Source organism: Corvus cornix, chromosome 3 (genome assembly GCF_000738735.6).
Source record: "Corvus cornix cornix isolate S_Up_H32 chromosome 3, ASM73873v5, whole genome shotgun sequence".
NCBI lineage: Eukaryota > Metazoa > Chordata > Aves > Passeriformes > Corvidae > Corvus > Corvus cornix.
In genome coordinates, this window is record NC_047056.1 from 17965215 (window position 1) to 18079403 (window position 114189).

A 114189-nucleotide genomic window follows, 5' to 3' on the forward strand; every position below is an offset into this window, starting at 1 on the left:
CCCAAATACTGTTTAGAGTATTTTTACCAATTCACCAGTCTCTTCCAAAGCTGGATTTATGAGCAGTCATTGCACTGGTTTGATCACCATGTACAAGATCCCGCAGTGTAAGAAATCAGGCTGCCTCAAGCCTGCATGGAGGGCAGTGATGAACAGGAGTGGAGCAAATGGAGAATCCTCATGCAAAACAACACTTTGAGATGGCAGATTTGCAGATTTGGGGGGAGTGTTGAATCAGGGTTGTATCTACCAGGCTGTTCATGCTGCTACCTAAAGCTAAGTACTTCAAGTCGTGAAGTCTGTTGACACTGTTCCTAAAAATTGGATTGGCAATGTAATTTCAGCATAGAGATCAGGTGCAGTATCAAAACATATTTGGCACATGTGGGACCATGTAGCAGTGAACCTCGAAGTGTTTTACAAAGATGAGTGCATGTTATTATCTCCTCTCTAAAGATGGAGGAATTGAGGCAGAGAGAATGAAGTTATGTACCTTTGGTCACGGGCAGCACTGGGAAGAGAGCTCAGGTTTGTCAAGGCTCTTAGGTCGGTTTGCTCGGTTTAGTAGGAGTTTTACAACAGGTATTTTTATTACCTTGGAAATTAAAGTCTTCTATTTATCTGCAGAACTAATTAACAGTGTAAGGCCTCCACTTAGTGTGCTACCAGTCTGCCCATGTGGGACAGAACTGCTTTTACAGGGAGGAGAAGGCAGCTGAGGAGTCACTGAGCATCACCAACTTGATCTGAGCCTATTCAGGATGGGAGCAAGAACCCACTGGGCATTTCACTGGGAGTTGCTAACACTTTTCTGGTACCCACATGGTCTGATATTTCTGATGAGGGTTTGCAAATTATGAATGATAGGAAAAATCATGGAAGACATATGGCACCATAAGCACACTGTCCTCATGAAGATGGACCTGTGGGAACGTGAGCAATGGAGTAGGGAGAATAGGAAGAAGGCAAGGTAATTTGAAATACATGAACTCTATTTTGAGAACTCTCAGATACTAAAATTCATCCATGATCATGAAAAATCTTTGGAATGGGCCATTTGGATATGTTGCTTCAAAACAATGAAGCCTAAGAATTTAACGTCAATAAGAAGAAAAAGGTTAAACAATAAATTGTACAAAGTATGAGAAATGAACAAAACTATCCTAACTATAACCTCCTTTTTTCCAAAGAACTGATGTTCTGGACTTTATTCCCTTTCACTCATCTGAAAGGGAAACCCCAGGCCCATATACCCAGCTTTCCCTTTGGGATGGTGAGAAATGCCACTTGCTTTGTGTAAGAGCCTTAGCACCTGCAGCCCTCCTGACATAAACATTCAACACTCCCAAAAAGCAGGCCTTGAATTTCTCACTCCTCTCCTAGGGAGAACAGCCTTCAAGCTGCATTCCAGCTGCCTCTTGGAAGCAATCTTGCACTTTTCAGTGTCAGCTTTCTTAATTTCAAACTTTAACTGATTTGCATCTCCTTTTTGTAATCTCCCTTGCTCCACACCGTCAAACATCCCTGGACCATCTTTTGTTACAAACGGATGTGCAGCCACCCAGGAAAAGCCCATCCTGTGCAGTAAGGGAGGACTAAGAGCAGCTGAGAGGTACCATGAACATCTGTGTGATTAAATACAAGTTAGGGAAGATGTGCAAACCATTTACCGAGGTATGTCCACCATACTCACTACCCAGGCTTCAGAGAAAAGCCATGGATTAATCAAAGCCCTTCCTCATGTCTCTGAAGTCTGGGCTGCACTTCTCCTGCCAGAGGCAAGACCTTTTAAGAAGACGCCAGCTCAGTCTTCAGCTGTAGCAGCCAGTGCTGCCCCTGACAGACCTCATGGCATGAGGCAAAATACAGGCTGGTGTGGAACAAAGAGAAATCCAGAACACACATCACCTTTGCCAAATCCCTTGATACCTTTCAGGGACACATCCAGCAAGAGGAAAAATGTTGGCTGTCAGTTAGTACAAAGCCAGTGGTATTTCACTCAGTTCTGTCTTTACAATTCTTTATCAGGAGCAATTTTGGAATGTGACTTGATGGAGAACAGACCCGAGCTGGGAATGACAGAGCTTGGTTAGTTTAAATAAAGGGGGAATTTCTTCTTTTTTTGTTCCTAAACTTGAGATATGCTTTAGAAAAGCCCAAGCAGTTTTCTGCCCTGTTTTCTATTTTTGTGCAATTTTCCTCACCTCCTTGCTGAAGATGGAAACAAATCACTTCATGAAAGAAAAGAAAGATTAGAAAAGATCTTTAGTCTGAAAGAGCTGAAGAACCCAGAGAAGCAGGAGTACCAACAACAGCTGCAGGAAAGGTATATCTGAAGTCAACAGATGTTTTCAGTGTGAAAGAAGAGGAGCTGCACTACTACAGAGGGCACCGTCCCTGTCAGCTCACTGTCTACTCATATTGTAGATGACCATATGAAAGACAAAGAATGGTATGAGAGGCCAATAACCTGAAATAATGGAGACAAATTCAACTTCTAAAGAATCTTGTGCAAAGATGCCTCACTTTTTCATCTTTTTCGTGAGAAGACAGCACAAGCCCTATATCATAAGGGTGCTGTAATTGTAGAGATATTAAAACTGAGAGACAATTAAACAACATGCTGATGAAGCAATGTAAACACAGAAGACAGATAAGAGCTTGGCCTTTTTTAATTTACTCAACTCCTCTTAAGAGACTAATCCATAGGCTTATCCTATGGCCGTGGAAGTATACTGGGACTCGTCTTTACACCCAGAAGAACTTAACTCTAAGGACAGACATTATTTCAGGTTTTTGCTAAAACTGGAAAATCTTTCCTATTTAGCATGACTTCTGAAAAGAAAATCATGTAGTTCACTAGAAAGTGGGAACCCACTCCCCCTGGGTGTTCTTCCTTTTGAGTATTTGCTCATACTTCTGTGGTCGTTTTTGCTAACAGTGTCCTTTTCATTAGTGTTCTTCTCTGAAGAGACTCATTCATAATATTCTCATTTGGGTACACACACATTTGCCCCCTTGACACTTCAGAAATCCGCAGTTCCATTCATACCCCAGCACACACATCAGAAGGCTGTTTAAAAAGCCCCAGGAAGTTTGCTCAGACATGCTATTTTAGGAGACCTGGACTGGGTCTTGGAATTTTACAATATTTAGAGGATTTGGCACCGTGACTGTTTCCACACCAGGCCACGTGTGCCGACAGAACGCAGAGCGTATGCCTCATGAGAGAGGAATAAGCTACCTGCAAGCTGAGCCATGAAGAGAAGGCCTATAAAATGCTTAAGAGTGGCTGTAGTAAATGATTTGGGGAAGACTGACCCAGTCAGCCAACAGCCTGACCCTGAAGAGAGAGGCAGGCCAGGCTGCAGGTGGCCAACCATGGTACACACGCTGGGGACACATCCGTGCCCTGCGAGGAGGGAGGGCACCCAGGAAAGGTGGTCCTGCCTGAGGATGGGTTATAACACAGTTTGGAGTTAGCTGAAGGGACAGAATTAAACTATCTTGTTCATGTTACAGCACTACAGAGCACACAGCTACAAAGCCCGCCACCTCCTCTGCACAACTCCACCAGGCCGACACATGTGCTACAGTCCTAAAATCACTGACAGATAAAAGGGCTGCCCAGTTGTTTCAAGCCCGAGGAATAAGAACAATAATTGCAGTTTTCTACAGAGCTCCAACATACTTGTTGGGAGCTGCAGAGGCACCAGAGATGCACCTTTGTAGTCCATCCTGCTGATCCTGTGGTGAGGAGGCAGCAGTGACACTCTACAAGCTTTATCCTTCTCATCCAACAGGCAGCCGGGGACACCTGCACAGACACCACTGACTGACCTCAGAGAACTGCACCAGGGACACTCTCAGCAAACAATCATTTCTGCCACTCAAGTTACTCTCCATAGGCTCCTTGCAGGGTCTAGGGTTTAGGAAGGATCCATGACTCACCTCAGGTTTGCATGTACTCAGTATTTGCAAGCCCTTAGGAAAGAGGCCTGACACTACAAATTAGGGACCTATCAGGAATACCTGGAGGAAAAAATATTTTGCAAAGTAGGTTACTGCAAATAACCATTATGGCTGGGCTGTTCTGCCGTCCCAATTTTCAGAGGAATGTGGTATTTCTCGGATGTCTGTTCTCCCACGGGAGCAGGACATTTATCCAGAAACTGGTTCGTGCTTCACATTCATGAGACACAGCAATGGGTGATGAAATTCACTGAACAGACCTGCATCAACAGCAGCACAACAGCAGCTCTTCTCAGCAAAGCCTCACCCTCACTACTGCTGTGCTGTAGACTTCCCAAACCGCCTCAGAATCCAAGTTTTTAACTCAGTAACTTACTGCTCCCTGACCTTGGTTTTACCCCTTTGAAGGAAAAGCTTAGCAGGAGACACTCTGAAGGGATCCACTTGTACTTCACATAGAGAAGAAGAAGCTTTTCTTCCAGCGACCCTTTGGTAGCCCTTACTGAGGTTGGAGATCTCCCCATATCCTGTTGACTGTGCCTCCTTGGCATGACAAAGCAGCACATCCTGCCTGAACCTATGAACCTGAGGCCAGGCCTCATCTTGAGAGCTCCAGGATACATGCATTAATAATGCCTGATGATCTACCCCAATGTGTTTGGTGCCATAGTCACTGAAATGCAGCATTGCAAAATATCGCTCTGTTCTCCTGGAATGTGCGTCTGGAGCCAGAATCCTCACTTAGAGCTGCTACACCACCAAACACCCTGCACAGCAAAACCAGCACAGATTTCAGACGGGAGCTGCTGGGTTTATTCTGACTTCCTGCAAAGACTAGACATGTATCGAGCCTCAGTTTTCAAAGTAGCGTCTGGGATCAATGCAAACCTTTGTCACAAGTGGCTCAAGGTGCAAGGCTCAGGCTGCCTCCCACCGAGATCCAGCAGCTGCAAGCATCTCTGACAGACTGATAGCTGTTTACACAGCAGTAAATATTTTCTTACTCCATCTATTTATACTTTCATGTCACTTCAGAATTATTTATGTTTTTATTTTAAATCAAAGATACCAAGAAGGCTATATAATTCTGTGTGTTACTTCACAGTTTGATAGAGAAAACATGACCTAGAAGGGTAAGAGTCTGAGAAGTGAGATGTGATTACTTTAGCAGAAAGATTAATTAAATAAAATTCCTCAAGATCTAATCCCTCCTGCCTAGCTCCCACTTGGCTTTTGTGACTGCTCTGCATGTTTCAATCTACCCACTGAGAAGTCATTGAAGGGGATAAAGGTTGCAGCCCACCTGCCTGGGTGATATCCACTGACTTTGAGGAGGATGGGAAAAACATCTTTGACTGATATTTGCTTTCAGATTTATGAGAAATAAACCCAGTCAGTAAGTTGGTGACTGGTTAATGAATGTTTTGGCTTTGATGAGTCATCTGAGATGTGAACCTGAGAAATATCTGGATGGTTGTAAGCTGGATGAACTGGGGAGGATAAGTCTTACACAATTATGTTGTGGTAAAAAGAGAACCAGGGACCACAAGTCAGAAGAGAACAAAAGGGCTTGAAAATCAGAGAAAACTAGAGAAAAACAAAAAAACACAGAGAAAAACAAATAGGCTTTTTCGATTTTAAGCAATCTAAGATCTGACCCAGCTTCATCAATAGAAAGATACCCAGGGAAATCCACAGATACCTTAGGTTTTTTTAAAAATGCATTTTTACTACATCTTGAGTAGATTAATCCTACAACAAGAAGTATAATCTTTGTTTTCCAAAATCTTAGCCCTTATTGAGAAATTTTATAAAACAGTATTAGATCTTGATGGGGCAAATCAGATGATCTCAGAGCTGGACCAGCTTCTGACTTACAGCATTCAAAATTATCAAGATTATTCTTCTGCACATGTGGCCTTAAGCATTTTTAAAATATACAGCTGTCTATGAATTCCACATATAAGAACGAAAAAATTACAGAAAGGGACCAACACAGTGACTCACAACTCAAATCCCCCTTAAAAAAAGAGATGTCTCTGTCCCTTCCCAAAATGTGAGTCACAATTCTCTGACATGGGCCAGAAACCTGCCCTCTAGTTCTCAGATAATGGTCTTTTTAACACAGCAGTATCTAGTGATTAAGGAATTGCAAGGCCTCTTGGAGAAACAAAAAGGGCTGCTACACCCAGGTTCCAACCAAACTGCATGACCCCTGGGGAGAAGACATCCTTGTGGATGAATGTGGGATGGGAAAACAAAGATACAAGGATTGCTCTTGACAAGGCACAATCTCTGTGTTTTCCCCGTGACAACCACAGACTTCCACAGTCATAGCAGGAATTCATTTGACAACAGAAGCTTATTAATACATATTTTAAATAATTCCCAGGTTTTGATGCCTCTAGGAACTTCTTCAAAAGGTGTCTTAGCAATCAGGCACTCTGTTTCACAAGTCAGAGTATAAGCACACGGGAAAATCAACTACTCAGGAACTGCTCTAAGCAGGAGCCCTGAGCAACATCTGCCCTGGTACATCAGCCTCCTGAAATGAGGTTTGACTTTGCAAAAAGGAGTGTGCAGGTATCCTTGTCAGCTCCAGAGGCAGGAGACAGGAATGGCACTTTAATAATCCACTTAAAAGTAATGAAACAGCCATTTATCCTAATTGGAAGAACACTATTATATCAGAAAGTGGCACACTCTTAGATGGCAGAGTGCAGATGCTATCTAATCAAGCCTAATGAATAGGTAAAGTGTCCTGACAGAGCATCTGTGCATCACTCATGCATTCCTGCAAACAGAAAAATTGGGCTGTAGGGAGCTGATCTGGAACTGTTGGTTTTAAAATGGAAGGTTAATTATGGTGGCTGGATACATGTTCTTAATCTAAAAACACGTTCCCACCATGAGCCTCGAGGGATGTTTTCCTTTTGAAAGAAATGAAAGTGGCTGGAACGTGAGGGTACATCCAGTGTGGAAGGCTGTAGTGGTTACTGGGAACATGTGAGGCACTCCCTTCTATTCATGGGACAGGAGAAGGCTCAAGATGGCCTTTGAGTGAAGCCACCACAGCTGGTAAGTCACAGGGGTGAATCTTATGCTGAAATGTCTTTGCTTTCTCTCTAGCTGGCTCCCAGCAAACAGAAGAGAGGCCTTTGGTACTGCTGCTGGGAGGAGAAGGCCAGTTCCAGAATCTTCCCAGCCAGACAAGTCTGGAGGGCAGCAGAAGGAGAGTGTACAGGCCTGGGCTGGCACGAAGCATCTCACAAACCCTTCAGCCCCCGTCCTTCAGGACAGCAGTGGGGCCACTTCAGCCAGGCTCTGAATGAGACCTCATTTGCTCTGCCTTAGCCAGGAGAAGGGTGGTTGGGATGCAAGGGCTGGGAATGGACATAAAACAAGGATCAGTGAAGAGGTCCTGGAGGGCACACTGGAGATCAGCACTCCTGGAAGAGGAGACTGTTATTGCAAGGGGAGTACAGGGGTCTTGCCTTCAGCGGTCACACAGATACCCTGGTGCATTTCTAAGAAGTGAGCTGGGTTTTCTATGAGCTGTTCAATGATGAGATCCCAACATCTATGGGAAAAAAAAGAGGAAAATCTTTGACACCTTCTAAAAAAACCTCTAATGAGGAATAGCAGTGAATTAACAAAGTTGCAACCTTTGCCAATGAAAAGAAGTCATCAGACTTTGCTCTGGTGAGCAAGACACAATGTTAAAGTCAGAAAACATTTACCCTCAAGCCACATTAGTCAGAGCCTTAAAATATTAGCAGAACTGGCTGCATGGAAGCCATGCGAACAGCACTGGGTTTATGTACTGAAGATGCCAAGTAAACACACAAGTCTTGACCAAACAAGTACTGCACTGACAGCTCATCTGGAAAAAGAAAAAAAATGCCATGAGGGATGTAATAAAACTCCAAGCAAAATGTGCTCCCAGCCAAAAAACCAAAACAAACCTCAACAACTCAGGATAAAAAGACATTCACGGCCTCTGAATGCTTACTGAGATTAAACATAAAAGCCTCTTCAACTTATCTCGAGTTGTGCTTTCCTCTTAATGTCAAAGGGTACCCTGCCGCATAGGAAGATGTTTATACCCTCTCATGGGAAGCCAGAGGCTTCAGATAAGGGAGTGTCTTTGGAAGAAGAGAGCTTTAAAGGCTTGGGAAGATAGCCTTTATTATCAGCCAACCCTCTATTGGGTTGGTGAGATTCCTGTTTGATTTGGCTGCAGTCTCTAGTCTCAAGTTCCTGCCCCAGCTTTTAAAATAGAACAAGATCTCCCTGCAGCTGAAAAAGGGTGAAGGGTGGAACATGTAAATAGCAATTAAAGCAAAAATCTTGTTTTTAAAAAACCCTCCCCTAAAAGATACTCTGTGCTCTTCCCCAGTGGCCGAGGCAGGCGGGCTGACAAAGCCAAGCGTGCTCCACAAACCAGCTCAAATTAAATGTGACTTTCCCAGCTATTTCAGGCTGCAGATGACAACACAACCCTGATGTCACTCTTCCTTGGTCTCACGATTAGAGGCAATTCAACCAAAAGGACAGACTTCTTGACTGGGGTTCATGAGTGCTGGGGGCTGTCCTGGCTTCCCCAGCAGCCTGGAAGGTAATAACCTTGGGGCATCTCTCTACTTTCTGAACTATTTTTGAGACCTGTAAATAAGAAGTTCTGCATCAGGTATTAGTATATATTCTTACGATCAGTGGGGGTTGTTCCATATAGATTGGTAAGACTACCTAGAAAAATAAAACAGCTAAGCAAACCAAACTTGGATTGGGGAATAAGAGCCCCCCCAAATTCCTTCCTTCCCATCATGGAATAGCCCTGTCAGACTCGTCTGAGTGTGCTAAGATCCCATTTACTGCTCATGTTTTGTGACCTTCCCTCACCTGTTTCTCAGTTTTTCACTGTACTCTTATAAATCATGACTTTCTTGTCTCTCAGCATTTCAATCAATACATAAAATGTCAGATGAGATACACTAATGTAATTTCATAATGTGATTTCACTTTTCAGAGAAAGAATCAGAAAAGCTATTATTGGGACAGGAAGAACTACATAATCGATAAAGGGCACTTTAAAGGCAAAATTCTTAACAGTTTTTTGAGTACAGCATTCGGCTTTGGATTATACACAGGTGGCTTCTGTGATATGCTACAAACCAGAATTTCTTCCAAAACCTAAGCACATCTACAACTGACCTTGGACAGAGTATCCACTGGGATACCAAAGTAGATATTTAAGTGGCAGTACCTTGAGAGTTCAGTTAGGCCATGGAAGTTTTTCAGCATCTATGATAACTTTTTATATAGCATTATTATCATGTGCTATATAAAATTTATATAAGGTTTATATGTCATGTGGAAGTCATCACACTCCAGCCCATTGCTTTCTGTCTCATTTCCAAGCAATATCTGACATATGGGATGTATCTAAGGTGAAGTCTCTCCAAGCATGACAACACTGTACAGAGCTCTTGAAGAGCTGCAAAGTGCGAGGCGTGAAATGGAATCAGCTACAAAACTTTGGGGAATAATTAAAGAGTTCATACAGGGGGAAAAAAAAATCCCACCTCAAAAATTCAGGCTATTTTTTGAATCAGTGCTCCAAAAAAGACAAATCCAAGACACAGACAAGACCCAAACTTAGTCCTGCTGGCTCTGGAAGCAGACCTGTGCAAGGACAAGATGAAATTCTGCTCATGTGTGTGCACATTTTCTCTCCATTTTTTCATGGCCATATCATCCCACTGATATTTTTCAGTTGGGATTCTAGGGAAGACGGCTTCAGGTAGTCTCTTCCAGGAGCAGATTAGGAATGTCTGACAATTTGTGCCATGTAACAGCAGGCTGCAGCTCCTGAGCACATTGTAAACTTCCCTCTGTTCTCTGAAGGATCAGCATTATCCTCCCTCCACTGCTCAGACTCGAGAGCATAGAGAAATTGAATAGTACACGTCATTGGAAAAGTCAGAGTCTGGGCTGTAATCACAATCCTTATGTTTCTTGCTTTAACCACCACTTGGACCATGCAGAATCTTTTCAAAGAATAATGGAATAGTTCCAGTTTTTCTCAGCTGAGTCACTGAACTCAGGTTTTGCCCAGTGACTGGTTGGACACACTGAACACCTCAGCAGGAAATACAAGTAACTTTCTGTGATTGCAGTTTCACTGTACAGTCTTGATGACCAGTCTCGTTTCAACTTGTAAAAGCTTTTGCTTCATAGGGAGGGAGGTTTGGTCAAGATTAAAAAAAGTCATTGCATTGCACAATTATTCTTAAAACACCCCTAATTTCCAAGTGCCTTTGCCAAGGAAAATATAATAAATGGGTTTTTTGTGAAACATGGAAATAAGCAAAGAAGCAGAACTAAGAATTACTGGGATAGACTAATTTGAGATGGGAGGGAAACTCAAACAGAAATGAGGGAATACAGCAAGGGGCATTGGCACAATGCTGTATGGACACCTTGATAAGAATCACAACTGCCCCAAAAAATTCACTGAAACCAGAGGGATCTCAGATATTTTTTAGCACTGATAAACTGTGTGGATGCCAGCACCTGAACGAAGATGAACTTTTCCTAAGAGAAAAGAAAGAAAGAAAGTGAAGGGCTCTGAAGATCCAGGCATCTTCACATCGAAAGATCAGCAATATAGGAGAAAGAAATGCATTTTTTTTCAAATCCTCTGGTGCTAAAATGACCAGGAACCCAGACTTCACTGGAGCTAGATTTCCTCTGTAGCTTCTACTCACAGGGACTCGCTTTGCCAAGCATCAGGCACACATGGCAGAGCCAGAGAAGTCTGGGCAGTTACTGGTTTAAATTGTTACCTGAAAGTGTGGAAGGTGACTTCACCTTGAGGTGACAGAGATAAAGCAGGTACCTTGGGCACTGTTACACAGAGACAACTTAATTTCAGTGTGTGCCTTAAAGCAGAAAAGGTTATGTGGGCAATTTGACACAGGCATACCTGACATTCTTCCCAAATTGAGTGAAAAGACCAGCCTGTGATTTATAAAAGAGAAGACAAAGCTGCACAAAGGCCAGGGGCAGGAAAGAGATCAAAGTCTTAAACAAAACAAGCTTTTCTTAGCAGATTGAGGTGCTTTTTCATTTCAGAAAACATTTAAAATATTAATTTCCAGCAAAAATCATACATTCAGAATCGTCTTCTGAAAAAAAATGAACCCTGGATTAAAGAAGCTTCAGTTTTCTTGTCTTTTTGTTTTGTTTGAATGATTTCCTTTATCTCCTTTTTGTCTTCTTTCACTTTTTCAGTGGCAAAATGGAAAGACTTAGAGACAAAAAGAGAAAATGCCAAGCAGCCACAAAGAAATGTGGACATTTTCTGTATAAATGCTGGTGAAATACTTTGAATTAATAATGTTTATGCTGTATGTAAAGGCCTTCAAAACAAAAACATTTTTAAAGATCATTTTTCTATCCTCAGCACTCCACAAGCCCTGTAATAACACTCTGAGTTTTATGAAGCATTTCTGACATTTCAAAATTGTCCAAACTGCACTTGAATGAAATCATAGCAATAACATTTGAAACAAACAATAATCCTGGAGGTCTGAGTCCCTGGATTCAGGTATCACTCAGCATCAGTTTGAAAACAAAGAGCAAAACATGATTGTTTATTTCTTATTTTCTTTCCAGCTTCTCTTTTTAAAAATGACATTCAGGGTGGTAGAGGGCTCGCTGTTTCTTATTCCTGCCTAGTGCCCCACACTGAATGGCAAGCAGAACAAAACACTTGCTACTGCCAATCCATGGCCAGACACAGCTATAGACAAAATTTCCAGAGCTGATAAACAGAGTTTATTTCATTAAATGGCTAAATATCTTGTATTTCTGTTTTTCTTTAGAGTTTTCCAGTTCAGCCATGCTCTGAGGTTTTTGCTCAAAGATCAAGACTCACAAATATTGCAGTTTCTGACAACCCCACTCACTCCAGGCCTGTGACTCTCTTAATTCTATCCAGGCTGCCGGAAGGACAAGGTAGAACAGCAGCCAGTCAGAAAGACACACTTATTTTCATCTCTCATGCAGCTGATATCTGAGAAGAACATCTCAGTGAGGCCCTAAGGGCAACAAGGACTTTGATTTATTCCAGAAACTGCTTTCTTAGACAAGTTGTTCTCTTGGCAAAATTTAGAACAAATTCTTGAGCTATAAAGGCTTGGGGAAGGTTTTGACTTCCTGCCTCACTTGCAGAAATATTGTTTGCACTGTATTTTGTGTGACCCTCTCAGCCCCCCAGAAACTTAGCATATCCTGATGGCACATCAATCTGTTGCCTTCATGGTTTGTAATACCAATAATTATTATGCAAGCACAAGATTGAAGAATTATTTCAAATCCTCGTTAGCTTCAGTACCAACAGGAAAAGGAAGCTACTGCAGGAAAACCCTGCAATTACTGTTGTGCATTCCCAGTAACATCAGTCACACCACATCAGTACAGTGTCTTCCTCCTTCTTCTTCTCCCTTCTGCACAAATGTCCTCTGGCAGAGCCAGCTCAGGGAACAAAAACTGGATTAGGCATTGGTAGGAATAAGAATAGTATTTACACTGGCTAATGAAAAATGGCCAGATATGGATTGTCATGCTTCAAGGGGATAAAAAACCAGCTACCCCATCCTCAGCCATACAACACTTCAGTGTGATTACAGTGGGAACAAAATCAGCACTTAAACCTTTCCTGAAACAGCCACACTTGGGAGCAGTGTCAGGAAAAATCTTGACCAGACAACTCACTCACCCCTTCTGTACGTATAGCAGCGCAAAAACCAGGCAGAACAGTCCAGACCAACATAATGAAAGAATTTTTCCTTTCCACTTGAAATGCTGGCAGATGAGCCACAGATGGCTGCTTGCTGCAATTCATGCCAACACAGGAATGGGTGTCTGTGAAAGCACTCCAGCTATTTTGCAGCATATTGTCTGCACATCCACCAGGGCCCCATGTCACAGTCCTGCACACACTGCTTAACTCCACTTGTTCCAATCACTGGTCCTGCAAGGTCAGGCTGCCTTCATAAAGTCTGGCAGTTCTTCCTAACTCAACACATTAAAGGCCCCTACCCAACAGGACAGCAATACACACTCTCAGAGGCAAATCTACAACTCGGGCTCTCCTCCTCTGTCTCTACATGTGCCCCTTTTATTCCTTCAGTCGCTATTAAATACACCTCTGAGGAGCCACTTCTGTCTCTGCTTTATTTACCAGGCAGAAGGATTTATCTGGCTGCCAGTGCTATAGATTTAACCCATTATCTGAGAATTAGGCTTGCCTTTTTATTTCATACATGGTTTTTAATAACTATAATCATTCAATCACAGTGGAGATGTAATTTATGAGATGCTGCCTTCTCCTGGATCTCTGCAAGTTCTGAATCAGGAGTAGCTAACATGAATATTAGTCACCTGGCTCTCCCTAATTCTTTCATCTACTCCTCTGGTAATAACCTTTCCTTCAGAGTTGACCTTATAGTTATCTGTAAATCCTGGAACATACACAAAAGGCTGCAGAAGCAACACAGAACTAAAAATGCTGGACAACCAAACTATCTGTCTTAATTTTGGCACTTTTTCAATACTGCCCTATCTGTAATATTGCAGAAATGAAGCAGATACCATGTAGTGCCTTCTTTCTTAGAAAGTTGGGAGTGAAAAATTACAATTTTAGAAATTAATGTAAACCTTCACTTCCTCAAGTAAGTATGCTGATGTGTCTCAAAACTTCAGCTGGCCTAAACACTGTAAGTAAACACTGTGAGAAGAAGATTTTTTAATTATTATTTTAAAACATTCTCAACTGTCATGACCAGATCTAACAATTAAAGAAATCCAGGGGTTTGCCTGCTTATTTAGCTTTTATTTTTATACACACATTTACATATGTGTATATAAGGATAGAACTCTACCAGAAAAACTGTTTCCCATTTAATTTCTCCTCACAGGAAAGGATGACTGTAAATTCCAGAGTCAGAGAGGTTTTGTTCAAAATCTAAATCAAATGATGGCTCTGACATAAAAGTACAGAGGTGGGCAGGAAAAGTGCTCATTCCTAAGAACAAGAGTAGATCACCTGTATATCCTAACATCTGTATTTACACACTGGAAGATGTTTTAGTTTACAAAGAGCACACAAGATTTATAAAGTTTTTATTAATATGGACATTGCACACAGAGCAGCACTACCAGCTGTCCTGGGTGAGTGCTCTCTGATGCCACAGATAAACCCCACGCCTTTTCCTGTTAAAAACTACACACACAAACAAATGGGAACAATAGATTGGCCAACTGAGTCAAGCTTTCCCAAGCCAGCACATGGCTGAGGGCTAACTATTGGGAGGCAGATGAACTGGATTTGAAGCATCAACACAGGAAAGACAAGAGACAAGAGCTGGGCCCAGAGCCAGGGACTACCAAAACCATTGATTCAACCCTATTGTGACACCAGTAACCAGTTACCCTGAAAAGGAGATGATCTGTCCCTAAAAGACAATTCCTAAAGACCATTGCATAGGATGACTTCCCACAGAAGCCAACATTGGCTTATGGTTTAATTTCTGCAGCACAGAGATACCTGTGGGAGCTGAGTACTGAAGGCAGGGTAAATAAACCAGGCCAGAGCTTGTGTTGTCCCAGCTGGATTCCTTTGGTGGCTAAGGGGAGCAGAGCACTTATCTCAGGTGAGGCTGTCTGCCTTTTCCTTTGCCTGGTCAAACAGAATGATTTAAGGAAGCCCCTTTCCCATACTTGCAACCTCAAAGAGGATAGAAGTGTGTCACCTGTTCCTGTGCTTTGTAACTTTCCCATGTTATTCCAGTTTCAGGTCTCAATCCGCTTGTCTGCGAATTAACAGGAAAGAGCCTTTGCTGCAATGTTAGCAAAAAAAATGACACTGCAACCTCTGAAAACCTTCAGAGGGTGATGTTCCAAGTTAGGTATGATTTGCTGCTCCTGAATTAGGATCTTGGGCTCTCTGGACAGTCTCTGTGAGAAGACACGTGTGCTTCCAGAGGGTTGCACCTGGATTGGTTGGCTGCAGAAGACAGCAGGGGTACATCTCAAGTTACTACTCCATAGTCAGTAGCTTCCTGTCCCACATTTAATTTGGAGAACTTTGTAGTAAGAACAGGGATTTCAGGCAGGACAGCACAGCCCAGGATGCACATCCTTTTCCTTATGTCAACAATCAGCTCTAGGTGCTGCATCCATACCCAGGCAGGCTGGAGCTCCAAGATCTCCCTTAACTAATTCACTATATGGCAAAATTTGGTAGCTGGGAGTCAAATTCTCAGTTCAGACCATCAGCTACAGATCAGCCACTGTTCTATAGAGAAGGGATGGAAGGACTGGGTCTTTTTACACAGTTTCTGTCTTTCCCATCTCCCCTCCTGCTGTAGGAGAGGTTACAAACAAGAGTTGTATCTGGTTCAATACACTGAAATACGACTTCAGGCCCTGTGAAGTAAAAAAAAAAACAGTCTGAGAACTGCGATAGCTTTGAGGAAATCTATATTCAGCCAGGCACACCTAAATTTAAAAACATGAAGAGGCTGTGGCTTCCTTGCTGTCTGGGTTTCTTAAGGAAGGGCGGAACCATTTCCAGATAGCACGGGCTTGGGTGGAGGGAAGTGGGAAAACACCAGAAGCAACAACATCTGACATGAATCTGTGCTCTCCTGATCTTAAAATATAATGTGAAACCAGAGCAAGTGCAGAAACTGAAAACTCCAGCAGGGTTTCACATCAATCAGGCTTTCCAGGCTAAAGTGTATCAAAACCCCGGAGCGAAACAGCAAATGTGAGATGTCAGGACAATTTCTGAGATCAGAAGACACAAGAGGTTTAAATCCACAGCCCTTACATTTGCAGTCCACCTCAGGAGCTCACACCACCCCTGCTCTATTGCCAGACCCCAGGTGGCAGAGGAGGTGACTGTACAAACAACAGCTACCTTTGGGGCAAGGCCACTGAAATAAATGAATGCCACCAGCTCGTCCTCCACTTAACAAGGCTGCACACAATGTTGAGAGCAGCAGGGATTCTTGCTCAGCAGGGCCTCTTTGCAGGCAGCAGCAACTGCAGGGATTTGAGGAACGTGAGCACCAGGAGGGAGTCGCTCTCAACTGCCCAAAGGAAGGGGAGTAACTTGCAGAGTAGCACAATGGCAATGGACAAAAGGCAAATTTAGTCCTAGTATCAGACAGATAAATTGCTGAGAGTTCTAATCCTCAGGGATTGCATGGCCCAGTGCCCCCCTGCTGCACAGGCCACACCACCTGCTCTGCTGCTTGAGAGCAACCCCTCCCTCTGCTCAAAGCACCAGGAGAGATATAATAGCGGGTCCTATTCAAGCTCCGTGTCTGGAAACACACTTAAAAAGCAGGCACACACTGGTGTGAGTGCAGCCCCTTGGAATTGGTTGGGCCCTTGCAGCATCATAACCAGCTCTTGTCCTTTAGGATGCAAGTTCAGGTGCTTTGAATCATTTATGCATCCAGGCCTAGCCTTTTAAATTCATTATTTTAAAGGCCTCCTGAAATACAATCACAAAGTACTAAAACTGGTAAATTAAAGCAGAGCTTATATGTCTCTACTGGTCTTGCCCATTTATAAAAATACGGAAGTAATAATAACATTAAACATCAGTTATAATAATAGGAGTTTAAGTCAGGCACGTTATTCTAGCTTTTATATATTTAAAATAAATATGAATTGAAACATAAGGGCACAGTGTTTCTTTGACAGCACCAAAGCAGAAATAGATTGGGCCACCTTTTACACTTTAACAGGATGAAGTGAAAAATAAGTAAGTTTGAACATTAGTAACTTCTTAGCTACAAAAGTCTAAGTATTTATTTGGAACAACCGAAGAATCCCAGCCGTACACATAGTTTCAGCCATACAGCACCACAAGGACTTCATTGATTCATCTTTTGAGTTTTGAAATATCTATGATGGGCAAAGTTATCAGTTCCTGTATTGAGGGGACGAACAGAAGTAAAGATTTCAACCTCCCTTCTCCATTGCCCATAATAAACCAGTGTCTGGCATAAGCCAAAGAGGCATACTCACATTCTGCTTTCAGAGGTGGTCTCAGCTTTGAGCTGCTCATGCAGGAAGCACTTCAGTCCCCCTCCTCATGGAGATCCATTTCCATCCATGGACACATCCACTTCCCCATGGTGACAGCCAAATTCACTGCACTGATGACCTATGAACCTGTGTAACAGATGCCAAGTGAAGTACATCAAAGTTACAGCACTAAAAGCTATTTGGATGTACCTGAACAAGCACCAATGAGACCTGCTACACCACTTAGACACACACAGGTTTGTGGGGTTGGATGAGATCCCTCCAAGGGTACTGAAGGAGCTGGTGGGCATGCTCTCCAAGCCACTTTCTACCATTTACCAGCAATTCTGGCTAACTGAGGAGGTCCCAGTTTTCTGGAAATTGGCAAATGTGACTAAGCCCATCACTGAGAAGGGCTGAAGGAGTCTCCAGAGAACTACAGACCTGAAGTCTGAACTCAGTGCCAGGGAAATCATGAAGCTAATCAGCTGGGTTGCCATCACATGGCACATGCAGGACAAGAGGATCAGTCCCAGCCAGCATGGGTTGATGAAAGGCAGGTCCTGCTTGGCCAACCTGATCTCTTTCTGTGATGAGGTGACCCACTTAGTGGATGAGGGGAAGGCAGTGGATGTACTTACCAGAAAAGCCTCTGGCATCATTTCCCACAGCATTCTCCTGGAGAAACCAGCTGCTCATGGTTTGGATGGGTGCACTGTTCACCAGGTAAAACCCCGCTGGATGGCTGGGCCCAGAGAGTGGTGGTGACTGGAGTCACATCCAGCAGGTGGCCGGTCACTGGGGGGGTTTCCCAGGGCTCTGTATTGGAGGCCAGCCCTGTTTATTGCCTCTATCTTTGATCTGGATGAGGGGAGTAAGTCCTCAAATGCTGCGTCCAGTTCTGGGCCCCTTGTTACAGGGAAGACACTGAGGTGCTGGGGCGTGTCTAGAGGAGGGCTGTGGAGCTGCCAAAGGGTCTGGAGCACAAGTCCTGTGAGGAGCAGCTGAGGGAGCTGGGGGTGTTTATCCTGGAGAAAAGGAGGCTCAGGGAGACCTTATGTCTCTCTACAACTGCTTGACAGGAGCTTGTAGCCTGGTGGGGGATGGTCTCTTCTCCCAGGTAATGAGTAATAGGACAGGAGGAAATGGCCTCAAATTGCACTACAGGAGGTTTAGATTGGATATTAGGAAAATGTTTTTCACAGAAAAGGTTGTCAAGCACTGGAACAGGCTCCTGGGGAAGTGGTTGAATCACCATCCCTAGAGGTATTTAAAAGACATGTAGATACAGCACCTGGGGACATGGTTTAGTGGTGGTTTGGCAGCGCTGGGTTAACACTTGGACTCAACAATCATAAAGGTCTTTTCCAACCTACAGGATTCTATGATTTACTGCAGGTTCATAGAATGCTCCCTTTTCAAATACTGGTGTTTTCGAATGCACAGGCATTTACAGTTCCCTAATTAAACCATATTACACATGCTATTGTTTGTAACTGTTTCATGCTTATTACTCTGAAATCATAAAGTTATTGTCATCTCAAATATTGTGGCTTACACACATTTTCAAGACATTTTGTCCCTCTGTGTTGTGTACAAGAGTATTTCCATACAAATAAGGATTTGGGATTCTCTCTCCCTCTCTGCCCTGCTCTAAGCTACTTGAAGGTAATATATCTAAGTTATCCAGTGCACCTACAGAGCTGTCTCAAATTCTTGCATACAGGCTTGAGTACCTTGCAGTCAAAATGTATTGGTTCAAGTCCCATAATACTTCTCAGCTGCAAATGATGAAAAAACCAGATTAACACTTGAATGATAGTTTCATTACGACACCTTATTTTGCTAAGGTATCTTTCCCCAGTCCTTTTATTTCACATACTCAAACTTGTCTGGAAAGTGATGCTCTCTAGAGTTATCAGAGGAAAGTTTCTTGAATTCTCATTCAACAACAGCATGTTGTTCACCTGGGACATATTAAGCAAGGTGGTTTAAAAAGTCCTTACAGAATTGAAAAAGCAGCAGAGTTTACCTCCTGGCAAGCCACTGTAATCCAAGCACTTCTAAATTTTATGTTGTTTTGCTTAATACTTCCTGAATTACTTCTTTTAAGTTTCTTTGTGTGAAGGTTATGCTACACAAAAGAAGGTGAGAGTAAGTTATTATCTGTCATTTACGTTACAAGACTCATAATGCCTGTCTTTGTGAGGATTATATCCTTTCAGTGCTATGCCAAATAAAACACCTCCATGTAATGTAACTACCTACTGCTCCAAGTATTGAAACCAGTGTCAGTGTTAACACAGCCCTCTCTATTTCTGCCCTATTCTGTGGAGCAGTACTGCTGTGAAGTCTTAAAAAGCTGACATATCATACTCCCCGAAGGTAAATAAAGCTTCTCTAATAAGAAAGGCTCAAAGAGATTATGCTACACCACTACAGAAGCTGTATTTCAGGAGCTCGAGACAAAAAGAATCAACAAAAGGAGAGAGGGCAGTTTCATGAGTGCACGGAATACAGGGCAAATTGGTTCCCTGTAATGTACACCAGTGCCAGAAAGAGCTCCATTTGGCACTTAACAGATTCAGTACCATGTCAGGAAACAAACCAAGCTGTTCAGGGCATCTAAGAAAGGCCCAAAATTTTAGGGTCCATAAGAACACAGAACAGAAGAAAAGGTGGGTAATAGACTTGGACAACCTTGCTGATGTGACAGCCATGAGTCCAAGGTCCATCAGATTGAAAAGAGCATTTTTTAGGGAAAAGGTTTGATGTTCAACCATGGCATATCAGGCCACTTGGAAAATTCTGGGACAATACTATCATATGTTATAAAAGAGATACTTAAACCATACATTTTAAAAACATAGATTTAAAAATATATATTGAAACAGACTGTTTTTGTAAGAAAGAGTGAAGGAGAGTATCTCATTTTGTACTGCAGGATGGCTCCAATAAATCTCTCCACTCAAAGCAATGCTAAACCTGCTTTTCTGTGCTGTCAAACCTTTTCAGGAGTGAGTTCACATGCCTTCAGTTCCCAACTTCTGATCCTTTTTACCTGGACTGTAGGAACTTCGATGGGCTCTGCTTTTGCACATAAACATCTCCCCTCAAAAATGGATTTTGGGCCAAACACTTTGGAATTTTTACGAGAGCCAATAACTCAGCAGTTGTGATACCTCTCTTTATTACACTAACACAGCTCAAATAACTCCAATTAACTTACCTCTGATTTATACCACTAAAGCAAGAGGTGAATTATTGCTCCAGCACACAACACACTGAAGGGGTTTTTATTACCAAATAGAGAACTTCGCCAGCAAGGGAAGGGGGAGAAGAGGCAGCTGATGCAGGCGCTGCCCCTCTGCTCCCCACCACGCTGCAGGTACCTGGCTGCTCCTCTGTCAGCTCCTGAACACTGCCACCTCACCCAGGTGATCTCAGGTGACCTGCTCCAAGGGTTGAGTGAGGGCAGACAACCAGAGGGGCCACGTCATCAGACAAGCTGTCCTCACCTGTCCTTCACTTGTCCTGAAAATGACTTCAAATTCGCACAAACTCAGTAATAATTTCAGTATGCCATCCATCTTACAGTGTAAATTACGACATTTCCAATTACTGAATAATACTGTAAAAATATTATTGTACGCAGAAGACATAGCTTAGGTCACATTTTTAAGGGTCTGCCATTACTGAGTGTGTATTTTAGTCCCACTGTTTTCCAAGGATCAGGGCACTGTAATAAAGTCAGCATTACTAACTAGTCAGCCATGAATGATCTGCTCCTTTCCTAAGCCATGGAGAAACATGCTAGAATTGCTATTAAGATTAATCTACAGACAATTTTGGTTAAGGCTTTACAAGGGTTTAAGAAAGTTTGTTTAGGCCTCAAAGCAAAGCCATCCCTCTGCTCTAAAGACTCACTGCTGGAAGGGTTCAGCTTTGAACACTGCCACCATTGTGGCCAGCCCTCAGCAAGAGAGCAAGTATTATCCTGCTGCTTTTAAGAAGACAGATGGGCATCAGTTTTAAATTAACAGCTTGGGAACTAGACTCAACATACATTTCTAACTAACAGAACCTAAATAAAAGCAACAAGCAGCTGCTCCTCTGGAATATGTCTATCCATTTGCAGGTACGGTGACATTGATCAAAACCTAAAATAACTGAATCCAAACCCAAGCTCGACATATTACCTTCAATACATTTCAGGTGTACCAAAATACCCAAAATTACATGTCTCCAGGAAACACCTGACTCCATGGAACTTTCTGAAGTGGGGATCTTAGGAAAAACTCTTGGAATACAGGCTGCCAAGTAAAGGGAAACAGCAAAGCCAACAGTCCTTGGTGTGTCAGACAACCTAGTGCTCAAACAGCAGTGCCTGAAGCATGCAGCCTCTCTAAGCTCTGCATGATCTATGCCACAGGCTCTGCAGACCTCAGAGACCTTTTTCTGATAATCTGAGTGAATAAATAGTCAAAGGATAACACCATTAAAGTGAGGGTAGTTGTGCAATGGTGACACCACATCCAAATTCATGAGTCTGCAGAGACCCGTTGTGAACTCGGAGAAGCTCTTACCTTTCTTCCAGACTGTAACTCCTACAGGCTGAGCTTTCTACTGCAAAGGCAAGCCTTGTTTCACACTGTGGGAATATGCAACACTCCGTAGGACGGTGTCCCAGCTCACCGTCATAAATCAAATGATGCATGTATAGGCACTTCAGATCTTATTGGCAGAAGTAAAATTTAATACACCTTGCCAGCATGTGGAAAAAATTTAAGGTCCAATTCAATGAAGTCAGTGTGATTCTGGCCTGAATCACCCATCTACTACCTATATTAAGTAGTATAACATTCTTTATATAAATAAAATATATTCAATTTTTATCACGTTTGACATTTCTTACAGTGCTAAAATTTTTATCATTTGTCAACCTGTATTTTTAGAACTCTCTTGGACTAACTGCCAGGACTCCATCTGGCAAAATGAGGGGTGTTTCTAATTCAAAGCACTTCAAAGGAATTCTCCCACATCAGTTCAAAGAGATCAAATTAAAGTGATTATGGGTGACTGTAATAAGATGGATTTTAATTTTCTTTAAAAACACAAACAGTGAAACAGTAATTTAAAGCTCCTTTATGTTACTCTGTCAGCTACCTATCCACCCACCAATTCTTTGTATGAGGTGCTGTACTTCCAGTGACTATCTATTGAGCCGGGTTTAATATTTTAGGGGACTTAATGTAAATTTTTTAATCTTTTTTGTTAAACTAATCAGCGTATTACCCACACTATAAATGTGATTATGACCTGAAAAACACAAACCCTAAGGACAAGACAGACAACTAAGGTATCTATTATGTTAAACATAATTTTTTTTCCCCCTGGGTGAAGCAAATTTGAGTGAGTTGGTCTCAGATAAAAGCCCCACTCTAGGGAAAATTCTGGCTTGTAGTCTTTATTCCTGAAGAAAGCATACCAGCAACTTAAAAGCCACAAAATGACCACTGTCTTCTCACATAAAGTCTCTTTCCTTCCTTGAATAAGTGAAGAGATGTCACTTTAAAGACTCTCTACATGTACAAGTTACTGTCAAGTCTTTCCTAGACTTTGGAAAGGCAGAAAGTTCACCTGTCATGTCTCAAGCTACACGTGTCATCACTGGCAGAACAATTCCCAAACACCCCAGCATGGATTATCCATAGAAATAAAGCTCTGCACCTTCTAAAGCCAGGACCACGTTGCTTCCTGGAGGAAGCGCGAGCCAGTGGCAGGGCCCTCCCCCTACCTGGGCAGCCTGTAAGAGAAGCACCTCACTGAGCCAACCTGTGTGGTGTGTGCACATCCACATCCCCCATGCAGCCCCAAAGCAAGGGAGGACCTCAGTGACAGCAAATTACTTAATGGAAATTTGAGTATTTTAGGCTCATCAGCTTCCCTTGGGACTTGGCCATCACTGGCAAGTCTTTGAGAGATGTCTCAGGAGGATGTAATGGTTCTTGTTGAGATTTCCTGGAACGGAACAGAATTCCACCTATCCTCACTTGCTCCCAACAGCATGTAAGAACTTAATTATTAGTATTTATTTATTTCTCTCCTGAGTTTTCTGGTGATAGAGTAATGCATAGCCTCATCAGCCTTCACCTGTCACTGGAACCAACTCCACATCTCTTCCACTCCCCAGGAGTTGCAGTGGCTTGCATTTGAGAGTCTACACATGAATTGACACAGATGCAACACACATACACCTGGTGCTACATCCGTAAGTATCAAACTTACCTAAGTCAGTGATTGCTCCTTGTCAGCTAACTGATTTGGGAAAGATAAAGCAGTTTGCAGGGAGGAAATGGCAAAGTCACAAAAGGCAGATACAGCAGTGATCCTGCTCACTAGCCAAGCACATTAGTTAATTTTAATCTTTCCTAAGAGCACATTACACCCCAACTCCTTATCTGCCCCATTTTTCTCACTGTATCAGCCTTTAAGAACATATAAATCATAATGAAAGCATAACATTAATCTGTCACTTACATCACCATTACAAAACCAGTTATTAATATAAGCAGTCAAAGGTGGTTTCCTTATGCAGGACACAGGATGGAAAACTGGTTTAGGAAAAAAATCTAATTTTGAGCCCATCAGCTGAGAAAGTCCTGTGTTCTGAGATGCATTGGCTGGGGACCTCCCTGAAGGCCCCTGTCTCAAAGCTGTGAATGATAGCTCATGTGACAGGCACTATGTAAGCATTACATTTGACAAGTCTGACAGACTGCACGCAAGCAGATGTGGCGGACAGAAAAAAAGCTGGACAACAGCAAGAGCCCAGTTTATTTCTTATTCCCTTAAATTTCTTTAGATTGCTAGCACTGCAAATCTTAGTTTACAATTAATGGAGACTCTAGTGCACAGAAAAGCCTTGCACTGGTCTCATTACAAACGTAAGAATCAGGCTCTAAACTGAGTTACAAGTTCCAAGGTAACTAAATCCAAGTTTTATTTCATAACTAAGAAAGAATGATACTCCTCTTAAACCATGTAAAACTATTTTAGGCTTTTCTGTAGATTTCAGCCTCTTCCAGTCCCTGGGACATGGAAGCACAAACATCACTACTCCCAGCCAAACCAAAGTGATTTGGTATGATGTGAACCTTCTGCATGCCTTCAACATGAACACCAGGACAGAGTTAGCCAGGATTTCCCTCCAGTGATTCATTACACGCCAAGTACCTGATATCACATCAACCCATGAAATCTACCTTCTGTGTTTCATAAATCAACGCCATCAGCACAACCAAGCGATGAAATGAAGAGAGATTTGTCATTAAGGTACATAGCAATGATGACACGCTACACACTTCCAGCTCTCAAATCCACTCTCCCTGAATGGTAAGACCAGCAAGTATTCCCACGACTAGCCACAGCTATCATGTGACTAAACCCCGTCCTTACACAGATACATCATCTGAAATCCAATGTCTTGGTTACATGGTTTAGCTCAGTATTTGTAACTCATCTTGGAACTTCTCCAGATAGGAACACTCAGAACACAATACTTTAATTTATGTTTCTGAGCCCTCTGAGTTGACTTAATCTGATACTGTTGGCAGTAAATCTAGAACCTGTGCATTAACTATGCCTTTCTCCACAGCAGATTAACTCTGTGGGAAAAAGTTCAGTATTGCAAGCCACTTCATGCCCAATTTTATAACTCTTGATTTTACATACATCTGTCAGCTGTACAAACTGTATTTTTGTTGTCATCACTGAGAAGTCAGTAATGTTCACTATTGTTTCCACCTGTATTCTCTGGTATTTAATGGTAAAGTCTATACAGTAACTGCCACAAAGGCAGTTTAAAATGTTTTACTGCACTAGACACACAGCAATGCAACAAGGGCAGTGTAAATGCTGCAGACCTCCAGGAGCTTAAGATTTTGTTAGGATTAATAGTTAAAAATATTCCCCAAACAGGCTACCCTGCAGAGCTGGTCTGTCAAACAATCCTGAAAGAACACAGTTACAGTCCTGCTGCTGTTCCAAGGTGTGCAGAAGCCTGCCAAGGCAGCAGTAGAATAAAGGTAAATTATGTACTCAGGAAATGCGGCAATCTCAGTCTGCCCCAAACGATACTGATCTCACGAGCCCTGGCTTCAGAACAGGGAGAGTTTCTTAGTAATGCTTTATTTCTTGAGATGGTTTATAAGGAGAAATCAAACACTAATGCCCAGGAACAAAACCTAAATGAAGCATAATCCACCTTATGAGTTATAGCAAAAAAACATTCTGGACAACATCAGGTTTTACTACATGTAATGGCTTTATGAAATGTATAAATGTTATTGTTCTATAAAATACATTTTTCATTCCAAGAGGCAAATTTTAATTCATATTTATTCAGGACTTTCCTTTCTAGTGCTTTAAACTTACTTTTAAAAGAAAGACGCAGGATTGCCAAATTAAAGGTTTATTATAGTGTTTTTATTAACAAACTTTCATTGGAAAGTTCTGGGCGCATTAACATAGGAGGCACATTGGCTTCGATGTTTGGCATTTGACAGTCAACAGAATTGCACTTCACTGCGATAGCCTTGCCACAACAGTGTGAACTTTCATGGCAAACCTCGGAGCGAGCCTCTCTCCCTGACCTGGTCAGCAGGTGCTTTTTATCATTTTGGTCAGCCTTCAAAACTCGCTCATTCTGCAAAGAATGCTGATCTATCTTGCTCTCAGCTTTCTTTTTCTGCTTTGACAGAGAGGCTTTCTTGCTTTCCACCCCGTTCGCTTCTGTACCACCCTTTTCATCACACTTGTCTGTCTGCTGACAGAATCCCTTTTGGTTATTTGAGACACTGTTCTCACATTCAGAGCAACGCACTATTAGAGGTGCTGCATTTCGGCAGAGGAACTGTGAGGAGCTCATCACCTTTGGAACAGTTCTTACGTTTTCCTCTGGGTTTTGATGAGTGTGTGTATCTGTCCTGTTTATTCTTTGATGTGCCTGGAACTGTTGCATGGACTGGAGGAAAAAATTTTTAGGCAGAGAGTTTTGTGTCATCGTTCTTTTCAGCCTTCCTTGAAGGCAGCTGCAATGGAGGACGTGCTGGACTGGATGCACGTAACCCTCAGCAGCTTGCTGTAAAGCATTTATCGGAGCTACAGAGCTTTGGATCTGCATAGTGCCCGGGGAAGGAGAACACTGGTAACAGAAGGTGTCGCTTAACTGCTGACAGGAGTGCGGACTCCACTTCACTGCCACCTGCTTGTATGCATCAGGACAGCTACACTGCCTGTTTTGAGAGAAAATTGGGCATATGGTGGGTTGGTCAATAGATGTCTGCAGCACAGCTGAACTAGCAACATTTTTGATGCCTTTACCGACTTCACTATTATAGGCTGGATGCATAGGCATACATGAGTTTTGGGGCCTGCTGCTGAAGAGCTCTGAGCAGATATGAGTTTCTTCGTACGTCACTTTCTCTGCAGGGTTACAGATGCCGGTTTGTGATGCCAGAGGCTCAAGCTCATAGTGCTCATGCTCCATTTCTGGTTTCTGATTTCTGGAGTCCAGCTGATACTTGCTAACAGGATGTGATTTGTTTTGACTTCTGCCCCCTTGGGCTCCTGAAAAGGCCTGAGAGAAGGCATTACATTGCAGTTTTTTTGGTAGTGGGATCTGACCACAAGTGCCCTGGGGCCCAAGGCATCGGCACATGCACTGGAAGAAGAACGTTGCGAAAGCCCAACTAATGCACATTATAAGCATCATGAAAGTGCCAAGCTGCGTGTATGCCAACACTGTTGAGGGCATCATCATTGCCCCAGCTACAAATGTAGTCAAGGCAGCCATTGCAATAGCAGAACCCATACGGCTTAGAGAAAAAATGACCTTCCCCTCTCGGTCAGGGTCAGGGGCTAAGCGATAAGCCACTCCATAATGAACAGCAAAGTCCACCGACAAGCCAACAGCCACCGAGATTGTGACAGATTCCAACACGTTCAGCTCCCACCCAAGAAGAACCAGAGAACCTACAGTGACAAAAATAGTTCCAGCTATTGAAACTATTGCATAAAGGCTTATGATTATGTTCCAAGTTGTAAGAAGCATTACGCTAAATGCAACGGCAACTGAAAGGCCCATGGCAATCAGAGTACCATCAGAAAGACTGTCCTGAAGATCATAAAATTCAAGGTTACTCACAAACCAACCATTGCTAAGACCTTCAGGAGCAGAACTAAGCTCACTTGAAATCCACGAGTCCACCTCTTTGTAGAACTGATGCATTTTCTCGTAAGCCAGTGTGAAGAGGTAGGTGCTTTGGAACTCCAACACCACTGCCCTGATGGTGTCATTAAGGTCAAAGCGAGGCCCTGGGGTCTTGCTATCTAAATGGTACCCTGTGCTTCTTTCTAGCTCCATTATAGCTCTCTTGATACATAATTCAAAAACTTCTTGTTTGTATGGAAAGCTCCAGTGGCTGCAGCAAGGGTAAAGAGATGGCTCATCACAGTCTTGATTTTCCATCCACTGCTTAAATGTTTCAATGAAGCAGCTTGTGAAGTCTTGTTCTTCTGTCTGATAAAAAAAGGTTTGATTTCTTAACTTCTGACAGAAACGTAAAATCCAAACCTGTGAGGCTGGGCTAGCGATATTAAAACTTGTATCCAGCTGCAGCTTTCCTTTGCTTTTAGGGTTTAAAGGGTCACCATTATCCTCAGGTGTGACACCCCAAATTACTGTAATCGGCATGTGGAGCTCTTCTCCATGGTGGACACGTTCAAACATAAAAAGTTTTTTGTATTCTGCATCATATCGTTCAAATGGGTGAGAAGACCTAAAAACTTGAAACTCAGAGAGCTCCAGTGACGGCAGTTTCATCTTTGGATTTACACACACAATATATGCTCCACCAATTGTTAAGGCAAGGAACCAGAAAAGCCAAATATACCGAAATTTGATAACAATGCATGGCAAAACTTTCTCAAAAAATATCCTGGATGCTTCTGAGACTGCAAAAATAATCTTGTGGAACATTTGGCACAACACTGTCCAGCAGTTTTTGTTGTTGTATACCCTCTGCTGAGGTTTCTTAAAGCAACTGAAAATATTGAGAAGATATCGTTCATGTAATACAACTACAGCAGGCAGCCATGTAACCATCAAAACATAATTCACCAGAATGGCAGTGCCAGCATAAACACCAAAACACCTGATTGCTGTGATATTGCTGACATAATTAGCATAGAAGGCAGCAGCGGTTGTAAAACTCGTGACAAACATGGAAAGAGCAGCATGTTGCAATGTGATGCTCACTGTCTCCGAGGTTCCAGCATGAGGTTTATCAAACTTTGTGTAGTTCCACACATCACATAAAACAAAAGCATCATCTGCTCCAATCCCAACGAGGATAATCAATGCTGTGAGATTCATGAACGGAAAGAACTCAAAATTAAATACTACCCGATAGAGAAAATAAGAAATAATCAAGGAACTAATTATTGCAAACATAGTCATCAGCGTGATAAACATGGACTTGGTGTACACACACATAACTAACAGAACAATTACAATGGCTATGGCAGGATACACAGTATCCATCAACAGGTAATCCTGAAACAACCTATGTTTTATTCCGAACTCAATCCCTGTGATGGTTGTTACACCATCGGAAGCGTTCCAGTTCTCAAAGTTATCTAGGTAAATACTCATCATGCTTTCCCCTTTCTCGGTCGGGGAGAAGAGCATGCTGTATTTTAAAGCTGGTAAGACATAGTCAGCTGTCTTTGGGCTTAGGAAATCCTTGTCCACTAGGTAGTGAAGGATCTGGTAAACAGCGTTGTACTTGGTACATTTGCGAGGCACGTTAGTACACTTGAGTTGGTCCTTCCTTTTGGCATTCATATCCCAGCAGTCCGGCCCCAGGGTCCCGTTGTAGTAGTATTTGGCACATGTGCGAAGCAGCTTTAGGGTGTGAGAGACATCCCGTTCGACAATTTTCTGACACGATGACCTGTTGTTTAGAATAGCAATATAGTTGCCCAGTGTCCAGCTGGGACAGCACGAAGCAGCAGTGGCTCTCTGGCAGAGATCACCAAACTGGGAATGGGATCTGATCTATATAAAGACAGGCAGGGAGAAAAATCCAATTTAAAGTCTGAAACATTCAGTAACAAAAAAAAAAGCCAACCCAAAAAATGACTTAAAATTATGAAAATTCAGTTTACAGTCCTTTGAGTGTCAACATTTTAAATTCTTACTTCCACACACACTCCTTTTGATCAGTATCCTCTTACATGCAGGAGACTATACCAGTCAGTACACAGACTTGTCACAGTGGCACAGAATTGGCAGAAGCGTTAAGAGCGTTATTTGAAGATCCACTGAGGTGTTTTGTTTCTTTCCAGACTGAGGACTGTTAACTCTCTTCTATTATCTCAAGCTATACTCGTAAGAATAAACAATCAGCCATACATGAATGAAGTTTCATTCTGCTTGGAATCATATCCTGAAGCTCCTAGGAGAGGTAGGAACTTACCATCCAGAAAAGAAGGATGTGATAGCTTTACAATGACTTCCATCACCTCTCCTCTCTTCTACAACCCTGATTTTGTGAGTCTCTTTTAGGTCTTGTACAGTGACAGGCACTGTTCCCGAACAGCTCTGCCTGCTGCCCAGGCACTGCACGTCCCTAAGTCATGCAGGATTTCCAAAGCGCAAGCACAGGATAATTCACTGTCATAAAGCACCCCAGAATAACAGGTCACGCCTCTGAATGCTGCACCCACGGTGGGACAAAGTCCCAAGAGTTGACTCAGGAGTGGAGTGGAGGCAGCTGCAGCAGCAAGGCCAGAGAAGTCAAAGGGATGAGCAGGCAACAGTGGCAAGCGCAGAGGGGACGGAGCTGGGACATGGGGAAGCACTGCTGTTGTCAGCTCAAGCAACTGCCCAAAGCCCAGAACTTTACAGAAATGATAGCAATTTTAACATTCTGGTTAAAGATTCTCCTGAACTAAATGAGTCTTAATCCCTTATGGGGATATTTTTCTTTCGCTTCTAGAATATTCCAGATTTAGTCAAAGACAGTAAGAGCACAACTTCGCTAAATCGCCACAAGACACTTCTACGCAAACTGAAAGTAACTGTAAACCAGAAGCGAAACTCTTAAGTAACAAGGTTAGATCAGGGAAATCTTCTCAAGTTGAGAAAACTCAATCTTTGGAAAGCACAAGGAATAAAAGTCTCAAAAAATAGAACTTCTGTTATATGTGACAAAGTAGAATTAGTCCTTCAAATATTATAGTTACATATGTAGAAGTTCTGTTTTAATCAAGTTACACAGAATGAACACATATTAATACAGTCACATTAATAAAGCCATGTGCTTCAGATTTTATAGGACTGGGCCCTGAAACAGTTGTCCATGTATGCTTTAAATTTAGGTGATCTGTAAGAAACCACTTAGCCTCTTTTTACTTTTTTTTTCTTCAGCAAAATTGCACAGGTTTATTATTAGCAATCCTTCATAATGCAGACAAAAAAAATCCACTCGGAGATTCTCTCAGCAGTTATAAAAGCTTTAATATGGACCAAATTTTGTCAACCAGTTTCTGAACAATAACAAACTGGCATTCCAAAAAAACAGGATAATTCACATTTGATTGTTTCCAGATAAAAACACTCACACATGCAAACTCAGGAAAAACGGAACAACCCACTAAATAAAAGGAAGCACTGGAATAGCATATGGGTGTTTTTCATGGCACATCTCCAGGTTAGCCCTATGAGGATATAATAGGCAAACTGGGAGGAGAGGATTGTATTGTCTTCTCAATGTTTTCAGGTTCAAGATGGGACAATGAGGTTTATATACTGTTCTTCTACACTTGCTGCAGGCCATAAACATTCACTGGCAAAATAACTGCTGCCAAAGATAAAGTAACATGAGCTGGCAGCTGGAAATTAGAAAGTAAAATACAAAACTTAGCTCCTGATAGCTCATTAAAATACTACGTAAAATGTTAATAGATTGTAGCATTGGGCTTTGTTGGTGATCCAAAGGAACTGGAAAGGTCATTCTGGTGTTTCCAGACCTGGTCTGCCACTGGCACCATTTTAATTTATTTTGGAACAAGTAAGGAAACTAAACTGTGTAACCTGCATACATCTGTGGGCAGATCTGCCCACATGGGTCTCTGCAGTAACAGAAAATCACAAATCCACTGCTTTGGGGAAGCACTCTGAAGACATAATATACAGTCTTTGAAGTTTATAAAATAACTGTTTACAGTTTATAGGGAAAACATTCTGCAATTAACAGGTAAAAAAAAAACCCAAGCCTTCTTATCCAAGTAGTAAAAAATGAGAACACCTATAACTATTTTGTATATAAAGTTTCCATGAAGATTTTAGGACTAGCATATGCTGAGCAGCTGCAGGATAGAGCCCCTAAGTGTCAGTAAAACCTATAGTTAAAGTAGTTACAAGCAGATGGGAATACAGTTAAACACATAGAGGATATGCTGTTTGTTCCATACTAAAGCCAATAGTAGTTGGCACTGATATCCTGCTTATCACCAGGAAAATACTTAAATTCTAAGGTTTGACTTTCCAGAAAGCAGTGCCTGATTTTCCTGTCTTCGAATACAGAAAGTTTTGCCACTTAATTCACCAGAACTGTGGCCCTAAGCAAGCATGAACTCAAAACCAAAAATAACTACGGCCAGAAAAGAGTTTGTAAGTTCAGGAGGTCACCAAAGTCATGGATTTCTTCCTATGGCTGCAGTGCAAGTCAGCATCCTCTCCCTCCCTAGGGACTGGCTGCTACCAGAACTTAGCATTCAGAAGTGGGACATGGCACAGCACTTTGTGAGTTCTAAGAAGTGTTAGAAGTACTTAAAAACTGCTAGAAAGTGTTAAAATAATTCAAAATGTTATTTGTAAGTAACAAGCATTTAAAAAATAAACCATGATAAAAACTTCATCCCTTTCTGAGCCCTGAATACCTAATTTTTGTAATAAATTTACATGCACAGACCAGTAGTAATAGCAAAACCTAACCATATTGTTTTCTATACTAACTAGCTAAAAATCAATGCTGCTACCATGATGCACTGTTGTTCTACCCAGCTGAGGTGTTCAATTACTTTATTCTTAAGTAAATTACAAATAAAGATCTACAAAAACATTATTTACAACAACATTCTCTATAAAAATCTACACAACTGTGGGTGTAGGTGATGCAGCAAACATTTCATTTTCTGAAGTGTTCTTATTTCGAAGGAAGAGCTGGTTTTATGGGGCTTGTTTGTTGCAGTAAAGTAGTTTCATCCTTACCTCACAAAGTATAGCAGTATTTGAAATAACACATTATTATCAAGGTGAGCAGATGGGGAGGAACAAAAGAAAAACTCCTCAGGAGTAATGCAATCATTGCAGAGATATTCTTCAGAGGTAATTAACTGTCTTCTGGTAAACAGAATGATGTTTTTTAATTCAGACTGCATTGCTTTGCAATGACCTACACTGCCTGGGATTCAGCTGCATCAGCTGCCTGTGTGACTAAACCTCTACAGTTAAATGCACAGATTAGCATCTCCTCCCTCAGTCCCAATTTTTACCCTTGTTAAAGGTTACTCTCCCCTGGATCTCCTGATGGAACTGGTGATGTGAAGACTCATTCAAAACTGAGCTGGGCTGCTTCAGATACTGTACTTTGCTCACCTGGCTCGTTCTGATTGCAAGAGATAAGGGACAACCACATGAGCCATCCTGTCAGTGCAATCATCTCTGATGGGGAAATAAGGAACATTTCATGAGCGTGTGAGGACAAAACCCACTTCCACCAAGGGAGGCCAACCAGGACAGAATGCCTGTCAGCAGACTGCCAAGGAAGATTCATTATACAATGTTCCACTACACCTCAATGTTTTAAGCAAGCGAACGATGGCTGTTGTAGAGAAAACAGTTTGGGAATTTGCTCAATTAATACAGTTGTCAAAAAGAAAATGATCAATCTAATAGTGAAGATATTTCTCATTAAATAAATGTTGTATAATATGAATTAAATTGTTTACGATTTTTTTGCTTTGGAGGAGAGCAAAATGGAAATAAATCATTCAGTATTAACAGAAGAAAAACATATTGCTTCATACTCAGAGGTTCAAAGGACTCCAGCAAGTGACAAGCTTGTATTTTACAAATAAAGTTTAAATAGAAAATTATTATTACTCTTTAAATATCATTATCCACATATAGTTAACTGGGCTGTATTTCTAGCTACTGTACCTATGTTCCTTTGCTGTCCATTTGCAACCTAAACTAACAAAAAAAAACCCAACTAATTTGAGTGACCCACTGGGTGTCAGAGAAAACGGCATATACTATGAGGTTATAGCTACTTCACCTGAAGGTGAAAAAGCAATAAAAATCAATTATTTGCTGGAAAACAAGAACAAAACTCCATGGAGTAATATTCTATGAGGAAACACACAGTAAAAATTAAGACAGTCCTTTCCTGAGGCAACCCTCTTCTACCCCATTCTGGATGCTAGGAGTAGAAAATCCACAGAAATCCCCCTATATAATCGGATTTACAAATTGAAAGTTGTTTTCTAACTTCATGTGCATGACCATTTGGCAGGAGGTGAACCACATAAAGACCTCTCAAATGCTACTGGATGGCAGTGGGCAGCGAAACAAAGTTTCAAATACACATCCTGTATCTGCAAGTTAAACCAATGCTGTATTTACTTACCCTCAAGTTGTCTACATTGCACATTGACTTAATTGCATTCAAATTCCATAAATTCTCTCCTTCTGTTGATGTAAACACCACTCGTGAATAGCGATCACCTGAAATTACAGGAGGGGGTTTTCACTGATTGTTTGGGCGGGCCTGGTATCAAAGGCAAAATCCCACCACTCCAATGACACGCACGAAATCTTTGTCGAGTCATGGCAATTCACCTCCTTTTCAACATGAGCTGTTTATCTGTAAGACTCACTCCACATGAAAGTTTCTATTTCCTTAAAGTGCTTATAGTAAATATGGCATCTTCAATACTATATACCACTCAGAAGCTCTACAGACTTCTATTCAAGCAAACTATCTTCTGAAATATGACAAACAAAAATCAAAAGATCTAATCAGCAAACTATGAAATTCTTGGCACAGCATAATGGCAGTACACTGATAATAGTAATCAAAGGCTTATTTAGTAAGTCATTTGGGAATATAAATAATAATTATAAAGCTGTTTCTACAAGAATGTTTTTGCTTTAGAAGCAAATGACTGGAGTGGAAATTGTTGTGATATCCTTGAGGCCATTTTCAAGAATTCCACAGTTCAGACACATGGAGCTTAAATTACAAATTAAATCGCATTTATCAGCAGACAGATTTAGGAAAGGAAATAATTACTTAGTGGCAGTGAGATCTGTCTGCAGAGCTCACAAGAGAAACAAATACACAAATATATAGTACTGCCTAATGCAGTATGGTACTTTAGGATAAGAAATATTATCACATTAATTAAAATATTCCAAAACCCCAAAAAGCTGAATTTTTCCCACTGCTGTGAAGCTGCAGAATTTTTGCCTTTCACAAGACAGCAATGAAAAGACTCAGGGATAGTGCTTTATGATCTCCAGCCATGCCTTAGGATCAAGGGAACTGAAATGTAGAGATCCTGGAGCAGACAAAGAAAGATACCAGGAATGACAAAAGTGGGTCAAGAGGAAATCAACTGTTTTCTTTACATAATGGACTGGCAAATTTTCCCATAAAAGCACGATTCCTTCATGACTGTTGCAACTGAGACTACACAGAAACACTAGAGGAAAGAATGATAGTGAGACTGTGCAGGAACAGTGGCCTGGATAAGAGGAGCTAATTCCACTTCAAGTTAATGCTCAGCAGAGTTCCCAGAACATTTCCTCTTCCTTACTCATGATATGCTCAGTCTAATTTGGTTCTTTTCACAGGAGCAGAAATGATGACCTTGCTCCCATCCTCCTCAAGACCATACTGTAATTGAAAAAAAGAATAAAAATCTGTTCTTCACCCCAGTTTCCCCTGGTCATTGCTCTCTTAGACCAAGTAATCTAAACAAATAATTTCACAATTGTGTTTTTGTGCTCTGTTATCAGTCCTCACATGTGGAAGTAGCCACAAAAGAGCTCAGGTCATTCTACGAATAGAGGCAAGATCTACATCTCAAATGCACTTTCTGCCAGAATAGCACTTATCAAAGTTCTGCAGTGTGCCTTGTAAAAAGTCAAAAGACTTTGTCTTTTTTGTCCTCAAGTTTAACTTAGTCAGCTTCATAAGCCTACAGTGCCTTAAGGTGGGGATTTTCAATTTTTACTTTTGTTTCTTTAAGGGGGATGTTTTCTTTGTTGTTTTCTTTGGTGTATATTTTTTTTTCCTTAAACAAACCCCTAAATTCTGTACAAAATAAAACCAGTGGATGCCTTTTAGGACATATACAGGAAAAGTATTTTGATTTAGGTTTTTTAGAATTCAGCTAACGGCCCAGATAAAATACAACTTCTTCCCTAATGTGAATTAAGCACTACCTCTCTAGTCACACACAAAACACTGATTTTACAGTGTTCAGCACTACCAAGAACTAGTAAAATTCCTTACAGGAAATGGAAACGCTTAAAGGAAGCACTTTAAGATAAACACAGTTTATTTTGAGAAAGAACCAATAGAACACAACATTTCAGCCCAATTTTCTCAAGATTTCTGCACACAGAAAGAAGGTGCTTATTGTGTGTATACATTAAGTAAAAATATCTTCCTAATATGGCCTACAATATACAGAACAGTTCAGGAAACATTGAACTGGCAGAAGTTTTTAGTCTTCCTTCCATCATTTCTCCACTTACTTGGAATATCACAGAAAAAGGTATCCTTGTGGAAGTTCCAGTCTGCTTGCCTCTTCTCTCTTTCATAGTGATCATCTGACCATCTGTCATCTTGATGACTAAACCAAAACAAAGTTTTACTTTACCTTAGCAAAGAAATTATTAAAAGAAGCACCATCCAAACAAGTCACACCTTAACAGCTCTTAGACATGAGAAAACATATTTTTACTGATGTGATTTTGGCATACAATAACTGATACAGTAATTTAATTTTTTGTTTAAATTAAGAGACTTCAAATGGAAGGACATTGAGTCCAGTACTGAAAATACCCATAGAGAAAAGTAAAATTAAACATTTTTTAAAAGAGCTTGCAATGGGAAATATCTAGCCTGATATGAAAGGCCTTAAGAACTGTAGACTATTAGATTGTGTATTTATTGAAATCAGTGGCAGTATATATATTAACTTCAGCAAGCCCTGGTGAAAGCACAATGTACCTACAAAAACCACCAATAAAAGAAAGTGCATTTTTACTACAAAGTTTTACCTTTTAGCTTGCTCATCTGCATATTTGAAAGGATAGTTTGCAAGTGTTGCTTTGTACCCTGTGTTTTTCACCATGTTGTTCCATGTGACCAATCTCTGTCCTATGGCCGTCCCTCTCGGTTCAAAACCCTAAGGGGAGAGAAGCACAAAATTCCATTGATGCTTTTCATTCTTCGGCTCCAACGGGAGAGCGGAAACACGATCAAAGTGATGGATAGTTTTCATTATGAAGCATAATTACTCCAGACATCTACTTTTAGAGGTAAAATGCTTTATGACAGGTCAGACAAAATAATGACCGACTGTAGAGAGTGATGAGGGATTAAGAATTCTTGCACGTCCTACTGCTCTCTCTGAGAAGAGATGATGATTTAGTCCATCAAATGTTCAATACTTGGTTTTCAGAGGAAGGGCATTTTACGAAGTCCTCTTCTGTATCTCAATTATCACTCTCTATTGATTAAATATGATTAAAAACTGTCAAGTATATCTTCTCTATTTCTCCAAGAATAAGGCAAATCTTTAAATAATTTTGAAAGTGACTTTGAAACAATTTTAACTTGGCTGTTTTCAAGAAATATCCATTACATATGGATATGTACAGATACACATACTATACTATAACAATAACTTACAGAAACAGTTTATTTTTATTTGAGGATAATAATTAAATGCCACATTTTCAATAAAAAAGTCCTGAAAGTTACTCATGCTTAAGAGCATTCATGGAAAGTGAAAAATAAGTGCAGTATTTAATAGAATCTGATAAAAATTACTTTTAGTCTTTCAATATGGCTATCACTTCATCCCCAGAAGGCCCTTAGAATCCCCTTCTCCTTTAACAGCTCCTGGCCTTCACTCTTTGAAACCTGAGTTAGAATGTACGGTCTGTGCTGTACATCTACAACTCAGATGAATTTACATTATTCAGTCTGAAGCAGTTCTGTTGAAGGACACATGACCTTAGAAAAATGCAGAGGGAATTGAAACTAGTGGATAACATTCTCTGATTGCAACTGCAGCTTTGTGTTATCATTTGCTGCTCCGATGTCAAGGTTGGGCAATTGTCAACACTGTGTCAACTGCTGTACTTGCATTTGCTGTTTACTGGTTCCACTGAAAAAACAGCAAACAAAAAATACTTATTTGAAAGTACAACTGATTAATATTGACTTACCAGCAGTGGATCAGAGAAATCTGGAAGATCTGGAACTAATATTCCCACGAGAGCACACACCACTATGAGCACAGTGCACATGCCCAGGACCACCACGGGCCAGTCGGCAATGAGCGCGGCGTAGCTACGGGAGAGGAGCAGGGACAGGTGCTACAGCAACGAAAGCCGCACACAAAACTAATCCATACTTCTCTAAAGAGCTTTTCATAGCAGACTATTATTTTTCCCCAGGATTCTGACAAAAATGCAAGCTTATCCATTATTGCAGACCACTAGAAAAAGATGCTTTGTTAGAAATTTAATGAGAAAAAACATCCTTAGTTCTTTTTTTAAAAAACTTAAGTATTTTAAAGAAAAAAAATCAAAGAAAGAAAAAGATCACTTTTAAAGTAGAACCCAAAGAAAACATTTCCTCTATTTTTGAAACAGCCATTAAAAAAAATTCAAACCTTACATACTTATGATCCATGAAATCTTTTGTAGTTCAAAGATGCAAGGGATTGGCAACATGATGCATAAACTGATCAACATTAATTGTCTAGTTTTACAGCATAACATCCATCCTTGGATTTTAACACCTAGTTCATTCTAAATTTTGAGTGGAGGAATTTTTGTATTCTAAAAATACAAACCCAATTTTTATTATTTTTAAAAAATATTCTTATTTTTGTTAATTCAACAGCAAAATTCAGAAAATTAAGTGAAACCAAGAAATCTTAATTTCTAAATTATTTTTCTTCCAATAAAGACTCGAATTCATAGACTTTATGTTTCAAAAGCAATATTGTCTAATATTGGGAGCAGAGAGAGTACAGAAGTCTCACAGAGGCATTAGAAAAGAAACTACAGGCTATGAATCCTTCTATACAAATGGTCTCTGTACACACTAAATATTGATTAAGAAGATCTCCACTCTTATTTCCTCAACTTAACAAGCAGCATAACATAAAAGTTTATAGCAGAAAGCTCCTTTACTTACTTCTACTGTCTTAAAAGATTATGGCTCTTTTTCAGTTTTAAAAGCAACTTCCTAATTAATCACATTACAATTGTCAGCTCGACAGAAATTTTCTGTCCTGCTGCTAAGAAGAGAGGGATTGTCCATCTCCACACCCCAGCAGTGGTTTCCCAACATTCTGACTGCAAAATCCATGGCATGAGCAAGCTTATTCCTGTTTTTCCATAGCATGTGGAAATAGGCACCTCTACGGGTCCAAGTAGAGCTTTAGGGAGCAAGGAAATCCAAAGCACTGGGTGTTTCTCCATTTCCCATTAGGTAAACATGGTAAACTCTGACATGTTCACACAAGAGGTTAATTAGCAGAAGCTTGAAAAGCAATCTGAAGTCAAAGTTTTCATTAAAGTCAGTCACAAAGGGGCAGCTTGCCAAATGAGCAATTGTACAAAGTAGAAGTGAGGGGAAGTAAATGACCTAATAGAATTTTCCTATTTATAGGACTAAATGTTTTTATAAACACCAAGCTAGACTGACTAGCCATTACAGACATTTGCTCTGAAGTCATAAAAGTTATACCCCAAAGTTTTATTTTCCTATTCATCACTAGTGCCAGATTTACCACTTTGACATGTTGTCTCTACACTTCCATTCTCAGTTGAGCAGTCTTAAATTGGGTAAATTCTATCAGCTGTAAAAGAAATTCTGTCCTAAGTGTCTAATGTGATAATAAGCCACATACAGAACACAGTAAGTGCTTGTTTACACCTGCAAATTTTTTCTGTTTCTTATACCACATACTGAAATTCTGATAAGCAAAGCTGACCTGGGCTGACAAAAGGACTGACCACTCCATGTTTAATTTTACCTGTCTGAGCATCATTTAGTGCTGCTGAGGGCTCTGGCTCCCACCAAGTTACCTAAAAAGCAGCCTCAATCCCATCCCACCATACATGGCTAAAGAGATGGCAGGTTTTTAAATTTTTTACCCATTAAAAAGCCATTACATGAATTTAGTTACTTTTTCTTTCCTCTGAAGAGGAAGCCACTGCCCTGATACATTCAGCATAAATGACCACTTGCCTCAAAATGCCTGACTTTAAGGGGAAAATGCTTAAATCAATTCCTCAGTGGAGGAATCACATTCAGAAAGGATATCCTTAGTGCTAAGCACATCCTTCCTAAATCAGGATAAAACCTCCCACTTTTGGATGCCTCATTAAAACTGTTTTTTGGTTGTGCAGTGACCTAGACATATATCCACACAGATACCTTTTCTTCTTTCTTTTTCATCCAAACTATTCCAGTACTGAATGCTGAACTCATGTAAGTTTGACACTGAGTGAAATACCACTTTTTATGCCATTTTGCCCTGTTTTCGGTCTGTTAGAATGGTACTAATTTTAACTAGCTATGTACCATTAAAACGCATATAACTTTCATTAATTTATTTCCTCCTGATGTTTTCCACACACCTATAAGAGGTTTGATTTGTTTTTAGTTTTTTTCCCTTCATGTTTTACGTAATTCAAAATGCTTAGGAGATACAGTAATTCATTCTATATTTAGCACCACTAAAAGCACCACTGTTTTCAAGCAGTTTGTCCAAAGGTGATCCAAGACCTCAGATGTTTTCTTCAAAAGGAGAAGGTAAAAAAGCTAGTGCTTAGTTTTTCTTCCCATTTTAAGCTACAGCGTAATGTGTGGCTAGAGTTAACTTTTCAATTCAGCCCCTATATACAGATGTCCTCAGGTTCAACCACTCCTCAGGCTCATACAGAGACAGAAATGTACCATATACAGTTTCTGTATTGTAAAAAGCTCACTCTGAGCAAGAGAGATTTGTGTGACCCAAATCGCATCAACACACAGACTTCTGTAACTCAAAACAGATACTTAACAAACAGGCCTGCTCTTCACTGACAGCAATTGTAAAGATGGATTGTGTTTTTAACATATTTCACTTGAGATGGTTTCTTGTTGCCATTACTGATGCGCCAACAGTTTTAGACGCAATGCTCTGTTATTTTCTATGACCCTGCCACGCTACAGAGCCTATACAATCCAAACCCAGCGTTCTAGATTGCATGGGGTTTTAGGAAGAATTAAAAACTACTATGATTAAATTTTCTTAAACTTGTCTGTCAGGTCTGTTTATCACTATTGATGATACAACCAAGCCACTTCTCAGAGCAACCCTTAATCAAAAAAGTACTGAGGCATGGAGTTTCCATGCTTGTGGAGGTAGTGTACATACACACAAAGAGAATGGCAGAGATTGTAATAAAAATGCCATAAAATAGTTGAAAACAAGAAGCATTGAAATCTGCATAGATTTTAAATTCTGGCCTATTATTAATGAGAAGACTGCTTTTCTGTCTGTAAATAGAGCCTGAGTTTGGCTGTCTTGTGCGTTCTATCCCCTTCCTGCTCCCCCAGGATTCACAGGTAAGTTATTAGGGATGGTAAGGAACTTATCCCTGGCTCCTTGTTTCAGTGTTGATTTAGGGACCCATTGCAGAGGGACCCTGCCTCCCCAGTCTCCTGTGGCAGTTGCAGAAGTTTACTACTCACTGCCTAAAGAAATACGTTTAAAATCTGCTTTAAATTGAATGCTTATTATTTTCTTTGAATATTCCTTATTCTTGCTTTGTATGGAGAATAACAGCTTTGCCATCATATCATCTACCACCTTTACAATTCCACAAACCTCAGCTGTGACAGCATTGCACCTTACCTTTTTGGTAACTTGAATGGTCTGGCTGGTCTGAAAGAAGGAAAAAAAAGAGAGTAATTGAGAATGCATGAAATACGCATGCACACATCAATTTGTTTAATTATTCTCATACATGGGTAAGCATATAAATTATAAAAATCAGATATTTTAGGATATGAATTATTTTGAAAGGCCCACAATCATATTCAATTGAGTCTTTGCAAACAAGTAGTTCAGAGAATAATTACAGCTACAGACAGCTGGGTTTTCAAAAGTGGAATTTTATGCAGCTAATTTTTGGGATTACTACTCCAGAGGCTTTTCCAGTTTTCAACAAGAGACCAAATAAACTAATGTGATAAAAATTCAATACTATTGAAAATCATGACAAAGTTTGCATATGATGGGAACAGACAACCACAACACCATGTTCTGACTGTAATTCACAAAACCTCTTAATTATCCTTTGTAATTCCATTAAAAAGAATTAGTTTGACCATAAATTATGTCTTGCCATAATAAAGGAAACAGAATGACATAGGGCACCTCTATAAAATATTTTTATGCAATGTTTTGTTACTTCTTAAAAATGTAATATAAAGTATATTATTTTGAGGAGGAGATAGCAAACCCAAGCGAAAATTATTGTTATCTGACACTGTTCAGCGGGCACTTCAATTTGTTAGCTACTGGACCACAAAGTTTCCCATAAATTCCACTTAAAAAAAACTTCATGAAGAATCTGCAAGTCCTTTCAAGAATGTGACATAAAATCACTCCAAAGGCGTAACCATAATACAGCTTCAGTTAAGTTATGGATTTGTTTTACCACCAAGGACATATTTAATATTATTTCTTTAAAGAAGTACAGAAAGCCCTGAATTAAGAGGCAGGTACTTGCATAAAACAGACCATTTAGTAACATCACACCAAGGTTGCCAAAAGCATAGATTTGTATGCCTTCACACACAGATAAACAGTTCAAACTTCAGACTCCTCAGAGATTTTCAGAAAAACTTAATCCACTACACAGAAATGAAATTTGCTGTTCTTCAAAGTAGTAAGAGTTGTTTACTACTACACAGTAGTAAAATTTGCTCCTTACAGCCATGAGGAAGTTGAAGAAAAACAGAATAACCAGTCTGCAGTTGCAGTGACTCAAGGATTAAGGAAAGGTACAGACAATGATTCTCTGTTAAATTCAGCCACAAAAATTAAGACTAAATTTATAAAGTGTCACCAACGCTCACAAGATGCACAAATCTGACTTTCAGATGTACTGAACATACCCAATTCCCTAACTAATCCCAAAAACTGCTGGTACCACTACAAAAGACTCACCAGGAGCCAGAATGTAGAGAAATCCAACTAAACTGAGTTCTGAAATGACTTTGAACAGTAAGTTCCTCGAGGCTGAAAAGAAGTTGAGGCAGGCTCGGGGGACTGCTTGTTGTCTGATCTACAGCCTCAACCACAAACCCAACTTTTCCCAACTCAGGCTAGACTGGAGGGTAAGAAACCACGTGCTGAAGTCAGAACTCACTCAAGCTGAATCTGGAGTTAGTAACAGGACTCTGGATGAAGAGCCCCTTTCACAGACTTGGACCAACACAGAGCACTCACTGAATGTGCCTTCCCGACTGTATGGAAAAGGGGGCAAAGCCACAGTGTTGGGAATAACAATTTTTTAAACTGCAGCATAGACTCCGGGGTTTACAGATGAGAGAGAAATATAAACAGACATATTTACTGTTACTATTGTGATTCAAACGTGGATTCCTAGCTTTCATTTGTAAAGATCTGAATTTCCATATACATTCAGTCACTTGTTTTTGTCTATGCTTTAATGGACTCTGCCATGAGCAATAATATCAGACAACTCTTTGGCACAAGCAAAGTCACCCAAGGACAATGATTAATGCAGGCTTTGTATTTGTGCTGACTTTATAAAGGTTTCTGTGACAATTCCGGTTTATATTAGCAGGTAAAATTGTTTTTTTTCAAATAAATACCTACCTTATCCCCTTACTCCTGGTCTAGTCTCTGTTTCTCAAGGCATCAGGGGCTACTTTAAAATTAAATTTGCCTAATTTGGTTTACACAAAATGGGTAAAAATACCAACACAATCATTCCTCATCCTCCCCTTTCCCATCAAAACCAAAGTACATTTCCCTCTGTTTCCTCCACCTGCAAAAAATATTCAGTGCTGAACAAATTACGATGATTAAGTTCTTCAAAGTTAAGGAGGGTTAAAGGTCACACCTGCTATCAAACTGTTTTGTTTCGAAAAGCATGCCTTGAAAAAACCTGGGTACACCCGGGTGAATTCCAGCAGTGTAACCAATCCCTTGCAGCTGTTGTGATGACTCTATTATATTGGTCAATAGGAGAAGTTATCCCTGAAAACTATGCCCCAAAATTCTTTAGTTATGCTCTAAAATACAGAAATGCATGGCAAAACCAGATCTTTCCCACTTAATTAATGTTGCTGTATCTAATTTTTGAAGTATTATGCTTTCATTGAGCCAGTTTAAGTAACACCATCAGCCTCCAAAAAAAAGGGTGGACAAAAGAGTCCTCATCAGTTTTCATGAGAAAGAAATGGTGAATTCCATTCTTTTGCTGGGACAAAAGCCAAGTTGATCTGTGTATTAAATTACCTTTATACTTAGTTCTCACAAGTCTGATAGCAGAAAGTGACTATTACAGTTGTTTGTGACAAGACCAGCACAACCAAGTTACTACATAAACTGCAGTCACTGATTAAAATCTAATAAATACTTTGCACCAAGAGGGGAAAAGGAAAAGAGGAAGGCAAGGACCAGCTCTGTTCTACGTCCATTCACTGTGAGTGTCAGACCCTGCTCAACAGATGCTTTGCTTCATCCTGTCCTTTCCTAATGGCAAGTTTTGTCTGAACATCACACAATTAAGAAACACAAAAAGAAAAGATAAATAGATTGGTTAAAACCCCCAGATGTTTCTCAGCCTGAAATGTATTTTGGATGACCAGCATCCTTCTGTGTAACATGGTGAAAAGGAGGAGCGGTGTCTTTAAAAAGGGCTGCTGTAACACCAGCAAGTTTACTCTCGGAAACAAAAGAGCATCAGAAGGATTGATCATGTTTGGACTGGACTATTGCAGCTCTAATTATTCACCTTTCCATCCTAAATAAGCACTTAACCTCAGTGTTTCTACCATTATTTTGAACAGTGAGGTAATTTGTTCCTTTGTGTACATACCTACTCAAATAGGGGCAGTTCACAGGTATAAAAAATAGGATTGCTTTACGTATTTTTCAGTCTGAGAAAGACAATGATCAGTGCTTGAGCTTCCTGGAGGGGAACATGCTGTGCCACATGACAACATCCTGACTTTGGGTTCCCAGGGAAGCCAAAGTCTCCTTTTGATTATAGCACTGAATGAGTGTTCTCATGGACAGGGTATATCAGAGAGGGGAGTTTGGTCCTAATTTCAAGAATCATAATGGAAAACAAGCTTTTGGAAATCCTATGTAGTATTAAATCTAGTTTATAACCTTCATGTCACCTGGGCATCACACGGCACAAAGCAATGTTTCAAAACATGCTCCTCAGCGTGGGACTGCTGCAAATTAATTGAACACTTAATAATAACACTATGGCTGGTTTACTGCACATGCAGCGTGTTTCATTAATCTAATGTATTTCAGGGAAACACAAACCTGAATGTGTCAGAGGACAATAAGAGTATCTAGATATTCCAAGACACTCTTTTCCAGGCTTTCTTCACAAACCTCGGCTGTGAGAAAGGTACCAAAGTAAGCAACCCCAAGGAATCAGTATTTGCTGCTTTCTTAGTGGGTGCAAGAAACCCTGCAGAACGTAGCCATGGAATAGAAAACTAGGAAAACAAGCTGTGTTTTGAAGCATACTCTGAAGAGTTTTCTAGTTGTTGTGAAGCACCCACCATTTCAAAAAAGTGTTAAAAAGGCAGCTATCAATAACCTAGGAGGTTGAAAGAGATATTAACATGATTTTAAATAGGAACATTCCTGCTTACACTGACAGTAACGTTCACTGGGGGTCTTTTTTTCGAGTCAGCTAAAAAGCATTAACACATTCCAAATCATATCTTCGCACTAACTTATCCAAACATTACCTTGCTAAAATTCCTATCACAATTCTGGATATTGCCCCGGCTAAACATTTGATTTCTGATTTATTTCATGTCACTTAACTGCAATTAATTTTTATTTCACCACATGCAGATGGTAGAGACTAGAACTCAGATATAAAAGGGCTTTTCCTCCTTTTTTCCTGGGAGGAACAACAAGCCAGTTAGACTTTAAGCTGAAATTAATGCCTATCAGCCTGACATGGGGCAGCACAAAGGCACTGCCTGGGGTTGTTGTGCCCTATTTTCAGGTGTAAGGAAACAATAAACAGCATTGGATAAATCCAAAACTGTCAGTGAGAGTGCTTCTCCTCTGCTTCATTCCTGGGAGACGGGAGCTAAGGTGAAGCAGAAGCTGCTCTCCCAGCAGTGATATCCAGCTGATTCTGGTGCTTTGCTGCAGCTGGGACCATCTCCCAGCTGAAACCAGCACTAACTGAGAAGTTCTGCTCTTCTTTACACCACTGCCTGCCATGAAACACTTTTTTAGGAACCTCCAGCTGACTGGACCAGAAGCATCTCAAAAACACAGACACCTTTGCAAGGTTCAAAGTCCTTGACCCATTTTTCCTATTTAATTGCAGGAACCAGTGTCAGACAGAAAAAAAGTACTGACTGCTGGACAAATGCCATCCCTCAGCAAATCCAGCTGAGATCCAAGCTCAGCGACATTTGGATATGAACAGTGACAGCCAACCATAATTTCAGGGCTCAAACCCAGGCACAAGGGTAACGTGGAAATAGTCGCTGAGAGAAATTTGGGAAAAGCTCAATTTTCCAAATAGTCATTCAGAGATAACTGGTCAGGTAGCTGATCTCCATCGTTTTGGTGCTGAGCTGCACAAAAATTAGAAAATAAATGTATACCTTACTGATATTTATCATAAAGGCCTTATACAACATAGAATCCTGAGATGGAAGGAACACATCAGGATCATTGGAGTCCAACTCCTGGCCCCGCACAGGACAACAGATTCATTTTGCACTCTCACTTTTCACTTAAAGATTCACTGGAGTAAAAAATGGTCAGTTGCAATAAATAGCTGTATTTACTGAAAAAAAAAAGAGAGAGAGAGAGAGAGACTCTCCTGTCCAAGGATTATGAGGTGTTTAACCTCAACACTCAATGCTTTACTTTGCCAGAGGGAAACTATTCCCTTTGTTGGTAGATCTGGTTACCAGAAGTGATAAAACATAGCTTTTGGTCATTATTACATGCCTGCATAAGCTAAATCCCTGCAGGATAGAATGAGATATGCATCAAATTGTACGTTCTCCATCAGATCATACAATACAACCTAAATCCTTGCACAGGAAGAAAATCCTCATGTTTTCAGAATGTTATTGACCCAAGAGAACAATTTGAATTGCTCCTAAATATCAAGCTAGCTTTTGCTGTTATATCGGATATAACACCTATGTGCTTTATCACTTCAACACTCAGACAACAAATCCAAGAGATTAAGTTGCCAAAAAAGTCTTTATAAGCCTCCCAATTAAATTTTTTTTGCTACGATGAACAGTTTCCCATGATTCTAACCATGAACTCTATCTAGATGTTTTTTAAACATGCAGTGCTCATTTAATTTGTCTGGACTTAGCTTTACTTGTTTACATCTCTAAGGAATAGGACAACCCACAGCAAAATAATGTTGTAAAGGAGATAGAGAATCCAGTTTTCTGGTAAACTGCTTTTTTAAGGTTTTATTAAAAGCAAGAAGAATGCAATTAATTTTTATGGGTTTTTTTCCCACATAAAATATCAAGGAATAATCCAAAAGGATTTTATATTTTTTAATCTCTAGATTATCAAGGTGAAATCATCTGAAACTAACTGCTGTTTCATCCCATTAAAATGTGTGAAATGTCAATATTGCAGCTTTTCTTAATGTTGTACATATGACTATCCTTTGCATAAAATTAAGCAAAATGCAATTTAGCAGACTAAAAATCAATATGCTATTTGGCAACTGTGTTACAGATGTCAATTCACATTTTTACAGTTCAGACATCAAGCTTTATAAAGGTTCTTGTCTGCTTTTCCTGTGTTCTTACCTACCTCTTCAATTCCAACTGAGCATCTGCTCTATCTTCACAGCAAGTGTGAGCAAATAACATTGCCTTTCTGTGAGGAAAGCAATTGTGAGGAAGGTGTTAAAAACTATAAAATCGTTGTCTGAGTGATTCTTGCTCTGTCTGATTTAGATTTAGCATAAAAGTGTAAGCTTTACTGACTTACAGTGTGCCCACTGGATAAAATCCTATGGAAAGGGGCAAACCCTATAGACTTAACTAAGAATTTCACTCACTTCCTTTCTGCTATGAAATCAGTATTAAACTTTACTAACCTACTCTGCAAATTAACAGATAGTTTTGACATCTCCCACAGAAAAACTTGAGGCTCGTGCCAGAGTACAACAGGGAAGTATGTTTCCATTAAGGCACCAGAGATGGGAAAAGGTCAATACAATCCTACTAACATCCTACATGTGTGTATTTTCATTTGAAGTTTAGTAACAGCACTGGGAGGAATGTCCTAGGAAGATGGGTTGAGGACTTTGGACTTATTTGGAGAAAAGGAAGCTGAGCAGTGACCTCATTGCTCTCTACAGTTCCTTGAGGCAGGGAAGCAGAGAAGTGATCTCTTATCCCTGGGATCCAGTGCTGGGACATGTGGGAATGGTTCAAAGCTGAGCCAGAGGAGGTTTACACTGGACATTTCTTTATCTAGAAGGTGGTCAAAACCTGAACAGACCTTCTCAGGGAGGTGCTGATGTCCCAGTACTGTCAGTGTTCAAGAGGCATTTGGACAATGCCCTTAACAAGATGCTTTAACTGGGTCAGCCCTGAATGGGTCAGGCAGTTGGGTTAGGTGATCCTTGGCAGGTCCCTTCCAATTGAAATAGTCTATTTTATTCTATCCCTATATAACTCATCATATGCTAAAATTAAAACTTCTATAAATCTCTAACATACAGGTGATTTAAAATTGAAATGATCCTACTATAATAATCTCCAGGGCTGGAGGTTTGTTGGGTTTTTCCCCCCCTCTCCTTCTCCTCACTGCTCCATAGGGATGGTATCCACATAAGAGCGCAGGATTGACTTACCAAGTCTTCAGTTTAAGGTTCCTTAGAAATGGTTTTTTGCAATACTGACTTCTAATGTCTTTCCTCTCTCATCTTCAAGAGCTGACTAAATACTATCAACCACTGGGAAAGCTGGCTCTTTTCCTTTACAGCATCTACTTGGTTCACTCATCTTGAAAAGGAATTAAATCATCTCTGTAGGAAAATCTGAGAGCATATAAAGGAGCCAAGTCATACAAGACCCTCCAAACACTTTTCTTGTATTCTTCTTTCCCTAAACTTTTCTCCAACGAGTGTAGCCACTTTTAAACACTGCTCCAAAACTGTCAATAAGAAAATTGCCATCAAGCACACTTAAACTGGATTTTCCCTGCTTTAAATGGAAAAGTTTATATACAATTTAAAGTATATACTTCTTCAAAAGGTTTAATTGAGGCTATATATATATATTCCTTTAACTTTTGAAGCACTGCAGGCAGGACCACATAGAGCAGTGCCTGGCAAATTAAACAAAAGTTCTGAACTATTTAAGAGAATAAAAAAAAGCTTTTCTGTGAGAAATACCACCATGAATCATTATTTGAAAACAAGCCAACAGCTAATTTGGAGCAGACTAATATTATTTCAAGATCCTTCACAAGTCTAAAACCATTAGTCTTTTCTCTTTTCTTGGTAATTACAGTGAAATTAATAGATATGTTCTGGGATTTAAATGATGACTAGAGTAGTTTTCAACATTTTTACTGGCAAAAAGTCTCTTCCTTAGAAATATTTTATTTCAAAGCTGCTTTTATTACACTTCCCAGTTGAATGGAGCAACACAAGGTCATGTCCACGTCTTGTATTTCTCTGACAGACAGGAAATTAACATGACCCAAGGAATCACAACATACACAGAAGAAAAACCCCATCTCATGATACCAAGGAGAATGAAAAAGATGTCCAAGAGTGCCTATTTTTATCATGGTATCTCTCCACACAGGCTGAAGTGCATGTTCTTACAGGCATTAATGACTGACATTAAGCACACAAAGTTTGGCTCTAGAGTAGGGAGACTTGGACTGTCAGAAATCACACCTCAACTGGTACTTCAGTCTTCCTTCCTGTGCAGATGGAAGAATTTGTGATTGTAAGTCACCAGGGGGTTCAGTTTTGCTCTCAGAAAACCTCCTTTGACCAGAAAGCTTTTCTAAAGATAGACTAAAAGCACTTACAAGTTCTCCAAATTGTTCATTCAACTATGGTGATAAGCACCAGTTTTTTTCTCCATATTTAATCTCTTGCAGCAAATGAAAATACTGTTACTTAAGATCTTTGTTACAAATGTAGTCAAGTATCTCTTCAAACATATATTTTAGTGTTGAACTCTTCCAATATCTGTTAATTTAGTCATTTAGAATCTCGTAACTTTCAAGTGATATAAAACAAATGTATAGTCAACACAATATATTTTAAAGGATTTAATATTTTAACTGCACAATGAAGGCTCTTTAGCTTTTCCTGGTGCTAATGAAAACTTGCACATATATAATGCAACATTATCTTCTGTATCTCCTGACATGAAAATTGTTTTGTATGCTCAGTAACAAGCAAGCAAAAAAGGAAATATTTACTGAACACTTAAGGTTTAGAGTATTGTAGCTAAGACCCCAGAGAAACACTCTAAGATTGAAGAGACTATGAAACAGATTTAACATAACCAAAGCTGTTCAGCAAAACGTTTGCAAAAGTTCATCCATTTGACAGAACAAACTAAACATCCCACAAACTGGAAATGTAACATAAGAATTTTGAGGGAAGGTATCCCATTAACATGCTGGAAAATATGGAAGAAGTGGCAGAAGTGATGCAAGTAAGCTTTTCTAGTCCAGTACATTCATCTATTTATGATTTTAGTAGAAAAGAACCAAATCACACCCCAATTTGCAAATAGTGAGGCTAGGCTCTCTGAAATATCATCAGGATTTCTACCTGTAACTTCCCTTACCCTGCACTGATCTGTCAGTGGTACCAACTCATTTCTATTTTGCATTGATAGTCCAGGCTTTAAGAGACTTCTTTATTCAGAAGAATCTCACTGCAATTTTTGTGTAGCAAAATCAGTGCCAAACTTCTCAGGCACCCTCTATATTTCCCTCTTGCACTGTGTTTGGAGTTTCGTTTTGCTGTTCAAGCACCACCGACTAATTAAAAGCATGCACATCAATTATTATCCACTAGGAGATGAAGACAACATTGAAATATCAGAGAGGAAGAACATGATTTTGGAAGGAGTTAGAGACAGAGAAAGCAATGGTAACTCATAAAGAGCTTTCCAAAGCCAGTGTTCATCATTCTGCACTTTCCCCCACCATAAGGAAGATTCAAAACTTTTAAGTTGGAATACTCAAATCTCTCAAAACCCATCTCTTTAAGAGTAATGTAAATCAGGTCATTCACCATGCATAGTTTAGACTGTTGTTCTTTGTCTGGTGTTGTCTTATCCACATTTGAATCTTACTACTGTTGAAGAATGGTTACAGGACCAGGGACATGGGTCCCTGGAAGAGCCGTACAAGCAAACACCTTTTTAGCTTGACATAAGTAGGCCTCTTGCTAACTGCAGAAATCAGCAGGCCTTTGTAAGCCTCTTGCTAGCTGCAGAATAAGGAAATCGTGAGAACAGAAATCATGAGAACAAAGAAAGAAGGCAAGGACACAAACGCAGTGTTCTTGACAATCCTGTTACAGATAAACAACAGGACGTGCTGACAACATGTACTGACCATGAGGAATGAGGAGGAACCCTGAATCGCAACATTAGCGATACGTGTAAAATGTAGCTTTTTACCCAGCATCAATAGACAATAGAGAAGTGACAAGTATGCATATTTGAGTGTATAAAAGCAGAATCCTAATTCCAATAAACTGAAGCTTGCATTATCGATCACATTGACAGTCTGCATGTCTTCCCTTGCCGGAGTCAACAAGATACTACAACCTCCTACTAAATTAAAAGTATATGAAAACAACTATACATTGTCAAAACATTCCAACAAACTGACATAATTTTGGATGTTATGGTTTTTTTCTCTAAGTGTACATAAATGCTCAGTTTTAAAAGTCATCTCAAACCCCACACCAATTAGTCCTTTTCCAGAATGAGCACAGCTGATGCTGGTTTTCCAGTCAATTTAGTACAAAATAAAGGAGCCATGTTTTTTATGGTTTCCCTCCCATTATCAGCTTTACATCTTCTGAAGATGGCAATTCAAAGGCCCAGCAGATTGCTAGTTATGAGTGAGCTCTTCTGTTGTTCAGGGAAAGGTGAAGGATACAGGGCATGGGAAATTCATCTTCAAGCACACACAGGACCTGAATTCTCTCAGGAGCAGAACCTCCATGGCAAAATAGGGCCAGGCAGATACTCAGCTGCACTCAGACCAAAGCAGGAACCTTCGATGCACCTCCTTCCTATGGCAAAAATGCTTGTTTCTAAACAACCTGAAGTCTAGACAAACTAAAGTTTAATTAGTACAATTAAAAAGCCTGCAAAAATCCCTTGGACAGCCCAGAAAGACAGGTGTTTTGAAGTGCACTTCTATGCAATACTTTCCGAACTGTGCTGTTTTTATTTGGTCAGCCACCAAATTATAAATGGCATTTTTATTTGTATTCTTGTCTCTGTGTGTCAGCCCTTTGCTTTCAGCTCCAGCAAGTGCAGCAAGCTGTTTGCACAGCCAACAATGCACAATATTTATCATGGGAAGAATAAATGAATTAACAAAACCAGAATGTAACTCTTAAGGTATCACACTCAGAAATAATGCAGGACTAAAATAAAAAGATGTGAAAATGAGGAAGCACAGCTCAAATTAGACTGACATGAAAAATTATTTCAAAGAAAGAAAAAGAACCAGTTCATTTGGTCACAGGGAAAACCTACTTCTCCACATGTGCACAACAGAGAATCCCACATCTGGACTCAGAGGGATGCATGAGATAGCTTCGCATTCCGTTTCCTTTTCTGCAACTCCATCAAAATCCCAAGTATGCCATTGGGTTGATAACGCTTCATAATAAGAAGATAAGAACTCTTATTTTGGCATAGAATAAATGGCTTAAATGAGAATAGAGGCAGAATTTGTATTGTTTCAGGAACTCATGATCTATAGCACGAACCAAGAGATTTGCAGTGGCCTGAACACTGAATGAAGTGATGGTAACAGCTTCTACCTTTTAGCTGCTAAGGTTGATAAAACATTTCAGAAATCCCACTTTCAGAAACCTGACTGAAGGTTTCTTCCTAAAGATTCCTATCTTCAGTCTTCCTAGGGGAAGGCAGAAAGTCTCCTTTACTACTTTTTAAGTTATTATATGCATATGTATTTTGTACAAAAGACACTAGTATACAATTCATATAAAAAGTGAAAACAAAAATCTTTTAATACATCAAATAAAGCAGAAGCTAACAACTTTCAAAACAGGATAGGCTGTTTTAAAAGCTCAGTGGAAAAACTTTTGTGAACAGTTCACGTTGCTGAAATGAGGATATTTGAAAATATTTTATACACATGTATACACATAATCAGCTCTGCAAGCCACGCAGAATGTACTAGATAACAATTATCCTTTTCCTGGAATCAAGCAGGGAACTGTTTCATAACAAAGTCTTGTTATTAAGATTGGTATTTGGCAAACATTCCCTTGCTTTTTGAAAAAAACAGAAGCTTTTCTTTTTTCCTGGTTCTAATCTAAATGCCAAGTAACTAGAAGGAAAAATACAAAATGGGTAAGAGGCAGCTGTAGTGTTCTATCCTCACTTCACAGCTTTTTCATTTTTATAGAGCTTCTTTTTAAAGTATTAAATAAAGTGTAAGTATTCATGTATATCTGCAGTACTGTTTAAACAGTGTGTGGCACAGAACTCTGAGACACAGCAGAACCCAGAATCCCAGAACCACCACATCAATCTGCAGTGCCAAAACACTTCAAAAGAAGGTTTAAATCTAACTGAAAGGAAGATGTACAGTAAGTCTGGATGCTTTACCAGTTTCCTGATGCTGTTTTTTCCCTTCTTTAGAATATAAATTGGTCTAGCAAGCAAAAACTTTGAATCCAGCAATTTAAACCAACTAAGCTTTGGAGCTAAAACCTCCAAAGTAGGCTGGTGGGGGACAGGAACAATTTACATATATCCCAAAGTCTTAAATTTTAGCCAAAGTAAGGATTCTGTGAGGTGTTAAACAGATTTTATTCTCCTGTTCCAGCTTGAGATGATTGCATGATCCTGGAGAGATCATCCCATATATCCTTTCAGCCTGTTTTTTTTTACCACAGATAATTCAGATGCTTTTCAGAACAGTTTTCCTTACTTGTCTGCTTTAGTCAAAAGCATTAACAGTATAGTCTAAAAAAGTAAATAACAGTGGGTGACATAAAGCAGGTTCACCCTGAGCCAAGAGTGCTTGTTTGAATTTATTGGTTTGATACTGCAGAAGTGCAAGCACTACACACACTGGCAGTCTGGAGCACTTGCCTTAGCAGCAGCACTAGCAGTTCTTTCACAGCTCCCTGACCTCTTCTGCCCTACCTTTTGCCTCTGAGTCCACAGACCTAAGTTTTCTAAACTTTATCACCCAAGAGAGATTCCAGCAGAGTTGGCGTCAAGATTAACAAGCATACAGGTAGCTTTCAACTGGTGTTTTCCCATTAAAATCTTCCCATACATGTCTGAGGGAAGCAATCCAATTTGGTACCAGAGACAACATCACTGTTATTCCATGCCTTTCACAATCCTCAGACGACTTCCTGAACGAACTCTGCACATCCTTCCTCTTCCACTCCTATTTATATGCATACATTTCTATACGAAGATTAAGTTTTGAAAAACACCAGCAAAGGTTCTAAGAGTTTTCTGGCTTTTTTTAAAATAATATTCTGTTCTCCTAGAGAACTATGCAACTGTTCACTATTTATTTTATCCTCCTTTCAATCCACTAAGTGTGCTACTGGGCTGCACAGTTTTACTTTTCCCTAGTGACTCCTAACTCAATGCTTCCAGTCATTGTGGATCAATCTTCATGCTTCTTTCACAGCCTTACTTCTCCCCATTTCTACCCCACCCTAGTGAAGGCTGCTGATGACTACAGAAGCAGGGGGCAGCAAAGGAAGGGCAATAACTACCCATCTTCCAGCAGCTCTGAGCCCCCAGGTTTCTTGAGATACATAAGTGCATTCCAACAAAAAGGGATACTTCAGCATGAGCTCTCCAGAGGGGTGAGGTAGGGAAAAAAAATCATCCAACACTACTGAAAAGAACTAAACATGCCATGCTCCTAACAGGTAAATTCAGAAAAGGTTAGAAAGCAATCAAACCCCCAGACAACTGCATGCTGATATGGAGAGATGGCTAGAATTTCCCAGGGAGTGTTTGTGTCGTCAAGATATTATGGCCACTGAAGAAAGAGGTATGAACATGTTTACATGAACTACTTCTTAAATATGTGCACACATTAACACAAGAAACTTTACTCAAGATTTTCCAACCTCAGCAAAACTTCTAAAGATCATCATAATCATTACGACGAATAGTTGAACTATTTTACCTACTTCTACAAGAGAATTTTGACCACAATCATGCTGCAAAACACCAACCATTAAAAATATTTTCTTTTACGCTACAGGACTTTTTCACCAACCTAAAAAAATTAACAGGTGTCCAGACTCTCAAGATATGGTGGATAGATGATGTTTCCATGTAATTTAGTTAAACTTCAAAGCTGAACCCTCTACAAAATTCCAGATCCAGCCAACTTAAGAGGATAGGACAAGTGTGGCATTATTTCAGTCTGTCTTTACACACTCCAATCTGCAATGATATACCAGAGCCACATTCCTTTAATATTAGGTCAATGACAAATGTTAAGCCTTGGGCTTCAAAACCTGACAAAACCTGTTGTGCTGAAACAATTGGTTACCTGCCCAGAGCTATAAGCATCAGTGATACAGTTTGCAAAGAGCATTCATCCTCCTCTCTCTAATCACATCTTTTCTCCCTTCTTAAAATCATAACAATATTTGAATGCATTTTTTAAAAATACAAGGAAGCAAAATTAAGTGCTGTTTGACTACATATTGAATTTAATTAATGTATTGTATCAGAACCTGCATTTAAAATAACCCTGTTAAAACATGCACATTTTATAAAGCTGGATGATTTCCAACGAACCTTGTAATAAAAATACCTGGAGAAGAAGCTGCTGTGCATATTATAAGCTCAAACTGCAATAAAATTAGAGTGTGGAACAACGATCACATTAAAATATCACACACCTAAGTGATACTTTTCTGTTTACAGGAACTCACCCGAGCATGTAAAAAATGAATACACATTTATCACCTTTTATAGCATTGCCAAGTAGCTACAAATGAGGCAGTTTGCTTCTTCCTCAGTGCACATCCATCCACCTGCAATGCTGCATGCAGTTGCTCCCAGTTTTTACCATCTCTCAACATGTCTACACTGACAGTGGCCTCTCTGGGTGATATCTTCACAATGCAATGAGAGACGACTGTATTTAGACACACCTTGTTGAGTATGGAGAGAGAAAAGAAGTCCTTGGTTCCATGCTAAGTCACAGTGAGATGTATACACTGTCCACTAATGTAGACATGGGCAGTTCAAGGAGTGAAAAGGTATGGAAGCAGTCCAGTAATCATTTGATAGGGATGTGCAGAGTTTGCTAACACATATAGCTTTATATAGCTTATTGCATCGTTGTTTTGACTGCTAGCAGTAAGACAAACCATTTATCATAAGTCACTATTCATAATTTCTGTATGTTTTTGTAGAAGTGTACGGTATGGCAAGGAAGTGCAAGATGAAAACCAGCATCTTGGCTCAAGAGCCCAATCAGAGCAGTTCAAACAGTTTTTGTATTTGTGAAGCATGACAGAAAACATTATTTTACCATATCCAGACGAAATTCTCACTGTTTTTATTTCTACACTAAAGCCAGAAGCCCAGACTATGGACGGCATTTGTTCCCTTCCTCATGACTTTGGAATACAGATGAAGTTTAACAGCCCTGCTGCACAGGGAGAAAAACCGCGAAATCAGTGCAACCATTCCGACAGTTTGAAAAGTATGGCTGATCCTACAATAGTTCAACTTCCTGCATACCTTTGCATACAAAATTATACAGTATCTTTGCTTGACAGTTAAACAAGTATGGGGTGGAAAAAACATCTCTGATTGTAAGCAGTTCTGACAACTCAGATTTTTTCCATTCGTAAGTGGAATAACTGGCAGGAGAAAGCTGATTTGCACTCTGTATTATCATCATCCCTATTTTCATCTGCTTTTACCTTAGGGGAAAAAAGCTTTATTCACTTTGAGTTTTTCCACATTAGATGCTTTTCCCAGTCTGGTATTTTTAGGAGTTTAAAATTAGTTCATATATTTCATCAAGACAAAATCACTATAACTGACTGAGAAACACTTGTAGCTCCAAGTTCTTGAACAAGGTTGCAGATGTTGGAGAACAGGGAGAAGGATAGTTTTTAATGCTCCCATGAAAATCCACCCCATTTGGCCCAGCTGCAACTCAGAAAAAAGAAATTAACCCTGCTTAAAAGCTTCAAAGTATCTTCCTTCAATGGGGAATTTGGATTTTAGAAACTGCCTCTTAATTGACTGATTTTGCCCAGGACCAGAAGGCTGTAGAAGGTTTTTCTTCTGTTTGTTGTTCCTTGAAGCTAGGACTACTGTCACTGGAACTCCAAAGCTAACAAAGAGGCAGGTTCATATGAAGTGGAGAAGAGAAAGGATTACAACCTGTAACAATCCAGAATTTCTGAATCTGAACATGAATTTGAAGTTTAGCAGATGACCTACACTGAAAAGACATGAGGGCAACCCACTGTACCTGCTGACCCAACAGAGAAAAAACACCCTGTACACTTGAGAACAGGACTGTTGCAAGTGTTTTTCAATGTATCTTTTTAAGGAAATACGTGTTTTCATTGGACTATGCAGACATACCAGATCTTTCAGTGTATTCTTAGCTATCTCTGTATTGGTTTGTTTTACACAGCAGAGGTACACTCTGTGTCTTGTAAAAGAGCTAATGAGCTACCAAACAATCCCCAATATGAAAAAAAAAAAAAACCAGCCTTTTTTTTGTCCCCCAAGAAAGAACTAATTCACTTCAGGAATATTCATGGAGCCCAGCAAAATTAATCTGACTTGGTTTCTTAAGGAAATAATAACTTGGTAATGCATCAAAGATTAACCTGTAAAATCACTGGGGAAGAAATTTGGTTCATCTTCCTTTCAGATCTTCTACTTTTGTAAGAAAATGGAATAGTTCTGGGAAAGACTACCCATCCTGACAACTAAGAAATAATGCAACCTCCTTACCTTATCCTGGCCATGTGTTGCTGCACAGGCTGATGCTGGAAATGGTCAGGCCACTGATGGTGAAGGCAGAAGGATGGGGAGGGCTGAAGACAGCAGGCAGGCTGATAGACAGGGGTGTGTTTTTGGCAAATAGAGGCTGAGTACTCAGTGTGTGGCTGCATGCAGCACGAGGTCATAGGAGATGGTGCTGAGCTGCCAACCACTGAATGACATTCTTGCTTGCTGTTATGGCTACTTAAAGAATGATGGTATGGACAAGGGTGGCAGCATTGCGACAACATCTGCTGAGTTCTTTGGTTGTCTAAAGGCAGAAAGGATGGTTTGATTGTACCATTAAGTTGCAGGCAGCCATTTGGACTTGGTTTTGTTCTTGGTGTTTCCTTGGATGGGAGCTGTTGGACTGTGATGTCTCCGTCATTCGCTGCAACAACCCCTGGGCCAGCAGCATTTGACAAGATGCTGCCGTTGCTCAGGACCACAGAGTCAGTGACGTTGCTCATAGCCATGCTCCAAGTTCTCAGTGGATACGTGATGTTCCTGAGGAAACAAATAAAGCAAAGTTTAGAGAGCTGCAGCGTTTCCAGATGCTCAAAAATAACTTTAGATTAAAGTGAGTAAAACTCTGCTCTGAGCTTCACCTTTCACAACAGAGGGGACCAGAAAGGAGTCACACACACACTGCCAGGAATGCTTCAAAGTACTTAAATTTGTTCAACAAAATATTAAGAGTGAAGTTATGTAAATTCCCAGTGAGTAAACCAAATTGTAAGTCAAATGAACAGAGATTTGACAGTGTCTGTGTCACAGCTAACAAGTAATGGCTGAGATGCACAGAACAAGCTCATTGTGCACAAGACTGAGTTATATCCACTATATATAAAAACAGATTTTGGTGTAAACGGCATAACCATCCACACCTTGCACTGCAATTTACCTGTGTGCTTTGCAAACCTGCAGGAGACAGGCCCACACAGTAGACATTGTTTAATAACCATTAATGTGCTGGTTTTAGTAATCTCCTTTCCAATCTCTATTGAAAACAAGGCATATTCATGATTATAAAGAAATTCTTTTGAAATGCCTTATTTGAATAAATCAAGCCACTTCAGCAGACATATCAAAGTTTCTGAATAGTAGACTAGATCTTTAGCAGAAGCTCAAAATGAACTGTTATAAATACTAAAGAGATGGACTACAACCACATGTTTTTCCCAAGTTGACAAAAGAATAATCCCAGGATTAAGCTACTGCTGATTGAGAAGCTCTTGCTTCTCAGTGACACGTATTCTAAAGGCAGTACATAATGTACTATGCTGTCAATAAAGGATATTAGAGGATTTTCTCCTGAAGTTTTTCAAGCAATATGTAGGTAAACGAGAACTATTAACATCATAGAAGTGACCACAGCTCAAGACCAAAACTTGTGTGAGGTGCTCACAGCAGCCAATTTCTCCCATCTTAACTATAACCTTGTTTTAGTAAGATATAAAGGTAAGTTGGAGATCATTATTTTGACAAATAACATGAAAGGTCAAACACCACACTCAGATAAGAGTTTGCTACCCAATTTACATGGGCCTGGGAGAGGCAGGAGGAGAAAGAGGAAGTAAAACACTAATTATGTACTACTTAGTAGAATAAATCAACACTTGCTGAAAAAACAGAATCAGTTAATTACAACTGCTTTGACATTTTAATACCGTATTTAATTAACAGCATTGCAAGTCCAAATTGCAAGGCTCGCATTACAGACACTGAACTTTGCAGAAAGACACAACATACAGATTAAAGCAGATAAGCAAGGAAGTTTCTAACTCATTTTCTTCCCTGATACCTTTGCTGAGTGCTCAGAGAGTTAAGCCTGCCCAGCCAGCTGAGCTATTTAATTGGCTGAATGCTAATTCTGAGCAGAAAGTGCTTTGCTGACTGGAATGCTCCCCCTGACAGCCCCCCGTGCAGCATCTCCCTGAGACAGAGCTAAATCCTCCACTTCTGAAACGAAAATTAATCCTCTGCTATTTGTTCTAGATCATGTGCAGAGCCAGATGCCCTGGGAAATCACTTGCATTTAGATAACCACTCAGAACAGGAGAATATGCTGCTTTGACAAGCAAATTTTTCCAGCCTTCAATTCCACACATTCTTGCTGGGTACCCCCTCCCCTGGCCCAGGCAAGTCAAGCCCAAGGAGGACTTTCTGCTGAGCACAGAGAGCAAATTCAAGTGGCTGGCTAAGCTTCAGTTTGGTCTGAAGAGACATATTAGTTATGTGAAATTCCACTGTGTTTGAGCAGTCTGGTTTTCTCCCCCACTGCAGTCAACGTCAAACCTCAGTGGACAGAGCGAGAGCCGGACACCAAGGCAGAGAAAGCTCCTCTCCAGGTGCCTGGTAACATCTCAGGAATTTCTGGCAGCTTATTTTCACATTCACTCACATAAGAGGCTGCACAGTGATGCTCTTACACTTGTTTCTACGTTAGTCAGACCCATCCATATTATCACTTGAAACTGCTGTAGACTGATCAAAGTTACTGTCTACTGTGGTAATCGAACAGAAGGGACGGAAAGACTGCAAGTATCTGACATTTCAGGAAGACAGATACACCATCCTTTTGCTTTAGGACACTTGCAACATAATTTTTAGTAGCTGTTTTCAACCACTTCATGAAGGAAACCACACATCTCTGTGCCAGGCACACATGTGCCAAACACAGATGCCCAAGCTTGTGCCTGCAGCAGCTGGGCAATCCCAGCACGGACACACGGGCTTGGCCCTTCAGTGTATCTGTGCCCCTTGAGAACAGGGAATGACATGGGAATTGTAACTTCTGTCCACACAGCTCAGCAGCCTCCATTTAATAGGATCTAAGATAAAATGCTTTTTTTCCCCCACAGATACAATATCTACCTGTGTACCTTTTGTTCAGAAACTTTTTAGAACTACTACATTTGAAGAAAAGATCATCATCAGTACCACAAGATATAATTCTGCTTTTGTTCTCCTGTTGAACAAGCAATTCATGAACCATTTCAAACTCTCAAAATTTTAACAGATAGAGCTGATTCTTTCTTTTTTCTTAAGGCTCGAGGAACTCTTTGAGTTCTGTCCATTTTTATGGAGTCTTTGAGAGAGGCAATGGAAGCACCTGCTTGCCTTGAAATTCTTTCAATGACACATTAAACCAAGACTACTTTGCATGCTAAGGTCTGATTAAATATTTTACTCAGTCATAGCTAAGAACTGGGACTCAACCCAATTGTCTAGAATGTGAGCGGGGCTGTACATTTTCATTTGGTTTGGTAGCTTTTCTATTTTTTAAACAAATGTAAAGAGAGTCATTGAATTTGACAAGGCTAATGGCATCTGAGTTTTGTTTCACTCGGGTTTGAGGGTATTAAAAAATCTGTACTGTGGTACTTCATTTGTGTCCCTCTCTACAGAATTGACTATGAACCACTCACAGCAAAACTTCACCTGCAGCTGTCACACCAAAATATATTCTTAGATTATATTCTTATCTCTCCGCTGCATTTTGTCTCCTCTGCCATAATCGCAGTGACTGGGAACTTAGATGTAATAATGTCCCAATGAAATAGTTAACTGAGTCTTTTTTTTAGAGGATGAATAAATAAGCCAATTAAAATGTGACAAGTAAAAGCATAGTACAATTTTTAAAATGACACGGGCATGGGAAATCTAAGAACATGCTGATAATGAAAAAAAATCTAAAAACAAGAATCTTTGAAAATTCAGTCTTTGAGAATTCTGAATTCTTTCAATGTTGAAGTTAATTATTGCTACACTCCTCACACTGCTTTAGGATCTGGTATTCTCCAGGAGAACGGGGTTTTCAGATTTATGACAACGAAAAGCTTTGAAGCAGTGGACAGGTATTCTGAATAATGAAGTTGTAGAAAATACAGGTTTTAATGCAGGCAGCCCTACTTAACAGAAGATTAAATACAGTTAGAAAAAGTGTTAATCTACATGTTTAATACATCCCACTTAGGTACCCACATCTCCAGCTAGACACAAGGTATCTTAAACATGATCATCTCTTTAGAAATTATGCCAGCTGGACTGCTAAGGGAAGAAAACCAGAATTGTCTTTAATTACTGCACTCTTGATAGCAGTAACTGCTCAGAAAGCACTTGAGCCACGCAGCTGAAAACAAGTCTTGGAAGAGTGTCATATCTGGAATGTACCATGGTCTGAGCAGCGATGTTCCTTCGTGACAGTTTTATGGAGTAATCCATCTATTATTTGTAGAGTTAACAGTGAACACAACTCACCCAGCAGACAGCTGCCATCTGCATTGCAAGCCCTTCAGGAAATAAACTAATGGTGTACCACACAAACTACGTAGGATTTGGTGCTCTCCAACTAGCATATTCTTTTAAAACTTGGATTAAGTTCACCTGTTCCTTTGGCTGCAACTGAAAGAATTTTTCTTTAAGTTTCATAAAAAGAAAAATCCAAAACAAACTAAAAAAACACCAACAAAAAACCCCCAACCAGACTTAAAAAACATTGATTCAACAAATCCCATCTGGACTCATAATGCCTGCAATTGGGAATGACAGAAGTGCAAATCCAAGAAGGAATGACGTAGTGGAAATTTAGTACAACCTAGTATATTAGTACAGATAATTTATAGATATTTAGAAGACAACAGAGAACAGCCAAGTGTTGAGGGCTGTTTTAACCATATAAGAAAAAAAATACCCAAAATATGTAGCATGCACAAAACCAAAACTAAACTGCTGTCAGGCTTTATATTTTTCATTTAAGGTAGGACAAAATTCCAATTTCATTTCAAAGTTATCTAACGCTTTTCAGCTGTAGTCAGCATTGCATCACTCAGCCAGCTGGGCCAGTCTAGGCTTTATGGACTTTGCAGACCTGTCAGCTACGAAGCATCATCGTTCTGAGATGAACATGATGTCCAAAGTAACAAAAACGTCTTTTCATGTTAAAATTCATCTAAACCACCTGGATTCTAGAAGCAGTGCATTTCTGAAATAAGCAACATTTAACACTCCCAGCACTACCTGTTAAGGCTCCTTGCAGATGAAATACCATAATGGCCATGCAAGTCCTTTAAGACGCTGAAGTTTTCCAACGTGGCTGATGGGTTACATGGTCTTACAGTCTGTAAACTCAGTTAAATCCTCTCCAGGCTTCGCCTGCTGTGCCAGCCAGTGCACAGCCACTCTTAAGGAGGGTTTGCTCCTCCTTCACATTACCGGAATTCTTTGTATCTTTGCTTTTTCTCAGTGCTCAGAGGAGTAACAGGTGGTGCCTGGTGTTTGATACTGCATTTCATGGGAGATGTCTACTTATCTATCACTGCAATGGTCTTTAGCAAGTCAAACTGCTTTTTAATGTTTTATGGTTGTTGATCTCCATTTTGGCTCTCAGCTAGACATTTTTCACATTCTCCAGCTCTTACTCCAATGCTATCATACATGGTGCTTGTTTTCTCTCAATACCTTGATTCTTTCTTTTCCATTTCAGCTGTTAACCCCTAGGTCTTCCCTGAAAAGCTTTCTCTGTACAAAACACAGGCACTTCCCAGAACAAGCCATCCCTGTGCTTTCCTTTTTCCCCCCAGGTATTTCAAGTATATTAAATACATGCATTTCAGCTTCAGGAAGTCTCAAATTCTTATTTCATCCACAAGCAAGTTTACCTGATATATTTATTAATCTATCAGCCATTTCACTTCGAAGATTGGTACAACACAACTCCTATTTTTGAGAAAGGCCACTACGGTCAGCTTATTTTCTGCACAGTCTATAAATACCCATTTTCTCAAGTAATGTCACCCTATTAACAAGCAGATTTTCATCAATCTAAGTCCTTGTTCCCTAAGGTAGTAGTTAGCAGACAATTACGAAGCAGAAGAGGCTTGTAGAAGGGAAATTTCCCCTCCTCCAAGTGTTTTGAGAGCCAGCTGTCCCTGCCATCCCTCTCCACAGCCTGTGAGGTTGTGAAGCTGTCCTGTCCTGAACCTGAGACTCCATGAGTTCATTTCCTGTGTCGCAGGCTGGCTCGGGAACCGCAATTCCTGTGACAGGGAGTTTCCAGATGTCACCGTGCCAGCACCACAGCTCACGTACAGATGGGCACTGGCAAACCAGCGTCGCCAAGCTGGCACAAGAATGGACCCAGCAGCGACAGCTATGGAGTAATGGAGCTGGGAAAGACTGCAAAGGGTGGGAAAACAAGGATTCTTCAGACCCTCAGAAACAGATTTTGCTTTGCTTTTAAGCTAAAGTTACTTCTCCTGGCACAGACAGCAAAACAACAGCAGACCATTCCCAGAAATCATTTGCAGGGCTTCAAGTACAGATATCAATAGCAGTACTTTAACTACAAAGTCCTTTTAAAGTAAAAATCTACAATAGATATAATTAGACTATAGAGAGAAGACAACAAGAAGCTCTGAATTCTCTTCCAAAGTTTTGTATGATTCTAAAGTTTTAATTAAAAAAAAAATTTAAAATCATAACTATTTAGGGAAAATGAAAAAAAAAAAGTATTAAAGCCTGAAAAAGCTTCAAATACTCTGAATTTTGGAATGAAACACAGCTACTATGAGAAATTATTGGAACCATACTACTTCAAGAAAAAATGTGTGTAGTGCTGGAAAGCAGGTATACCTCAGCACAGTTTAAGAGCCCAGAAAGCTGTTAAAAAAACCCCCAAACATTGCTTACAACTGCCTCACTGTCATCACCCTAAATCTTATTCATACTACTTACTGACTTCTATTACCATATGAAAGACTTTAAAGTTTTTGTAATTGCAAATATTCTGATCCAAAATAGCTCTAATCCTGCTTACGCAGAAGGGGGAAAAACCAAAATATGTCTCTTTCTGGCTGTAAGAAGAGTTACTTGCATTGAAAGTTTCACAGGGTTTTACTTCATCATGCTGTGGGATTAACATTGAAATTATTACAGCTGTAAAGGGACATAAAAGCAACACTCCTTAACTACAGCCCCAGCTATACCTACCATCACCCTGGCTCTATCAGTGTTACATAAGAGGTTAAGAAACCTCTCCACCATCTGCTTAGAATCAATTTTTTTTCCTGTCCAAATTTAAAAGCTATGTTTAAACATAGTAACAAGAATTGTTACTAATATTAGCATTTTTCTTCCTATTTTAACAGAAGTACTAATATAATTGTACCACTACAGTACATTACAGAAGGCAAAGAGTGAGAATGCCAGGGCACATCAGGCAGGTACACATTGGCAGTCACACCTATTTGATAAACACAGAGCATTCCTTGCATTTGGCTACAGAAAACACAGCAAAGCACTTTTACCCTACTGGTCCAGCAATAATTTTCTTTGAAAGCTGAACATGGGAGAAGTAATTTTTTTTTGTTGTTTGCCGCTTCATTTCCCAAGCATGAGCCGCGCTCTGAAGGTCAAATGATAAAGCTCGTACAGCACTTTTATCACAGCGCATCTGCTCAAGGAGCCAGATCTCGAGCCCGGGGTGTTTTGCTTTCTCACCAGGCTCTTCAGCGCTGGCAGGGTCCTGCGCTAAGCCCTCCGGCATTTCTACCCACCTGAAAAGTCTCTCACAAGCCCAGGAGCCCACTTGCATTACAAAGTTGCACTGCGGTGTAAATACACACCAAGTTAAACTCCTCACGCTTTCCGAAGGCACGGCCAGGTCCGAAGCAACCCAGCCTCTCGCCACTCACCAGCCGGGGCAGATGGGCAGGAAGGAGGCGGCAGCCCTGTCTCGATCCAGGTATCCCGCGGCTCCGCGCCCGCTCTCCCCGCAGCCGGAGCCGCTGCTCCGCTCGCCCCAACACTGGCCCCGAGCGGAGAGCGCCGGGAGCCGGGGCCGCCCCTCCCCGCGGCAGGTCCGGGCTCTGGCAGCGCCCGGCGGCTCCTCCCTGCTCCTTCTGCCGCCGCGGGAGCCCCGGGCCGCTCCCCGCCCTCGCTCCCAGCCCCCGCGGATCGGGCTCGGGGCTGAGCCGAGCGCCGCAGCTTCACCTGCCGGCGCCTACCGGGGCTGCGCCATCCGCGGGCTCCGCGCCAGCCTTTCCACGTGGAGAGCACGAGTGGCATCACCTTGGCACCGCCTTTTGGAAAGGGAAAGAGCCGAGGGAGGCGGGAGACTGAAAACAGCACCGGGGGTCATTCGGAGTGCTTTTCAAACTCACTTCAGCCCTCATTAGCTCCTGGCAAAGGGCTTGTCCCCCAGCACCAAGCTCTTCCTTCATCCTTTGGTTGTCAGGCATTTCTTACAAAATATTGCTGCGTGGCTACAAATCTCTTAACACGTCTCCAGCAACAAAATACCTGCTGGGATTTAAGGGCTTTTACCCCACCAGACTTTACGATATTTGTACCTGAAAAAGCTTCTTCCACGCATGAGTACTTGAGGATCTGGTAGTTCATCTCCACATACATCTCAGATAATATTTTTTTGTACGACTTTATAAATACAAACGTAATTATTACAGACAGTGCAAAACCCTGAAAATTTCATGCTTCACAACTCAACTCAAAATGAAAAAACAGAGATTACCAAAATCTGGGGATATCTAAAACCCTCAATTCTAGGACCTCAAGAATAAAGCAGCAGGTTGACTTTTGAAAGAGCTCAGTACTAATGTGGGAAACGTGGTACTCAGCAGAGCTGTTCTGTGAGGAGCTTAAAACCCTACCAGAGGAAATGCTATAAACTGGTCTCAATCTGTGGTACACCAGAATATTATATTATGTTCAAACTCATTTCTAAAGCTCATGGGCTCACAAAGCCTTGTGTTTTGGGAGCTGACTCCTGGTTTTTCCTCAGCTCTGGGTATCTCAGATACAAACCTCAGAACTGGCATCTTCCTATCAGATCTTGCGAATCAGTTGCCTGTAAATCCAAAGTAGATCACAATTCACAGCTGTCTGACTGGCTTACAGAAGTGCTTTCCTTACTCTCTATTGAAATACAGGAGCTCTGATTTCAGGGTCAAGTTGAACTGGTTGAAGCAAAAGGAATTCCTCATTTATAAGCATCTTTACTCTTTGTAAAGCAAAGGATTTAACCAAAGGAAACACTGAGGTTCAATTTCCCTTAGTGTGATGTTAGAATTATGCATTCCAACTGCTATCCAAGTTTTTACACAAGGCAGCTCTTCTTGCTAATTGCATCTGGTCTTTAACAGGTGGTGAGAAACTCTGCTGCTTCCTCACCTCTAAGAGGAAACTTTTTTTTAAAAACCCATCTTCCTTGACTTTCTCACTGAGCTTCAACTGGGAAATTTCACTGGCATCAGCAGCCATCGCCACCTCCCCCCACACCATCAGCATCCTATCTAAAACATCAGTTTCCTAATATTAATGGATTCTGTAACAGAAAACTTGCTTTCCATCCAAGGTAGAACCAGTCAGCGTTAATGATCTAGGACAGTTTTTATTTAAGAAACTCAAATGTTTTTACTGAGCAAAACAGCACTACTACAAAGCAGGTAACTTTCAACCATAATTCAAAATGAAAGTAGGACTGCAATACAGTATTCACTTTCTGAATATCTGAAACACATAATATAGCCTGGAAGCACCAGAAGAATAATCTCAAACTTATTTTTCCAAAGTCACACAGCTCCATGTGTTTTTGAAAAACATACCTACTAATAAAAGTATTTCTGAAATGTGTAAATATTATTGTGTATCAATTCACTGCAGATACTGTATCCCTTGTATTTGCTAACCACCTCAAAGAAGTGACAAAAGGCATATAATATTTGCTCATTGCTTTTATATCTAGGAGGAAAAGGATGATAAAAATCTGAAGGATTACAGTCCATTAAAACTCTTAGATGGAATGTACTGCAGAAAATAGTGTTAGTTTGTTAGCACATAAATTTAATGCAGATACTTTGTTCCCAAGGATGACAGTAAAACAAATGAACAATGCATGTTCATAGATACGGTTGATAAAAGTATTTGTCCAAATGGCATTTAAATAGTGTATTGTGTATTTGAATTACAGACTTGTAGTAGATCATTGCCTTTACAATATCTGAAAACCAAACTCAACACTAAGTGCTGAGTTTTCACTATGCTACCCTCAAGCCCTGCAGAGCCTTGGTTGCCCAGGGTCCCCCCAGCATATTCCTGGTTTGGACACTTCCATCATCCACTCTTTAACATCCCCTTCTGCATCACTTCTACTGTTGCTACTTATCCCACCATTCATCTCCAGCAATATCAGACAAATGCTGACTTCTTTACTTGCAAGTGATTAGAAAATACAACTGAGCCCTACAGCTTATGGAATGCAGGTACAGAAAAACCAGGGCAAAGTGAAAAAGGATAGAAGAATTTAGAGTGATTCAAGGCAGACCAGGAATGTCAGATTTGATCTGTGGAAGCCTCAAAAGGATAAATGAATAACACTCTGCTCTATTCACTGCCTGGAAATGTGTCTATGCAGGGAATCTGGAGGACATCTGCACTACTAATTCAGCCTTAATTTAAGTCAGTATGGTCCTTGATGCATCAGGAAGTTCTGCCTACCTATGGATCTACCAATACATTTCATAAGTACTTTGCATGTTCCAACCAAAGAAAAGTTCTTTAACTTAGTTATCATAAGAGATGCTTTGTGCATTTTTCTATCATAAGTGGTACTTTTAAAACTGAGATTTTAAAGTAACATTTTTCATGGTATACTTCATGAGTAAAATCAAGTAGTAGTAAAAAGACTAATACAGTTCCCAGGTTTCTGTATACAATACTCAGGAAAAAGGTAAATACTGTTACAAAGATAACCATGTCAGAGACTCAAAAGAGCTGTAGTCTGTGTAAGATGAGCCTAAAAGCCTGAAGCTTGTATTTACGAAGTAGAACTGACAGTGTGTTGTAATGCATGAAGCTTGACCCTTCTCTCTCTTCACACAAGATACAAAGACCTGAAATACTTGGCTGGGACCCTTTCATAGCCTTTCCTAAGCTGAAGACATCAGGCAATGCCATTGAGTGCCAGCCACTTCTCCAACCTTTGGCTGCCTGTGATCAAGAGCTGTGACAGAGCTGCACCCTTCCACCACAGGAGGTGCAACTACACCTTGTACCTTTTCCTGGCTGGATGCCTTCACCTGCCTCTCTGAGCTTAATCTGACATTAATCACAAATCAAATTTCTTGTCACAGTGTCACTCCTTCAAAGAGAAAGATTCAGAAGAAGCTGAAAGACTTTGAGCACTGAACATTAATATGAGAGCTGGTGGCAGTCTTGGGTGTTCTGGGGATGAAGGACTAAGCAAAAGCTCAGGAAAAAAGTGCACAGGCTTCCAAAATCCTTGTAAGCCAGACAGAAGGCACAAAAGGTACTGTAGAAATTCTGGTGAATTGCTAATGAACTGGGGAGAATAAGGGAATATGGAATAAAAGAGCCAATTAGAGGTTAAAATGACAAAATGAGTTCTGCACGTGGCACATAGACTCTCCACATATTTTATTACAGCCACATTGAATTTTTATTACAATTCCTATCCACCTACAGAATTTCCTGGCTGGTGTTTTCTTTTTTCTTGGATGCAAAAGTCTCTGTTGCCTTTTAGATGCCATAGCACAGTACTTACAGTAGGCAATTTACCAAATGCCTTTTAAAATAAACAATGTAGCAGGAAAAATATGGTAGGAACCAACCACTCATTTACTACTTTTCATACTAAAGTGTATTTTTGTGCAACACTTGAGGTAATACTAAGATAGCAGCACCTACTTTAATTATTCAGAGGCACACAGAGCACAGACCAGGAGCTTCCAGCTTCTAGCAGCACATGGACATGCCAGCACCGTATTGAGGAAGTTAATTGGGCTGAGTCAGCTTGATCCATCAGAGATTACAAGGTCTAGACTGCCACTGATCCTCACACCTGACAACCTGCAGAGAGATCCAAGAGCCTAGACGGTGTTCCCAAGTGGTTTTGGCTCCAGAAATATGAGGCAAAGACACAAAGTGACTTACCTGAGACTGCAGCCATGCAAACGTGAGCTGTCTGCTCCTAAGCATAAACTGAACCTGAAAAGAGAATGGCTGTGTCCATAAGGAAATGGAGTTTGAAACTCTCAAAACTGGCATTTGGAAACCTCTGAATACTGCAGTTAATTCACAACCTGTGTTACCCATCCAGAGATGAAAGAAAATATTGCAAAATATAAAAACAAAAGCACCCAGCAATGAAAATATGGCACTTCAGTCTGTAGGTTTATTTATCTGAGATACAGGATGAAGAAAAGGAAGTGATTGAAATTCAAGGTATTAAAATCTCCATCCTCTTACACTGTTATTCTTCTATACATTTTTTTCTCCCCCTTGAAGTATAGAAGACTGACCTTCTTATAAATATAGGTTGTAATATAAGCAAAACTGATTCAGTATCATCATATATCTATGGCAGAAGCCTTAAGCAGAGTCCTCCACTTACAGACTGCTGCCTCCACAAAGATGAAATACTGTCTGATCAATAGAGGACGTGAAGTAAATTGAGTATCCTCCTCCAGCTTCCACTCATCCAGACTTTATCACAAAATCTTTCATAATTGATAACCTGGAGAAAGGCTGAGAATTAAGTGAGTTTACAGGCTGAAAAATCTTTAAGCCTTGCAAAGCAGTCTTTCTCCAGCACTAGTGACAGGGGAGAAGTTAAGATATACTCTCTGCTCATGCTCTATTCATTGTGGTTGTTTTTTGGGCTTTGGATTTTTTGTTTTGGTTGTTTAGGTTTAAGATATGCAAAGGACATCTGGCTTGGATTTGGAAAATTTAAACTCCACACACTACATTCAATAAACCAGATACCAATGCATTCTTTTTAATATGCTGGAAACTGGACATTTAAGGCCACATTGGCTTAAAAAACATTGAAAGTCAAAGCACAGAAATAAATTTCTGGGGGCAAAGAGGGTCTTTCATTGTCCATGAAGTGCCTAGAACAATGTCCTCTCAGTCCCAAGTGTAATGAAAGAGTCAGTTCAGTATGAATCTGCAAACAAATACAGCCTGATTCTAAACTATTTCCTTTATTGATTTTTTGTCCTTCATTGATTTTTTTAAAAAGCTCTCAAATTATGATAATGACATTTTACAGCCGTGCCTCCTCCCCCAACTGAAACAAGACACGAGCAGCATTTCTCTAACTTTTTTTCATTGAGATCCTGAGATTTTAAATCACATCATGTGAAGACTGAGTTTTATGACATATAAGACTGTCTTGTTTTATCTACTCACAGAGCAGAAATACTAACATAAATTTAATGACTTTTTTTGGTGGAGATCTAACAGACATAAACCTTTTATTTCCCATGTTTTCAAACCACACGTACTCTGAATTGAAATGCATATCTGAGGCTCCGCAGTAACTCAAGTCCCACATCACACAAAAGCCTTGAAAAGCTATTAAGTTTTAAAATTCCCCACACTGGATGAAATTATTTACATTACTAAAATAAAACTGAAAGTTGTGTATTAATCATGAAAACCAGAAGAAAGCATTAGATTTAATACTCTGCAAAAAAGCTTTAATATGGAAAATTTATTAGGCAGTTTTATTAGCATCTCAAATAGTTTTCAGATACTAATATGAAGAACACTTGTTAAAAAACCCAAATAAATCTGGAAGCAGAATTGCATATCTATACTATTGATTTATCTACAGCTTACAATGTTTTGAAGGAATTTTTAATAGCTTGTCTTCAGCTGTAAAACTTTCATTCTCTAAACAGAGTGCTCCAATAATAAGTTACATTAAAATGCAGCTGCATAAACATGTTTACACACAGTTATATTTTCTCATTCACATTCCTTTCTCACAGGTGTACCTTTTCCACTATGAAGTAACTGAACTTAAGTGTATCTTATATAAGTGCACACATGTATAATGTCACTTGTAAAATAGTCCAGACTGACCAGGGGGAAAAACTAACAGAATGCTTTATCTGAACATAAAATAAACAAGTGACATAAAAAGCAGTAATTCTACCACTTGTACAACACCAGCACTTAAATTACAACCAACAGCCTGATGGCAGTGAAAGCCACTATTGCAGTGTAACTTTTTTATTCTGACGACAGGAAAAATGTATTTTACTAGTACTGTTTTAATAACCACCACATTAACTTATCTATAATCAAAGAAATAACAAAGAACTGCATTTCTCCCATCATTTGGAGAAATTCATATAGCAACAGTCCAGAAACCACAAATACCACTATTTCCATTTCAGTTAGGGAAGCAAAGGAAAAGTCACTTTTTTCAGATTCATATTCTTAGTTCAGGAAACAGCAAAGTCTTGCAACGTATGGGATTCTTTCAGAAGATATCAATTATTTTTAAGATAGGGACCACTGTTTTGAACTTAATTTAGGGAAACTAAAATTGTAACTACTGCATTTATTGCAACTGCATAAGTATTGCCATATAATGCTTATGCAATATAATGCTTATGCAATATAAACAGCTGTGTGCAAAATAAACTTTTATGTTGCAGATATCAGAAAACTATTCATTTTGCTGTTCATTTCATTCACTTACACATCTAAGTAGAAGGTTCTTGCTCTTCTTTTAAGAGCAAACTAGGTAACAATGGTAATTCTGAAACATTTCTACCTACTGCACATTCAACTTCCAACCTAGCCTCGCTCCCTTGGCTTAGTAAAACTAACAGGAGAGGAAATCCCTACCAGCCTCTTAGTTGTTAATTTTTTTTTAGAAGATTTTCAAAACTAACTGCCTAAACTTTCAAACAAATACATGAAAGAGCTCCCCGTCCTTTTGTGCTCAACCAACATCACACCTTCACCTTTCTTCATTAGGAAAGTGGAACAAGCACCAGAGCTGATCTTTTTCTTTTTTTTTTCCCCCCCCAGAAACAAAGAAAGATCTAAGTGTTTGGAGTAAACAAGCATTGCTAGAGCCCACAGAGGATCTTTTATTTGAAGTGAGCTTTACTGACACACTGAACGAAGGCCTGACAGACAAGGCAAGAGAAAATGGTATTTGAGCACAACCTCAGTGTTTGCTCACCAGGCTGCTTGCCTGCCACAGGCTTACCCAAACACAGCCCCTGAAATGCGAAGTCAATCTTTTCTGGCTGTCTCTTAGCAAACACATGTGAGCCTGGGAATTCCTCATACACTCAGATAAATCAAGAACCAGACCGTTCAGAGCCCCAGTCTCCATGGCTTTAGAAGGAGATGTCAGATTTCTCGGGGAGCCTCTGATTTCACACTACTTTGACTAAAATACAGTTACTGCCCATCATATGCAAGCCACATAATTTCCAAAACTGTTCACCAAGCTTGACACATTTCTGTTTCACTTGCTACTCCATAGGCAAAACCTTGAGACAAGTCTAAACTATGAAACACCTACATAACATTCCCCTATGTTGCTTTTTTTAATGCTATCTCTATTCCTTTTGTATCATGCCCAGCGGTATTGAGGCATGTCTTCTCAAAAAACTGATCTGGCGTTTTCTACTGTGCACAGGTTCCCTGGAGCCACACAGTTCTGACTGTACAGTACAAAACTTGTGCTGTCAGTTCAAAACTGCAATGGTATACCTTCCTGATCAATGCTCAAATCAAGAAATCCTTTAGAAAAGGACAAGGTACACAAACATTGCATTACAGCTGTAATACAAACCCAGACAAATTGCTTCCCTGCATAAGGTCGATTTAACAAATCAGATTTTTATGTAGAAAATGACCCAGTATTGACCAAAACATCTAAGGTGATGTACTTGAGTGCTCTTCAAACCTAAGGGTACCTCTTGAGATTTACATTCAATACATACAGTTGGATACCTACTTAAAGATGGAATTCAAGAACAGACTTTGACTAGACTACATATTCTGTGATGCATGTAAAAATTCAGTTGGACAATATTGCTTTTACCATTTTATCCAATTACAATACAGGCTACACATGCTCAGTTTCTAGGAGATTCATTGGAATAGGATTTGGTTCTCTAGTTACATGAACTCTAGTATCAGATTAACTCCCTTCGCACAAGAATTAAGGAATCTTAAGAGGATCAGCTGCTGAAATGTATTTAGGAGTACAGTATCTTTCCATACCCAGGATTTGAGGATCAGGACTCTGAAGCAGCAAGACTGATACCAGTCTGCAAAGGAAACCAAGCTATGGGAATTGAGAGAACAATAGTCACTTTTGGTCCTTAAAGACTACAACTGTGAAGTTGTTTTTTTTTTTTTTTTTTTTAATATCCTGATGAAGAGGAGTGCCTGGTATATGCCAGCAGTACCACAGCTGTACAAAGTCAACACCAGCAAAGCACCTCCATATCAGACATGGAGACAAGGAAGCAGCAGCTGTGGAAGACTCCGGGCAGCCTCAGGCAGCAGCAGCTGCACACCCCTCCAAGGCTCCAAGGAAAGTTTGGTCCCTTTGCAATTCCCTCCCTTCCTGCTCCCTTAATTGGGCCACGTACCTGTTCCAGGGTATGGGCACTGGTAATTTTAATGAACCTGAGAAATCTGTTTACTACCAAGCCTTTGAACCTTTATAGCAAGTGTTCAGATATTAAAACCTCAACATTTTATTTGTAATTTTAAATCTTATTTCACAGAACAGCCTTGTTTAGTCTACAGATTTAACAGTCACTGGCAGATATCATTTTAAAGAGCAATGCATGCAAAAGATACTGACCTTCCCAGCAAGAACTCACAGTCCAGCTATTAAAAAAATAAGACCAGCCACAGTAAAGGCTGCTCCATTTGTCAGAAGATATTAATCTTTGCATATGCCCTTTCCAAAACAACTTAAGTATAAATCTACCAGAAAAAAATCTTTCCCAAAGAGTTTCCTTTAGAAACAAAGCCAAAAATAATCTAACCTTGAGGGAACCATCCCAATGAATTTTGCATGACTTCTTCTTCATACTTGTATGACACATCCATGTTTTTCCTCACAGCGAACAAAAAACAGTGTCATATGGATCTGGTCACAGTACTCAAAGGCACACAAAGTTATTGCTAGGCATTAGAAGAGACTTTAATATCAGCCAGTGTTCTTTCCACCTTTCCAGTACAGCTGAGTGTGAGCAGGACCAACATTCTGTGCACAGTAAGTGACCCCGAGCTCCTTGGTTACTGGCACATTGTAAACTAGGGGTGAGAGCAAGCTGCTCACATGTATCAAGGAGAAGGGGGCTGGGAAGAAAGGAGAGAAAGGAACCTGGAATGCTTGGCCCAGGGTCGGAGGACAAAGAATTTCAGAGCTAGGCGGCAATTTTAAGAGGCAAGTGCCTATCACGCAAACATGTGCTCATCATGCTCACCCACACACTTCCTCTTCAGAGATTAGTTTTAATCCCAAAAAATTTTCTAAATGCAACTCTCCACATATTTGCATGAGCTTGTTTGCTGGCATAAGGATGGTGGCTACAGCAGGCAAGGATAACCAGATGGGGGAGATGCATTTCTCTCAGTGGCATTGACCACTTAGGTTCACTTAGGAGAACATGTGCATATAATGTGTATATCAGAGTACAAACTGCAAAAGCAATAGGCTTTACAAGACTAAAGAGAAACTTAGAAAAAATGCTTAAGAAAAAGTATGCAGTACACAGAATATAACTAAAAGGCAGAAATGCAAATCACAGGGATAATAAGCATGATGCACAATCTCTGGCTCTAAGTTTTCTGTAAAACAAGTTATTGCTGAACTAGTTTTGAATTCTCACAAAATAACAAAGCAGAAACAAAGGGCTGTGTTCAAAATGCTTACAAACTGAAATTCCAGTTCCCTACATACAGGACTTTCTTTCATTAGGACAAGATGGAAAACAAGTCAGTGATTAGCATTCTAATTCAACACTAAAACATAGTGGGGTACAATTGGTAAAGGCACTGATGGGCATTTTCCCAGGTTTCTTGTTGAATGACTGCACTTTTTCTTTCAGAAAAAACAAGTCAACAGTTCAACAACATCATTATCTGCTATGACTTTCTTCACAAGTGCTGCATTACTGAGCTACTTGCATGGCTACTGTAAACACTGAGCAGGAGCATCAAGGCTCTTCAGATAATCAGTCAGAGCACGACTGAGAAAAGAACAGTCACACTTCTTGTGCACAGAACACACCCAAAAGACTCCAGCCATCAGGAGCTAGTTTGCAGGTAAACATGTGAGTGACAGCAGACAAAGCTGTATTCCATTAAAATGGCAGGGGTGAAACCTTCAGAGGGACATAATTCAAGGAAAACTGTGCTGTGCATTACTGGATTCTGCACAGTTCTTCACAAAAGCCTCATGACTTCAGAAATAAAAGAACAGGTTTTGTTAAATTTCCTATGCCTACTCCTCATATTTAAAGGTGGAAAGAAATATTTCCCTCAGGGAAGGGGGGCCCAGTTCATAATTTCTGGATTAAACCCATTACTATTAGCTGCAGAATGAAATTATTAGTGACAGGTTCACTGAATTACCTCTTTACAGAGGTCACTGGAGCTTCCTAGAAACCTAAAACTGCCACTGTAAATTTAGCTAATAACAATTGAGTTTTTGAAACCACCTAAATTAGAGGTAAACATAATAAAGAACCTGCTTTAATACCCTAATTTAGTCATGCACTGTAGTACAATACATTTTCATTTTTTCACTTTGAAGTTATAGACTAAGAAATACAAGAGTTTTGGCATGCACCGCTATTACATCAACATTTTATATCCACAGATGTGGATGTAGAATTTCTATTGATTTTAAACATGTTCATTTCTCTTTGAACTATAATACAAATCAAGAATGATTTTTCTGGCAAGTACACAAAACACAGCTTGATTAGCACATTTAAAATAAGATTATACAGAGGCTTAAAATAGGATTAAACAACAGCTTTCACCACGTAAAATTCTGTTATGAAATGTATCGATTTTGCAGTATTGAGAATCTGAAAAAAAAAGAAACCACATGTACAAAAGTCTTACTTTCATTCTATGCTTAGTACTGCCATTTTGAAGTTTTGCCCAATTATTGATGAAGGACCTTAGACAGAAACTGTTCAACCCACCACTTTACAGGCTACACTTAGTTCTGCTTAATCTTCCAAGACAGTTAATAAACTCTGTGCACTGTTTCATGTAAAGTACATACAGATCCTCAAAGTCCAGCCTGTGTTTCCCCCTTCCAAGGAAGTGACCTCACCACCAGATTATAAAGTCCTGTTTCTCTTACTGGTGCTCTCCGTCGCTCTGGTCCTGTAAATTTTGCATTCCTGGTAGTACAAAGGACGCCCTTCATCCCAATCCAGTAAACAGCTGAGTAGTTAAGAGTCTGCTACTTGGTGAGAAACCTCAGCCTCAAATCCTTCAGCTGGATTTCAGCATTAAATCCAAGTCTTCCCTTTTTTAGGGTTATCGCTACAGCTGCCCAGCAATTACATCCAAGCTTTGCAGGGCATGTGGAGACACTGGTGGGATGCTGCTGCAGTGGCACTCGGACACTGGGGCCTTGGCAGGAGCAGCACTGGGCACAGCTCTGCTGCCCAGCACACCAGTTTGCCCAGCTGCTGGGACCACAGGGGGACTGGATGTTACATTTGCTTACACCAAACTCTCCACCCCTCCCACATACAATGAGAGCCTTCATCCCTGCCTTCCCTCCCAACTTCTGATCTACTTTGTCACAGGTTGCTTCAAGAACTCCAAGAAGTAATGCCATTCCATCCTAGCCAAATCCATTTTGAAATGCCTATTTTTACACAGTGCAAAAATAAACACCTTGAATTCTGATGATTCATTAGGAACTGACAGGTAAAGTGGTGCTATAACTGAATTACTGGGGAAGAAATAGAACACCCCATGAAATGGTCATGGTAAATCTTACACTAAAATGAGGGTCACCTGTCACAACTGAGCCACATTCATTAGTATTGAACAGGAACCTAATAGAGTTCCCATAGTCTCACAAGCCTTAAATAAATTTTAAATGTGCTCTGTTATGATTTATTTTACCAGTGGAACACTATTGTGTAAAGATCACAGAATCCCACTGACCCTGGTCATGAGTTCCCTGGAACTATTACCAAAATTCCACAGTTGCCAGAGACTCTGAATCTGAAGTAGACTGATACTAATTTGCAATTAAGAGACTAACCTACCACAGAGTGCAGGTTTCTTGGTCTAAATTCAGTTCCTTTTGTAATTTCTTTTTTTCTGCTTACTACTGTAAGAGGTTTTGGTTTAATAACTAATATATCTCATGCAACAACTAGATATACCCATAACAGATAATGGGGCAAAAGGCTGGAAAAAGAGCTTGATTAACCAGCTGTAAGACTCAGTATCACCTTTTGCATAGGACACATCTGATTCTGAACAAGGAAGGCAAACATGCTCTGTGCTGTGCTAGCCTCTGTATGTAGAGCCTCTCTGTGGTAGAGAGTAAGACCATATTATTCAACTTCCTCCTGGCACTAGGTGTCTAAATTGAAAAAATGACCACACTCTCCAGGTGTCTAGGTTGATCAAATGACCTCACTGAAATAAGAATTTCTTTGAATTGTTCCAATTCAAAATTTGCAGAATACTTTCAGTATTCAGCATTTGCAGAGTACTCTCAGCAAGATTAAGCCAAGAAAGGACCGACACTTAAATACTGAAGTGTTTCTCATCCTGCAAAAGAAACTTAGAGGTAACAAATATTAATTTAGGTAGGTAACCAAAATGCTGAGAAATTTGCAAGGAAAACTGAGGCACTGAGGTCTTGGAGTGGTCTAAACTATCTCCAAATATTATTTAATATTTGGATTCTAGCTCCTCTTGCAGTGCAACTTCTGCTAGCCTTCAAGACATTAGATGATCTAAAATTCAACAAACTCTGTCAGGGGCTGTGCTGAATTATCGACCATCTGGAAACTGTAAAAATAAAAGTTATATGAAGGGACACAAAAAATACTATTAAAATAATACAGTGGTGACGGTAAAGCTTGACAACTTTCCAACAGAACTAACTGGAAACCTGCCTTTTCTGAAGACCCGTACAACTTAGAGCAAGCTGACTGAGAGCTAAGAGCCCTGAGGCATCAGATAAGGCTACCCAAGCAGTCTCCTACCTGTGGAGATTAAACTCTATTTCTTTCTACAATGAAATGCAGAATTTTTTTGATTTAGCTTTTAAATGAGATAAAAAATAGAAATCTAATTTCAAAACACTGAAGTTCCTTCCAAAAGTATAGTTCTCTTTATCCAGCCAATTCCATGTAGTCTCCTTCTGAAAAACATAGCACTGCTCAAAATTAAGTCAAAGGATTATTTGGAGTTGTCTTGCATAAACACAAGCCAAGTATCAGCTTAAGTTACTATAAGGGTCTTTATGTAGGCTCATAAGTCACACGGCAAATTCTGGCAGAAACAGACTTCAGTCTTTAGACACGTTCAGATATTTGAACATAGTGCCAAAAATCTCCCAAAGATAAGTGAAACACACCAGGAAAACTGGTTTTAATATCCGAAGAGTTACTCAAGCTCAACTGAATTTCTCAAGATAAAGAATACATTTTTCTTGCTATGCAGAGGACAGATGAATCCTTCTGCTCAATATCGAACAGCTGTTGAAACAACAGATGCTGAAAATTCTCTAAGAGAGTCTACAAAAAATCTTTTATGGAGCAAATTACTTTGCAACCTTAACACCAGAGTTCCTATAATGAAATCAATTTCTATGCCATGGTCTTAATTTCAGTTTACTTCATATAGTCATTCAACCTACAGCCTCTAAGCTTTATATTCAGTAAGTTCTCATACCAGCAGTTGTGTTCCATAAAGAGCCTGGTTCCCTTAACAGTGCTGGTATTTGCTTAGTGAAATATTAGTTCCTGCAACCTGTCAGAAAGGAACTGAACAACAACACACTCTGGTCTGACCAAAGAAAAAGTAAAAAAGCCTAAACAAGAACAAAAAGGACACATTTTCAAAACTGGGTGTTTTACTCTACATAGAGCAGTTCTGCTTATTCCACACTCCAAAGTTGAAAATTTTAACGTTTCACCAATTTACCAAAAAGGTTTTATTTTTTCACCCAAGGTTTAAGCCAAATGTGTCTCCACACTGGATCCCAAACTTTAATTTCCTTCTACTTCTGCTATTGTTATGCCAGCACTTCTAAATATTTACCCTTCCCAGATTCCTAAAATGGAAGAAGCCGGGGCTCTTTTGTAGTGCAGATGATTTGCACAGACCCCAAGCAGTGGAGAAATTCTCACGCTTTCACGGGAGGGAACTGGATTTAGGGGACACTTTGCTCCTGACAGGGTAAAGTAATCTTTAATAAATTTAAATTGAAAGGTCTTTCTAACACAGAGGGATTATGTATATCTTCCTTATGTAAACGATAAACATTAAAGGTATTAGGAGACATTCCTTAGAGAACTGCAGATTTACATTTTTCATGAAGTGTAGATGTGATTACACTGCATCTAAAGCTGGAAATGTTTAGCACTAAGTAACTGAAAAATTACTTTTCTGTATATGTCACATCAATTTATCTTCTGAAAAATTGAACTGTCACAGACAAGGATTCAGTAAAAGCTTAATCAAAAACGAGAAGGCAATACTAACAAAATGCAAGCAAAAACAACATGAAAAAGAAAACTGCATTTTTATCTCTACTGAATCTTTTGGAGTCTCCACAGGGGCAAGTTAGTTCTTGGTATCAAAGAGGGAAGTCAGCTTGGTCTTTGCTGGCATCACATATTCAGCAAAGGGACCTACAAGAGAAATGCTCCATACACTGTTTATTTATTAAATCAACCCCATAGTCTAAAAAGTCATGCTACAGTAAATCTAAAGGAGATGTAAACATGTAAGATACTACGGAGTCATCTGAGACAAAAGCAGATTTCCTATTTTTGTAAGCACACACTGACTTACATCGTCCTACTTAACAGAAATCTGTTGCTAAGGGTAGACAGAAAGCTATTTAAAACTTGCTAAAGCCATTGATTGTGTCATTTTAGCTGAAGCTGTGAGTAAAAGTATCAATATATTATTCTTTATTTTGAAGTTGTCAAATTATGCACTCTAACTAAAGAAAATCCTTCCAGAAAAATCTTTGTGAGCACTGAGCCTCTTTTGTCATCAAAGTAAACATTTCTTTGTGTATCTATTCCATCTGATAGTTGGATTTTTTTTCCCCCTTATGGATGCTGAAAACTTGAGGGATAAGAATCTAAATGAGATCATGGTTCCCATATATTACCAAATTCCTTAAGAATCCATACAAATGCTTAGTAATCAACAGAGGAATATAAAGAAACTTAAAATAAAAGTGTTTTTCTGCACCGTGGGGAGCTGCAGTTTCTCAGGATCGAACTCAGAACACACAGGCATATCCAAAAGGAGGAAAGAGAACAGAGGCTGTCCCAATCTGCTTTTCAGTTTAAGGCAGTAAAATACCCAAGTCATAATTTTTAAAAAACCAGGACAAAAATACTTCAAAGGAATGGCTGTTAGTACCAAACCCATTTCACACAGTTCCACCAGTCTATCAAAAGCAATCTCTCCTTATCCTCTTGGTACTGCACCATTGCTCCTCACTTTACATGGACCTTTGCTTCTTTCTCATCTCCTGCTTCTGTTTTTATCTCCTCTCATCCTGAACTTTTCTAATTATAAAGTCTTCTAAATCAACAGAACCAGAAACTTGGGAGAATAATTTCTAGAAGCAGCAGTCTAGATAGGGAAGGGGAAATCTGTCTCTGTCCTGCAGATTTCTCCCTGTGTAGAATACCTGTCTGCACAACCACCACTTATCATTGCAAGAAGTTTAGATGTGCAGGACAGTTTGACCATGTAACCAAGGAGCTGCTGTGGGCACACAGGTTCTACAGACTCCATTAACCAGTTTCACCTTTTAATCATTGCAGTGACCTGCACTGCACTTGCACCTCACACAACACTCAAGTGCCAGTCACCATAATGCTCATTCATGAGGTGTTCCTTGAGTTCTCCAATTTAGTGTAAGATTATTTCCAAGCTATTTAACTCTTAAAGGAAAGAGCTGGAAAACACAATCCAAAATTTTGTTCATGAGACTAGTGAGAAACTGTAACATTCAAAGTCTTCATTAAAATGACTTTGATTTTACAGACTGACTTCAAGAAAATACTTGAGAAAACCCTAACTTAATTGGTAAGTTACAATACAATTACATTTCACCAATTTCAGATTAAGACAGGTGACTACTTTAAACTCTCAAAAGACCACTGAACAAGCAATAGCTACTTATCACAGAAGCCCCTATCTTTAGAAAATATTGAAAACCAGTGCTGGAAATATAAATCATTAAAATAGAACTTTAGAAAATAACAGTGGATATTGACAAATTGTAGGCACTTAGTTTTCTTAACTTTTTTTTTATAGGTATAACAGTTGCTTTACAAGTCATAAGAAAAAAAAAATAAAAGAACAATTCTTTACCTCTACAATTTAAAACTCATAGATGAACAGTGAAGGTTTGGTGCATCAAGTAACACAGCTGCTGGCTTCAAAACTAGTGATTATGAGAAAAAATTTAAAAGCTGAAAACTTTAACTTAAAAGATATGCTTTCCCCAACTCTGAATTAAAAGCAGAGAGATAAGACAACTAGCTAAACTGGAAAACTGTAATAGCATCAAAGTTACATGGATATGCAGCAAAGAAATACATTGCTAACTCTTGACTAGCAAGGTAAGATTCCTACCTTCAGCTGGAAACAAGTTTTAAAGAGCAGTCAAGGTGAATTTGCATAGTGAGGAACAGTGTTAAAATGGGAAATGTTTAGAGAGGGAGTTAGCAGTTCTGTATATATTATAAACAACATCCAGACAACAGGTCACAGATACAATCCTTTCAAAATAGTTAGTGTCTGCTGTTCTCAGGAATCTTGCCCTCTCCAGTGCAGAGTGGATCATGTTACTCTGGAGAGCAAAGGCAAAAGGGAACAGGAAGAGAAAAGGCACCTGGAAAGAAGTAGCCCAGTTTTAGGTGGGATGATAACACTCTGAAAGCTGCTGCATAAGGAGAAAAGCATTTTGAAATAGCTCTTTGTGTCACTCTCCAACAGAAGATTTTAATGATAATGAAAATAAGGGAAACTGGAAAAAAATCCAACCACAAGCTACATAAAAAAGAGAACATGTTCACAAGAAGAAATGCAAATACTTATTGCCCTTTCCTCCAATCATCAATGCAGAACATGACATTCTATGTCTGTATGTCCTACAATTGAAATTGCCATCGATACTCCTCACTAAAAGCAAGAAAGATGTCATCTTCTGGGTCTGGATTAGTTACCTTGAACACAAGTGAGCTGACAACTGTAACAGCACCTTCTCAATACAGCAGAATTAAAATCATGAACTCCCCAGAGCCTGCAAAAAGCAACCCCATCCTTCCTTACCCAGCCACGGGTGTGACTCTTGAGAAGCAGCTGACTGCACACAGAACGAAGTCTTTACTGGAAACCACGCTCGTGTGTTACATTTGATGTACTTCAGGCAAGTGAAAAACTTCATTAGAACATTCCAAACAGGTTTCCAGGAACAGCAGCACACTGAATTAGGGGCTAAAGGAAGAGGAGTTGTCAGTTTTAAGTGCACCAGAAAGAAAAACAGGAACACACTTCCTGGGGCTTTTAAAATTACACTTCAAGAGCTATTGTTACTAATAGCTGCTCTGAGCTGTAAAAACTGCAACCTTGGAGGGCAAAAGTCAAAGAAACCCTACTGGTTTTCCCCGGATTACTCACAGAATTAATAAGATCATTTGGAAGGCAGCCTTGAGGTTATCAGAAATCTCCCGTCACATGCCCACAGCAAACTTTTCCAGCATTTCTGCTTACAACTCTTTAATGAACTGCAGCACTGAAGCAGAAATCCTCTTGCCTGCTAGCAGGTCGTGTTGGAATGCAATTTGGCTACCTATGTGTTTTGTGTTTCCAACAGCAAAGTTACAAAAAAAGAAAAAGAAAACAGATAAGTCTTAGCAGTTTTCCACCACATGATTCTGAAACAGCTTTTAAAAGTGTATTTAGCACTGAAAAAATAAATGTCACAACTTCTATATCAATATTATTACTGACAACATAAGCAAACTCTCTTAATTTTTCAGTACATAATCGAAGACAACATTGCTTTAAAGTACCATAGGAATTGTTCCTTTTTAAAATATTCTTTAAAACAAGAGCACTGGAACAGGGTGCTCAGGGAGGTGACGGAGTCTCCCTCTCTGGAGACACTCAAAACCCACCTGGACCCAGTCCTGTGTCACCTGTTCCAGGTGACCCTGCCTTGGCAGGGGGGTTGGACTGGGTGATCTCCAGAGGCCCCTCCCAACCCTAATGAATTTGTGATTCTGTAATAGGTCTCAGGCAGGTAGAAACAATCTGAACAATGACAGTTCATAGTGGAATTGAGGACTGCTGTTTTGATACACAGAAAACCCTAAACATCAATGGAACTAAATGGTGGATATGATTCAAACAGATTCTTGTCAAGAAAGGAATGGTAGGATTTCAGCTACAGGCACATCTTCACTACACCATGTTTAGGTACTTGGAGGATTTTGGCCCAAGCCACTATTTGTGTACAAGTATCTCATATTCTGAGCACCTGGTTCAATGAAGTACCCCACAAAACAGACACTAAGATGGATATCAAAAACACAGCTTGCCAGCCAGAAGCTCAGACATTCACTGTGAATTTGTGACTGGAGGTCAGCAGGAGAACAACCCAAACTAGTATGCCCACTACAGGACAGCCTTTCGATATGGCCACAGGAATAAGCAGAAGCAGGTAGAGATTAGACAAATAAAAATGACAATATTCATGGCAAAGCAGGATTTCAACTTGTCCTTAATGTGATGGGCTTGGTCAAAGATCTGGCATTGCTGCAAGTGTGCATCTGAAGTGTTAAACATCTGAAAATCCTTTTTTTGGCCTTTTGGACAAACTTTCTGAGAAGAAAATTAAAGGACTTGAAGAGGGTGAATCAGTCTGGGAGCCAGAGAAACATTACAGAAGAGCAGAGACTGCATGTGTATCATCAGGTTGGAACCCAAGGGAAAAATAAAATCCCAAAACTTACTTCCCTCCTTAAAAGTCAAAAAAGAGGCCAAAATCCCCAAAGCAGCCTGTCACAGGTAAGAAGCTGAGTTAACTTTTTAATCAATTTGAGAGAAACTGGTATTTGTGGAAGGATTTTGCTGGTTCAATCAGTACACTCACTGGAGACTTAAGATAATCAGGCATTGACCGTCACAGCTTAAAACAATGTTTTGCAATATTTGACTTCCCCTCCTACATCCCAGGCAATCCAAAATGGATTCCAAGCAGGCAGAAAAATTAAGGGTCTTTAGCCAGTCACATCTGTTTTACTTGAAAAGTTACGAGCAGCACAAATCCAACACATCAGGAGGCAGAGGGAACACAGAGATACATCCAAAGACACTGCTCTTAGTTTCCAGAACAGAGAAGTTAAATCAGAATATGGAGTGAGGTTGTGTGTCTCAGCTGCTGTACATGGAAGCTCACTGTCCTGAGAAGGGTTAACATGGAGAACTTATTGACCACTTGAACACGCAAACTGGACATGTTTTTTTGCACATTAGAAACAGCCTTAATGCCCTGTCTGAGATATTTTAAGTCATAAATCCTACTGCATGACATGCAGTTTTAAGAAATCCCATGAGACTGCTGGTGTCTGCTATCTGGGCACTGCTGATTCACTGTTTGCATCCACGTGCTGCAAAGATTGCTGTCACATGCAATGTTCTGTGTCCGAGTTCAGCATCTTGTTTGTGTTGGCAGGAACTTTTGCCCACTCTTGACAGAAAAAGTGTAAGATGAGGTTTAGAAATTCCTTGATCAGGGCAGATACTCCCCTCTCCTCATACAACCCGTGTCAGGGAGCAGGGAGGAAAGAAGACAAGAGAAACAAACCTATTAATAAACACAGAACAGAGAAGCATGGGTACATAAAATTTTGATAAACCAAGTTACCAGTTACCTACACATTTTACTCCAACAAAGATGGAACACAGGATATCTGTTGCTTCCCCTGTACTGCTACACCACGAGCTTGGAGAGCTGCATGTCCTGCCTTGGACTCAGTGATTTCCATCCAATCCCAACAGCAGCTCTTGACCTCACTTTTTTATTCATACCATGTTCTCTCTAACAGCAGTGACATGAACCAAATTTGCCACCTGAACAGGTGGGCAACAGCAGCTTGCCTGTCTTGGGCTTTCAGCTACCTTCAACTTTTGGCAAGTGCTCAGTACAAACATTCTTCTATTGGGATGATGCTTTCTAAGTTCAAGCAGCACAGTGTCAGCTGGAATGCCCAACAGATGGGACAGATGTACACTGGCTGGTGGCAGCCATGGCAGTAGGGGTGCGGCAGACAAGTAAATGGTTGTAAATCACGGAGGTTATGAAAGAAAACCACTGTCTTGGAGAAGTCACTTACAGTGACAAGATGTGAGGATAATTTCCATTACCTGAAAATAACAGTCACATCAAGTTCCTTACCTGTCAATCTTGAAAAAAGTAAACTTTTTTTTGTAGACTTTTTTTGGTCAGCCATAGTTTTGTCAACAAACAAAGCTTCATCCTGCCATTACACAGGCAGTCCAGCAACTACTAGCCCAACATCTGTACAACTCCCTAAAATCTGCCCTGCAGACCCCTCTATCAAAAAGGTTAACAAAGATTTTTTTCCCCTTTCACGCTGCTTCACTAGTAACCCCTTCTTTCGGTTTGTCTGACACAATTAAAATGTAATTTCTACATTTTCTGGATGATGACTTCTTGTCAGAACTGTGTTATCTTGGGACTTCTAGACCATGATGCAATTTTCACACGACAAGATTATAGGAAGTATCATCACAGTCTCATTCTCTCCACAAAGTAACTGGTATGGATTTATTATTTCGTCTATAGTACCTTCAAGCAAAAATTTTCAAGTCTGAAATGACGCAGTGAAAGAAGACATAATCTACACTCCATATTTAAGTTTAGACATTACCAACGACCCAGAACAATTACCAACAAAGTGTCTATTTAAATATTTTAGAAGCTGAGTATTAAAATCAAGGAAAATTTTAAATGCCTTAACCTGAAAACAAAGATTGAGAACTCACACAGATACCAAACATGAAATATATGCATGGGAAATGGTTCAGAAGAGAACTACAAAGCTTAGATATCAGGAGTAGGAAAGGAAGATCCATAACATGCTATTTGATAGCCAGCTTCAGACAGTATCCACTAAAAAAGTTATCGGACAACTTTTTGACTGCTTATGCAAATTGAATGAATGAATGACTTGATTTCAGAACTGACAGTCTCAAAGAGTCAAGAATTTCTAGGCACAGAGTTGCCTGTTTACTGCAGTAAACCACCAAGATGACTCCTTTTTTTTTAATAGAAAAAAAATAGTTTCTCTACAGTAAAAAGTTTTATTCAGTAGAAACCTCAGGAGTGATGGGAAGGAACCAGACCTGCTTCACAAATGACCTGACATTATTTCTGCATCCCTCAGAGATTACCGCTGGGGCAGAAGACTCCCAGGGATATTCCAGTCAAGGCCTCTATGATGCAGTTTGTGCTGGGTGTGGAAAGCCACATGAATTAGCAGCCCAAGGAATTGTAAGCATCTTGCTGATCTTGCCTACTACATGAATATAAAGTACCTTACTCAAATCCAAAATGTAAACAAATTTGTGTAATTCAAATAATCAAAAGGTAAATATTTATGTGCAACTGATGGCAGATTTCTAATACTTTTAACACCTGATTTACATCAGGAATATGATCTTGTGTTTACCTATTCTTTATTTGAGGTGGAAAATAAATCGTTCAAAGTATTTGTGCTCATTTAGGAAAATCACATCTCTGCAAAGGATACTTATGAGGAAGATGAGAACAAAGTTTCTCATTATCAGAATACCATGCCACTCCACACTTTCTACATAGTTTTTCTAAGAAATCCAGTTTTTCTTAGAGTTTGGAAAAAAGTGGAAAAGCATTTGTACCTGGATTGAAAATAAACTGTCTGAACCGATCAGCCTCATGAGGGAATCTCAGTGTAAAATTTTAAGTGGAGCTCTGCTTGGAATTTCAACAAGGTAATTAGGTATAGACCACTTCAAAGTGGGACATGTCTATACTGATCACTGGCACACGTAGTATTGCAGAAGGGGAGCCAGTACTTCCATCAACATTTGAATAAAAAATGGATTTTTTTAAAAATCTGTACTCTACAAGAAACATAAGAACAGACAGAGAATAGCTGAGCAGGTCTGCTTTTCGTGTTTTTCAGCCAACATTACTTATGCCCATATCAAAAGCTTCTTTGGAAGCACCAGAACTTAGCTGTTGGCTCCAAATACCTTAACATAATTAGAATGGTTTTAAACTTCATTTAAGCCATACTTCCTAACCCTTCTGTGCAGACTGCAGATCAGTTTGTCTTCCCTCTTGCTGACCTTAGGCAGCATCACAGCTCAACTTGTCCTGCTGGAACTCACAAGTGTGTGTCCAGTGCCTCTCCTCCACATCACACACTGTACTACCTTTGCTGATACATGATCCGTGCCAACATCTCAGCTTCTTTCTTCTGTCTGCCCATTTTCTACTTTCAAACTCCAAGCTTTTGTGACAATCAAGGGGAAACACTGTACTGGGTCATATATATATTGCCATACATGTACAATTACAATCCATGCCTAAATTGCCTGGAACATGTATTGTTTCTAATAAGCTCTTCCTCTCTGCTCACTGACTCCTTCAGAAGATTTCCAAGTCACAGCTCCTCTTCACAAAAACTAAACTGTCAGTAGATTTCTGTCTGCAAGCACAAGTAAAATAAGTGTTTAATCACAGTATCTGAGAAAAGAACTGGCTGCTGTGCTCCAAGTCAGCTGATGTTGCAAAACAATAGCTAACACAAGTAGTAGGGCAACTATCCACTATTTTAGCAAAAGAAGACTTCCATGTGTTACACAACATCCAGATTTTTTTAGAAGGAAAAGTGAAAATTCACTTGTCTTTATCCTAAAATAGAATTTCTACTTTTCAGTTTGCTGGTTTGGGTTTTTTATAACTAAATCTGCAATTCATACATATCCCAATGCCCAAACATATATTTGCATCAAAAATATATTTTGTAGACTGAGGTGTACAGACTCAATGAACTGAAACTTTGCCTGTGATAACATCAGCCAGCTGCAAATAGATTCTAGGTACACTGTCAGAACTGGAAACACAGGCCAAAAAGCCCTGGCTCTCTTTCTGGAGACCTAGGTAGAAAACAGAATTTCGCTTTTAGCATGGAATACACAAAGAAAAATAATGTACCTGCCTTTTACAACAGAAAGTTATTTGAAGAGATGACGAAACAAGTCATATCTTCAAATTACCACTATGAGATATGGGGTGTTTTTTTGGAGCTGTTTGTTTTGTTTTAAAATGTAAACATACACACTCTTTTACACTCATATTTTGCTCAATGAGCTTTAGAAAAAATGTGCCATATTCTGTAGCTTTGCAAACTGAGACCACATGTGAGCATTATACACACCACAATAAAAAGGCAAGCTGCCTGTTCAGCTGCACATCTCTTCCTGCATAGGGACACAGATGGAAGCAGCTGTTGCCACTAAATAACTCACAGAGCTAAAATGCATTTGAGAAACTCTGCTCCATTCCCCAGGCAGGACCTGCTCCTATGGACTGCAGCAGAGCTGGATGGGACAGAAAGTAAATGCAAGTAGCAAGGTGGTTTGTCATTCCCCCCTCATCTCCTGAAATGAGCTCTGAACAGGTACTCATCCAGCTTTGAGAAATGAAAAGACAAATACAAACACCACTTCCTCCTGTAACTGCTAAGCTAAGCAGAAACACAGAAAGTGCATACTTTTATTTTACAGCACAGTACAAACACGAATTATCCTTTTTGTACCAAGCCATTAAAACATGCAATTTGCCCATCAGGTCACCATAAGAGGATGAAAAAAAGTAGTGTCTGCAACACTGGCTTATACTGAAAAAACAAGGAGGTGGAAGGATGAGGTAATGGAAAGAGGGAAAGCCGTTTATCACCCCACTCACTCTCCTCCCAGAGAAGACTCTGAGCACTCAGGAATAGCAGGACTATGTTCGTACTCATGACCTTTCTTTGAAAAAGTGCAGTGCAAAGTCTCAAAAAGTAAAAGTCAGGGAGGAGGCAGAAATCTGACATTCCAGCACTCCCACTCCCAGCTTAAAACTTCAAGGCAGACCGATTGCTATTTCACAGTCTGCTGATTTGCTCTACTTTCCATGAACCAAGAATGCTTAAGAAACTCTAATTTAATCTCTGCTTAATGTCTCAGGTTAATCATGTTAAAATTTTGCTTCTGGAATCTTTAATGTCATCAATGGCAGTAGTGGCCCACTGAAAGTGAACATTCAGTAAGAAAAAGGAAACTAAGAATTTCCTTGCTGGAGGAAAGCGAGCCCAAAGTCTCTTTTCTTGAGGATTTTAGAGACAGGTTAGCTTCATTTGCACGTTTTTAGACAGGCATGCACCTTCAGTAGGAGAAATCACATGTAAATCAATACAGAAATAACACAGTTCTCTCCAATACTTATCAAGTTAGCAATGGCACTGAAGCATATGTATTTATGGATTAGAAAAGGCATTCCTGCTTTCTGCAGCTCATGAAATCATTTCTCTTGCAGAAGGCGGTTGTAATACCACACACTGCAGTCTATACAACTGTAGGTGTTCACATTTCTGTGATTGTGATTGAAATAAGGCAATGATTGTGCTGAGTCAATCCACAAGATAAGAACTTTTTAAGCCTCAAAACCAACAAAATATCTGATTCTCCAGAGAAAAGTATGAGTACCACAAAATGAACAACTCTACAGGGAATGCTTTCCCTATTAAGTTATTTGAGCCATAAGTTCATAACTATTCACTATTTTTTTACTGTTTGAATAATGTTTCACATTTGGAGTCCATGACATTTTTAAGTTAAGTTCCAGGTTTGGCAGAGGCCCTATCTCTACATCATCAATTCTGCACCATGTAGCCAAATTGTCTGATCTCCAAACTATGCCTCTCATAACCAAAGAACTGCAATTTCTGCACTTCTACAAAGCAGATAAATTTTCACAAGTAGTTAATGGTGGATGCTGCTTTCCCTGTCATAGAACTACTTTGCAATTAAATGATTAAAACTGTCACAGCTTACATGAACACACAGTATCTCTCTAATCTTTAGGTATTATTATACAGGTGCAGTTCTGCTTGGAAATACAGAAGGTAAATATTTCCAGCCACTGGCCCTTTAGAGATGTTGACTGGGTAATGTGAACACGGAAACAGGAAAGCACACACATGCAAGTTTTATTTGCAAGTTTCACTCCCCATTCTGTCGCCTAAAAACTTTATAAATTTTCAATTTCTATAGAGAATCCATGCCAGGATCTTCACCCAAACCAATTCTTTCATCAAATTAAAAAGGTTCATTCCGAATTTCAAGTAAATATTCTTATAGTCACCTTCAGACTTCATTTCATTACTTACCCAAGCAATGAGGCAAACCAAACGAAAAAAACCCCAACAAGTCAACAATTCCATGAATCACACAGAAATTGTTTTGCTTCCACTGACGGGATCAATGTTTAAGTTAAGCACTGATGTCATTTTAGTGGCACACCCTCCCCCACTGCAGGACCTCACCCTCCACAGCCTGTGCCCAGCTTCCATCCCACCCAAGCACATCCATTAGGTCTGTGCTTCTGCAGCAGGGTACTCTTATATTTGCACTATATTTTAAATAATTTAATTCTTCTACCTGCTTTTTAACAGAGTCAAATCAGATATACCAATAATTACAAGCAGAACAATGAAAATAACAAAAAGATTCAGTAAAAAGAATCCTCAATTACATAATTGCCTTTTAAATCTCATACATTCAACTTTGCTGTTTCCAGTTCTTTCAAGACAATAATGGCTCATTTGACCAGTTCTTCTTTAAAAGTCAATTACTGTACTTGTAAAATTTACCTTTAATGCAATGGCCACCCAAGACCTCTTCACCATTGTAATTGATTGATTCCTGAAGTCCTTCTCTCAAAGCAAAGTTCTTGTCAGTACTGCAGCATCTTTCCCTAAGTCTGTGATTTTCTTCTTCTCTATCAGCATCGAGAAGACAATTCCCAATCACAGAATTTCCATCTACCCTCCATCCTAACTCTCCCTAGTAAAACAACAGTCTTGTCATTCTGACTTTCCCAGGTGGTGAGGGGAAAACAAACCCATCCATACCAAAATACATTGAAGTTACAGAAGTTATTTCCCTTGCAAAGAAAAAGAGTGCAGTGTAGTAAAAGTTATATGGAGAATAACCACACAGAGAAATTAGCCAGAATTGGGAAACACTGTCCTCATAGTCTCAAAGACTTAAGGAGCCTCACACATTCCTGAGCTTGCAATTTATATTCCCAACTTACATTGTTTCCCCCTCAGCTGCCTGCATCTCCTGGGTTTGCACACAGCACCTTCATTTTCTTCCCCACACCTCACGTGCTTTGAGCAAGATTCAGCTGCATGAAGCCACCAGGCATTTGGCATATGGAAATAACAAAGCAGGAGAAAGAGCAAAGCCTTATTACAGACAGATGTTGCTGCTCTTACTGCAGCTCCATGCTCAGGAGTCTCATTAGAAAGAATATTGCTCCCAGTTGCAGCCTAACAGCGGAGAGAAATACAACAGAAGCAAAGCAAGTTGTCTGCTCCTGACAAGGGAACATTCAATAAAAATCTAAATTTGGCACCTTAATGTCTTTGAAATCAATCAGCCCTTAAAATTCCCTGCCACATGATGCTAACCATGGAATACAGCAAAGTTTAGTGCACTGCAAATTTTTATGGTTGTCAGGGACTTTTAGCTGCTCATACTATTAATGCCAACAGAAAGACTGAGAAGAGAGGTAAATATCTGCTGTTTAAGATGTTAAGCTTTTCATGCCTCTGGCTCAAATAACTTCACACTCTCTGAGATAGTAAGATTCCTTATGGTAAGAGTCCACATTCCTTCTAAACCTGCCTTTTCTCCAGCTTAATAATGGTGCAATTTCTTTCTTCCTGCTCATTCTGTTCCTCCACACTTGCAAAAAGCATCATTGCTCCTATGCACACCCAGCACTCTGACAGGCCTTGTACCAATAAGGACTTGGCTTCTTTTTGCCTTCTCACAGCTATTCAGCCCTCTGCCATCTCCATCTCATCTCTCCTCAAGCTACCACAATATTTTTTAAAAGTAGGGAATAAATGAAACAGCAAAAAGGTACTGAATAGCTCTCCCCCTACTAAGGTTTCTAATGCCTTAGGCTAGATCAGACGTTTCTCTTCATGTTAGTACTAGCACCAAGTTAATATTTCCTTTCAGTATCAAGATTATGGTGCTACCAAATAGTAATAAATCTCCACTAAATATTCTCAAGAAATTAAGTTCTAAAATTAGACTTAAAAGTAATATTTTAAAAAAACCTCTAATGACTATTAGAATGGGGGAAGATTCAAAGGAAAACTGACTGAAGTGGTTTCAAAGCAAAGTGTAATTATATATGAGCTTCTAGTATTTTATGATCACAAAATGAAGTTATCTTTCTTAAACTGAATTATGACAAATTGTTTCTTCTCAGGTGTGGAACAACACAAAACTGGTACTACCAAAAATCTTCAGCTGAGGCAAGGTATCTTCAGCAAAAATTTTTATCTCTATTATCATCTTGTGGTCAGAGGACTATTACATGGCCTAGCAAAACCAACTTCCATGTGAATATATTTCTAACCTGTAGCTAAAGGCACCAAAGTAAACATTCATCTGCATCTGTTCCATTATTTCCATTTGCAGAACATGAAGGTGTAAGTACACAATGTTTTCAGCACCTGCACACACACGAGGAATAAACCATTCCTTTAATTCAGTCTCAGAATTCCAGCTATTCTCTACAAGCTTTAGGAGATGGGAAAATTCATCCAGAACATTCCAATAGTGAAACCACAAAAGAAATATCCTGGAGACAGAATACGGGAGAAGAGGAAAGGCAAGCTGCCTCTCAGACCCATCCCAGAAGGGCAGCAACTTTTCATTATTTGACATTTGTAAAAACATTTAATTCAGGCATTCAAATAAAACCTTCATGATATGCAACATCTAGACATAAGAACAACTATTCTTGAAAGGTGAATATATAAAATGGAGTATAAACATACCAACTGCAAAACTGGGATGAAACTCTCAAATCACTGCTTCTTGCTTATGACAGAGAGATTTTTCTAAGAACACTTGGTTTTAGTCAACTACAGATAAACCACAAATGTTACAACTATGCAAAAGAACCCATCAAAATTCAGACGTGTTCAGATGGACAGTTCTGTAATTCCATCTGAGAAGTTCTGGGGTTTATTTACTAGAAGTACTGGTTTTCCCTAGCTCAAATAACTAGCCATTTCTAATAGCCTAAATGAAGTCATCTACCCTTTTTCTAATTGCCCCTTAGACCCAAACCAGTCATAAGGACACAAAAAATAAAACAGAGACACCAAAACCTAAGATTATTCTGGTAAACAGCACTTTTGGTACCCAAGCCAAGCAGCAGCCACAAGAATGCAATCTGGACACGATGAAGCTCTTGATATCCAGTCCCTGCCCCTCCAACTGACCCCTGCTCACTCAGAACATTTCAACAATTTCTGCAGGATTGCCCCCAGACATTATTGTGACTACAGTGTGATACAGAATAAGCAATCTTCATCTTAGAGCACTTTAACCATCTTCAGCTTCTCCCACAAATGTAAAGCTATAGATTATTTTATTTGTCCAAGACCAAGTCCACATTCTAATTTTTATCAGATTTCACTGCCATCATCTATCAAGACCAACCTAAATATTTTCCCAAAAGGTACTTTTAAAATTAGATCTTGTAAGCAATGTATTAAGTTCTTTCCCTTAGAAGCAGGACCTCATTTTGTGCAAGTTTAACATACCAAAAACCCACCTAAAAATGCACGCTATTTCTTGGGCAAAGTTAATTCTTTGTTAATGTAAGTACTAAAGCTCAAACTTATGTTTCTTTCCAAATAACTGAAACATCTCTTTAACAAAGCAGCAAACTGTAGTACAGCATGAACATTGTCACTCTCTCCTTTCAGCAGATAATTTCATTTCACCAGTGCAAATTTTATTGTAACTACCTTCCACTACTTCTCCCCTCTCAAAGTTTTCCTGTTTCATAACACTCTGGAAACCCAACATTTTGCTTTGAAAACCTGGCTTATGGCCAACTTGCAACTGATACTACAGTTTAAATACCTTCCTAGCAAAGTTGCACAAACTTCAAAACACTCTGGGATCAGTCATTAAAATGTTTTTGTTTCAGTTACAACACTAATGAAAACCAAATGTCTACATTTATTTTAGCCAGCTTAATGGTCTAGGGACTTCGCTTAAAAGAAAGCTCTGAATCAACACTCATTTACTTGACTGAACAGATTAGCAAAACAACATTGTACAGAGATACGGATAATATTTTTAAAAGGTTTAATAAGAGTCTTTCAGCCACAGTTTCAATTAAGGAGGCCAAATTAATCGCCTCAATTTTCTTCTTCTCTAAAGTCTTCAATTACAGCATGCTCAAAACTATGCACTTTTAGCTGCAACTTTACAAGGCTCAATTTGCAAACAGATTTAAGACCCAAAACTAATGCTGTGCTACAGGATAGGCTACTGCAAACCAAGTAGAGTACAAAATAACAGATCCTGCCTGGAGTTTGAGCCTTCCCAAAGTGTCTGCTTGTGAAAGATATCACTGTGCTATGCAGGTGTATCTCCCGGTTATACACACGACACATTCAGCGGACATGGGAATATTCTGGGTGGGAATCGCAGCGTGCTAAATGAAATGCTCCATACAAAGCTGTCTTTCAGCTGAGAGTCATGACATTCTGCTGTTGCTTTAATCCATACCCTCTACAATCAAGCCAGCAAATTCTATGCTGGTTTTGTACAGCCTTAGCAATTCAAAATAAATTGATGTTTCAGCAACATTTTATCCCTTAATTCATTTTTGAACACTTTGTACGTACTTCTGCACAGCAAAGAATATGGAAGGTCTGCTGAAACAAAACCAACACAAGCTGGCACAAATATCTACATTTGCAGTAACAAATCCTGTTGACCATCATTTGTATCTCAAGGTATTTGGAGCATGCACCACCTGTTTCCAACTAGCTCTCACACTGTTCAACCACACAATTAATGACAGCTGCTAAAAAGTCTAAAATATCAGGGAAAACAAATAAAAGTTTAACAGCAGCTATGCAGGACTGGGGCAAGCCACGATCTTTTGCTAAATATGAGTCATTGTAACACATACAATACTCCAGCAACGTGTATTTGCACTTCACAGACTCCCTTCACCACCATTATAACTAAAGTTAAAGGGTTTCTGTCTGCAGGAATGCCGGCGCCTCTGTGCAACAACTCTTTCTAGGCCAGGAGGGTGAGCAGGCTGCCTGTACACTTCCAGAGTTTTACAGATCTAAGGAATCCCTAGCAGAGCCTTCCCAGTACACATCCCTAACACGCACATCCATCCTATTTAGCCAGAAACATAGAAAACAGAGCAAAAAGCCTGCTCAAGAGGTGACACCAGGTGCACAAATGCCAACCCAGAAAGAAATTTTAAATGAATCAATCTCAAATCATCAATTTTTTTATTCCCTAAAATGTGTAAAAACTGCTATATAGCAAGAAAGTAAAAGTTACAGATAACTGATGGGCCAGTAAGTAGACTTTATAACATCCACTTTAAGTGCATTGCCAGTATATTTGAAAGAGCAGTTTACGTAGGAACACTGGCATTCTTGCCATGCTTTCAAAAGTATGCAGAACTCTCCTTGTGTTAAAACTTTCTTTCTTGCACAGCAAGATACTGAAAAGAGTAACTTTTTATATGCTTAATTCAGAGTTTCACAAAAAATCACATGCTTACAGTAATTCAATTGATTTCTCTATTTAAGAGGTTTCTTTCCCAGAAATTAGAATACACAATTCTCGTACTAAGTAGCTGATAATTGCTTTCCTGTTAATCCCAAAAGGAGAAGAAAGGAATAATACAGGAAAAAAGGGATACTTAAAAATAATACACTTATGTTTCACAAAAAAAACCCAATGCAACATAAAAGGCTTCCAAGGACTTAGGTCTCTGACCTGGTCACGACTTTATAGATGATGGACATCACGTCAAGAGCACCACAAGCAAAGAATCCTTTCTCAAAGTTTCAGCTAAATTATCACTAAAAGCAACAGCTAACGAGATCAAACAGTTCAGCTATTTAAATAAGAATGGAAAATAGCTGAGAATAATTTCTTATTCCTTTGTATCCTTTGTAAATCCACATTCCTTACTCCTTTATTTCACATTTCTTACCCCTTTATTTTGTAAATCCATGTACCTGCTCTTTACTACTTTGAGAAAGAATCAAGGCATACTATTTATTTCTCTTATGTGGATAAGAGAAGTATGAATTCAACCACACCCTTCAAAAAACTTCAAAAATACCATTTCTCAGTATGAATTTTGTCAGACCCTGGCAGCCTTACAGAACAGTCACAGCTCCAGCCAGCAAAGAGGTCCTCTCATGGAGTTTCAAATAGATACAACAACGCCTTCATTTATTAAATTGACCATACCTGCCTATCACAATTTCTCTCAGGCATGCAGCACAGAAGATTAATAAAGAGCATGTGGAGCAAACAAGAAATACCCCCTGAGATCAAGAAAAACAAATTTCTGCAAAAACACAGTTGGAGATAAGTCCCTGCTATCAAGTACTGTTTGCACAAAGCAGCATAGAAGTGCAAATCACAAAACTCTCAGGAGACTCCCACATCACATCTGCGTACAAGGGAAACTTTTACATCTAACCTATGGTTTGGGACAAACTTCTCAAATATGACTCTTTTAAACAGTAATACACATTCATTCCTCTCTCAAAGGAAAATAATTACACCAAAAGCAGATTACAGAGAAACAGCAATACTTAAGAATTAGGTCTCGTAAATTCAGAATATTAAGACTAATTTTTATGGCTCGTACAACAAGCTTCAGTTCTTGCATGAGACAAGGGATCTTTTATGTGAAAACACCTTGAAGAAAAACAGATAAATAGTAAGTATTTTCCAGTAAAACAGAACTTGACACTTGCCATATATTGAGCATTCTCACTTGAAAGCCTCATCTAATTGGCTATTTAGTTCAAAACAACCATATCACAAGACCTATTCCAGAAGAGTAACATGGAAGCAAGGAGAGCTGAAGAACAAGGCAGCTGCTCAGCTTCCTTCATACTGACACACTCATAGGAACAGTCACCCCTTTTGGAATAAGAGAACAAAATTCTGAGTATCTTTTCTTTTATCCTGACATCCAGCATTGGGGGCATTTTCTCACTATATAGTAAGGGTTAAACTGAAAGCATTTAATAGAGATTACTCTGTGAATATTTAGGATCTTCATGGCTGGTAGTGTCAGCTCTGGAAGCTGGCTGTTGGGCCAGGCCAAGAGGATTGATGGACAATGAGGTAATCGAACAGATGTACACAGCACTTTAGATTTTCTTCCCTGTCACTAGGGCCAAGTGCCTTTCTGTGTACAGCACAATTTCCAGGTATGGGAAATCAACATATGGGATGGTTGGAAAACAAAGAAACCAAACCCCAACACCCTAAACAAAAACATGATGGCTTTTTACTTAGAAATCTACTTGGAAATTTGGCTTGAACTGCCATAAAAGTGTTCTAGCCCAAGAGCATTTGGTCACTGATGATTATCACCAAAAGAGACAGATTGGTATTGTTAAGACAACATCTAATAAAATGAAATAAGCATGGACTGAAAGAGGCATTCATCCCCAAGCACTGTCATGCTTTAACATCCTGCTGAGTTTGTACATTTGTGGGATATGGGCTATATTAGAGCAGCACATGGAGCCAATACCACATCAGGCCTCACAACCTGAAGCTAGAAATCCACTTCTTGGCAATTCCAGTACAGATTCTCACAACTTCATTTAGTCCTGGACATGTTTTCAAATCCATGCCCACTTTCTTCCCAAAGAAGCTGAACCTGTGTCAAAGAAAACTAGACTACAGCTTGCCTCACTGCTCTGCAAGAGTTCCCTCCCTGGCACACACTGCTGAGAGGATGTTTGGCTAAAAGGAAGGACCCAATTAAATTCTATCTCCAAAGAGGTGCAGGAAGTACAGACTCTACTGTTTCTCATTCTGAATGGAAAATGCAGATGTTTAATGGGGGTAGTATTAAGCTTGCATGAACCACTCAAGATATTTTGCACTACATCTATATAAGCAATGAAAGAGCTCTTCTACTAAACACAAATAGTTTCAAACACAGCTATCTCTGTACCCATCACTTCACAAAGGCACCTCTGGCTATTGCTATGGATACTAAACCCAGAGAACATCTTGTCACCTTCACCTGGAAACTCAGATCTATTGCACTAAAATTAGCACACTGAGGGTATTTCATTTACACTTTTTAAAATACACAAGACACTTCTTTGTTGAGACATTTCAGGGGTTTGGAACACACAAGGTATAAGACTACCACACTTTTCTCAAGAAAATACTTTTAATAAACTTTAAATGTGAGGTAACTTTAAAAGGTAGATGGTACAGCTCATATGGGAACTGACTGGCACAGACTGACCATGCCCAAGCTTCTCCCCCACTCAAGAAACTGCCTTTGATTATGAAGTGGAAGGGGACAGAGTCATTGTGGCTGTGGAGTTTCACAATTAAGTTCATCACAAAATGTACACAAAGGTCAATTTTACCAAGAAAACTGCTGCTAATTCTTTTACTCCACTAGGAGTGGTCACGCATTTTTAATAGCTGCTTCTTTAACAAGTGTTTCTCTCTTATCTTTTGCTTTCCACAACAGGATGTTCACCTTTTCATTCTTTTCCACTATGTTGCCTCTTGACTTTTTGCTACTCTTTTGGCTATTTGACCCAGACTGAACCAAGTGTCCTGCAGCAGTTGTCTGTCTCATCCTTAAGGAGTGCACAGTGAGACATGAGCAGCACTTAGTGACACCTTCACTGTGACAAACACAGAGTTCATTTTCCTCAGCTTTCAAATGTGCCTGCCCACACCTCTTCCAGTGTGACCTGGGAAAGGAACAAGTTAATGTTTGACTTCTGGTTTAATCATATACTTTTTCTTGTGGTTACTTGATAGCAGAGTCTGGTGCTGTGCAGGTCATTTGCTTGGGCTCCAAAGTCAGCAGTTTGTGTTTCTGAATCAAGACTTGAGAGGTTACATAAACACATTTATCTTTGTGGTCTTTATTTTGGAAGGGGAGAAAAGTAAGTGTGCAGCTAGGAAGGAGCAAAGGAGATGACTTGGAAGGCAGAGAACAGACCAGAAACATACTTCAACTGTTGTATTATGTAACATAACATAAAAATGCTCTCTCATGGGCACTTCATCTACGCATGCAGGAATTTTAAGGCTTGATTTCCTTGTTATGCCAGTTCTTAGCTAGAAAAAATTCACCATCCCCTTTTCCCAATCACAGCAAGTCTAGGACCTCTTTGCTCCACGCAGGTGCATGAGATGCAGCACGTTTTGCAGCAGCAATTCCGTAGTTCTGGGTGGGTGCATTGCCCCCCATTTAAATGATGATTGACAGGACTCCAACACACAACACGGGGCACACAAAATCAGCAGGGTCATTTTACTGCAGAGGGAATAAAGCAACCTGAACAACTGACAAGCTAGTGCAAAGTAAAGAGATACACGTGAACATCTCTGCATTAACTCTTTCAAAGTGAACTTAATCCATTCTCAAAGCAGACAGTAGAATTTACATTCACTGGCCAGTTAGCTCCAGTGAGAACAGCATCACTTGAAAGCAGAACATTCATTTGAAAATAGCTACCGTAAACCTTGTCTACCTCATTCCTCTGTAAACAAACATTAAGAACCTGACATATCCATGGCAACTTGTGCTGTGGAAACGAAAATTCAACATAACCTTTTAAAAATGATGCCAGTTATTTTACAAAGAATTCACTGAAAGAACTATAAACCCTGTAGGGTCACACTGTAATAATAAATTTAAATGTCTGTGCAGGCCTAACTTAAAACAAGCACCTGCAGGAAGAAGCCTGCAGGGATTTCAACCTGATGCTACCAGCTTTGGAAAAGGTATTTCATTGCCCTGAAGACCCCACACGCCCTCTCACTCTTCAACTCTGCTGGTCTGTTGAACCAGAACAACATCACACAGCATTGCCCTCAGCCTCCAAAGGAACTTAAATTAAAAAATAAGTCCTTCGGCTGTATTGCTGTATCAATGCTCCAAGACAAACCAGCTTATACCAATGCAGCCTCCTTGCTTAGAAAATAACAGGGATTCCAATAAAATTTAAATTCTGCAATCTTTCTGTACCTTTATAAATCATGAATGAAGTAAAACAACTATACCATACATCTGAAGCCTTTGAGAAAGGAGCTGCCTTCAATAACAGTGTGGAACCAAAAAAAGCAAAGGAAGAAAAAAAGTTTGCATTTTCCATAAATAAAGACTAAGGAAAATACCACAAGGCTAGATATTTTTAACCTATCAAAATTTTAAATTATTGTTCTTTAACCTGAGGATACTGTAGCAGAAGAATTCAAACACAACCTAGGAATTCATGAATGAAAACCTCGGGCTTACATACTAACTTTTAATGCAAAAAGACGTCTGAGAGTTTTAATTCTGTAGCGACATACAAAAAAAATTAATCCTTACAGCATTACATTCTGTGTGTGGAAAACAGGGCCAGGAATTAAACATGCCCTTCAGCAAATCATAATTCAACAACATGTCTAAGATTAAGATGCTGACAGTTCTGTCTCCCAGGCCCAAGTTCCTGCTACCAGAGTACACCGCCTCTTATTCATGCAATTTAATTGCCAGGTTTAGAAAAAAAAGGCATGCAAGATAAAGGCTGCTATCTGCTAATGAGGGAATGGTTCATTTTATATCCTAATTCTGACCCTGAGGAATGTGTGAAGCAGTCTGAAATCTCAGAATCTGGTATCAAACTTACCATGGGGTTTGAAGAGTCTAATTTCTCCCTCATCCCCAAAGCAATTTTACGTATAGCTGGGGAAGTAAGATGATTCTGGAAGTTTGTAGCCATCAGTATACACTTAGTGTATCAACTGGAAGATATTTACAGACATGAGATGGAAGTGAGCCAGAAGATTTATAAAAGTATTTCCCCCTCTCCCCCAGTGCAATATTACTTTCTTTGAAGAGCAGGGAATGGAAATGAGGGAGTACAGATGTGCAATTTTGATAGCAAGACCCATTATCACAAAATGAGAAGGTGATTAACATGGGCCCAGTGCTATTAACCACTTTGATACCTTTTTAATTTGAATGTCCCTGCTTTCTAGAAACCCTTCTAGGATTTTCTAATACTCTAATGGTTAGAAAGGAGCTCAATAAATCAACTAATCCTGCCTCTCAGGACGGGGGGAGAAAAAGATGGTCTAGACAGAGTTAATCTGTGCCTTATGAGGCACTCTAAAAATGGCAATACCACAGTCTTCCCAAGCAATCTGTTTCAGTGGGTCACAGTTCTTTTCTAGTGTTCATTTACACTCCCTCTGTTGCAGTTTAAGCACTTTACCAGTGGTTCTGTTGTCAGAGTGACTAGGCTGAAAAATGCTCTCCATATTTATATCTCACCTGAGGAAGACTCTTCCTTCCCTCTGTAATCTTCCATTCTGTAAGGGAAACACTTCTCAATCTTTCTGTGAATAAAACAATTACATTTTCAATACTTCATTCTTTACTTTCCTCTATATTGTCTTGTAATCTAGCTTTTCCTGGGGTGAAATGCTTAAGCCTAGCATGAAAGATTATCATGTGATATGTAGAAACTCATCCTGCTTACATATCACAGTAAATCCAAGTTGTTTGCAGCAGCTGCGTTAACAGAATCATATCTGGCTTTTCAATTGCAACATCCCCAGAACTCTTTTCAGAAAACTTATTCTACTCCTCCACAGTCTTCTTGTACAGAGATGATAAATGGAGGATCTCGAATCTTGCCCTCATCCAAAAGGCATGGTTTTCTCCCTCCCAGACTGCTTCTTCTCTATCCTCAAGTCACTCTGAACCCTATCCACATTGTCCAACACACTCACAGCAATTCCAAGCTTGATACCATCTGCTGCTAATACTGCACAGCCTCAACGTTTCACTTAAGTCAAAATTAGTGACAGAACCCTGCAGAGACCATTCAGTCTCCACATCCTCTAGTCTGACAGCAATCCATGAAACTATTTAAGGCTTTTCACCAACTTTATGGTATTTAGTGAAACATCCTTGCTTATAACACAGAAAAAGCCATTAGAATAACTAGCTAAACTAAGAACATATTTGTTCCTCCCAAAAAAGACTGGATACCGTGCCATAAAAGGAGATTTGACTGGTTGTGAATTTGGGTTTGAGAAAATTCAAATTTATGTTTATTTAACACTTTTTGTACTTACTATTTGTAAAACTTACCCAGTGGTTCACATTTGTTGCAATGTTTTTGCAAGTGGACTCCAGATCTCTCGTGCTTCTTTTCCACCTGACCCACTTAGATACAGGTGCTGGGCTTGGCTTCTCTCCCTATTTAAAGAACTTTAGCTGTCTGCATGGAAACTGATAATGGTTCTGTGACCAGGAAGCAGGTGAACCAAATTATCCTTAAGTTTCACCTGCTTTCCAAATTAGCCCTTTTGTAAGTGTCCTTCATTTTCCTTATATAAGAAAAATTCCTATGCTTCTGTTTCTGGTGTCAGGTATAACTACAGCTTATCCTGCAATAAAGGTATGTCTGAAACAAGTGTGCTAAACATACAGTTTAGAATTTTTAAATGTGTTCTAGGGAAGAAAGTTCATTCAAACCTTTTCCAAAAATGTTGCGACCAATTGATTTTTTAAAGTATTTTCACCACTTGAGTCTTTTATTAGTTGTCTGCACCCTGATTTATAAACACCCAGCAGCATTTCACATTCAAGTTAACAGTTCAGTTTGGTAAGCTGGGATAACAAAGTCTTATGTTGCAGATGTAAATGGTCTCACTGACCACCAAACACCTCCTTGGTGCTAAATGAGGACTCTTGCCTCCTGTCCTGGTTGAGCTGTATCAACCATGCTGGTGCACATCCCACCACACCTTGAGCTCATTCTGTGCCAGGACCTTACAAGGACTAAGTATGAGCACAGCTGCTGCACACGGCAGCCACATCTACACCTAAAACTACTTGATATTGTTAATTATAGACAGCCTCTCAGGAAGCTGTCTGTACATGTCTAAATTCACTGGAAGGAGGTAACTCTGAGAAAAAAAGAATTTAAGTAGTGGAACAAAGCACCTGCCCTTCTCCATGGAATAACCACGAGTGCTTGTTTTGGCCCATGGTTTATTACACTACACAGCACACCATGGAGGGCTACCCAGAAGCAGCTCACAGAAGAGATAACTACATCCAACTAAGAACTACCAAAATATTTATTCAAACTTTTCACTTGTTGCATTTCTGTTTTCTACTCTGCTCCATTCTGCTCAAAGCTGCAATACAATGGGGAAAATTCATAACACAAACATGAATACAAACTTCCAGAAAAGACAAACAAGATACCACAGAACATCCTCTTAACAGGGCTAACAGAAGAGCTGGTATTAAGCCTTGAAGAGCAAAGCAGTACAACTGTTTTGAGCTGTCATTCGGACCCATTATTATCAGCTGTCTAAATTTTACCTTAATACCTTTGACACTAAGGCACTGACCACCAGAGCCTTCCCTGAACCAGAGAGGGCAATGATGAGAGGTACCATAGATAAGAGAGGTCTCAAAACTAAGAAGTTATCGCAGAGTCTCATAATCCCATTATTATGGCTTCAGTTGTGGGTTTTATAGATTTAGCAGCCTTCAATTTGTAGGTTCTACAGCCTTAGCACCCTAAGTTCTAAAATCAGCAAGGAACTCTAAACAGCATATTCAAATTGCCTTTGAGGGTTAGAGGATAAGATGCCAATTTAAGAAAAAACAAAATCATGTTTGACACAAGCAAACAGATGCAGTTTCTCCTGCCTAGGTAGTAAAAAAAAAAGTAGAAAATCATGTATTTTTGGAAGTCAGTAACTTTACTGTGTATGCAACCAGTAAAGCCATAAAAAAAGAGAAGTTAAAGGGCTTCACAAAGTAACAAAAGGTAAGAGAGGGACAAGCCTTCCCCAATCCATTCAATATCGCACATCTGTGATCAAAATCTATTTTAAAAAAAATAATTAAAACCCCTTTCAATTTCCTCAGAAAGCAGTTTGGTTTGTAGAACTCAACCATATACAGGGCAATAACAAACAACCATGTGACCCTCTTACAGAAAGGCCATGAAAAAAAATAAGAAATCTGTCTGGAGTTTGTGTTGGCCAGGCAAATCAATATACTTAGTCATAACTCAACTGCACTACTTACAAAGCAAGTTATTGTTTTCCCACTAATGCCATCTCTACCATTTTTAACAGAGAACAAGTTGCCAAAGTACTCAGTTTGCAGCAGATCAAACTGGCTTTGCTTGACAGCAAAAAATAGCAGAGAAAAGCAGTTTACTGATGCAACAGTTAAGCAGTAACACAAAAAAACCCCAGTTACAGTTCACAGTCAACCACAACTACTTTCTTCAGCTGTCTTGGTGTGTGAACATTATTACACAATGACATTTCCAAAACCCTTGAAGCAAATCTTGCTTTTTCAGTTCATAAAGTTTCACTGTCACAGAAAATACATGATGACTAATTCAGGCCCAAAAAGTGTCTACGACCATTCAGGATCTTAGACTTCACTGTCACAGAACGAGTTCTAAACTATATTAACGATCTGACTTTAAGTTTTAATAATGGATTTTGGTTTTAATTCCATTATGTTTTTATAAAGCTATCAGCATGACATACATTTCACATGACTTAACTTCAAAGGGTTAAGATTAAGTTACTGAATTCTTGCAATACCTGCTGTAGTTTTTTATAGTATTAAAGAAGCTATCAACAGTAAGTGAGAACATATGTTTAAGACTAGGGTAAAGTTTATTCCAGAAGGCAAAAATTCCCTTCAGCTTTATATAATTATTTAGAACAGCATACATATGAAAGAAAATATTTTAACTTACTTGCATATTCAAAGTATGTGGCATAGCACTCAGTAATTTTCTAAGCCCAAAACATGATAACCACAGCAATCTTTAATTAATTACCTAGTTCTCAAAATCCCCCTCTTCCTTCCTCCCACTCAAAGATATCTCCACATCACCCAGTTTTGATGCAACTTCAAGAACTGCAGCCCAAGAGGGGTGTTTCAATATTAAATACTTTTACCATTAGAAATGGATCCTATCAGCTGTATTGCTGAGCACAGCAACTACTTTCAGTAAACACAACAGGGAGAAAATTCCTAAGGAAGTCTTCTAAGTTCACATCGAGTCTAAAAGCATTTTCAGTCTAAACCTGTAAGTGTCAAGCACCCTCTAGGTCTTACAACAACTAATAGGAAAATGCAAAACTCGGAAGACCACAAATGAGGCTTTGTGAAGAAAACAACAAACTCCAAAACCCCCAGCTTTAATTCCAACACTACCCCGAAGCACAAGCGTAATCTGAGCTTTACCATTTCACTCACATTCCAGGTAGAATGGATCTTGTGTTTACAAAATGTGTCCTCTCAAATCTCACTACTGATGCTCCATCCTGTCTAAAAATACTTAATCACAGACAAACACTTCACGAAAGGCAGCTCATTGGCAAATGCATCTTCTCTAAGTTAAAACACAGAAAAATTATGTTACGCATACAGTTAAATTTGGTATTGGAAAAGAAACCTTAAAGAGATCTGCATTGAAAGAAACAATTTCTTAAGTCAGTCACTTTATGTCTGAATTACTTGTCAAGCATATTGATTGACCAGACATGCACAAGTAACAGGAAGATGATGCTGTACTTAACACTTTGAAACCTGAAACAATTCTCCTCGAGACTCTCTCCAAACACTCAGTAAACAGCAAACAGGATACTTTTGAAAAGCAAGGCACAAGCCCAGTATTAGCTGTGGCAATAAACCTTAGTGCCTTTGAGATTGACTCCCTGGTTCAGCTCCAGCAGGCATGTCTTATCACATGCAAGGATGGCAATGCCATAGAGAAATACCAGGAAGTCTAAAACAAGGCTGTTTACAGCCCCTGACCAACCTTGGTTACATAAAGACGAAAGATAAGAATTAAAGCTCTGGAAGGGGGAGATATTCTTGTCAACCCAGGAATAACAATAGTTTAACTTCTAAACACACTGGCTCTGCACAAGAAAGGAGTATTGCTGAGCACACAGGCTTCACCCAGGAGTATAAGTGTTTTCAGATGACAAGGCAAACATTTTCCCTTATTAAAGCCTATCTCCCTCCCATTTTATCTGCATGTGAAGTTCATTAACAAGGAGAGACTACAGAAGACTAAACCACAGTTTCCATCTGCTAATAGTTATGGCTTAATTCAGTAATTTTTATTAATTTGTGTTACATAGCACAAGAGTTATGTTGTAGTATAGACAGCACAAGAATGTTTTTATCATGCTGTGTTTGTCTGTTTCTACAAAAACAACAATGCTATACATAAAGATAGACAGCAAGACCTTTCTTCAGAGACTTGAATGCAGAAAGCTGATGTTATTTCCAGTCATATGTTGGCTGTACCAACCCGTCAGAAAGCAAGGTTTTCATGGCTCCCATAGAGGATAAAGATGGGGGGAGGAATCAGAACAAGGAGGGCAGAAAGAATGTTTCTTTCACAGCTTCTGTAAGCTGTGCACACTGTGACCAACACTCTGGGCTCTGCACCACTGAGGACATCCAGCATGGCACACTAACATGCCCCTCTTGAGGTTACCATACAGCTTCTCTCATTTTGGGCTGCACATCTTAAGCTGTCTCCATACCACAAGACCTCTGGTACCCCACCTCAGCACTCAGGTTTTCCCCTCACAGGAATGGGCTCCACATGCCCCTACTCTCATTTCCTTCCACATACTCCAAGAACATGCACCTTACAGACACTAATTCTTTCTCTGGTGCCTTTCAGATGTATTTCTACCTAATCTTAAATGTCACTTTCCTGCCTCTATACCACACAGTTTCTTTCTCTGTTTCTCCTCAATGCCACCTTTACTAACCAGAAAACTTTATGCTTGCAAGGTCTACACTACCCTACACCATCAGCAACCTTTAGTCTTCTGTGATCTCTGGCTTTGCCCCATTCCATTTCCCAACACCCCTTTCGTTGCTTTTCTTTGCTCCACTCACCTGACCTGAATGCTTGCACTTCCAGATCATCATCTGACACTGGTCCTTCTTCCCACAACTCTCCCAGATAAATTAATGTTGCATGCTGGAGAATCTCCCACAGAGAAATTTAAGCTGCTATTTATAAGCATAGAGTAAAGGTCAGGTTAAAAAAAACCAGTGTTTTTCACCTTTCTAAGGCTGTTTCAGATACAGCTCAGAGCTTCCCAACCAAAGACTCCTCTCTGCTATCCTGGCTTTCACCAGCTCAGCTGGACTGTGCTCCTTGAAGCCCAGAATGTTTCTCAGAAGCTCTTGATTTCAAATCTTAGAACATTATGGTTGGAAAAGACCTCTAAGATCACCAAGTCCAACCATTAACCAAACACTGCCAAGTCTGCCACTAAACCACATCTGTAAGCACCACATCTATGTGTTTTTTGACATTTCTAGGGATGGTGACTCCATCACTTCCATGGGCAGCCTGTTCCAATGCTTGACCACTCTTTTAATTAAGACATTTTTTCCTAATATCCTACCTAGACCTCCTCTGGAGCAACCTGAGGCTGTTTCTTCTTGTCCTATCGCTTGGTAGCTGGGAGAAAAGACCAACTCCCACCTGTCTACAACATCCTTCCATGCGGTCATAGAAGCAGTAACGTCCCCCTGAGCCTCCTTTCCTGCAGACTAAACAACCCCAGTTCCCTCAGCCACTTCTCATGTGACAGATAAAATTCACACTTTTTTGATTGCTGCAGGCCTCAAAAAATCAGAATTCAGATGGAAATTTCCTGTGGCTGCTCTATTAATGTCATGACACATTTAACAACAGCATTAATGTATCACACCTCAAGAAGAAAATCCCTTAAAAGGGTATGATACTGAAAGAGGGGTCTCCTTTTTACAGTAAAGCTAAAAAGTATTTTGTTTACAACAAAACACTGATCTGTTGATCATTATTTGCATTAAAAACATCAGTGTCAAACAAGCAGCATTTACAAATTTTTACTGCTTTAGCATTAGTCTCCCTGAACACGTGATTTAGAGGCTACAATCTACTCTTACACCAAAATTAAAGCAACCTGCTTTTATTTCTTTTAATATAAGAACATTTTCACACCTTCCCCTAGTATGTAATTTTTGCTGCACTTCACACCAAAGCCCAGCTGACTTTGTAAAAACCACCTACAGGAAATCACACTAAACTCAGAAATACCATATGGCTGCTGAACGAGAAAATAGCCGTGGTTACCAAACCAAATTAATGCCATTGATCACTTTAAAGAGAGATAGATGTAGGGTTGCTAATTACCTGAGGTGCTTATTATGTATTTCAAAGTTTGAAAGTAATTCTATCCCTCTATCAAAGCCAGTATATCAATCATCTCTGTTAAAGGCTTAGAGAAAAAGTCAAGCTTACTGCCCAAATAAATCTATGGTCAACATATGAGAAACATTACTATGAAAGCCATTCAAAAAGCCTCCTCATGGGAAAGGGTAACATTATGAGAACTAAGTGCTTTCACATGTTGTTTTTACCTTTGTTCTTTCAAAGTCTTGCTTTCCACCTCTTCTACAGCAAGATTTTTTTGGAGGCTACTAATCTGAATTCCATCTCTTTCTTCTCAAGGCCCCTTGGGACTGCTTCTCCCCCATCACTGTCCTTTGTTCCTGCTACAGTAATTCTCTGAGCAGTCAAAAATAGCTTCACGTGGCATACTCCAACAGAGCCAGGAATCTGCGATGGTAGCAGATTAGGACAGAAGGAGTGAGAAGAAAAAATCGTGAAGAGAAAAACCCCCACATTCTCAGCAATGTTGTGACTGCTGCGGCTTTATTTATCACTTCACATAACCTACAAGCAACCTCAACTTTGCTACAATGAGTTCAAAAGCAGGCTAAAAGAGTGGAAAACGCAATCACTGTGTTTTATTCCCTACATATATACTGTGTCCCTTAAAAGGGGAAATAATGCCTCCTGAGTCATGCCACAAAGTTTCAAATCCTAAGGCATACAAATCCTAATTCCATACTTCCAACCACTCGAGTATCAGGTCCTGACTTCAACACCCATCTGCTTTTCACCAACATACACGTTTAAGCTTCAAATCTCAAAATAACTGTGTCCTCAAACCAGGCTATGATATTACTACAGGATATTACTCCCCTCAATCTGAAGAGGAAACCAAATCTTTCTGCGCAATCTGATTTTTCTTTCTATTTAATGACCACCACAATGTCCTACACTACAACCATGGTACAGTTCAATCATTCTATTCTGAAACAGAATATGAGTGTCAAAGGCCGTTTTGTTTTTTTACTTAAACTTTAACATTTAATTACTCAAGCAAATAAGCCCCCATCTGGATGTTTGTGTGCCTCTTTAATTTGTATTTCAATTTACATGGACAATCAGCACAGCAGCCCCCCAGTACTAGCTGCAGTTTCTGGGAGCTACGAAAAAACTAAAGAAGCACAAGTCATTTATTTCACATTTCAGAGAAAATCATAAAAACACGTAAAATAAGTACAATTTGTAAATGTTATATACATTATAATATAGTGTGGAGATTTGATTACAAGCTTAAATACCTGCCACAAGAGACTACAAATCACAGAATCTCCTGAGTTGGGACAGAACCACAAGGATCATTCAGTCCAACTCCTGCACAGGACAGCCCCAAGAATCACATCACATGCCTGAGGAGCATTGTCCAAACACTTCTTGAACTCTGGCAGCCTTAGTGCCATGCCAACGTTTGAAGTATTTATATTTTTCTAATACACCCCTCCCTGGCCCCACCTTGGCTGTTTGACACCAGATCTCTTCCACACCCATCCCTGCAGGCTGCTTGCTTCAGGCTCTTATTCCTCTCTCCAGTTAAGAAAACCCTTATTCCTTCCAGTCTCCATTCATACCATCTGCTTCCTGGCACCTATTTTTGCCTGTAGTTCCGTCAGTCAACACTCTTAAAGCTGAGCACTTTTATAAACCCACTGACAATCCAGATGCCTTGTCCTAAGTGTTTGTTACTATTTCACAGGTTTGACCAAGCCAGATAGTCTATAAAAAGCTACTTGCAATTCTGATCAGAGAGGTTTTGTTCACTTAAATCACACACATGCTACAGACACACTTTGAGTAACTACAGCTCTTCATCGCTCTCCTGAAGAGCTGATTCTCATTTACATCCATACAACGTGAACCATCAACCATTCTGCTAAAATGTATTTTTCCATCTTCTCCAGAGGCTGAGAAAAAGAGATGGAGTATCCTATTGCCTTACTCACAGAAAAGTTTTCCATTAATTCTAATAGCCTATCAACCTCTACTAGAATGAGGATGTGAAGAATCCAGCAGGTGAGCTGTCCCTGATGCAAGAACTAATCCATTCCCAAAGTGGGGTACAGCGAGAGCTCCTGCACAGGCTGCAGGTGCCAACTCCACAAATAACGTGGCAACTGGTTGCTCACACTGAATTCAGAAACCGAAGAGGCTTCCACATCCCTCTGGGCAGACCTCTGCCTTAATGGTCTCTCCAACACACCTCCAGCATTTTCCACCGCCACTGGAAGCAATGCTTAAGCAACCTTATCACAACATCGGTTGTGCAGACAGATGTCGGGAATTACCGTATCCTTATTTCCCAAGACAAAAGGGTGCCATATGAGCTCCCTTTCGAAACCACTGCCGGTAGACCTGCTCTCAAGGAGTCTTTGCTCCTAACAAATAAAATAGGCAACTACCAGCAGCGTATGTCTGAACAAAGGGCAGGAGCACACGAAAGGCTGCTCACATCTCAGTCCGTAACGAACGAAAAAAGTTAGGTGCTTGACTACCTTTAAATCAAGGGAAAAAAAACGGCCCCAGGTCCCATTAAAATAAACACAAAAGATTCAGAAGTGAAGGTGAAAAATTAATTCATTTTTACAAGATATTTTAAGGTACGGCTCAGCCGACACAAGGGCACCTCCGCCCCCAGCAGGGCTCTCCCTACGGAGGGGCCGCCGCTGTCCCGCGGGCGCGGCTCCCCGGGGCGCTGCCCTGGACCGGGGGTTCCTCCCCCGCTACACGAGCGCGGGGCGGCCGCCGCCGCCTCCTCCCCGGCGCCGCCGGCCCGACCTGGTACCTCGGCGGCGCGGAGAGACCGCCCCACGGGGCCCGCCCGCCCCGGCAGGCTCTTCTCACCTCGCGACCTGGCGGCTGCCGGCGGCGCGGCCCCGGAGGCGGCGGCTGCCCGTCGTCGCGGGCCGGGCGGCGGCAGGAAGCGAGCGGCGGCCGCGGCGTCCCCACCGTGGCGCAGTTACCATGGGACGGACGCCCTCTCCCGCTCCCTCCGGAAGTCACCGCCGGCGGGGCGGGGGAAGGCGGGGCGGCCAGCGCCGCCATCTTGAGCGTGGCTCCCGGCCCGGCCCCCGCCAGCCGCCATCTTGAGCGTGGCACGGGGCTCGCCTGAGGGTCCGCCCCGCCTCCTGCCCCACTCCCGGCTCCTGGGGTGGTGGCTGCGAAGAACGGAGCGTGTCCAAAGCTCCCCAAAGAACCACAGTCTAATAGACAGACTTTTAAAAATATATCAAAACTGTGGATACGTCGTGTCTGGGGTTGAAAGGATTCCCCTTTAGTCTAAGGAAATTACACCGTGAAGGCCACAGTGGCCCCCAGGCAGTTTCATCCTAGACAGTGACACAGATCAGAGTCCATGCAATGGACCACCCTTCATCTCTAAAAACATGTCAATATTGCATATGAAATTGCACATAGGAAACAATATTACCTATATGGTGCTGAATTCCTAGGAAAAGCTTGCTCCAGCCATAGTTGTGCCAACTTGTTCATGGGCCTCAGTTTTTAATTGTGTGATTGCGTAGCTTTGCGTCCAAAAAGGCGTCTGTCTCTTTTAGTGCACAGAATGGGGCGAAATACAGACGTGGAGTTTCCTAACCTTTGAGTGTTTCCTTTGAGCGCAGTTGGAATAAAAGTATGTCTTTGTAATTTTTAAAACCGTAGTAGCACATGGGATAATCTGCAGTGATCCCTTGCACATGACGAGCTGTTTCACTTTCATCCTGTCGTGAGGGTGATTGGCTCTCTAAAATCCCTTCTAAAGCATGTGAAACACCCAGGTCAGGCTGCGGATGGCTTGAGAGCCAGAGTCTGCAGCCTGAGTCAGGCTCCAATCCGCTCCTTCCCTCCTCATGCTCCCTCTGCGTTTCACTTGGTGTGGTTTTTATCGAGGGCTCGTTGTAATCTCCAGTTCTGACCCAGGCCTCCTCCCGCAAGCCATTGCTGTCTCTCCTGCGTCAGCCCAAGGGTTTGCCTTTGGTCACACAGGGCAGAAGCAGAGCATGAAATGCTGTGGAAGTTGATGTTTTTAGCAGTGTCAAGTCTGGGACTAGAACTGCGCTCAAGGAGCATCGCAGTGACTGGGAGGGAGCACATGAACTCGGGTGCAGATTTTTCTGTGAAGCAACATGAGCAAGTGAGAGAGGGAAAACTCCATCCCCCTCCATCTTCAAAGGGACTTTGCTGCCAGCCCTGGTCGCTTAATATCATGTTCTGCCACTTCATCTCTAATTGTACCAATTTATTTCATAGACTCAAGTAACAACTGAGTCATGCAATAAAGCTTCTGTAATTCCTATGAGTTCTTTCTTTCTCTCTCTCTCTCTTCATAA

At 40.0% G+C, this 114189-nt stretch overlaps 2 protein-coding genes across 6 annotated transcripts; both read right to left on the bottom strand.

Moving 5' to 3' along the window:
- Positions 1-25387: 25387 nt before the first annotated feature.
- DISP1 (dispatched RND transporter family member 1) lies at positions 25388-112759 on the bottom strand. 5 transcript variants are annotated; one of them, XM_039569398.1, is made up of 8 exons: positions 112703-112759; positions 58008-58544; positions 41380-41409; positions 37688-37811; positions 36512-36639; positions 35984-36081; positions 33846-33943; positions 25388-29206 (listed from the first exon to the last, which is right to left on the bottom strand). In XM_039569398.1, the coding sequence occupies exons 2-8, from the start codon at positions 58511-58513 to the stop codon at positions 25562-25564; spliced, it is 4629 nt and encodes a 1542-aa protein (XP_039425332.1). In that variant the 5' UTR covers positions 58514-58544; positions 112703-112759; the 3' UTR covers positions 25388-25561. The 5 variants fall into 5 exon arrangements, with proteins under 5 accessions (XP_039425332.1, XP_010391866.1, XP_010391864.1 ...); XM_010393564.4 differs by lacking the exon at positions 112703-112759 and adding an exon at positions 83448-83685; XM_010393562.4 differs by lacking the exon at positions 112703-112759 and adding an exon at positions 65735-65934.
- Positions 112508-112903, bottom strand: LOC120411585 (proline-rich proteoglycan 2-like). Its single transcript, XM_039567909.1, has one exon. The coding sequence runs from the start codon at positions 112901-112903 to the stop codon at positions 112508-112510; it is 396 nt and encodes a 131-aa protein (XP_039423843.1).
- Between the last annotated feature and the right edge of the window lie 1286 nt (positions 112904-114189).

Bases quoted from the DNA above. Each gene is read 5' to 3' on its own strand.
- DISP1 (XM_039569398.1), bottom strand. From the start codon at position 58,513: ATGGCTATGAGCAACGTCACTGACTCTGTGGTCCTGAGCAACGGCAGC. The intron at 33,944-35,983 runs GTAAGTGGAGAA...CTGTAATTTCAG, and splicing joins CTTTTTCTGTGATATTCCAA to GTGATCGCTATTCACGAGTG. The intron at 29,207-33,845 runs GTAAGTAAATAC...GTCTTTATATAG, and splicing joins GCAATGTAGACAACTTGAGG to ATCAGATCCCATTCCCAGTT.
- LOC120411585 (XM_039567909.1), bottom strand. From the start codon at position 112,903: ATGGCGGCGCTGGCCGCCCCGCCTTCCCCCGCCCCGCCGGCGGTGACT.